At 38.1% G+C, this 144,179-nt stretch overlaps 3 protein-coding genes across 4 annotated transcripts; 2 read left to right on the forward strand and 1 right to left on the reverse strand.

Annotated features, from left to right (window-relative positions):
• The first annotated feature begins 18,280 nt into the window (after positions 1-18,280).
• LOC105038118 (calcium-dependent protein kinase 8) lies at positions 18,281-24,502 on the forward strand. Its single transcript, XM_010913812.4, has 8 exons — positions 18,281-18,993; positions 20,195-20,318; positions 20,428-20,571; positions 20,843-20,995; positions 21,551-21,666; positions 21,755-21,922; positions 23,748-23,978; positions 24,217-24,502. Exons 1-8 carry the CDS (start codon positions 18,424-18,426, stop codon positions 24,361-24,363), a joined length of 1,653 nt encoding a protein of 550 aa, XP_010912114.1. The 5' UTR covers positions 18,281-18,423; the 3' UTR covers positions 24,364-24,502.
• Positions 24,503-39,928: 15,426 nt separating this feature from the next.
• Positions 39,929-47,643, forward strand: LOC105038119 (nicotinamidase 1). 2 transcript variants are annotated; one of them, XM_073255809.1, is made up of 6 exons: positions 39,929-40,185; positions 45,246-45,489; positions 46,044-46,227; positions 46,430-46,563; positions 46,740-46,925; positions 47,340-47,643. In XM_073255809.1, exons 2-6 carry the CDS (start codon positions 45,328-45,330, stop codon positions 47,454-47,456), a joined length of 783 nt encoding a protein of 260 aa, XP_073111910.1. In that variant the 5' UTR covers positions 39,929-40,185; positions 45,246-45,327; the 3' UTR covers positions 47,457-47,643. The 2 variants fall into 2 exon arrangements, with proteins under 2 accessions (XP_073111910.1, XP_029118327.1); XM_029262494.2 differs by lacking the exon at positions 39,929-40,185 and having other exon boundaries at positions 45,146-45,489.
• A 3,159-nt stretch (positions 47,644-50,802) lies between these two features.
• On the reverse strand, positions 50,803-63,640 carry LOC105038120 (probable E3 ubiquitin-protein ligase ARI7). The gene is made up of 15 exons (XM_010913815.4): positions 63,275-63,640; positions 61,375-61,496; positions 59,021-59,123; positions 58,804-58,894; positions 57,625-57,797; positions 56,935-57,039; positions 56,752-56,840; positions 55,558-55,665; positions 55,348-55,438; positions 55,140-55,229; positions 54,326-54,373; positions 52,565-52,636; positions 52,373-52,472; positions 52,153-52,279; positions 50,803-51,338 (listed from the first exon to the last, which is right to left on the reverse strand). Exons 1-15 carry the CDS (start codon positions 63,440-63,442, stop codon positions 51,074-51,076), a joined length of 1,752 nt encoding a protein of 583 aa, XP_010912117.1. The 5' UTR covers positions 63,443-63,640; the 3' UTR covers positions 50,803-51,073.
• Positions 63,641-144,179: the final 80,539 nt, after the last annotated feature.

The following is a 144,179-nucleotide window of genomic DNA, read 5'->3' on the forward strand; positions in this document are numbered from 1 at the left end:
CCTCCTCCCCTCCATTGAGATCCATCCTTGGTTCTCTGAGAAATCACTGTCGATCGTCCATGATTTTGCTTCAAGTTTTCCTTAGTTCTTGCTGGAAAAGATCATCATTTTCCTTCTTTTTGATGTTGCCTGACAAGGCAAGTACCCTCCATCTTCTCCTCCTTTTTTTGGTCTTCTACTCATCCTCATCGCTCAAATTTGGTTCGATGAGTCGCAAGATTGTGCATGAATAGGGTTTCCCCTATTTCATGCCTTCCTCGTTTTTTGTTTGGCTCCACCAACCATGACTGTGATCGAGATTGCTGTTGTTGTTGTCAGCAGGCACCACCATGGGGCACCAACTCTAGATCCCTCCACATAGGAGCTTGAGAGGAAGAGAGGGATGATGAGGGGGAGGGGCAGTCCCCTGTTTGAGCAAAGAAGAAAGAAGAAACTAGAGAAAGAGGAGGAAAGGAAAAAAAAAAGAGAAAGAAAGAAAAAAGAAGAAGAAAATGAGAGAGAGGAAGGAAGGAGGAAAAAAATGAGAGAAATCCAATTTTCATGTGAGACATCTCTATTAATCGGATTCCATCTGATTGAATCTAGATTAATCCTAAATATTTAGGCCCGACTTGATCTGACTCAAACCATGGCCTAAACTAAGATTCTCTCTCTTTGTTCTAAATCCTCCTCAATTGAAGGCTAAATTTTTTTTAAGTTATCTGATTAGAGCCTTCATTGTCAATTGAGTATTGGATTTGAGGATCAGACTATGTATCGAAGATCATAACTTTTTGGAATCGATTGATTTTAAGTTTCCTATTATCTCCAAGTTTTTAGTGCATATTTATATATTTAAAAATTAGATTTTATACACAAAGTATTTAAAAATTATTAAGATTTGAAAGTATAATTTATGCATGAAAAATAATTTAAAATATTGGAATAAGCATGGTGTCACTTCTGCATAATGCAAAATTTGAAAAGAGATGATTTTATTATTTTAATATTATATGATTTTTGGAAAGAAAATTATACATGTTTATTTGTATGAATTTTTGAATAAAAATTATTTTGTTACTCTTTTGGAGGATGTGACAATTTGAGTTGATACTGTTATAAAATTAAATATGATTATTTATGAGAAAGTAGTTATGATGAAATTAGGAGAAAAAACTCTCTAGTTAGACTATTATCTGAGTCTAGCTAATGGGATTGATCGTTGGCCACACAAAAAATATGTTTCTCTTGGGTCTAGATAATTGAGACTGATTGCTAGCAAAGTTAGTCTTTCTGAGCTTAACTAGTTAGGATTGATCATTGATGCACTAATACGTCGCATATTCATTTTCAGGACTAATCTTTTTGACTTATCATGGAGCTAATCATGGCCGTATGAATCAAAACTAATTCTCTTATGGGCCTAAGCAGTAGGTCTGATCACTAGTACATGCTGGTCGAGTGCGTGTTCTATATTTGGGGCTAGTTTCTTTTGAACCTTATCATGAGATTGATTGTGACCATAGTCATTGAAGACTAAGAGAATTTTAAATCTTATTGTTATACATGGCATATTTTGAAAATTAAAATTATGTTGGTATATATATATTTATTATGATCAAAAGACTATATTTGAAAAAAAAATTAATTATATTTAATCTCTCAAAGATATTAGTAATTGACTGAGCCCATCAAGCTCACTCTCTTTTTTTTGTTTTTTAGATCCTAAAGATTCTATGGGACTTAGGACCGAGCAATGAGAAGCATAGGATCTTAGAGAATATCTACTTAGTTTATTTTTTTAAAAAATATTGACCTAGATTATGATGAGACCATGGTGACATATATTTTATTTGAATTAATAAAATTTGAGATTTACTTTTACTACCACTGTCTGAGTATAATTTGAGATAATATTTTTGAATGTAAAGATAGATCTTGCATATTCTTTAGGATCTTATCCTAAGAAGTGTGCAGCCATCATGTGCCCGATATGGATGCTGGGTTTGGTGTGTGATAAGTGAACCATTTAAATGGTTTTGATAAAAAAGGATTTTAATCAAAAAGGGGTTTTAAATAGGGAGACCCACTTTCATTCACTTTCTTTATTGCTTTTTATATTGGTACCTTCTATCTTAGAGTAAATGATGAAAGACTGTAGTTGCAAATAAACTGATAAAAGATATTGGACTATCAAACATCACTACAAAATCTATTATCTTCGATGCACGGCAACCCATAGTTTCTATTATATTTGTTTAGACTTCCATCTGAGTTGAAGATCAATTTTGAAAAAAGCTCAACATTTGAAATAGGCTTAAACCACAAAATAGGAGAATGGTATGCCAAGCTAATAGGGTACAAAAAATTAGATCTTCTAATGAACTATCTAGTTTTCCCACTCCACTATCCCTCTCCCTGTTTAGGTAGTCTAAAATATGGCAATGTAAAATAATTAGAAAAACATATGCAAGGCATGAAAGGCGAAACAAAACTTGGTCCAAGGAAAGAGATACATAACCTAGCTTGGTTTTTAATATAATTCTGTAAGGAAGCTTGGAAAAACCATAAGCATACTTCATTAATTTGACATGTATTTCTAATAATAAATATAGTAATTCAGGATCTCATTTAAAAAGACTAGTTAGAACATATTCAAGTACCAAGATCTATTCAATACTAAGCTGATATAGGATTAAATACATGTTCACATGAGTTCTCATTGTAAATGCTCAATTTTTTCTAAAGTTCGAGAAGGACACCGGTTCAAACTATTCTACCATCTCATTATTTGTCTAATTTTAAAGGATTGCATTTATTAAATATTTATTTATTTTGCATAAGTGATTTGCATAGGACTTCATTGGTTTTACCAAACCATAGTGTCCCTACTGTCACATAAGTGTTCATAATTTCTGACAATATTGGTTAGAGCTTCCTCATATCCTTTCTTAAAGTAAGGGGTTTTGGGCTAAAATGATATCTCTGGGTCAAAAGAATCCTTTGTTTAAGCAAGATGGCGATCATCATAAATAGTGAACCATCTAAATGGTCTCAATCACAGAGGGGTTTTAAACAAGGAGATCACTTTTTCACCAACTTTCTTTATTGCTTTGATATTGGTACCATTTGTCTTAGAGTAAACGATGATGATTGCAGCTGCAAATAAAATTATAAAAGATATTGGACCATCAAACATTACTACAAAACATGTGGCCTCCTATTCATAGCAACCTGTAGTTCCTATTATATTTGTTTGAATTTGTATTGAGTTGAAGATCAATTTTGATAAAAGCTCAATGATTGAAATAGGCTTAAGCCACATAATAGGAGAATGGTATGCCAAGCTAATGGGGTGCAAAAAATTAGACCTTTCAATGAACTATCTAGTTTTCTCCCTGTAATATCTAGCCTATCAACTAATTTAAAATGGCCACACAAATCTTAAAGCAATGAAAAAAATAAAAAAAAAATAGAGAGAACTCTCGTTGGACTCCCAGTCGGATTTGATGTATGATACACGGGACAATTCCAACCCCTCCCCCTTCCACCTCTATTTAAAGGGATGAAATCCCTTGTGAAACCCCCACCGTTGGCCATTGGATCATCGCCAGAGATCACTTGCAAATTTCTTTTTTCTCTCCTCTTCTTCTTCATGAAAGTTTGTCATTGGGTTCGATGGTATCAAAGCCGACCACCACCAAAAAATCAGGTAAAAGGTGAGCAAACATTGATTGACCCTCGCCTCCCCCATTCTCAGCCTTTAAAACCTTGGTTCTGATAGACAATCATCAAAATTTTTTTAGAAAAATAGAACCCCTATTTTTCCTCTATTTCTCATGATTTATTATTAATTTTCTAACATCATTCATCATCATCGATCACTGGGTGTGGTACCCCTTGTTGCATCTTCAAAGCCTTGACCATCACTAGCTATGGCCATCATAGGTAGCCTGGGCTATCCCTTGTTTCAATAGTGAAGGGGAAAACCAATCCTCTATTTTCACTATCTTTTAATGGGTTTTCTCTAAATTTTTTGGCAATAGTAGTTGCTGCCGACCGCCAATTGAGGGATTCCCAATTGTGCTACTTTGACTTGCATTCTCAATGATGGTCGCTATAGCCTTCAGCCTCTAGTTTCTGAGAAAGAAAGGGGAAGTCCACTGTTTTACCAAAGAAGAAAAAAAAAGTAAAAGAAAAGAAGAGAAAGAAAGGAAAAAAGAAAAAAAAAGGAAGAGAGTGTTTCTCTCTCTTTCTTCTATCCTTCCTCTTTTTTTTTTATTTTCTCTCTCTAGCTTCTCTCTCTACTTTCTATCTGTAGAAATTTTACTTTATCTTTCTAGAATTATTTCTCTATTTATGAAATTTATCTCTTCAAGATTGATCAAGTAAAGGACTTTCTTTCAATAATTTTGATTGAGCTCAATGAAGGATCTTAATCCACGATCATCGAACAACATACCGACACTCATCTTGGTTGGATCTAGATACTATTAGATTTGATTTATTTGATCTCTATGGAGTTAATTGTATCTCAAGTTGATCTTGATTAAATAAAATTATTTGATCAAACTGATCTCTGATCGTCAAGCATTGTACTAGCCTCTATCATGACTTTTGTCGAATATTACTGATTTTATCATTCTTCATCTCTGTTGAACTATCTATATCTTAGTATGATTTTTTATCAGATGAAGTTAGATGATCAATCGATCCAGACTGTTAGATGTAACTACATGTGAATCATGTCCTTTCAATTATCTTTTTTTTTCCTGATCTATTGGGTTAAGACTTATTTTAATTAGGTTGATCTAATTTTGGTTTGATTTGGTTTCAAAAATCAAATTAAAACAAGTCATAAGATAGAATCCTAGTAAGACTAGGATTCCACCTTGCGCCACATAAGCCCCCCCACGCCCTCTCTCTTATTCCACACCAATCTCCTCTTATTTTGTGCGATAAAAGCCCTCTCCCAGGTCATTCCCACATCCAAAAGGTTTCCTCTCTTCTTTCATACATGAAAAGTGATTGTGGATCAAATCAAAGTAGGAATAAGTTTGGATTTCAAATTCTATGAGATAGAGTTTTAGAAATCCAAAACTCTTTCCTTTTTGCATTGAATTTATCTAGATTTTTTCTGAGATTTTTATGACTTTTAGGGCACACATTGTGCACCCTTTGCTGGTGGTCCATGCATAAAAATAAGGAGGAGGCACCCAAGAGTTGGGTGCCCCTTATCTTGCCATGTTTGGATAAGTCTTGAGTAGGTATTTGACCTAGACAAGGACTCTATCATATCTCTCTCTATAAAATGAGTTTCTTCATAAAATTTTTGTAGAACATAGAGATTTGAGATACCTTTGGGGAATCCAAGAATCAAAGAGAAAGACCTTTGGGTCGTTGAGATATAATAGACACAAGATAGGATGTCTAGGAGAGAGTAAAGAGAAAAAGAAGAGGGTCTTCTTCTAGGGTTGTTGGTTTCATCTCTTCCCTTCCTTAATCTTGAGTTTTCTAAGAGCGTCTCAGATCTAAAACTCCTCCTCCTACTTTTCATCTTTGGAAGAGCTCAAATCAAGAAAAAGGAGGCACCTGATCAACCATCGAAGAAGGATCAGCACAGTACTAGCATACTGTGCTGATTTTCTGAAGCAGGACTTCTGGTCGAGATTCGTGGGCTCGTGTGGACGACTCCTAGAGACCGGATGCATATGCGGTTTGCAACATCATCCTCAAGCCCAGATCAACAAGGTTAGAATGTCTAACTTGCAAGGTAATATATCTAATCTATTGTTTAATACATACATTAGATGTAGTATAGAAACATATTGATATGATCAACATGTAGTTCATCCTCTATATATTTTAATTTTTGATTTAATACTATATAATAATCATGTAATAAAATTTTAGATCTAGAGATTCTTTAATTTTTTAAAAAAAAAATTGATTTATTTTAGTCTTCCACTGCCTGATCTTGAAAAAGTTTCAAGATCTAACTCAGAACCCTAGATCTGGTTCCTTCAATTGGTATCAGAGCCAGATTATTTATTATATGATTATTTATACATGTTTAGATTATTTTTTAGATTAGATCTAATTTATAATCTAATTATTAAATTTAAAATTAAAATTTTAGATCAATCACAAACTGCAAGGTTGTCCTGCTGTAAGGTTTACCCCTTATAGTGCAAAGGTTGTCCTAGTTCGTGTAGATCTATCTTTAATCATAAATTTGTTAGATATGATCTTGATTAAATTTATAATTTATTAGATTTAAAAGATATTTAAATAAAAAATAAAATTTTTTTGTTAATAATTTTTGTGTAAAAAAATTATTTAAAGTTGAAATTGTTTCAATTACATGAACCTGTTTAGATTAGATCTAAAGTAGTTTTATGTTTATTTCATTTGCATCTTGATTATGAATTAAACATGCAATATGGTTGGTAGAACCATATTATAAAATTATTTTATAAATATAAAAATTATTTTCAAAAAGCCGAACCCAACCCTCAGCCCAAAACTTAATTAAGAATTAAGAAGTTGTTTGATTAGGTTCTAGGATTGTGAATTGAAGAACCTAAGACACAAACCATAACACATTAGGTTAATGGGTTAGTGAGAATTAGGTCCATTAATTAGGTTAGACCTATGGTTAGATTAAAGATGGACTTAATTAGAGAATTGACTAAATCTAATCAATTGTTGTCTTAGATTAGGTCAAGGATTCTCTAGATCAATTACAATAGTTGTAGTTGGTCAGATCCATATCTTTAACGAGAACCAAATGGACTTGATTCTTGGCTAAGCGGTCTAGCACGAACTGTTAGGTTGATCTAATCGAAACTAATTAAACCAATTGGTATTTAAGGTAAACCAGACCGGTGGTTTTTAACTGGGAGCCCGCTTACCTGGCTATTTTTTATGGTGTCTAAGGCAAGCTTTGGCCGACCCTCCCACTAATCGAACTTATCTGATCTCTTGATAAAATTATATTTTAATCGGATCACTTGACTATTTGAGCTGACCCATGTCAGCTAGGTAAATCAGTGTGACTGATTTAGGTGCTCCTAGACTAGCCCTTTTAATGGTCTCCCTTAAACTGACTTGGTGAAGCCAGTAGGAGGATCATGATAAGCTGGTTCATTTGATCTCATCCTCTAAATTATTTAAATTCTTTAAAATTATTAGATCCTTAAAATGATAAAGTTATAGAGATAACTGAGTCATAGCCTCCCATTAAGGTGTTTGATAATGAGTCCATTAACTCAATAATCATTACAGACCCAAAGGCGTGGTGCTTGTTGACTAATGGAATTATCACTCATCATATGATGACTTGGAAGTGTCTCTCTAATGGTGGTTAGGTGAGCCAACCAAAGTTGAGCTTAATCATTCGTTGGTTAGATGCACCAAGTATGGTCATGTTAATGGTTGGACCTAACCGGATCCTTACAGTGGAGGCCAAAGCCTACTGATTAGGTTTCTGAGGCAAAATTAAAATTATTAGAAATTATTTAGAGAAATAATTGGTTATGAACCTACTCTTAGATGTACATGGGTTGGCCAACCAAAGTTGGGCTTGTGTGCAGTCTAAGTAGATTCTAGTACTCACTAAGGAATTAGGATAATTCTTCGAATTGGAGGTAGAGACTATCAATTCGAATAAAATAGTGGGAGAAACCTTTTGATTAAAGTCTAAATCTTTAGGTTTAATGAATCAATTACTAATTAGGTTATGATTTTTCTTTGAGCAGATATGGTCACTTTCCTATCGCTCCGATCATTGTTGGACAATGATAAGTTGGTGGGATCCAACTTCGGTAGCTGGTACCGAAAGTTGAAGATAGTCTTGGAGCATGAACGGATCCTATATGTGATAATGGATCCTGCACCTGAGGAGCCAGCTGCTAATGCACGTGAAACAGTCAGAGACACTTACCAGAAGTGGCTCAGTGATCAAACTACGGTGGCTGCCATGAGTGACGAGTTCAGTCGCAGATTCGAGATGGCTCAACCAAAGGACATGCTTCAAGTGTTGGAGGATGCCTTTGGCACACCCGATGATGTGGAGAGGCACAAGACTAGTTGTGCCATCTTCAACGCCAAAATACGGGATGGTGCCTTTGTCACTGATCATGTATTATACATGATCGAGCTGATGGAACGATTGAGTAAGCTCGACTTTTCCTTGTATGAGTAGCTTGGAAAAGATGCAATCTTAACTCACTACCCAAGTCTTATCTCCCATTCCTCACTCATTATAGAATGATAAAGCCTGAAGTGAACTACCACGGGTTACTGGGGTTGCTTCAGAACTTTGAGAAGGATCACCAACTCCACAAGGAGTCCGTGAACTTAGTGGGAGGTTCGTCTTCTGATTCTCGACCCTTTAAGAAAGGGAAGAAGAAGAAAGTGAAGAAGGTGCGAGTTCAGGCTAGGACATCACTGTAGGGCCAGATCAGAAAGATCAAGCCCGATAAAAGTCTATTCTACTGGCAAGCACCCTAGATTAGATAGTGTGTCAGATATCTACTTATGGCACTGTAAGCTAGGTCATATAAACAAGAACAGAATAAACAGATTGACTCAAAAGAAAATCTTCGAAGTCAGTGATTGTGAATAACTTCCAACCTGTGAGTCATGTCTTCTTGATAAAATGATCAAGTCATCTTTTACTGAAAAAGGTGAGAGAGCTACTTAGCTCTTGGGCCTAGTACATACTGATGTATGTGGGCCCATGAGCACAAGTGCTAGAGGTGGATATTTCTACTTCATAACTTTCACGGATGATCTATCTAGATATGAATATGTCTATCTGATGAAATATAAGTCGGATTCATTTGAAATATTCAAACGATTCTGAAGTGAAGTAGAAAAATAAACTGGAAAGAACATTAAAACTCTTCAATCTGACCGAGGAGGAGAATATCTTTCTAGTGAGTTTCTCACATATCTAGGAGAGAATGGGATTCTCTCCCAATGGACTCCTCCAGGAACACCACAGCATAATGGTGTGTCTGAAAGGAGAAATCGAACTCTGTTAGACATGGTCCGATCCATGATGGATTTTGCCAACTTGTCGATATCCTTCTAGGGATATGCACTCGAATCGACCTGTTATCTGTTAAATAGGGTTCCAAGTAAGTCTGTAATTAAGATTCCATATGAGATATGGACAAGGCGTAAGCCAGCACTTTCATACCTTAGGGTCTAGGGGTGCTCGGTCTATGTCAAATGATTAGTCACAGACAAACTTGGACCTAGGTCTGACAAATACACATTCATCGGGTACCCTAAAGAGACCAAAGGATATTTTTTCTACCATGCTGATGAACAAAAGGTGTTCGTCAGTCTTAAGGCAATCTTTTTAGAAAAGGAGTTCCTTAGTGAAGGAATCGTTGCCTCTAAGGTTGAACTTGATGAAGTTCAACAGGTAGAAGGACCGACACCAATAGCTGAACCTGAGTCGGATTTGATTAGATCAGATCCGGAGCTCAATGTACCTATACTATTAAGACGATCCGGTAGAGTACCGCATCACAGATACTATGATTTTTTAGTTCGGGATGGTGATCCCATCGAACTCGATGAGAACGATGAGGATCCGATCACCTATATGGATGCAATGCAGAGATCTGATTTCGAGAAATGGCTTGAAGCCATGAAATCTAAAATGGAGTCCATGAAGGTTAACGATGTATGGACATTGGTTGACCCACCTGAAGGGGTTAAACACATTGGGTGTAAATGGGTGTTCCAAAGAAAAATGGGCACAGACGGAAAGGTAAAGACCTATAAAGCTCATCTGGTTGCCAAGGGGTATCGTCAACGTTATGGTATTGACTATAACTAGACATTTTTTTCTGTGCCAAAGCTCAAATCCATTCGGATAATGCTTGCAATAGCTGCCCATCTGGATTATGAGATCTAGCAAATAGATGTAAAGACAGCTTTCCTGAATGGAGAGCTGACCGAAGAGGTGTATTTGATACAACCTAACGGGTTTACATCCACAGATGAGTCCAAGGTGTGCAAGCTTCAGAGATTCATTTATGGATTGAAGCAAGCTTCTCGGAGTTGGAATATACGTTTTCATAAGGTGATCAAAATGTATGGCTTCGTTAAGAATGGAGAAGAGCCCTGCATCTATAAATGGGCAAATGGTCCAGTTGTTGTATTTCTTGTTTTGTACGTGGATGACATTCTCTTAATCGAGAATGACATCCCCGCACTACAGGGAATAAAAATTTGGTTGTCATTGCAGTTCTCTATGAAGGACTTGGGTGAAGCATCCTACATCCTAAGGATGAAGATCTATAGGGATAGATCTAAAAAGATACTTGGGTTATCCTAATCCACGTATATAGACACTGTGCTGAAGAGGTTCAGTATGGAGAATTCCAAGAAGGGCTATCTACCGATAAGCCATAGAATTTCTCTCTCTAAGAAGGATTGTCCGACAACTCCTGAAGAGAGAGAGCGTATGAGTAGAGTCCCATATGCTTCGACCGTAGGATCTATCATGTACGCCATGACATGTACAAGATCAGATATGGCATACTCATTAGGAGTAGTGAGTAGATACCAATCTGATCCTGGAGAAAATCACTGAAAAGTGGTTAAAGCCATCCTTAAGTATTTGAGAAATACTAAAGACTAATAGTTGGTTTATGGCGAGTCAGATCTAAAACTTGTGGGGTTCACAGACTCTAGCTTTCAATCTGACCATGATGACAGCAGAAGCGTGTCGGATTATATCTTTACTCAGAATGGTGGAGCTATCTACTGGAAGAGTTTCAAGCAGCATACTATGGCAGACTCTGTTTGTGAGGCAGAGTACATCGCAGTATCGGATGTCGCGAAGGAAGCTGTGTGGCTGAGAAAATTCATCACCGAGCTCGGAGTAGCACCCTCCCTCGATGGTCCGGTCCTACCCTACTGCGACAGCACTGGTGCCATAGCTCAGGCGAAAGAACCCAAAGCACACCAGCGGACGAAGCACATTTTGCACCGCTTTCATCTGGTCCGGGAGATCGTGGATCGAGGTGACATCGATCTTCAGAAGATCGATGGAAAGAAGAATCTGACTGACCCCTTCACTAAAGCCCTGACGATAAAGGAGTTTGACAACCACAAGTCAAAGATGGGTATTAGATACTATACCGAGTGGCTTTAGGACAAGTGGAAGTTGTTGAAAAATATGTCTCAAAAGTCAATCGTCAAGCTGTTGACAGTTGAGCAATCAAGTATTATAATTAATTTATTAATAAATAAAATATATTTGATATTTTCATTATAAGCATTCATCTTCTAATGAACTCCGTTGTTATGATGAAGTCTTTAGAACTATTTAGATTCGATAAAGAGAGGATTTATCGATTAGTCCTTAAAACTATTCACGATCAAATGATAGGCCGTTAATAAGGACGACAGCTTCTATCGAGCATAGGTCGCTGTAGGCCATATGGGTTGGTTATCCTCTTAACCAAGGAGTGTGGAGACACTGGTATGACATACAGGTAAGATGAAAGAGTACATCGTCATTGAACGTGACCAACTCTAGAGCATTCTGCTATCAAGAATGTCTCTAATGGGATATAGGTATAAGTGTCTCTCAGACCTGAGATCACCTCAGTGACTTGCAAGCAACTCACTGTGCTTTGGTACTGGACTAACTGAATTTCTAATTCAATGACGGAAGGCTTTAGGGTATAGTCAAGTACTTGCGAAGTTAGAGTGTGATTAAGATGGGATTGACCACTCCAAGAGTTGGAGAAGAATGAGTCACTGTATTTTAATTGAGCAAAATCTTAGCCAGGATAATCCATCAGATGGATTTGATATTTTGAAATACTATGTGAACAACCTGATCAGAGTTGATAGTTGAATTTTGAGGTGTCCTATGATCATTTTGGTCAAGGGGATGAATTATATGGAAACTATATCCACATGGATTCTAAGGATGTTGTTCTACACATTCGACCTATCTGATCGTCGGATACCATTGCTAGATGGTCACTTCGATTGGTATAAAAATTTATTCCTGTACTACCAGCTTAGATTCGGACCTATGAGGTTATACACATTAGAGTTCACGATCCGATCAGATAGTTGATCAACGATTAAGAATCATTCTGGGGTTAAATGATCAATACGATTGACATTTAACCTAGTGCAAGTGTTGTAGGAAGATCGATTAGCAATTCGATTGCTAATTGACTAAATTTGATTAAGCCAGTGGACTGAGATTAAGTCTAATTGAATATGATTTAATTAGATTTAGTTTGGGCTTGATTGGATCAAGTTCAATTAGTTTATTGGATAAGCCAAGTGCAAGAAAAAAATTAGTCCTAGTTCAATTAGGACTTGGGTCAACCTAATTTCTAATTTGATTAAAAAATTAAATCAGATTTAAATCTAATTTAATCTGATTAAATTAGGTTTTTAATTGGATTAAGACTTATTTTAATTGGATTGATCTAATTTTGGTTTCAAAAACCAAATTAAAATAAGTCATAAGATAGAATCCTAGTAAGACTAGGATTCCACCTTGCGCCACATAAGCCCCCCCACGCCCTCTCTCTTATTCCACGCCAATCTCCTCTTATTTTGTGCGACAAAAGCCCTCTCCCAGGTCTTTCCCACATCCAAAAGGTTTCCTCTCTTCTTTCATACATGGAAAGTGGTTGTGGATCAAATCAAAGTAGGAATAAGTTTGGATTTCAAATTCTATGAGATAGAGTTTTAGAAATCCAAAATTCTTTCCTTTTTGCACTGAATTTATCCAGATTTTTTTTGAGATTTTTGTGGCTTTTAGGGCACACATTGTGCACCCTTTGCTGGTGGTCTATGCATGAAAATAAGGAGGAGGCACCCTCTTGGTCGCCCCTTATCTTGCCATATTTGGATAAGCCTTGAGTAGGTATTTGACCTAGACAAGGACTCTATCATATCTCTCTCTATAAAATGAGTTTCTTCATGAAATTTTTGTAGAACACAGAGATTTGAGAGACCTTTGAGGTATCCAAAAATAAGTAAGAAAGACCTTTGGATCGTGGAGATATAATAGACACAAGACAAGGTGTCTAGGAGAGAGTAAAGAGAAGAAGAAGAGGGTCTTCTTCTAGGATTGTTAGTTTCATCTCTTTCCTTCCTCCATCTTGAATTTTTTGAGAGCATCTCAGATCTAAAACTCCTCCTCCTACTTCTCATCTTTGGAAGAGTCCAAATCAAGAAGAAGGAGGCACCTGATCAACCATCGAAGAAGGATCAGTGCAGTACTAGCATACTGTGCTGATTTCCTGAAGCAGAACTTCTGGTCGAGATTCATGGGCTCGTGTGGATGACTCCTAGAGATCGGACGCGTGTGCGGTTTGCAACATTATTTTCAAGTCCGGATCAGCAAGGTTAGAACGTTTAACTTGCAAGGTAATAGATCTGATCTATTGTTTAATACATACATTAGATGTAGTATAGAAACATGTTGATATGATCAACATATGGTTCATCTTCTATATATTTTAATTTTTAATTTAATGCTATGTAATAATCATGTAATAGAATCTTAGATCCAAGGATTCTCTGATTTTAAAAAATAAATTTTGATTTATTTTAGTCTTACGCTGCCTGATCTTGAAAAAGTTTCAAGATCTAACCCTGAAACCCTAGATCTAGTTCCTTCAATATACTAGTATTTTGATATTCTACCAGTGGTGATTGTGCACTGATGTTTTGGTACCATATCAGTAGGGGTTGTGCGTTAATACTTTGATACCCTGCCAGTAGAAGTTGTATACTGATATTTTAATACCGTGCTAGTGGGAGTTGTGCGTTGGTATTTTGATACCTTGCTACTAGGGGCTATGTGATGGCATTTTGATTTAGTTCATGACTGTCAAGATAAATATGATATTTTAAAAAAAAAATTAATTTATGAATAAAAATAAATTTGCATGGATCTTATTTGATTAGTATTGTATGTTTTAAACTGATGCACCTTATATGCTTATTTTTAGAATATTATTATTGTTGAATTTATTTAGCTAAAGTATACATTGTTTACTAGACTGTCTGGTTCATTATTATATATTTTATTATTTTTATATATTCAGAGAACTAACTTGATTCAAGGATTCATTATGGGAGAGTGAATTAGAGGTAGAATTGGATATCTTTATTTTAGATTATGATTTACTAAAATTTAATGCAAAACTATGAAATATTATTTTGTAAGATATTTGATTTAATTATTTGAATTAAAATTAAAATTAATTATTTGAATTTTATTCCATTGTTGCTTTATGAATCGTGATGAGATACCTTGCATACTTGTGGGGAGAGTTTTCCATGAATATATGGTAGTTGTCATGACTCCTGATTTATAATCTCGGATCAGGAGTATGACACTCCATTACAAATAACCTTAATTTCGAACTGCCGCTTCATGGAAGAGAACAGGGTCAAAAGGCATGCAGGGAATGGAAATGCAAACATCTAACTCTGCTGGAAGATCAGTATTTGGTTAATGTAGTGCTTAGCATGATTCCAAGATGCTCGGCATCTTCAATGATCTTACCCTTTGGGCTAATCAAAGACAGAGGAAAAAGGAAGATTTCTACGGAGAGGAAGCAAAACTTGTATGGGAGGGCACTGTCTTGTAAATTGGTCTCAAGTTTACCAACCAAAATTCTAGGAGGCCTTGGAGCAAGCAATCTATGCCTCTTCAACAAATGCCTCTCAATGAAGTGGTGGTGCAGACGTTATCATGTGCAAAATATGTCATGGAGGGAACTTACTCAAAAACTTCATTTCATCACCAGAGCTTCAAACCAACCCTTGCCTAACATTCTCAAAAAGGTCAAAAAAGCTTGCCATCATGGAGAAGCGCAATGAAAGTGCAAAATTGGTTCTTCTCTAGCACAAAATGCAAGATAAGGAATGAAAGCGAAGTCACCTTCGAGCATGACCTATGGATTAGAGAAGAGACTCTCAGTGAACTCTTGCCATCACCCTTCCTTCCCTTCACTAAGCCTTGGATCTCGGCTGCAAACTTTGTGAATGTAGCGGGACCTTTGATCCAACTTCATCACCATTCTGAATAGGATAGGACTAGTAGAGTTCTTGACACTGTGCATAGTCCAAAACGACATGATCCTCGTTAGCGAATATGATGAGGTGGAATGCAAATGATGCAACAGAAAATTTTTAAGGTCAAGAATGGTTACAAGTTCTTCATCCATGAAGGAATAACATCCCATATAGAAACATTGTGGACAACTTGGGGAAACAGGATGTTGCACAAAGGTAGGCAAACAGCCTGGGATAGTCCGACGGTTGTAATGTGTTGGTGCATTAGGAGGAGCAGAATAACAGAATTTTTCAATTTGAAGCTGCCTCCTGTCGCACATTAATTGAGCTTCAAAGTAGGCCTGCTTAAACAAGGGACAACCTATCCGAGCCTGACATGTTTGGATGGGCCTAGACTTGGTTTTCAGCCCGACGAGCTAGATTGGCCTAAAAATTTTAGCCCGTTCTTCAAGTGGGCCAGATTCGGTTTGCACCGACATCACCCAAACTCAACTCAAGCTTGTTATTTAAATTAATAAATATATAATATAATATATATGATATTTCTTAAACATCATTAGAATTTTATAAAATTATATCCCAACCTATAACCCTTAATCCCTAAAATTCTGTTACCTTCTTGCCTCGTCGTGCCTTCTCGCCGCAGTGTGCACTCCTTTTCTCGCTCACTGTCCGCTCCTCCTCTCATTGCCGCTATCCACTATTTCATCCTTTGCAATTTTTTTTTTTTTTTTTTTTTGTACATTATGGATAGTGTAGATAATCGAATGTAAAATTGATACATATAATTATTATTTTTTAATATATATTTAATATTTTTAATTTTTAATTTAAAATTTTAAATAATAAAAATATTTTTATTTTTTATAAAAAATTATGACATCTTATATTCATATTATGACATTCTATATGCAGAAAATCATAATTTTGACGCAGAATATCATAATTTTTTTCAAAGAACAGAGATATTTTTATTATTTAAAAAATTCAAACAAAAAAATAGAATGGTCGATATTAAATACACGTTGAAAAGTGGTTGAATAAAAATGCTCCTTTTACATTATAACATCCTGAACCATATTATGATATCCTGCGTGTAGGAAATCATAATTTGATGCAGTATGTCATAATATGCCACAGAATGTCATCAAAAAATCAAGGTATTTTCATCATGCAAAAATTTTAAATGAAAAAGTGGAATAGCAGACATTAAATGCTTGTTGAAAATTGATGACTATGTGGATGAATCACATAAAGTGGTGTGCTTCACATCAAATTTTCTGCACCGCCTGTGATGCATAAAGAATTTTTGTTCATCCCCTCCTCTCACTATCACTATGTCATCCCATCCCCTCTCTCATGATCTGAAAAGCTTGAAGCCTGCCCAACCGCTGAAAGTACCAAGCTCGGGCTTAGAAAATAAGATTAGAGCCTGGGCCGGGTCAGCTTAGCTAATTTGGTTATGTATGGGGGTAAAAATAATTCTCTATGCATTGCATGCGGTGCAATAACAGTGCACTGCTCCTTATTGGACCACATAGCCATGCTTTTTAACGCGAATTAAATGCACCAGTTTCATTTTTTGGTTTGAAATTTTGAATGACGAAAATACTTCTCTGTTCTGAAAAAATTATAAGATCCCGTGATTTGTTATGACATCCCATGACGTATTATGACATCCCATGACTTGTTATGACATCCTAAAGACATATTATGATTTTCTGAAAACAAGAAGTTATATGAGGGAAAGGATATTTTCGTCATTAAAAATTTAAATTTTTATTATTTTTGATATTTTTATTATTAAATTTTCAATGATGAAAATATCTTTTTTCCCTTATAATTTTTTATTTTTGGGAAGTCATAATATGTCTTCAAGATGTCATTACAGGTCACGGGATGTCATAATTTTTTCAGAACAAAGAGATAGTTTCGTCATTCAAAATTTCAAACCAAAAAAAATTTAATGAGCATTGGAAAATAGGGACTATGTAGTCCAATGGGATGGTATGGTATACTCTACGTCAATTTTATTGTACCGTATGTAATATACAAAGTATTTCTCGAGGGGGTAATGCATAACTTTGACCCGGCCCATAAATAGGTTTACTTCAAAGCCGGGCATGGGAAGGCTTAAATCGCACATTACAGGTCGTTAAACGTCTTAAACGGTGGACAGAAACGAAGCTAGGGGACATGGAAAGAAGCTCCCAACCACGCGCCAAAGAGGACGGGAAGCAAATGTGGTCCACCGTGTACGCTAAACAAGCAGTACCTAGCAACCTTCCTTTTAATGGGTATATATTTATCCTTCTTTAATAAACCCTATGTGGTTTAAACCTCCCGCTTCAATAAAAGGAAGATGTAATTAGGAAACTTTGGCAATCATTTTGTTTATAGGACATCTTACTATATACCTTTTTTTTATTGCAAATATTTTTTTATTTGTTATATATTAGACATAAATCTCTTTATCCAGCGAAAAGCGTATTTTATTTATTTGACATATATTTTTAATGGTAAATTCTCAATTTTTTCGGGATCCAAAAAAAAAAAAAAAGATTGTAAAAGATACAACCCAAATCCAAAAAAGACATCCATTCATATTTTCCTACCATTTTATTTTCTCACTAATTTTAAAAGGTCATATTTACTATAAATACATTTATTTTGCATAAGATTTCCTTGAGACTTCATTGATTTCACCAAACCATTGCGTCCCCACCCTCATATGAGCGTTCATAATTAATTAACATGCACTGACCAGTAATGAATACATATTGGTAATGAATGCATAAATAATGCTAGTTGATGCACAGTTAAAAATACTTTTATAAATAGTCACAACCCACAAGAACATGAATTCAACAGACATCCATACAATGATCATATAAAATTTAAAATGAACTCTTCTTGCAAAATGGAAAGAAAAATCTAAAAATTGAATAATTAAGTAATTTAAGTGAGATCAAGCAAGCAAAAATAAAATGCTATAAAAAAAATGGTCTCCTGGCATCTTAGGTAGCTGCCAGCTAGAGCAATGCCAGTCCCCGCGGCCAGCGTAGCCGCTACCCTTTTGAAATCAAATCTCTCCGTGTACGCGCATATGTCCAACTGTGATCAACTACTCGCTTGAGAAACGGCAGGGACCCGAAAGTGGCGGGAGGCCCGGGCGACTGCCCGAGAAATAAGCTCTCCCGTCCCCGCGAAAGCTCGCATAATTAGAGAGCATAACCTCTCTCGATCGAGAGAAACCAAGCGAACGAGCGATTAGAGGATACGAGGTGACGAGGGAGGAGGAGAAGGAGGAGGGAGAGTCAGGGAGAGAGAGAAAGAGAGAGACAGAGGGAAATGGGAGGCTGCTACTCCGCCCCCTCCTCCAGCGACGCCTACTTCTGGGGCTCCCGGAAGCTCCGCTGCCTCCCTTCCATCTCCTGCGACTATGACGACGACGATGACGACGACGACGACGACCACGGCGTCGACGATGACCCTCTCAGCCGCTCCTCTTCCGGCACCGCCTCCCCTGTTTCCGTCCTCCGCGGGCCCCACTCCTCCTCCGCCGACTTCCTCCACCGCTTCCGCCTCGGGGCGGAGCTTGGCCGGGGAGAGTTTGGGGTGACGCGGCGCTGCAGCGACGCCGCCACCGGCGAGACCCTCGCCTGCAAGTCCATCTCCAAGCGGAAGCTTCGCACCATCATCGACGTGTCCGACGTCCGGCGGGAGATCGAGATCATGCGCGGTCTCCCGGAGCACCCCAACATCGTGCGGTTGAGGGAGGCGTACGAGGATGCGGAGGCCGTCCACCTCGTGATGGAGATTTGTGAGGGAGGGGAGCTCTTCGATCGGATCGTCGCCAGGGGGCATTACACCGAGCGCGCCGCGGCCATCATCTTCAAGACCATCGTCGAGGTCGTTCAGGTATGGCATTAATTTATCGAGATTTTGATTCAATTCGATGGAATTGAGCTGCTTGTTTCCCCAAAATCCGATCTTTCTTTCTTTCTGGAGAAAACAATTCAGTCTTTTTTAGAACACTCTGTGATTTGTCGTCAGTCTTGTTGGATTATTTTTGTGTTCTCTGCTTCCAATCTTTCTTTAGAGTGCTAGTGGACTGTTGGTCTTCTTAGATTCAGATGGACAATGGTCATGGGGAAGATCTTGACTAGCGAACATTCAAATCATAAAAGCCCCCGAACGCTGTCAGTGCACACATTTGCCTTGTGTTAACGGGCATGTATTTTCCCCGTCTCAGTGAAACAAAAGATTTGGTTGGTTGGTGGAAAGTTTATTCGAGGGTGGTCAGAGAAATTATTTGGAACAAGAGAAACAAGGGATAATTTGAAGATAAATCCAATCTCATTGTTTATGGGATTAAAAGGAAAGCTGTGTTTTGCTTACTGGTTTATTCAGAGGATGTAATTGGTATATGTAGTATGTGATCAGAGTTGATGGAATGATTGATGACAATGCTTTCAATTTGGCACGTGATAGGAGTTGATGCAACAATGGAAAGTCTAGAGGATTTCTGTATTCTACTAAATCCTTTGGGAGTTTTTCGATTTACAAACTTTTGCTTTCTTTTTTACCCTGTTTTTTATAGTTTTAATTCAGGACCTTCAGATTGGTAGGATGATGAGTGATCATAATGGATTCATTTTAGAAGTAACTTTTCTTTGGAAACTAGCCTCCAACATGAATGAGGTGGTGAATATAGCCAAGGATGCTGGGACATCTCTGGTTCATACTTGCAGGAATGCCAACTATTTGGACTAATCAGAATCACTTCTAAAAGAAGTGGATAATAGCTCTCAATAGGTGGGGCTTCTTTCCTTTCCCTCAAGTTATTTCAGTAGTTTATTATGTAAATAAAAGGACCGGATTTTTAAAGAATCAGATACCTAAATCAGATGCAAGGAGTACACTAAATGTTTATGAGGCACTACAATGCTTATCAATTTTTTTTGTATCTTTAATTTAAATTGTTCTTTTTCCACTATTTGTCTAATTACTATAGAGCTCATATGAGAAGTGCTAACTGTGCATGCAAGAAATTGCTTCTGTTATGTAGATTGATGGTGTTGTACCTTGACAACCTAATTTTTAGTAATCTGTGCTGCAGATCTGCCATAAGCATGGAGTGATACACCGGGACCTGAAACCGGAGAATTTCTTGTTTGCAAATGAATCAGAAGATGCTCCATTAAAGGCAATAGATTTTGGCCTCTCTGTATTCTTCAAGCCTGGTAGGCCTCTGATAGATTTCTCTCACATTTGCCTAGCTCAAATTGTGAGACATAAATCCTATCATCAGTTTTCAGCTGTATAAAAATTTCCCTTTCTTTGTTGTTAAAGGTCAGCGCTTTAGTGAAGTTGTTGGAAGTCCATACTACATGGCCCCCGAAGTCTTGAAACAGAACTATGGGCCAGAAGTAGATGTATGGAGTGCTGGGGTTATTCTCTACATCTTGTTATGTGGAGTTCCACCCTTTTGGGCAGGTAAATCTCCAGCACCAGCCCATCGCCCTGCCCCCTTTCATCTCACAATTTAAAACGTGTATGCATACTCATCTCTGCCCACTGTCGTGTCTGTCTGTTATAAATTTGTGTATATATATGTCTGTGTGTATGTTTGTGTATGTATGTATGTACGCATGTCTGTATGTTTCTTGTATAGCTGTATATTCAAGATGGGCAAGCTCATTTTATTTGGATGCCAGCATATTAAAGACAGCAGTAGTCTAATGGACCTCTGATACAACTAATGCAGAAACTGATGAGGGAATTGCACAGGCAATTATCCGATCTGTTATTGATTTTGAGAGGGAACCTTGGCCAATGGTATCTAGCAAAGCTAAAGACCTTGTGAGGCAAATGCTTGATCCTAACCCAAACACCCGGTTGACAGCTCAGCAAGTTCTTGGTATGCTATTTCTTTCTTTCTCTAAATAAAATGTAGAACTAGTTTGATGGATCTTATAATGATCGTATTCTCCCAAAATGCTACATAATATGCATAAATCAGGAGGGTTGTGACATAAAATCACTATGCTTAAATAACATGTCTAGATGCTTAGAGGATGAGCATTGATTTGCATTATCGTTATTTGTGTTTGTTCCATATAATATTTATTTTATAATCTAGAGTTATTCATTGATATTTTATAGTCTAGAGTTATTCTTTTCATTCTTTGGCTTACATTGTTGTTTTTTTTGTCTTGGCTACTCTTCAAATGGAGCAGAAATAAAGAGCAACATATCCTGTCATGTCTGTATTTATCACATTTGCTCCTTTAAAAGCATAAACAAAGACTTGACTGATTTATAATAAAAAATGCAGTGCTTTTCACTGCTTACAGTTGACTTCCCAGTTCATCTATTGCGTAGTTTATGCGTTTACAAATGCTCTCATTATACTACATGCAAATCTTCAACACTGTGAGGTTGATTAATTTTCTCTCTTGCCTTTTATATGAAGAACATCCTTGGCTTCAGAATGCTAATACGGCTCCCAATGTTTCACTTGGAGAAATTGTCAGAGCAAGACTCAAGCAATTCTCAGCAATGAACAAATTTAAAAAGAAAGCCCTAAGAGTAAGTTTGTGACCTTGAGAAGTCATGCCATTCATTTTTTTCTTCTGATAAAAGTTTTGAAATGTTGAGACTAAGAAACATTTTGTAGGTGGTAGCTAAACAATTGCCTGTGGAAGAAGTAACCAGCCTTAAACAGATGTTTCACATGATGGATAAGGACAAGAATGGACACCTAACATTTGAAGAACTCAAGGAGGGCTTACACATAAATGGAGAGCGTGTACCAGAACCTGATCTTCAGATGTTAATGGAAGCAGTGAGCCCTCTTAATGCTTCAGATCTAAGTTAATTTTTGCATTTCCTTTGGCTTTCTGAAATCTTCTAAAACTGTAATTATGACACTGGAAGAAGACCTCAACCATATTACTGCACTCTGCTGAGCAGGGGAGGAATAAAGTTTGTGTATTGGTACAGAAGATGTACAGCTGAAGTTTTGCTCCAGATGTAAGAAAGCTTCAATCATGCACATCTAAAAGCCCATAAATGTTTCAGTGGCACCCAGTAGAAACTTTGATTTTGTACTGCACAGTGGGGCTAATCTACGTCTTTTACAATTAGGTTTTGTGTGGTCTTTAAACTGACACCTCCCTAGCAGCTCTGCTGCTCCTACAAACATCAGCAGGTAGAAGGCAAACCACAGTTGGCACCATAGGAAAATGCTGGTTGGTTTCTTTCTTTCTTTTGCAATTATCTTTTTCTGAGTTGATCAGATTTAGTGTCCATCATCTTGTGGAGGATCTGGCGTGCAAGATGCCAGAGTGAGTGCTGCACTACATATGCTATATATCATTCAGCATGGGGAATGCATATGACTGATTATAGAAGGAGGATGAATGACCAATCAGTTCTACTTTGGTGGTTTTGATAGAGTAGTTTCCTTCTTTCCCTCATACACAGGGAGAGAAGGGGAGCTGAAACCAAAAGGGATTTACTTATCATCACAGTATTTGTAAGGGAAAGAGATAGAGACAGACACAATATTTATGGGATCTGAAATATCTCAGGGGAGGTCCTGAGTTTGGTTCCTCATGGTGTTCAAGATGCCCCTCAATTAGTTTGCATCATATATATAGAGAGATCAGCAGTTGGCACATACATGAGTATTATGCAGTGTGCCAAGGCTAGCAGTCATGATATTAGGATGTGCTGTTGGACCATTAACAGAATGGTGCTCTGTGGCATACGTATTACATCTACTAACTTTATCTTTAAGACTACATTAAGAAAAGGATTTCTACAAAAGGCTTTAGTCATAGGTAAACAAATTGCATAGACACCTTCATAGCAATCAAACATAAAAAGGAGTAATTGTGTGGCATAATAAAAGTCTGTCCGATAAAACCACATTGGGCTCTTGGAACTGATATCAGGAGTGAAAGTCCATGTGCCTGGGTGGTGATTGACCTCCCTGCAGGTAGAACTCACATTGGAACAGAATGGAGAATATATGGGTATAATTTTAATTGTGTCAAAGCATTTTTCAAGTAAATTATCATGCATATCTACAAGCTGCATATATGGTTTCTTAGAATGTGGTAACAATTGATTAAATATGTGGATTCTACTATAGATGAGGATAGAGAATCATAACATACACCAATGAAACAAAAGTCTTACTTTTATGAAGAACATGCATTAGAATGTGATTTTAGTGCAAGCAACAAATTCATAAACTGCCATCCTTAAACCAAATGGCTACATTACTGTTCTTGCCCCCACATATAAGCTCTGCAAGTGTTTTGTAATCATTCTTTCACGTGCTCAAGATACTACATATTTTTGGGGTTTAGATTGATATTTGGCAAATAGGTTAAGCAAACTTATGGCTTCTTATGCTCAGATGAGTGCATCTGTTGGTTTGACTCCAGCTGTGTGCTAAGTCATTTCAGACTTAACCATTTATACGTGTGTTTGTACACTTACACTTGCATATATACATACATACGCATAGACATATGCATGAACGTGATGATACATGTATGTATCGTACATATTCTTGTACATATATAATGTCATCAATCTCAATACTATCATGTCTGTTGCTTGTGTCATTCCATCATGCTTGCTTTTTCCTATTGTAGGCTGACACTGATGGAAATGGAACTCTGGACTGTGAGGAGTTCGTGACTGTCTCCTTGCACCTGAAGAAAGTCAGCAGTGAGGAACACCTGGCCCAAGCATTCAACTTCTTTGACAAGGATGGGAGTGGCTTTATTGAAGTTGAAGAACTGAGAGAAGCTTTAGGTGAGGGTGATCTAGGTCCAAATGAGCAAGTAATCTGGGAGATCATCTCTGATGTTGACAAGGACAAGGTCAGTTTCTTATATCCATCATTATTCACATATCTTGGTTATCTAGTTTAAATCACAAAAATGTTGCACATAACTCGTGGTCTAATGTCTTGAACCAATAGCCACTACTTCACTATTAACAGATTGCTGCTTATTAAGCACAATCCATGAATGCATCATATCCTCAATTGCTTCCAATTACTTCTAGCCTGATAATACTGCAGATCACTGCACACTAATTTTATGTATAAATTTTCAGGATGGACGCATCAGCTTCCAAGAATTTGAGTTGATGATGAAAACTGGATCAGACTGGAGAAATGCCTCACGGCAGTACTCAAGACAAGCACTTAGTGCCCTTAGTTGCCGGCTGCTTAAATATGGTTCCATGAAGAAAGGATGGTAGAAAGGGCCTTCACTTGAAACATTGTCCGTGCCTCCATCAAGTTAGCCATGCAGATAAGTCTGTATCTTTCTTCATGGTAGAAAGGGCCTGCACTTGAAACATTGTCTGTGCCTCCATCAAGTCAGCCATGCAGATAAGTCTGTATCCAAGCATTTTCCCATCTTCCTCACAAGTAATTCTCATGAGTGTGCAGTGTCCCAAATTAATAACCTGTATACTCTCAATACAATCCATTTTCTCCTCTCATTTTTTGTGTGTACAACGTTCATGATCAATTGTTCTTCAGTGTGAACAGATCTGTAGCAATCAAGAGCTGGACCTGGTAAGATGTATGCCATATTTGTATGGTGACTTCCAATACCTATACAGTTTAATAAAAAAATATTGGTTTACAATGGTAAGATTTGTACCATTCAATATGTGATTCCAGTTAAAAGAAAACCTCTCTCCTTGTCTCATAGTTTTGGCCTTTTGGACCATGCTTTCGACTATTGCATGTCAGTGTTGGAAAAGGGTGGTTTCATGCATGTAGTTTTAAAATTTTTGATTTAACAGCAAAAATAAAATTTAGATTAAAATTATTTTAATCTAATTCATGCATAAGATTAGATCTACTAAACCACTTAATAGGATTTATTATATGAACATGTATCATGCGTCTGAAATCTGATTATGAAAGCAAGAGAAGATCTGATCTCTATACCTTATCATAGACCGATCATACCGCAGCGATGATCGTGGATGTTTAGATTCTTCGAGCCACACAATCGTCGGGCTTTTATAGGTATCCACGCGAGATCTTGATCTGATCAGAGGTTTTTTGATCTCTCCGGGGTGCTAGTTTTTTTGCAGAAATCACTTCCTGATAATTAAATAGGATTCTTCTTCGTTTCTTTTAGACTCTCTCAGAGAATAAGAAGAATAGGAGAAAGAAGAGAAGGAAAAAGAAGAAGAAATCTTTTCCTATTCTTCCTAAAACCCCACACCAAGGAGAGAACATGCCCACACAAGGACCCACGTCCTTTTTCAGATTGTTTTCACCACAAAAATCAGATCTCTCTCTCATCCCCATGCCCCAAGTTCCACCCCTTTTAAATTGGCATTCAAAAGATAGATTAGGTCAAATCTAATCAGGCAAGGACTTAAATTCAAATTAGAATTCATCCTTATCCAAGAAGAGGAAGTAGGGAGGTGTGGAGAAGGAATTGGCGTGGGTTTTCGCACCCTAAAATAAGGGAGGCAATGAAATTTTGGCATGGCTACATGGGGCGGGCGTTAGGGAGAGAGAGTCCCAGTCAAACTGAGATTTTTTTTTGATGCTTTAATTAATCCCTAACCAAATAGGAATTGGTTGCATCCAAAAAGAGGAGAAATTCTAGTCTAACTAGGAACCCAATCTCTTAATTAGATTATAATTCAATTAGAAAATTAGTTGCATCCAAGTCCTAATTAAATAAGGAATTGGTGTCCCTTGCAATTGGATTATCTGATAATCCAATCAGACTTGATCTAATCAAACCCAAACCAAGCCAAATTGAATCCAATTTCATTAGACTTAATCTTAACCCCATTTTTTAATCAAATTGAGCCAAAATACAATCCAATTATTAATTAATCATTCTATAACTCACCAACTTTTAGTGAATTTCTTTATTATAATTTTTGTATTAGATTAATCATCAATCATATTGATAATTAGATTCTATTGCGATTTATAATCGCTATTCAACTATTTGATCAGTCAAGAATTTCTATTGTGTGTGACCCCATAGGTTCTATTCTGTTTGATAGTGAGACATATTGTGATCCCTATCACAATATCATTGAAACTTCTTTCAATAAATTGAAATGATTCTAACTCTGCCCATCAAGAGTCATTGATCATTAAGACATTGCTCGATGAGTCTCAAATCCACCAGTGACATCTCGCAGTATGTAGTGACAATCTAGTAGAATGAGATAATTAAACCTCTAGATATAGTTATCGTGTGATTTAGTCCTTCTATCGTGAGTCCCGACTAGACGGAGATCATGAAAAATTTATCAAACCCAAACTCAGTCATATGCAAGATTGGCTCGACTCGAGCTCATTTATAAATTTTCATGAAAATTCTTTTTCAGTATTCACACTTGCTTCGGTCAAAGACTTTCTGAACTCAGTTTTGTGAATCGCATAGGACTTCTCTTTTTCTACCAAGATCGATAGATTCCATCTAAGTGCATCTTACTCCTAACAATGAACTGAACCTACTATAGCCAACATACATAATAAAGATCCAAATAGTTAGGAGATCAAGTATATGTGCAGTCAAACTATAGTAGCCTCACTACGAATAGCCGAAGTACCGCAGGTCAAAGGATCACTCACACCAATGCAGCATCGAGTAAACTACTGATGAGTGAGTAGACATCCAATTGATTTCTCATATTGATCACGTTCAGTGTAAGCTGTTCTCTAACAACCACTTGCACTCTCGTTTTAATATCTCTATACTGCAAACTCGAGACTCATCTGTCCAGAAGGGAAGCGATCCATATAATGAGCTAATTGGATCGATCACCGTCCTCTATGATGATCCCTCGATTAAAAATTTTTAGAAATTAACCATCAATAATATATATCCCAAATTCTTAATATTTTAAGAATATATATCATCATCTATTAATCCCTTAGATGAATCTGGACACATATAAAATATGATTGGAATAAAAACTATCTATTTTATTAATAAATAAAATTTACAAATACAACATTATGCCCTGAAATTACCATATGCGTTAGCCAACAATTAACTTTTAGAGTATACATCTAACAATCTCCCACTTGCACTAAAGCTAATTGGCCATAAACCTAAGTCCCATCTTCTCAAGGTGAACTTCGATTTTTTGCTGGCTGAGAGATTTTGTCAGTAGGTCTGTCACATAATCTATAGAATCTACTCTCTGTATCTTGATGAACTTCTTTTCAAAGTATTCGCGTATGATATAGAACCGTCGCTCTATGTGCTTGGACTTCTGATAAGACTTTGGCTCCTTAACAAGAACTATGACATCGTTGTTATTGCAATACAGTGTAATGGCATCTGATGGCATGACACCTAGCTTCACAATGAACTTTTTGAACCAGAATGCTTCCTTAGCAACTTCAGAGGCGACGATGTATTCGATTTCCATAGTTGAATCTGCATGATCTGTTGTTTAGAACTCTTCCAACTAACTGATCCTCCATTATATAAGAATACACAACTCAATATAGATCTTTTATCATCAACATCAGACATAAAGTCTGAATCGGTGTATCCCTCCACCTTTAGCTCAGATCCTCATCTAAAAATCAAGAACAAATTCTTAGTCCTTTTCAAGTACTTAAAGATGTTTTTCACAGCTATTCAGTGCTCTTCATCTGGATTTGATTGATATTTACTCGTGACACTCACGATAAGGACTATATCAGGTTGAGTACATAGCATGATATATATGAGGCTCCCTATTGTCGAAGTATAAGAGATTTTGCTCATGCATTGGATCTCTTTAGGGATATTGGGGCACATCTTCTTGGAGAGATAAATTCCATGCCTAAAGGATAAAAGTCTCTTTTTGGAGTTTTCCATGTTGAACCTTTTTAATACTTTTTCTATGTATATTTTCTGTGAAAGACCTAGCATCCTTTTAGATCTATCCCTATAGACCTTTATTCCAAGAATGCAGGATGCTTCTCTTAGGTCTTTCATGAAGAATTCTTTTGACAACCACACTTTGATCGAGGTTAGCATTGGAATGCCATTTTCAATCAGAAAGATGTTATCCATGTACAGTATCGAAAATGTGTACATGCACGACTCTTTGTTCTTGATGAAATCAAATGATTTGATCACATTATTAAAGTGAGTGTTCCAACTCCGAGATGCTTGCTTAAATCCATATATGGATCTTTGTAGCTTACAGACTTTGTGATCACTATCACTGGAGGTAAAACCTATAGGTTGCTTCATATAAATATCTTTCTCAAGATATCCATTTAGGAAAGTAGTTTTTACATCCATTTGTAAGATTTCATAATCATAATAAGCTGCAACAGTGAGCAGTATTCGGATGGATTTCAGCATGGCATAAGTAAAAAAGTTTTCTGATAGTCAATGCCTTTGCGTTGACTATAATCTTTCCCTACCAATCTTGCTTTATAGGTCTCTACCTTACCATCCAAACTAGTTTTCTTTTTGTAGATCTATTTACACCCAATAGGTACTATACCTTCGGATGGATCTACTAAAATCCAAACTTGGTTGGAGTGCATGGAGTCAATTTTTGACTTTATTACTTCCTTTTATTTTTCGGAGTCAATATCTAATATCACTTCGTTATAAATTTTGGGATCATCTCTATGGTCCCTATCTCCATTAGGAACACTTCCTCAAAATTCTCTGTAAGTATACTTAGGTACCTTTCAGGAGGATGGAAGATCCTACTAGATCTACGAGATGGAGGAGGCACCACATCTATTGGCTCACTATAAATGAGGCCTAGGACTCGTTGCTCTTCAGAGACTCTCTCTTAGAGCTCAATTTTTTTCCTACTACCTCTATCTTGAATAAATTATTTTTTCAAGAACACAGCATGACGGCTCACAATTATATTATGATCTTCTAGAAAGTAAAAGTAGTATCCTATGGATTCCTTTGGATACCCAATGAAACAAGCCCTAATAGACCTAGTCTCTATCTTGTCTGCCTGCTATTAGTTGACATGGACTGGACATCTCTAAATCTTAAGGTACTAAGACTCAATTTCTTACCATGTCATATCTCGTACGGTGTAGTAGGAATGAATGTAGAGGGAATCTTATTTAAAAGATAGATGGCAAAAAGCAACGCATGTCCCCAAAGAAACAACAGAAGATCGGTGAAACTCATCATGGATCGGACCATATCTAATAAGATCTTATTTCTCCTTTCGGATGTCCCGTTGAGGTGAGGCATTCTAGGAGGCATTTATTATGAGACTATGCCATTTTTCTTAAAATAATTTTAAAATTTTTTGCTAAGATATTCACCTTGATTTGATCGAAGAACCTTTATGGGTTTTTCTGTTTGCTTCTCCACTTCACATTTGAAATCCTTGAACCTTTCAAAGATCCCAGATTTGTGTCGCATTCAATATATATTCTCATACCATGAATAGTCATTGATAAAGATTATGAAGTAGATATAACTACCCTAATCTGCACATCAAATGGGCCACACACATCAATGTATACAAGGACTAATATCTCAGTGGTCTTTTCCCCATACTCACAAAGGGTAACTTAGCCATCTTTCTTTGAAGACAAGACTCACAAACTGGATATGACTCTGAAGTCAATGGTCGAGAAGGCCATCTTTCTCTAATTTATTAATTCTATCTTCTCCTATATGGCCTAGCCTAAGGTGCCACAGATATCTTTGGTTTAGCCTATCTCTTGGTCTCTTAGATCTTTTGGCATTCACTATTTGCTCATTAACATTCACACACACATCAACATGTAGATGGTAGTGATTGTCAATCATAAAAATACGTGTAAAATTTTAGTTTTAAAATAAATTGGACATTGATCTTTATTGAAAGTAAATATATAATCATCCTATGCTAACACAGTCACAAAAATTAAATTTTTGCTAGCTACATGTACATAAAAATAGTCTCTAAGTTCTAAACTATATCCTGACAGTAATCGTAGAGGATAGATGCCTATGACCACAGTAGCAACTCTTGTCCTATTGCCGACTCGAAGAGTGACTTCACCTTCCCTCAGCCTTCTACTTTTCTTTAGACCGTACATAGAAGTGCATAAATGAGCATTTGAACCAGAATCTAAAATCTAGCTAGCAGAAGAGGAAATCATAAGATTAGTTTCTATAATGAACAAGTCATATATATCTTCAGAAGGTATATCCTTTCTTTTGTTCTTTAGGCTTGTCAGGTACACAGAACAATTTCTTCTCTAGTGGCCTTCAACATTGTAATGGAAATACTTTCCTTTGTCATCGGCCTTCTTCGGAGCTTCTTTCTTTGGTCTATTCTCAGTCTTGTGCTTCTTAACTGGCTTTTTCTTTTGTTCCAAGTAGACTTTCTTTTGAAAGATGAAGCCTACTCGACAACAAGAACGGTGCTCCTTGAACTCTTCAAGGTCCCTTCAGCTGTCACTAATATGTTAAGTAATTCAGGCATGGTGCTATCAATCTTATTTATATGGTAGTTTATAATAAAACTGATCATATGAATCAAAAAGAGACTACAAAATCAGATCCACCTGCAAATTTCTATGCATGTCATTCCGAGCTTTTGAAGCTCCTCCATGTCCTTGATCATTATCAAAATGATCATGGACCGACTGTCCATCATGCATTTTCGCTCTAAAGAATCGTTTGGAGACCTCAAAGCAAGCTATGCGACTCTACTTACCATACAATTCTTACAGGTGAGTCAGCATATCTTTGGCAATTTTCATGTCCTCATGCTAGCGCTATAGTTCATTTGACATAGACGTCAAGATGTAGCACCTTACTCGATTATCATCATCTATCCACTTCTCAAGTACAGCTTGTTAATCAATAAATGGACGAGTTGGCAACACAGGGATTTTCTGATCGAGAACATGGGTCAGCTTCTCCGAACTGAGAACTATTCTCAAGTTCTTGAGCCAGTCCTTATAGTTTGTTCTAGTCAATCTGTTGGTCTTTAGGATACGAGCTAGTGGGTTGGAAGACGTCATAATTAACTATAAAGAGTAAAGGATTCTAATTAGATATTTGTACTTATTTTAATTTATTTTAGAAACTTTAAAAAATAAACATAACTCTCACTATTTTCTCGAGTCTCTCATACTCCTCAGATATAGAAATAGAAATCCTTACGTGATTAGAGTTTCAAGTAGGTACTGTGGTTCTACTGATCTATGTGCATCTCACCTAACAGTTATTGATGATGTGCAAATCAATAAGTCGATAATTTTTTGTTCATTGTTTCTCCAAACAAATTGCAGCGAGATCGGTCTCTAAGTTCTGTGGCATCACCTAATAGTTATTGGTTACATTTTTTAGTTAAGTTTGATCCACCATTCACCAGTGGATGTAAAGCCATCATTGGGTCCCTCACCTAACAGTTTTGGGTCTAACCCCATCTCTACCCCAAAGCATCTAATGCTAATAGAGTGGTTGCGCCTTTTCGATGCAACTGAACTATTGTGACTAGCTAAGAACAGTCAATGTCAAGAAGATGCCTGCATCTTTACAACGGTGGAAGACCGCTAGACTTAATATGTGTGAGGAGATTTATTTAGGTCTCTTTTAACCATTTACATCTCATACAAATTTTTAAATAATTAGGACATGGGCACAGCTCAAATCATCAGGTGCCTAAATTCAAAATTGATCATAGTTGGCCAAATAAGTGAGAGATTGGTGGGAGGCTCCCTGCTGTCAGAGGCAACGGTCCTAATTAAATAACCACTACTCAATTACTTTCTTTAGACACCAACTGATCCTGACCAATTTTGAATTGGGTTAATCTAAGTGATCAAGGCTCGAGCCACTGAGCCAAGACTAGATTATGGGTCAAGATTTTAGAACACATGTAACTTAATCGATTTGATCCTATAACTATTGTTTTGACCTCAAGCAGACTCGACTTAATAGCAATCAACTCCTTGATTCGATTAGATCAATTGTCCATCTTGATTGAGCCCATCATGTGCCAATCAAGAAGCCTAGGATTGTAATCAAATTATAGATCCAAATTGGTCTACCCATGAACCCATTATTTAGAAATTTTAGATCTTGAAATAAAATTTCAAATTTGAAATAAATTTCAGATCCAAAGGAAACATTACAAAACATCTTCAAATCTGAAAGAAAACTAGCTTATTTTAGATTTGAAACAACATCAAAATAACATCATATATCATATATTATGTAGAAATTTTAGATCTTACAAATTTTAATATTCTACATCATTTTAGGACAATCTTTCAGTATGACTGAATTATGCCAAAACAACCTAATATCAGAATGATGTCTAATCAATTAATTAAGTTTAGATCTAATTTCTGCAAATCAGATTTCAGATCAACATGATTTCATATTCATATCAGAATCTGACTCTGATACCACTATTGAAAATAGATGGTTTTATGCATGTAGTTTTAAAATTTTTGATTTAGCGGTGAAAATAAAATCTAGATTAAAACTATTTTAATCTAATTCATGTATAAGATCAGATCTACTAAACCACCTAATAGGATTATCATATGAACATGAATTATACATCTGAAATCTGATTATGAAAGTAAGAGGAGATCCGATCTCCATACCTTATCATGGATCGATCTATACCGTAGCTGATGATCGTGGATGTCTGGATTCCTCGAGCCACATAATCGTCAAGTCTCTATAGGTATCCATACGAGATCTTGATCTGATCAGAAGCTTCTTGATCTTCTTAGGGTGCTATCTTCCTTACAAAGATCGCTTCCTGATAGTTGAATAGGATCCTTCTTCATTTCTCTTAGATCTTCTCAGAGAAGAAGAAAAATAGGAGGAAGAAGAGAAGGAAGAAGAAGAAGAAACCTTTCCTTATTCTTCCTAAAACCCAATGCCAAGAAGAGAACATGCCCACAAAAGGACCCATGCCCCTTTTCAGATTTTTTTCACCACAAAAATAAGATCTCTCTCTCATCCCCATGCCCCAAGTTCCACCCCTTTTAAATTGGCATCCAAAAGATAGATTAGGTCAAACCTAATCAGATAAGGACTTGAATTCAAATTAGAATTCATCCTTATCCAAGAAGGGGAAATAAGGAGGTGTGGAGAAGGGATTGGCATGGGTTTTCTCACACTAAAACAAAGGAGGTGATGAAATTTTGGCATGGCTACATGGGACGGGCGCTAGGGAGAGAGAGTCCCAGTCAAACTGGGATCTCTCTTGGTGCTTTAATTAATCCCTGACCAAATAGAAATTTGTTGCACCCAAAGAGAGAAAAAATCCTAATCCAACTAGAAACCCAATCTCTCCTAATTAGATCCTAATCCAATTAGAAAATTAGTTGCATCCAAGTCCTAATCAAATCAGAAATTGTTCTCCCTTGCAATTAGGTTATCTCATAATCCAATCAGGCTTGATCTAATCAAACCTAAATCAAGCCAAATTGAATCTAATTCAATTAGATTTTATCTTAACCCTATTTCTCAATCAAATTGAACCAAATTGTAATCTAATTGTTAATCAATCCTCCTATAACTCACTAATCTTAATGAATTTCTTTATTGCAACTTTTGCGTTGGATTAATCATCAATCATATTAATAATTAAATCATATTATGATTCATAATCACTATTCAACCATCTGATCAGTCAAGAACCTCTATTGTGTGTGACTCTATAAGTTTTATTCTATCTGTAGTGAGACATATTATGATCCTTATCATGATATCATTAAAACTTCTTTTAATGGATTGAAATGATTCCAACTCTGTCCATCTAGAATCATTAATCATCAAGACGATGCTCAATAAGTCTCACAATCCACCAGTGATACCTAACAGTATATAGTGGCAATCCAACGGAATGAAATAATTAAATCTCTAGATGCAGTTATCGTGTGATTTAATCTTTCTATCATTTGTCCCGACTAGATGAAGGTCAAGGAAAACTCATCAAACCCCAACATCAGTCATATGCAAAATTGGCTTGAATTGAGTTCATTTGTGAATTTTCGTAGAAATGCTTTTTCAGTATTCACAGTACTTGTTTCCGACGAAAACTTTTTGAACTCGATTTTGTGAATCGCATAGGACTTCTCCTTTTCTACAAAGGTCGATAGATTCCATCTAAGTGCATCATACTCTTAATAGTGAACTTGAACCTAATGTAGCCAACATACACTGTAACGATCTAAATGACTAGGAGATCAAGTATATGTATAGTCAAACTAAAGTAGCCTCACTACGAATAGCGGAGGCATCGTAGGTCAAAGGACCACTCACTTCAGTACAGTATTGAGTAAACCACTGACGAATGAGTCGACATCTAATTGATTTCTCGTGTTGATCACACTCAGTGCAAATTATTCTCTAACAACCACCTACACTCTCGCTTTAGTATCTCTATACTGCAGACTCGAGACTTATCTATCTGAAAGAAAAGCGATTCGTGTACTGATCTAATTGGATCGATCATCATCCTCCATGATAATCCCTCAATTTGGAACTTTTAGAAATTAACCATCAATAATATATATCTGAAATTCTCAACACTTTGAGAATATATATCATCATCTGTTAATCCCTTGGATGAATCGTGGACACATATAAAATATGATTGGAATAAAAACTATCTATTTTATTAATGAATAAAATTTATGAGTACAATATTATGTCTTGAAATTACAATATGCGTCAGCCAACAATTAACTTCTAAGGCATACATCTAATAGTCAGATCTATCAGTTTACACACCAAGTATAAGTCGAAACGATGTTTACTTCATGAGTTAGATACTTCTGGAGCCGGTGCAGTCATATCTTTGCTCACTTGTCAGACTCTGTTATAAGAAGTTTAATCAAATCTAAGCATGCCAATCCTTCTGAAGCCCAGCCATTCCCTTAGTTGTTTCAGGGCAAGTCTGCAAGCAGCTTACAATCTTCAAAATAGCCACCTTTATAACGTTATAGCCGTTGCAATAGAATAATATTTTTAGATTTAATTTCCCCTCTCAGCTAAAAATAATTCTTCACTCAGTATCATACCACCATTTTTTTTGGTTGTTATCTGTTAATTTTTGTCAAAACAGCTAATAGTGGCAACTCAAGCAGAGGTTAAGAGAAGATCAATACAAAAGCAATGGGCTTTTGTGAATTTGGTGTCAACTATGTTCTTATCCATAGTTAGGTCTCTTTTTTCTTTAAAAGAAAATGTGCAGATCTATATTTCCCTTCAGACGTATGGCAGTCACTGTACCTGCATAATTTGCATACAGTCTTCATCAATTGGAATGCAATCAGTTCATGGAGCATGCCATGAAAGCTATCAGACCGTCTGAGGGATCCTCAATCTGCAAACTCATGAAGATTGTTGTTTTTGCTTAAATGCTTCACCACATGCTAAGCATCAGTTGAGCTTGTGATGACTGATGATGAATGTACAAAATAAAGTTCACTGGAAAAAGAAAAAAAAAAAACAGAAAAGAGAAAGTACAAAAAATGGTAGGCACAGAAGCCCTCTATCATTACATAGTTGTGGAACTATATAGGTTGTGAATGTGAAGCACATCTTGAAATGGGTTCAAGTCCAGGTTCTTGAGTTTTTTGGCCTAAAAACTAAATACTTTATCTACGATCGTGAGCAAGGTGAAGCAAGTAGGGCTGAAAATGGATCAGACCGAGCCAAGCCACACCCCTATCTGAGCCTGATCCAAAATATTTTTTCGGATTTCGAGTTGAATTTAAATTCGAAAATATTTTTAAACTTAAGGCCTGAGCCTGATCTAAATCCAATCGAGTTGGTCCGAGCTCAAGCCTCAGCCAAAGCCCCGGCCCAAACCCCCTCCCTCTCCTTATGTTTCTCTCTCCTCTCTCTCTCAACTTCCATATGATTTCACTACCTCCTATCTCTTGTGATCTTCCCCGATCACCAGCCCTCTCCTCTGTCTCATCCACCATGGCGCAGCTATGTGGATCGGGATTACTGCTGGAGCAGCGAGAAGGATGTGGAGGACGGCCACGAAGATGTGGGACACGGCAATGTCATGGTCACTGGTGAGGTCGTAAGCGAGGAGGTCCCGAATTATTCCATCCCTGATGGTGGACCTGACCACCATCGGAGCACCATCGGAGCCGACAGGGGAACCCGACGACTGCCGTGGCATGATGAGGAAGGAGAAGCCGAAGGCAATCCAGGAGCATGAGGAAGAGGCCGAGATCGCGGAGAGCGAGAGGAAGGCGTTCAAGGAGTGGGAGAGCAGGCCGCTACCGCACGGAAGGCCACGGTAGAGGAGGTTCAGAGGGAGAAGCTTCTTGAAGACTCACGAGAAAAGAAGCTCTTGATCAAGTTGGACAGGACAAATCATGAGCATATGCATGTTGGATAGCGTGCAATCATGAATTGGTGAAATACAAGGGGTAACGTGGTGTGTTATTCAACATGGGATTTAGTGCGGTCCAATTGCATCCGGTGCATACAATATTTAGACGGATGTCGGGCTTTTGATTGGGTTGGATTTCGGGGTCGGGTTTAGATCAAGCTAAAGATATACCCGAGCTTCACTCAAAAAATAAATAGGCCCTATAATTAGGCCCAAATCCGATCTAAACTATTTTGGACCTAGTTCGAAGCCCGACTCAAATTCAGACCAGTCCGATGGGCCTCGGGCCTGCCTGAGCCCAATTCCAAACCTAGAAGCAAGTGACTCTTCTAAAATGTCATGATTCCTCACTTCAAGCAAGATTACAATCATGCATAAAAATGCAATTTGCTGTTATAATTTTAATACCAAAAAATTGTTTCAAGTAATTGTCAAATTGCCTGCAAAATCTGCCTTGTACAGTGAATAGTGTGTAATCTATACTCCAGGGTTACCAAGGATCACATCAGCAACCATTTCAGCAGTTAAAAAAAAGAAAATAAAAAAATAAATAATGATGAAAAAAACTTGTTTAATCAAAAGATCATAAAGTGAAAGAACAAGAGTATGTATTTATGATGTTCATCATCAATCCCATAACCATTCTTTCATGAATCCATATTCTTGACCAGAAGCCTTTGTCTTTTGATAAAAGATACATTTGATTAATGCCCCAGAAAATTCACCACACAATTGGACTTTCCAATTAGACCTTGTTGCTTGGCTATGCAGTTGACGGTTACAAATATTCAACATGCCTTTATCTAGATGGTAAATGAAGGACCTGATGCCAACCGGGACTTGGTCCTCGGGGTAAAAACCCTCCTCTGTTCGGAGCTCATGGTTTAGAATCCCACTGAGGCACTCTAAGATGACTAAGTTATTAAATGTGCAACCATTACATTGAGGCTTATGGAACTAACATTGGTTGACACTTTGCCTAAAACAGGCGATGAGACTTTGCTGTAATTAGCCTGCAAGGCACAATTATAACCTCCTACACTCCCCCGAAATATACTGGCACACAAACAAATGCACACAGTTGGAGATTCAGTCACAACTACATAGCACTCACGGAGAAACCCAGTATAATTGGTTTTCCAGTTAATCTGACATGAATAGAGGATCCTAACCCAAGTATTATGCCTGCGATTTCACTTGACATGAATTTTGGGAACACTTCATCTCCCATAAGTCTGCTCCCTAAGCATCTTTATGTCGACTTTCTGCGAACGATGAAAAATAAAGTCAGGCTTTGTGCTTAAAGGATAACTGGGATGGACCCAAATCGATACCCGTTCAGTATTCCCATTTTATAATTCTAGCTTTGGACAACATAGGTTAAGATGAGAAAGCAGAGTATTGGATTATATAGTGAGAAGGGAAAAGAAGGGAAGACATGTATTGATCAAGAACCTTTCCATTCCAGATTCTCATAATGGATTCTTTGTCTAATTCATATTAATTGGTCCCAAGACTCCTATAACATAATTCAGTGCAGGCTTCTCATGCTCAAATGGTGGACTATTATGAAATGGTCTTAAAAGTGTAGACTATCATAAAACAGCACATCTATGATTACATCCCGTTGACTCAACCAGACTGGACATTATGTCTGCACCCCTCCACAAGAGGATTGAGGGTGTATTACTGTAGACTAGCTACAGTAGTGAGATATTCATCCACTTGAGGGGCATTTTACACAAACTGAGATCTAATGTTATGTGATGGAGGTCCATGAGAGTCACTCCTCAGCTTGAAAGAACTTTTGGCAGGTGCGAACATTGCTCTATTAGGTTTTGTCAGTGAAGATGAGAAGTACCATCCCTTCGTTATAGTTGAGCACCATGATCGCAGGTAACAAATAATATAACAATTCAAACTTATGGTTATAATCTTACACACATCAATTCATTGTAAATTACTTATTCTTGCATGTATAAAGGAGATGGTGTTGCCTTTTTTTCAGGACTGTAGTGGGAACTAGCATTCCGAACCTACCCTAAAACATTGCAGTTCGCTAGTATCCGTTAGATGATTTAGCACCAGAGATCCCCCACCCTCACACAAGTCTAATTTTTGAATGTCACCTTGACGTTATAAACATGGAAAGCATGTACAAAAAACGAGATCTTCCCCAAAGTGACCATTAATTAGAAGTTGTTATGATTCTTAGGCTAAGAAAAAGCGGTCTCCGTTCCCAAGAATAGCACTTGGATGCTGAACTTTAAAGTTTTACTGAAAGAATTCCAATAGCAATCACAACTTTTGTTTTGTGCTGGCCCATAACATATGGAGCCATTCCCCCACGTTTCATACTGTCAGCCAGGTGTTCCATCAACTGCTTGCTTCTAATGGCAAGCTCCCATTTATCAATCTAAATCTCACCTATTTACCAGATATATCAAAAATTCATATTCAAATATAATATGTTTACCAAATAGATAACTCAATCCTATGCTCATAATCTGCTTATTAAATAGATTGGTCAAATTAGACTGATTAAGTAGATTTTGATTAAACAAATCATAATCTGATTAGAGGGATGATCCGATCTAATTATTAAATAAATTAAAATAAATTAATAAAATTTAATCTATTTAATAACTAGATTTAGATCTAAATTTATTAATATCAAATTTAAATATGGTTAAAACAGGTACAAGTGGAGTTGTTGAGCCGAATTATAAATTGCTCTTATCTACAAAGCGGGCAGCCTTGCACTCCACATGATTGGATCCGACGTGTACTTACGTCATGCTCGCAAAAATCTACAATGCACGGCAGCAATTTTTGCAAAATCCTTTCTTTCCGAGTCCAGAACCCGACAAGGTTTTGCTGTCCGAATACGGAAAGTAGGTAGGACAGGTCATCTACAGATTTGGATTGCTTTATTTATTTATATTATTTGGAAGAAGGAAAGTGGATCATCTTATAGCATACGTAGTTAACTAGACGTAAAAAATACATGGAGATGCAACTCTCTGCCCCTATTTCTTATGAAAACCTCGGTTGAGCCAACATAAGCAGATCATGAGGGCTCAACACAGGCTTGCATGGTTCTCAAAGGATGGCTGGAGCATGGTTCACGAATATGGTCCATGTCATCTGAGTATCAAATATAGAAATGCAACATATATCCCCTAGATAAACACTGAATTAAAATTTGATCATCTCTAATTTGATAGAGTTGATACATAAATAGTCCAGCCATGTTGCACCATACATGAGAATGCTGAGCCTAGGTGGTAAAATCAATGGATGCTTTAGGTTTGACTCGCAATTATAAGAACAAAGGACAAAGGATGTGCAGCTTTTGGAAAAGGATAAAGGTTTTGAAAAAGGATCTCTTCCATCCCTATTTTATCTCCAGCTCTATCTCCAACCGCCATCTATCCCCTACTCCGATTAAGAGGAGCACCAGACTCTGAAACAAAAAGACCAGGGCTCTTGGACTTGAGATCACTTCCCTCTCTGAAGAAGGCATCTTTTTCATCAACTCTTTGACTGCAGGTGATCTAGTTAAGCTCGGAGTGGCCCGTAGTGTCAACCTTAGTGGCAACTACTCGACGGATCCTATCAGCAAAATCAAAGCTCTAGAGCGGGAACGGTGCAGTATTCCACCTTCTGAGTTGCTGCCTAGTGCAGCTTGATCATGATAACGTTTACAAGGTTATTTTGGCACCCTATTTGCTTCATTTTGTATTACTTTCTTTCTGGTCTACCCTCTTCAATGTTGCTCGCCCTTCCACTAAAAGTATGCTCTCTGGGCACCAGTCTTAGGATCCCCATCTTTTGTATTTTGCACCACCTCAGAAGTCTGTTACTAGAAGTCTATCACCATGTGTTCTCTGAATTTCTAGTTGATAGAAGATTTTCGAGTTACTTAAAGGAGTTTGATGTTCGTTATTCGATATCTCTAACATACGATGATTGTTTGCTAGAATGTGAGAGGTATGGGCCATCCTTCAAAATACCGTATCATCAAAGACTCAACTCAATTATCCAAATGCTGTATCGCATGCTTCCAAGAAACTAAGCTTGCTTTTTTCAACCTAAAGCTTCTCATATTTGCATGCGAAAAAGATTTCGACCACTAGGACATAAAGGAAGCTATCGGCTCGTCCGATGGCATCATCTTTTGCTGGAAAAGTTCTGCTTTATTAGGCTTTTCCTTTCACAAAGACACGTTCTTGCTTACTATTCAATTCTACATGATAAGTTCTAATTGCTGTTGGATGCTCACCAATATATATGGGCCCTACGAAAATGCGGATCGTTCTCTATTTTACTCTAAACTCATGTCTCTCAAGTAATGAATTCAGATACCTTAGATCATTCTTGGTGACTTCAACATCACCTAATGACAAATTGGGTAGTATTAGCAGTTCCTCCACTTCTTGGTCATTCAATGACCTAATTAACAACTTGAAAGTGATCGAAATCAACTTGGCTCAAAGAAAATTTACTTCGTCAAATCTCAAGAAAACTCCATCTCTCGTCAGACTCGATAGATGCTTTATTAATCTGCAGTGGCACAACTGTTTTCCTCTCACCAACTATTTGGCCTTGCCACAAACCACTTCCGACCACGTACCGCTGAAGATTCCATCTCTCCTTCCTCATCTTCATTCACTGGCAATATTAGGATGTTCATATTCGAAAACCTCTGGTATAACTACCTTGACTTATATCAGATCCTCTGGTATACACAGATTTCAGATACTAGTGCTATCATTGTCACCAAGCTAAGATGCCTTCGAAAATCTCTTAGATACTAGAGCAAATCCTCTATAGGAGACATTTTTCGAAAGAAAAAAGAACTAGCCCACACTATAGCTAACTTAGATACATTAGAAGAAGACGTCAGTCTCTCTCTTGAAGAGCATCTCAAAAGAATCTAATGCAAATCTCAGCTTGAAGAAATCTCGTCTCAGGAAGAAAGCTATTGGCGACAACATTCAGGAGATCAGTGGATAAAAAATGGTGATAAAAATACTAGATATTTTCATATTACTATCAGCAACCATATGAGGAAAAACTATGTCCATAAGATCTACGACAATAGCCAACGTCTCTCAAATCTGGCCGATATTCATCATGCCTTCTTCTCAGTTTTCTCAGCCCTTCTTGGATCTCCTTCGTCAGAGACCATCGATGTAAACTGGGGGAAGCTCTACCCATAGAGATCACCCGATCTGAGCTGTCTCGAAGCCAAATTTTCTGAGGATGAATTTCGAAATGCTGTCTTCTCTCTTGCTCCAGATAAAACACCCGATCTGAAGGGATTCCCCATCTCCTTCTACCAAAGACACTGGGACATCATCAAGGATGATACCATAAAGCTTTTTCAAGATTTATACTCGAGGACAGCCGATTTGTCGAGATTAAACTATACTTTCATCACTCTCATTCTTAAAAAAGCAAAGTCCCCATTAGTTAAAGACTTCAGACCTATCAGTCTCGAGAATGGCATAATCAAGATCATCTCCAAGCTTCTCACAATCAGGCTAAGTAGGGTGATTAGCTCCTTGGTAGCTCCCTCTCATTCAGCCTTCATCAAAGGAAGGATCATCTTCGACAGTTATGTATCAGCTTCAAAACTTGTTAATCACTTCAGAAGAACTCAAGCAAAAGGTATCCTATTTAAAATTAATTTCGAAAAGACTTTTGATAGTGTCTCTCGAGAATCCCTACTCAAATTGCTTCAGAACTGAGGGTTTGGATCTAAATTTATATCTTGGATTTCTAAAATACTCACACTTTCAATGTCAGCCATCATCATCAACAGGATCCCTGAAAAATGGATAATCAACAAGAAAGGCCTCAAACAAGGTAATCCCATCTCTCCACTCCTCTTTATTCTGGTTGTATATCTTCTTCACTGCATGCTGAAACAAGCAATTGTTGAGAAGCTTTCAGAGATGGTAGGACCCAAGGATCTTCTAAGTAGCATGCACTCTGTCCAATATGTCAATGACACTTCAAGATCTCAACTCAACATTATCAAGTTCATCTTGTATGCCTTTGAATTGATTTCCGCTAAAAATCAATTTCATCAAGTCTCGTATGGTGGGGCTGGGCCTTAACCATAACCAAAAACTGGGTAGCGCAACAATCCTTGGCTGCGGTATCACCAAGTTTTCAATACAATACCTTGGAATATCCCTCCATTACAAGTCTCTGTCCGATGATCATTGGAACTTCTTGGTTGGAAAGATTGATAGAAAATTAGCTGACTGAAAAAAGAGCACTCTTTCTACTGCGAGATGCCTCACCCGCATCAACTTAGTTCTAAGGGCGATCCCAACCTACTGGATGTCAGTCATGATAATGCATGATTCTATCATTAAAAAGATCGACTCCATTTGCCGAAATTTTCTTTGGATCGAAAATAGTACACACTCAAATTTCAAATTTCTGGCAAACGAGGCTTTCATCTATCATCCCAAATCGTTGGGGGTTTAAGACTCATTAACCTCAAAACGTTCAACCTCTCCCTGCTCTTCAAATGGTGGGTTCGTTTCTTCTCAGATAATCAAGGCCCTTGGAAAGCTCTAATTTTGCAATGCTATTATCATAAAGGTTTCACTTTAACCACATCCTCTTACTTTAGATGTCGAGCTTCTATCTTTTGGAGGAGCGTTTCGGGCATCAGCAACCTAGTCTCAACCTTTACCTCTACTCTTCACAAAAACAGGCAACTTACCATGTTCTAGGACGACTGCTGGATCTTTAAACTTAGTCTGAAAACTCTCTTTCCGAATTTATATTGGCTAGCTATAGATAAATAGTGCACTATCGTGAGCTTCATGACCAAGCAAGACTGGATTCATAACTTCAGAAACCCCTTATCACTTTTTGCTTTTAGAAGTTTTCGGCTATTGTCTAAACCTCTGTCATCTACTCACCTCACGAATTAGGAAGATAAGAGAATCTGAAAATATTTTCCTAGATCCTTCTATAATGTCTCTGCTTGTTACTGCTTCTTGATGCATGGTGGCGTGGTATCATACTTTGAAAAATCATCTAGAGATTGCCAATCTTTGAGAAATGTAAATTTTTCAACTAGCTCTGCTACCACCATAAAATTCTGATAGCAGAAGTCTGAGCAAAAAAAAGGATTCGTTGGACCCAGCAGATGCTCACTGTGCTTCAGCACAAATGAATCAATAGGCCATATCATGCTTCAGTGTGACTACTCCTGTGCAATTTGGAATCTGATACTTAGCAAATGTCAGATCTTCGATCTTCCTCATGATTTGACCAAGCTATGGCATAAATTGAGGCTCAAACACAGGAAAGTAGCCAAGCCCAAAGTTTTGGACGTGCTCGTCTTAATAACTTTGTGGCTAATCTGGAATGAGAGAAATAACTGAGTATTCCATACAAATGCTCAATGCTATCGTGAGACTGCTCAAACGATCATTTTTCTCATGGACAATGGGACAAAAAGGTGACAAGAGCAATGTTTTCAAAGAGTTTATCTCGCTTCTTCATCCTCTCATCTGAGTTCTGATCGTGATCGTTTGATCCTTGCTCAAATTAGTTATCAAAAGAGTGTAATCTTTTAACCCCCAGTCATCTATCAGAAACAGTTTCATTGGAAGACAAGGATGTTGAAGCAAGGAGTCTATCGATAGCGGCTGGTGGAGTAAGCTGTTTTGGTAGTTGTAAAATGAGATATGTTCTTAGGCACATATCTCCATGCATAACCATATTTTCATTTGACTGTCCAAATACAAGTCATCATGTTCCTACCCGATCGATGGGATGGCCATATGAAGTGTTTTCTTTATAGCTATATCCCCAACCTCTCTTGTCCACTTGGGGTAGGCCCCATACTTAACTCTCTTCACATCTTGGTCATTTCAACCCATCACTCTAGCCTGCTATTGTAAACATTGACTCTCTACTTCCTATGTACTCATCCTTTATACTTTAATATATATATATATATATATATATATATATATATATATATATATATATATATATATATATATATATATATATATATATATGAGGGAAACATGTTATTTCTTTCATATTTTATTCAAAAAAAAAAAAAAAAAAAAGGTATGCAGCCTTGCATTCTTAATTGTTATGTAACATAATTTTAACATTTTTTTTGGTAGTTATGTAATTTTAACATTTAAATATGTTCTAGAGGCTTTATTAAATGTCTATTTTTTTTGTTTTGCCTTTTTTTTGTTAGATGGAGGCATTTTTTTCATTTTATTTGTGTTTTATTGCAGGTTAGATTCTAACGTCAAGTGGGCCGACAGCAATATCTCTTGCATCAATTGTACAAAGATTTCTCTACTTAGTCAAAAGTGAACATAGATTTATCTTAAAAAAAATTAGAATGGTGACGGGATCTCAGCCCCTTCCCACCTCTCTCTCATCAAGAGAAATTATTGATTAGAACTTTAGAATGGTATATATATATATATATATATATATTGCACTATTTAATAAGAAATCAACATATCATCTATTATTCAAAAAAAAAATATTGTTATTCAAATTTGATTTAAAATTTTAAGTGAAAAAAGTTTTACGATTAACTATAACTGATCAGCTGATAATTTCTACTGTTTTGAATAGGCAAATATTCACTTTCTTTGATGATGTGCTGATCTATTATTGTCTAGTGCATAGTACATGCGCTGGAACCATTCTAACCCATAATTTCTCATCTTATGCGTTCGATGAAATGCGTGACCCAGTCCCAGCTTCCTTCCTTTGTAAATATCAAAGCCACTCGTCCAGCAGTTAAAAGTGACGGAATCTAATCGAACCATAGAGGGGATGGGTTCAGAGACGAAGATGGTGGATTTGTTGAAGGCCGAGATACCCTTCGAGCAAGAGGAAAACCTTCTCCTTTTGCCCGGGGTGGAGTCCGGGAAGGCTGTTGGTCTCGTTCTCGTCGACATCCTCAATGGCTTCTGTACCGTTGGAGCTGGCAATCTGGTATACTGACGGAGATGCTTTCTGCTTTCTTCTAGTTGTTGGTTATAGAATTTAGCATTTAAGCTGTTGCTGGTAGATCTTTCTATCAATTTAATTTGGATCACGGTTTGTATAATTTTTTTTCCCCTCTCTATGGAAAATGTTCTGATCTTTTGTGATATATAGGAGTTGGGTTTCTGTTAACTTTGCTACTAGTGTGAGTCTTTAGACTTGATGTTCCTTCTTTCATCATTAATACGGTCGCTAGTTGATTTTTTTTTTTTTTTCTGGATGCTTCTTGGCTCTATTTGTTGGGCATCTTGTTCTGTTTTGTTTGCTTATTGTGGATTGCATGAACGAAGATTTGGATCTTTCTTGGGAATCTCTCTCTCTCTCTCTCTCTCTCTCTCTATATATATATAGAGAGAGAGAGAGAGAGATAACTATGCTACTTGCTAATTTGATATCTGATGGATTTATATGTATTGTAGTTTTTATTAGAATCTCCAAGTATAGGAAAATTTGCGGCATGATTTAAATTTAGTTGGATGGATTGAGATGTTGCTTATGTGCAGGCTCCAACCGAGCCTAACAGACAGATATTGACGATGATCGAGGAGGCGGCGAGGCTGTCAAAGGTTTTCTGTGAAAGAAAATGGCCTGTCTTTGTTTTTCTTGACTCCCACCATCCCAACAAGCCTGAACCTCCTTACCCTCCTCACTGCCTAATTGGATCAGGTGAAGAAGATTTGGTACCAGGTACTATTGCTGCTACTGCTACTACTACCTCTCTCTTTAGCTCACAAAGATAGATCAACAACAGAAGATTAAACACTTAAAACACTTACATCGGCAATTAATATAATTATCAATCACAAGTATGGAGTCACAACTCATAGACGACCTAGTTAATTGATGACTAACTTGAAATACTGTGCTTCTGATTTACTGGAAATTGCAGCACTGAAATGGTTGGAGAGAGATCCAAATGTGACAATCAAACGCAAAGATTGCTTTGATGGGTTCATTGGTTCAATGGAGAAGGATGGCACTAATACTTTTGCTGAGTGGGTGAAAACTAATGACATCAAGATTGTAAGTAACACCATATCTAGTAGTAAAAGATTGGATTTTAATTGGTTAGAGATGGAAAAAACTTTTCGCGTGGTTTACTTATGTGGTCATCTTAATATGTTTTTGTTGTGCAAGTGCTTATATTTAATACAAGTTGAGAATGGTAACTGATTCTAAATAACTATAATTTGATGTAGGTTTTGGTGGTAGGAATATGCACAGATATCTGTGTTTTAGACTTTGTGTGCTCCACGTTATCTGCTAGAAATATTGGCCTTGTACCACCACTGGAAGATGTTGTGGTTTATTCAGGTGGATGTGCTACCTTCGACTTTCCCATCGATGTAGCTAGAAATATCAAAGGAACCTTAGCTCATCCCCAGGTTTGATATATCATCCTCTGTTAACATGTTTATATTGCATTTGCCATTCATTTCAGGTCATTTTTCTGTGGGGCTCATCACCTTTTTTTTATAGAATTCAGTGATATCTTTCTTTTGAATGGATGTCAATTGATATAGGATTCATTCTCATATGCATTCTCCCTTCTTTATTGACTCAAGCAACCGGACAACCTTTCTTCTTTTTATTAGAATATTTATAATTATAAGTTAAAACCAGTTCTCTTGCCAAGTAGAAAGAAAAAGAATTACTTTTATGTGCTTGCCATGACTGATGAATCATCTATGTTGCCATAATATATAGAATTAGGGATGAAAAATAGACTTTCTTTAGAAAGTTGGTGTCCAATAAATTTTAACTCTTATACTTCAATTTTTGCTTGCTCTCTCCTTCAGGAATTGATGCATCATGTAGGACTTTACATGGCAAAGGGAAGGGGAGCCAGAATAGTGCAGAAAGTATCACTCGGCTCCTCGGAGGAACTGAGATCTGGCCATATGCAATGTATTTAAAAGAAAAAGGAATATGAGGGTGATGAAAAACTTATCATGCTAATGTTCTTGGATGGTTTCCTGCATGCATTGTCTAAATAAGCTCTCCCTAATGTATAAAGTGGAACTGATGGACTAGTCCATGTTCTTTTACTCTTTGGGATGGTTTCCTTCAACGTCTATGTGATTCCCTTCTTATGGTTCCAAAGCTGCATGGCAAGCCTCTAGATATTTTGTAATGTAAGCATTCAGATTCAAATTGTAGTCTTTTAATGCCTCTTGTTCTTGAATGGAACTCTGCAAGCCAGAAACTTGCAAGCTATTGCTTGTTTTGATTGCAGAAGGACTAAAGATTGAGAAGGAACAATCCCCTCAAGGCATTTGGGATGCTTTTCCATTCTGTCACCTTGGAGAGCTTATGGAAATAAATATAGATTGAGTGGCATAAACAGGGAAATATCTTCTTGTCCAAATCCTGAGACAAAGTGAATGAGAGATAAACACGAAAATTTTCCTAACAATGGGAGAATCCTGTGTTATCAGGCATTGGCTCCTCTCGGTGAGACTTGATGAATGCTGAACTGATTTCTTACCCTGCACTGTTCTCAAGCAATCACAATTTTTCTATAAAAAGGCCTGAATATTAAGACCTTGGTGTCTTTTTCTTCCTTTCCTTTCCTTTTCTTTTCTTTTCTTTTCTTTTTTTTTAAAAATTTTAAAGCAAGAGGATGATTAAGTCGACCTTTCATAAATGCAACAACAACTTCTATTAGCATGAACCAAGTCAGAGGTCCTGAAGAAATGTCATTACGTTGGGCTCCGAAATCTGCAGCCTATTCTGCTGTTTTGCCTCTCAGGATGCTTTTAGTTAAAAATGTAATTAAGCAAACACTAAGTTTTGGAATTTCCACTTTGGAGAGAAAGGCAATTATAGTTTTACTTGTATATAAAGCATTATTTGTTTTGTTTTTATATTATATAAGGCAATTATAGTTTGCTAAATTTTCTTACTCTGATAAATATATAATAGCAAAAGGAGGCCATTATTTTTTTGTTTTTATATTATAACAGTTATTATATGGAACATTTACATTGTTCACCTAAATAAAATAATGAATTTAAATACGAACTTGGTACCTAGCCAGTAGCTGAACAGTAGTAACCGTTAATGCATCGAACATTGATTTTTTTTGCTAGTGACACCATTACTCTCTACCTCATTTTTTTCTTATTAGAATGATCATTTTTTTCCTAGGTCAACACAAATAGCTACGAAAGGCAAATAATGGCTTAATTTCGATCATAGGAAATGATGCTGCAAGGAGGTCTTTAATGATATGATGGTGTTAATGAAAGTTATAACCTCGATCTAAATTATGGAACGGAGCATCCTGAAACCTTCGTACAAAGTGTCAAGATTCCGCAGGTTATCGGCTTTGGACATAAACAAGTGTATGCTGCGTCCTGTATGCAAGCAATGATAGCCAACGAGTCCAATGGGTGGGACAGATGAAGCCAAGACGGGTGATTAGAGATTTAAGGGGCTTTTAATTTGTGATCGAAATCTAAATAAAAATTAAAATCAAAATGGATTGAAATCGGAATCGAATGACCTATTCTCTTGAAGTATTTGATTCGTGTTCGAAATTGAAATCGAAAAGGATGATTCCCATTCGACGGCTCCTCCGCACTCCTCCCAGCCCCCCACGTCTCCTCCGCGCCACATCCCGGCCCCCCTCGCACCTCCTCCGCTTTTCTGTCCCCCCCCCAACCCCCACCTGCAGTCCGCCACTCTTTTAAGCCACCACCGCCAATCACCCCCCTCCCCCCAAGCCCCTCGCACCTCCTCCGCTTCTCTGCGCCACTCCCTCCCCCACCTCCACCCTCGCAGGATCAGCACTTTCTCCGACCCACCCCCCAAATCCTTAGTGATCCACGACTCCCCCACAGCGCCTCCTCTCCGCTTTTGATCCCACCTCTCCACTCACCTCCCCGATGAAATCTGATGCTGTCCTCGACTTTCTTCGCCACCGCACCGATCTCTCCATCCTCCAGCTCCGCTGCTTCGTCCGCTGCCGTCCCTCCATCATCATCGCTAACGTCCCCTCCAACCTTCTCTTCAAGCTTTCCCTCTTCCATTCTCTTCTACACTCACACACCATGTCCCACGCTCGATAAGTTTTTTTTTTTAATTTTATTTCAGTGGAATAAAATTTTGACTCTCTTGAAGTGAAATCGAATTCGACTATAGAAAGAAATGGATCATTCTCATTCCTCTTTGAAATGAGAACCAGTTGGAAATTTCCCCCAATCAAATACTTAAAATGAAGTCATCTATTCCAATTTGAATTCTATACCTTAATTATCCCGATTAAACACCCCTTGCTAAAGTCTACTTCCTGCGGTCTTACTTATTTACGCTTGTAGTACAATTTTATTAGACTTTTATAATCATGAAAAAAATAAAAAGAAAAATACAAAGTCTGAAAGTTGGACATACGAAAGGAGGCCTAAATCCCGACAACAAACAGGTTATGGACGCTGGAGCATCTAGGCACCATGCCTCAATGGTCGACATGTACATCGACAAAATTAGTTGCATAAGCGACATCTCCATTCTCGCTGGCCTGGGCCCATCGTTGTTTCCCATGCCTAATTATATATTTTAAGAGACTAGTAATTGATAATGCTTATTTCCATACCGACTCGATATATAAATAAAATTTTCCGCAACATATAACATTTAATTTTGGATATTTTATAAAAGTATCTCATCTTTCATTTGGATAATCTATTATTGACTTTGACATCTTCAAATTTTCTTTCTAAGATTCCACATTGTACATGGTCTGCCATGCAATAATTTAACTACATTACTTACACTTCAAGCCTAGAAGAGCCAAAAGCTCAGGTGAGCTAAACCTAACTCTAGCTTTAGCTTAGCCCAGTTGCTAATTGGTCTAGCTAAACTTCAGTCAAATGTCAAGCCAACCGAGATCCGGCCCACAAACAGCTTTGCTCGTTTGCTAGCCCCAGGTCTCAGGCACATTTTCCATCATCTTCTAAGCACCCTAGAAGAAGCACAATAAAATTATGTATATTTCTCACTTCAAAAAACATTAGCCCCATTATTGTCCAAATTTCTCAAAACAGAATCATGCGCTCGTCGAAAAGGATAAGCTTATTCATGCACATGAACCACAATGGAGCATTGATGAATTAAGACATGATGGTTATATTACATGGATTTACCTCAGCAGTCCATTTTGGATCACCAGCCAACACCATAACAACCCATTGATTCCCTTGAGCACCATAATTTTCCCGTTTGAACTTTGAACGAGCCAACGGAAACATACCAATGCAGTAGATTTTGAAAAATAATTACATTTACAAGCTGGTTTCTCACTCAACTGAAACAACGAGTGTATATGGATACATATATATTCATAAATATATACAGAATTATTATGTGATGATTTTACCTGTTCCCAAAGAACCAAAAGGACACTACATAAGAGGCAGCTTCTTCCTTTATTCCTCTTGAAACCTTCCAGCCATATCGGCCATTCTTTTCTATTTCTTTTTCTTTTTCTTTTTTTTTTTCCTTTTTCGGCAAGAGGTGGGGTCATGTTGGCCTATTGGTGATGCTCACACATCTGGCATGTAGTGGCAGAGCCAGGGTTACAAAAGGTGCAGCGGTCGCATGACCAATGATCATCCGAGCTGCGACCAAGACCACCTGGTCGAGCTGCCTTGTTCTTTCCACCCTTGCCACCCTTGCCATACACACTCTTGGAGCTAGAACTTTGACTGCATGCGGCCTGGCTGTTGGAGGAGTCCACGTCCTTCAAGCCAGTTTCCAGGGCTCGAACGAGGTTCTCAAAATAATTTCGAGTCACACTGTTGGACAAAAACTCATGAATAAAATGTGCAGCCTAGTCTCGACTCGAACTAAAACTACGTGATGTCTCAAGAAAACAGTTGGTGAAATACGGTCGGAATTTCTACTGAAAAAAACAAACCACAGTCATGCAGTTTTCAAATTATTTTTCTTTATATAGTTGATATTGAAGCTCGCAAGCAAGTTCCATGCAACAAGTCAATTGATAATAATCACAGTCCCATTACTTCTCCTAAAACAAACTACAACAAGAAACCAAAGCACGTCTACCAGAAAGGAGAGCATAGTGATTTTTTTCCCAAAAGAAGAAAGGCGAGTCTTTGGCAAAAAGAGAAGGAGCTCTTGCCCATATGGGAGTGGAAGAATCAGTGTACGCGGAAGCTAGACTAGAAGAGGGTCTAGCAGGACAAATACAGATACTGTTTCTGAGTCAATATACGTTTCTGAAGCAGAGCAGAAAAAATTAATTTACTGAATTGACCCATCAGCTAGATGATAGGGTTAGGTAAGAGAAGTCTGGGATTCTCAGATCCATGGTGGCCATCAGCCACCAGTACCATGCACATAATAAATTGAAACAAGACTGCCAGAGTACTCGGTCTATTTGCTTAGCAGTCAGAAAGGATTTTTAAAGAAAGAACAAAGGATTGGCTATTGTTAACTAAAATTTTGTAAATTAAAAATATCAACATGAACACACAAAACGTTTACTCACAAAAACCAAACACATCTGCCTTCCAAAAAGAAACAGCTTTTACTAAAGTACGGGTACCAATAAGCCTGAAATAAAAAGCCAAGGTTTGAGTTGTGTACCTGGTCAGTCCAGCCAGCTTTGTACGAAAATCATTGAACTCTTTCATAGGAGAATCTGCTTCTAGGTACATTTGAAGTTCCTTCTCTGCACATTGATGAAGCCGTTCTAAACCAGACTCAGCTTCACCTACAGCACAATTGCGCATACTCCATAATTTTCATAGAATGACTACGTTACTGGAATCAATTTAATTTCGGGTCAGAAAATAAGGATAAGAACCTTGCACATATTCAAAAAATTGTCGTTTTGCATGCTCGTGCTCAGGCAGATAGTATCCATAAGCATATGTCCATTTCAGCACTCGCCTGCACTCCACTATCTGCCAATTGGAATGGTAAATTTTGAAGACCACGACGGAAAAAAATACATAATATCTACAATTAAACAATTATTTAATACCTTATCACCTACCTGTGACCAGGCTTCAATTATGAACTTGAGCTGGGACTCTGGTTGGCTTTGTTTTCCACTCAGCTTCTCAAGCTGCAGTGTTTTAAGAACTGTTAGCAATAGCATGCTTGAGATCTATGCATCAATAAGAATTTGCACTTCTCAAAAATATGCACGTAATGCAAAATTCATCTATGACATATGATGTCACAGAATTTAGAAACTCATCCTAGAGTACAATGAAAATAAATGACAAATGTTATTTACACTATTTACAGAAATGTATGCATGTATGCTTGCAAGTATTTATGTATTTATGTACATATATATGCATGTATATGTATATTAAGCATCTCTCAACTTTCAAGTCTACTCACATAAGCATACTCCAAACTTTCACTCTTAATCGCATTTCCCTTGAGCATTGTGCAATTATATAAAGATTAAATGGAAGTGCTAGTGAACAACTACATGACACAACCAAGAGCGTATGAACCCATTAGCTTAAATATTTGTTCTCTAGGTGCTTAAGATGTCAGCCACTCATAGCACCCACCAACTAGTTTGGTAGGACTCCAAATTCAAACAGCCACTCAAGAAACAAGAAAACACATAGAAAAGCACCTTGCTTCTCCAATAGGATACTCTTTGCTTGCTACTGTTTGCACCCTAATATCTCTATTCAAAATTGATTGGTGCACGCTTATCTGACATTCATGTGGTACTTCTAATGAAATCATATTTGATTCAATTAGATGCAGATGAGCATACCAGCTGTATGATTACTTCGAAAGTAGAGCCGATCATGGGCCTAGCAGCCCACCAAGCATGCCCAGCTCAGCCTGGCCTAAAATTTGGCAAGCTTGGATTCTAACCCTGTGTCTGGTACAAAAAAAAGATTGGAGGAAGAATACGTAGAGGAGGAAGGATGGATGAGAGAGAGGATGGATAAATCTCCCATTTATCCTCTCACGTGTTTGGTGAAATATGGAAGGATGGATGAAAATAATTCCCTCGTGTGTTTGGTATAAAGGGAATGAAAGGAAGGATGATATTTGTATGATATTTTTACTAAAATATTTTTTAATAAAAATATTATTATTATCAATTTATAATACTTATTCGCACTAAAGAAATAGAGCAATGTATAAACTTAAAATCTTTATAATTTATAATTATATAAAAATTTTATAAGTATTTAATTTGAATTTAATAAATAATTTTATAAATTAATTATAGATGAATTAATTTATTTATATATTAATTATATAAAAAACTAATAAACTCTCTCGTGACTTCAACCAAACACATGATAAAAATAGACCGTGGGATAGGCATAGGCAAAAAAAAAAATGCTATGAAAAATCAAGCCAGACTTGGAAAAAAATTAAAAATTAGATGGCCCAATCCAAGATAATTATTTATATATAATATTATATTAATTACATTAATTAATTATTTATTATAATAATAAAATCTTAAACTATATGTCAATAAATATATAATATCAGGTCTATTTGGCGGGCCTGTATTGACCTTTCAATATTGGGTTGGGCCTAGAAAAAAATAGAGGTGAAATGTCTGGACCAGGCCTAAGCCTAAGCCTAAGCATAAACATCGGGCCTAATTTCTACTATGGAGCCTGGCCCAAGTCCAACCTGGCCTGATGTTTGATCAGCTCTATTCCAAATACAAATTGACTATCTGAACCAAAAACCAGGTTTCTCAATTCTACTAACACAAAAAATGGAAAATGCACAAAAATGTTGGAAGGGTGCATACCTTTTCAGTTTGCATGCTGTGCAGATCTGCAAGTGCCTTTTGCCTTGACTGCAAATTAAGAGAAATATCATATTTAGTTCAGAAATTTACTACCATTAAATGAAAACAAGTTGAGTATCTTTTGCCTTGACTGCAGATTAAGAGAAATATTATATTTAGTTCAGAAATTTACTACCATTAAATGAGAACCAGTCAAGTAGCATTAGATATCAAACAGAAGCGTTAGAAATTAAGTCTGATGATTTCAGCAAGCACGTGTGCATCAGATAGGAAGCAATTTAATCATGTCAGCATACATATAGTAATATAAGATAGATCCATTGTGAATTTCCAAATAATGTGCGTCTTTGTTAAATAGCACAAGCATATAATGTAAGAAACAGATGAGAAAAATGAAAGTGGCATTTGTTAAACAGAAAAAAAGGAGACTCCAAGCAACACAACAGATAGGCACGGTAAAGTATAAGCTCGTGCACACACACACTTGCACTTGAGACATAGGGAGACCAAATACCAAGCAGTAAAATTTTATATTGCAAGCAGTATTAAATGATAATCATCACCAATGGTAATTTAATGATAACTTTAATATCTAAAACTTCCTAGTTCTCATGCACCGATTTCCTAAAAACCAAACAGCAAAACACATGTTTCTGTACTGTGAATGCACAAAGACATGAAAATGCAAGTACTTCAGCTAGAGGAAGATAATTTTACTTAATGTACTTAAAAACAGCATCTAACAAATTAAAACAGAGATAACTGCCAGACTAAAGCATGTTGAAAAGAAACAATGCTTGGAAAATGTACATACTGATTGATTGGTTGCCCAACGTTCATAATAATGTGTATATCTCTCAAGAGAGTTTTTAGCCATCTCTCTCCTCCTTTCAGATTCATCATACTGCAATCAGAACATAACAAACATACCATCCGGAATGCCCCCAAAATTTACATTAAATGTATTGTGAGTTAAATAGACAAGACAGAAACAAATAAATAGACAACAGGTCAAAACATACCAGTCCCTCCTGCTTTGCTGCTTCATAACGATTACAAGCATAGAAACCACCAGTTCTCTCTCCATGTTCCGACCATGCACCAAGACATAACCTTCAATAATAATGAAAAAGGCATCAGATTAAAAGAAAAAAAATGAAGTACTGAATAATTAAATTCAATAAGGCATTCAAGCTGCTGATGCAAAGATTTTTTTTTTTTTTCTTTCTTACCAGCAAAACTCAAATTTACATGGAGGTGTGCATGTCATATGCATACAACCCTGGTTTTTCTCAATCGGCCGCTTGCATTTTGGACAGGGTTTCGAATTAGCCAATATCCTGCAAAGAAAAATAAAATCCGCAACAAAATGAACATGGAGTAATTTTATAGACATCATTTTTAACTCAATTTTGCTCCATCAAAGAATGTTATAGTGAAAGCGTAGGTAGAATCTACTGAATTGGGGAAACCCAGTAACTTAACATGCTCATGACAAGAGACAGCACATTATACTCTAGCACCCATAAATATTGTGCTAGTACATCTTGTAGGAAAAGGTTATCTCAAGAGTTTCAACCAAGCCATATTATATGAGAAAGGGATGTAATGTAAACAATCGGAGAGGAACATCTGCCAAAAAAAGAACTGATAATGAATCAGACAGCAGTTAGAAACACTTCTTGTAGCAACAAATTATTTCAGGAGTGTTGACCAAACCATATTATATGAAAATGGATGTAATGTAAACAACTGGAGAGGAACATACGCCAGAAACGAACTGATAATGAATGTTATGATTAACCTCCAGACAGCAGTTAGGAAAATCAATTCAAGATTTAGTCATATTCAGAATAAACATAGTAGCAAAAATTAAGTAGAAAACAAGAAAATGAGAAAATGCAAAACAGAGACATTATGGACTCTAAGCTCATGATATTTGAAACTCAACATCATGACAAGTAAACATACAGCATCACAATTTTAACAAATTTTAAATTTACATAACCATTCAAGTAAGAGCATTCCAATATAACACTTTCTTTGATAGTAACATATAGTAACAAACCACCCAACATCAGCAGTATCAAACAATCATTGGACTCAGAATGACACAGGAAGAATACTCAAAAGCAAATGTTCATGATAGTTAGGAAATTCTGCAACCATAATCTTGATTATACTGAACCCTGAAAGGCACTAAAAATTGAATAAATATAATAAGAAAAATCATTTTAAGCCTGATATGCAACTAGAAAACCTACAAAACAACTAAATCATACTTATCAGATTTAATAAGATATGAGATGTTCAAATTGCCAAGGTAGTAACATGTAAACTATGAAACACAAAATATATTTCAACACCTATTAGTAAAACAGGAAGAACAGAAAGAAATCAACTCATCTACATAACCCATGACCTACCAATTCATATTTTCAGACTCTGCACTGTTTTTTAATATCCACTTGGCAACTGTACCACAGTCCACTGGTCGATGAGTTTCCTCAGTACACTGCAGATTTCATTTTCGAAGACTTAGAATGCCCTCTAATGGGACATTGATGTTTGAAAAGAACAACTGCACACCCATTTCAGAAAACACTCACATGCCAGCAGAAGCTATATGAGCATCTGCAACAAACATCATTGCTTCCACTGCCGAATTCGAAATCCACTGCAAACTCACAGCCAGGAGCAGGGCACCATTTCGTCTACATGAAATAAAAGAAAAATACCAGACAATAATAAACTCAAAACAAAGATATGGTTACTTTCCCAATCTTGTGCATGTCGAATTTGCTAAAAATTGAACAATTGCATCCATGAGAATCATAAATGCAGATATAAAGATGTCAACATATTTATACATGATTATTCTACAAATATAATACAGTTGGCAATAATTATCAACAAAAAATATGTTATCAATATACCAAAAATATCACAGGTGCGACTACAATTTCTATTTAATAACCTTGATAAACACATTTTCAAAGAAAGAAACCTAACATAGAAATATGAAACAATGCAACATCATGCTATGTCACTTAAACTGCAGGCCCACGTTTTGAAATTAAAAGGAAAACTACTGAACAAAGATGAGTATTCTCCATCATAAAGGAAAGAAATACTATAAAATATTGGCACATAGAACTCGAAGATACTAAACCACACTTATTTATCGATTTTTCTTATTTCAAATTATTTTATTTCAAATATGGATGCATGTAAGAGAAAGGCCAATGAAATTAAAGTAGCCTTAGTGCAGGCATCTGCAGTTTGAATCACAGATTTACCTTCCTATTATCTTCAATATATGATCGAAGAAGATAACGTGCATACTTCTTTTTATCTTCCTCTGCAGCTAACTGATTGATCATGTCTTGATCAATAGCAGCACCACAAGAAGGATCAGGACATCGCAACGCTAAGCATCCAGGACCATCACTTATTGATGTGCCAATATAACCTGCCAGTCAAAACTAAGATTAAACCTCAAAGTATAATATGGTTCAACCAGACGACAAGAAAAATGTAAACCACCAAAAGAATAAAAAATTATGGTTGAACGTGCATTACTGCTTTCATAGAACAGGATCTCAATTTAAAGGCTGAGAATATATAGTGGCAATCAAGGTAATTTTGGTGGAAATGAAGGCAAATATTTCCAATTATTATTGTTGCATCAAGAAACTTTAAAGCAACAAAACTCATATATACTGACAACACAACTCTGTGAAGAAACAAATAATATTGAAACCAGAATCTGGATTAGAATGTTTTGTTAAATAAAAAAAATTGAACAAATAAACTGTTTGCATTCATTTAGAATTGGCTACTGACTGGTGAACAAACAATAGAAGTGGCGGAAACCAATAAAAATAGAAAAATGCTGGTCTAACTGCCAACTAACAGTTTGGAAGCTTGAAGCTATTCTATCCAGGAGGCCAACATTTTCTTCCATCTTAAATATTCATATTTATTGACACATTCTGCACCTTGGAGATAAACACATTTTCCTATATTTAGATGGATTGTCTTCCCTCTATGTCTAGACTCTATCTCAGGTTTACAGGAACATTTTAACTGCTGCTTCTTGATTTCATGAGCTTAGATTACACCACCATAGAGGTAGATTTCATATTTACCAACTAATGTTTTAGAATTCAGGACAGGCCCCTCTTTGCTTGCTTGCCTCAACCTCATACATGTGCATCAAACATCTGTATATTTGAACTTTTAAACAAACAGTTGGGTCTTAATAAACAAACTGAATTGTTGCTCATAACACATCAAAAAATATGCAGAACAACACACATGAAAGTATATTAAGAGCACATAGTGGAACTTGGACAACTTTTAATCATGATTAGAGCTAATGTGGACCGAGCAAATGATACTAAACTAAAAGGAACAACATTTTGAAACTCCGAACAATGATTAGCAGAAATCCAACCATCAGCAGGTGAACAGACCTCTCCAACATGCCCCACAAAAAGGATGACCACAAGAAGCAGCACTCATTGTATTGCGAGGATACGTTTCAAAACATATTCCACAAGTCAGCTGCCAACAAAAGCAGTATCACAAATAGGAAAATTTTTTTTGAAACATAAATAGGAGGAAAAATGAGTTTATAAAGAAAATAAAACATGGTGGGGAAAGGTTATTATGAAAGATATGAATACTCACTTCCCGAACATTTGGAATTTCAATTGGGTTCTCCAGCAAGCCAACAACCTGACGGACATGTTCTTCATCTGCAAACCATTCCTCGTGAACCGTACTGACACTCCTGTGTGCACGATAAAAATACAGAGCATCAAAATGCATGATCCAAACCCGCCAAAGTAGACATACAACAAGAAGTAGGGGGAGAGCAAGGCCCTAGACAAATACATAGGCAAATCATATTGGAAAACATCATAAACAATCATAAAGGAGAAAATACATAAAATATATCAACAACACAAATAAGGAAAAACAGGTGCTTCAAATCACATGCTATGTTCGTAATAGATAAATATCAAATATCAGTACTCATCGGATACTTCTCCGATACATGTTCTATACTTTTATAACTTGTAAAGCACTCTATTTTTCATTTTTTTTGAAAAAAAAATTCCGCTCATCTTCCAAAAACTAGATATACGTCCCCGACACCTCCAAATATGAGAGGGCAGGTGTTCGCTTTGTTTTTGAGTGCTAACCTTTTAATGATGAATGGTTATATGTTTAGTCTATGACATCACTACTTAAATATGAGATATGGGTTGGGGTCTATAAATTTGATTGATAACTCCATAATGAGCTTGTGAAAGTTTTGCCTCCATCAACAGTATAGACTATTTTATTTGAATGACCCAAGATTCGTAGAATCGATACCAAAACCAATGCCGACCGACCGACCGATGGTACAAGTTGGTACAGATTCATACCGAACCAAACCGGCGTGAACCGACATAGAAGCAAAAGAACCGAGGAGGAAAAGAGAGAGGATGGCCAAAGAAGATGCCGGCGGTGGCCATAGGTGGGCCGCGGGCGCACTCAAAGGGCCGCTAAAGTCTCCACTTCCTCTGTCAAATTGCGGTTGTGAGAGAGAGAGGAGGGAGGGAAAGAAAAGGAGGAAGAAGAAGCCGGTGGAGAGGCCATTGGAGGGCCTCCAGCCGGCCACCACGGCCGCTAGACGGCAAAATCGCAGTCCGCGGCTCCGCGGACGTGAAACAGGGGTAATCGCTCTTGTTTTACTCGTGAACATGGCAAACCTATTGCCGACTTCATTATTCATCATTGTTTTAAACAAAACGTGATGAACAAGAGCGACCGCTCCTATTCCGCAATTGCGGCTTTGTCCGCACTTTTTCCATCACCCAGTGGCCACGATGGCGATCCGGTGCCCTTCGGCGACCTCTCTGCCGATTGCGCCTCCCTCTGATACCCTCGCTGCTCCTCTCTTTCTATCTCTCTCGATTAAATGCCCTATCGAATGACACAGAGCCGCGGAGGATAGGGTGACACGGAGTCGCGGAGACCTCCATAGCCCTTCAATGGCCTCGACGGGCCACTGCCGGCATCATCCCCTCTTTCCCTCCCCTCCTCTCTTTCCATCTTTCTCATTCGGTGTTCCAATTGGGAAGGCCCAACCGTCCCGATTTGTGGCCAGCATGGCTTGAAACGCCCTGAACCATCCTGTTCGAGATAGCTCGACAAACCATGGAATGACCTACCATTTTTTATGGAATTATTTGCATGCATGCACGCATGCACGCACGCATACATTAATGTATGTATATTCATTGACGTACCTAGGCTATCATGCATGCACGCATACATTAATGTATGTATATTCATTAACGTACCTAGGCTATCCTGTATCCTGCTTTTTTAGGGTTCATTGTAACAGCATAGCTGTATCGTATCATATCCATATCTCATATCACTATCCACATTTCAAAACTATTGAACAGGGACCTGCCACATAATCATTTTATTAACATTGCTGGAATGAAGACAAAGAATACATCAGATATTGACACTGCACAGAGGTTTATTTTGATAGACATAAGAATATGAGATCATAGTCATAGAGAATATCTGTTTTTGTGATTGTCCTTTATAGAAGAAATATTTGTACTTATTCGTTTTTGGTGCTTCATTTAGGATGGTGAACACGACTAAGGACATCATATAAGAAATTAATAATGCTCCAAGATCATATGATTTCACCTAATAAGCAAAGCCTCGATGTAAAGATAAAATTCTCAAATAATAGAAAGTATAAAATCAAATATAAATGGATGGGATCAACTTCCTCATGACAAAAACTTGCCGTGATTTATGATCATCTTGGCTGATAAACCTAAAATTCTTAATTATCAAAACACAGAGCAACTTAAATCTAACAGATGTGACTCAGTAGTATATACCATGTACTTCTTTTGGTAAAACCTATGAGAGGCACTTAAGAGCACCACAAATTTAGGAAGCTAAAAGTGGTAGCTTCGTAAACAAGATAAACATGCACTGCTAGAAGCAAACTCTCTTACCACTTGAAGTATCGAAGAAGGATGCATGCTGCAACTCTTGAAATAGAAAGTACTGTAGATAACCTACTTAAATCGTCCTCTTGGCGCTGGCGTATATCAGATTCACTTAAAATGGTGTAGTTCTGCAGACATTATACACAGGAAAGTGTTTGGGTATTAAGAATACTGGAATGGAAAAAGGAAGAATTTACTGAAGCCAAATTATACAAATCCATTTGACAAAGGTGCCAACTTGTTTTGACATGGCAATAATCTTTCAAATTATATTCCAAGAATAAGTCATGATCATATATACAACAGCTAGCACTTGTTAAACAAACTAAACAGATTCCATTACATTTGATTTTGATCAAAACAAGTGACCTTAGGCAAAAAGCACATGTTGAAGGTCGTCCTACAACATAAAATCTATAATCTCAAGGAGTACCAATGAGTTTCATATCAATCTTCAAAGACCCAAATTTCCATTAGAGTCCATTGTGTCAAGGTGAATGCATATGTTAAACAAAATATCTTATAACAGTCAGATTCTTCTCCTAAAAACTAAACTCCTTAAGTCCAGAGCAATCTGATCATGATATAAAAAGGTAGACCTCTGATGACTCATAGTCTCAGTTTCCAAAATCTCTCTATCTGTGTGTTCTGCTGTATTAGGTGACCAAGTTGAATTTGGAAGAAAACATAATGAATAAATAAGACAGCTAAAACAAGATTACTATGCTAATAAGGCATACTCTAATACCACAATTTGGCATGTAATTATCTGCACTTGGACACTCCAGCTGGAGACAACTTTCGATGATACATTGAGAAAAATATGAAGCAGGAATGCTTTCTAAAAAGGCCAAATTCTATGTATTTACTTCAAGATTTTTTATTTATCAAGAAGTGTGGTGAAACGCTGTAGATCCTTCCACTAAAAATGCCATCGGCATCTCCTTGGTCACATTATCAAAGGTGTAAAAAGGAACAAGACAAAAGTTCATCATTTTCCACTACAAGCTTTCTATTTGCTTACTCTCTAGTACCAAAATTTGACATGTGATTATCTGCACTTGTACACTCCAGCTGGAGACAACTTTCAATAATACATTGAGAAAAATATGAAGCAGGAATGCTTTCTAAAAGCCCAAATTCTATGTATTTACTTCAAGATTTTTTATTTATCAAGAAGTGTGGTGAAACATTGTAGATCCTTCCACTAAAACTGCCATCGGCATCTCCTTGATCATATTATCAAAGGTGGGAAAAGGAACAAGACTTTTCAGAAAGAAAGTTCATCATTTTCCACTACAAGCTTTCTATTTGCTTACTCTCTAGTACCAAAATTTGGCATGTGATTATCTGCACTTGTACACTCCAGCTGGAGACAACTTTCAACGATACATTGAGAAAAATATGAAGCAGGAATGCTTTCTAAAGGCCAAATTCTATGTATCTACCTCTAGATTTTTTATTTATCAACGAGTGCGGTGAAACATTGTAGATCCTTTCACAGTAAACTGCCACCGGCATCTCCCTGATCATATTATCAAAGGTGGAAAAATGAAACCTTTACAAGACTTGTCAGAAAGAAAGTTTATCGCTTTCCACTACAAGCTCTCTACTTGCTTCCATTACCAATAACAGCACTAACTGAAGACATCAAAACCCATACACTACTCCACAAAAACTTCACTAATGAACAAATCGTAGCAGCAGGATACAATCAAATTAAGCTATGAATTACAAACCAAGATACGATTAACTCTTATACTTAACAGAAGCTCAGTCATAAGAAAAAATTTTTTAGATAAAAATCCATCTTCAACATTAAAACCCGAAAAAAAATAAAAATAAAAGCTAAAAAACATCGGTCCAAAACAAAAAAAAAAAAAATCTCTTCCCAAAATCTCTTCACCTGCTGGCGATGGAAAGTGATGTCCTCGGCATCATCATCTGTCTCCTCATTGCCGAAATCATAGTCGGCATCTCCATCATCGGACTCCATCCCCATGTCCTCACTATAGAAATCATCCTCCAGGGACTCCGAACCGTTGGCGTCGTGCATGTCTTCATCGGAATCCATCTCCAACCCTAGGCTCTTCCCTCACGAAGGCAACCTTGAATCACGCAAACCCTAGCCCCAGCGTATGGGAATCGAGGTGCAAATCAGCTGAATCGAGGAGAAATTCCGGTGGGAGAAAGGGAATTGGATCAGCAGCGACAGCGGAGGTGATCGAATTCAGAGGCAACAGGGGAGACGATCGGGAGGGCTTTCGGTGGTTTCTCACGCCCACTTTATCCGAGAAATTCTTTGTGCACCGCCCGCGGTGCAGATAACCGCTTCATCTCGTTAGATCACGTGGCCATCACTTTTTAACATATATATAATTTTATTTTTTTTAAAAATTATTTTTTAAAATTATAATTTTTTTAAAAAAATTATGATATAATATTTTATATTAAAATTATAATTTTTTATAAAAAATATCATAATTTTTATAAAATATTATAATTTTTTGAATTAAAATCATAATTTTATGAAAAAAAGAGTATTACGAAGAAGTGTCATACAACTGTAAAGAAATGCCATATGTTTTTTTGAAAGACAACAAGCGTCATAAATTTTATAAATGATTATTATTTAAAAATAATATTATAATTTTTTTAAAAAATATTTTTATTATTTAAAATTTTAAATAAAAAAATAAAATTATAAATATTAAATATATATTAAAAAATAATAATTACGTGATTTAATAAAATAAAATAATATACTCTATATTAAATTTTCTATGCCGCAAATGATGCACAAAGAATTTTTTCATCTCGGACCGGTGCGGATCGGATTCTGTTAAAGCAGATACTGATTGGGTTTCACGGCCTGAATAGGTCTATTGATGGGCTGGGCCGGCCCAAAATACTTCAATGACCTGAAATGGAGAACCGGACTGGGCCCTATACTTAACTGGCTCAAACTAAAATTCGGGCCCAGCCCATCTCCTAAATGACCGGGGCATGTTTTAGTTGGTCTAGCTTCTGGACGAGCTGGGCGCAGCCTCTTGTTTTTGGGTAGGTGTAGGGTTTGGTCAACCAATTAATTCCTTCTTTTTTTTTTCTTTGTGTGGTGGGTATAGGGTTTGGCCTAACTCCATAGTTCCTTTTTTTAATTTGTTAGCCGGGTTTGGCCTTGGGCACATAAGTGAAAATCCAGGCAGAAGTAGGTTGGGTCGAGCCAGGGTGTAGCTTAACCTAATTGTGAAATGTTTCATTTCTAAGATGTAGATATAAATAGAATTCCTTGGGTTTGGTTTGGGTTAGGTCTCTTTCTCAATCATGTATATGTTGAATTAGTTTTAAGTCCATCCTTGAACTAATTTTATGGGTCAAATAGTGTTACTTTGTGGTTGGAACTATGGATGGGAAAGGATCAAGTATTATGAGAACCAGATGTGTCTATCTTAGAAGTACGGTATGCTCTAATTTGGAAGCCAAACACAACCCAACCCTATATTCTTCTCCTAGAGTAAGAGGTTGAGTTGGGTCTAGTTAGATCAAGAGTAGGCATAAACTTAATCTATACCGAAGCCAATCCAACATGTGGCCGAAATTTTGCAGCTCATACCAACTCAATAGTTGACACCCATGACACGATTCCATTACGTACTGACGAACCTAAAATCCACCAATTTGACTCAATTGATTTAAGCCTTATCATTCTTAATTGATGATTCATTTTAAAGATAAATTATGAGTGATAAAAGACATCCTGCACTTAAAAAACCTCATCTCATACATGTTCCAGAACCAACCAAGCTTGACACAATTCAAACTCTTTCCAGAACGAACCAAGGTTGAGATAATTCAAACTCTGCCCTTGTAAATTGCAATCCATTCAAAGTTCTAAATTGCACATAACTATAGAATCTGGTCAAAATATCTGAGCCATCCCTAAACAAGTTTGATATCAGATTTCACATTAGCCCTATTCTTGCCCATCACCCTCTCTATAGGGGACAAAAAAAAGGGGGAGTGAAGAAAGAATTTTTCACAAAAAAATTTTGTGACGTTTAATTTAAAGGGGAAAAAGAAACTTTTAGAACCCAACATATCTCAGATATCTTATTGTAAAGCCCAAAGTCAATGAATTTTAAAATCTTAATGTATTGGGTTGCCAGCTGAACTCAAGACTAAATTAATTGCTTGAACTATGCATGCACTACTCCAATTTACAAGTGGCCAATCAGACGGCCACCATAACTCAAGCTATCACCTTGCATGCTACCAAAACTTCTAAAGCCCATGTCCCTTCCACTACTCTATATGTTTCTAAAAAGTTCAAAATATTTAGTTTGCTGCATTTTTAGAAATTTTCATTTGTTGATCACAAGACAAGTCCTTTTAACTTTTGCTAATTATCACATCACCAAAACATTAAATGTAGATATCTTACTACAAATAAAAGGATGACATCAAACATTTGTTGAAATTACACACATAAATATTTGTCTTGTACTATCTTTCATATAATTCATTTGGTATATGTAAGTATAATTTATGCTAGTCGCAGCCAATTTTATAACTAGCAACTAATTTTGAGTGCAGTGAATCATCCCCGTTGCCTCCTTGTTAACAAATGATTTCATTGTAGAAAGTGAATGATATATTTCTTTTCATTCAGCTCAGTTGATCTATTATATTTTACTTGTTCGCTTAGAAAATTTTACTGGCCTAAGATTATTTTCAGCTTTCTAACCATTCCTATCACACTGTGAGGGAGCATTTGGTATAGAGTGATCATCCCAAGATCAAAGATGATTTGAATAAAAGTGATTAGTTCATTGTATTTGATTGTATCATAGTGATTTTAAATGGCAATGATCTTAAATTATCCTTACTTCTCAAATCATTGTCTGATCTAGTAATGAGATATTCAGCCTTGAGGTTGGATATCCAAGATCATCTCATGGCAGTGTTCTTAGATTGAAATTTGAAAACAAAAGTATCTCTCAGTTTAGGAAAAAAATTATATATTATTAATATATTATATCAACATTATATAATATATTATATTTATGATATATAGAATATTATTATATATTATTAATTATGTTATTGTCATATTATTATTCAATGTTAAGTACAATATTATATTTGAAATATATTATTGTACTTTATATTTATAAAATAAAATTATTTAATATATTACTTCTATTTATCTTATTTTTCTGATTGAAATAAATGTTAATATAAAAAATTAAGTATAAATAAAAAAATTAATTCTATAATAATACTTGATATATGTTTATAGGATTAATAATATATATGATTGATAAATATTTTTTATAGAATATAGTAATAAATATATTAATATTTTATTATAATATATTTTATATAATTAATAAATATATTTTTATGAAATATATTAGGGGTGGTTTTGGTATTATATGGTCAGTAATTTTGGATTTCTATGAAATATCAAATATGTTACTCATTGATATCTTAAAATATTTAATCAATAGATCATAGCATACCAAATGCGAGAATCTTAGATCACTAGGACTCAGATGTCCCTAAGATAAGGATTATCAATGATTTAAGATCACTTTAGTGATCTTATTTAGATCACCAAATGCTTATGTACAATTTTAAACAAAATATGAACAAAAAAAAATAAAAAGAGGCAAAAAATATGGTACAATAGCTATCCTCTATCCTCACCATGGATGAGAGAGCTCCTCAACAAATTGATCCAAAAAAAATGAGGATTTATAGGTGGAGATTCATATTTGTGGAGGTAGAAAAATTATCTAGCATGGTATCTACTAGCTTCTTAGGTGTTAGCAGAGGCTATGTTGGCACAGAAATAGTGGTGGGAACTGAAATCTCAGGGAGTTTACTCTATAGATAAAGTAATCAGATAAGAAGTTAAGTGTGACATATTGCAACTTTGGAGATTAAGTGTTAGTTTTAGATCCAAGTGTTCACATTGTAAACTAATAGAATCTAAGTATAACTTTGTTAAAACTCAAAAATGTAAATATTTAGAATTCAATGCTTGCTACATTATTAAATATCTTTTTTATGGTCAATCACCATATGTTATAATATGTTTGAACTGCTACCATACTACTTATCATTATAACTTGTATAACTTGACCAATGAATGGCATGTGTGAACTGAAACAACGATGATAATAATATAATTAACACAATCAAAGGGAACACGCACAAAAGTAATTGAGTCGTGTCATTTCGATGCAACTTAATTATAAATCAGCTATATCATGGCCTGGCTGAATATAATCACCTATGCAAATCCTAACAGTATGCTTAATACAATTATCATTTCCACCATATGCATCCATACAATCAGTTGTATAAATCTTGCTAATATGGATAACATTATACCTATCCTAATCCATACAATTATTATTTGCACCATACACATCGACACAATCATCTATCATAATCCTATTAACATGGATAAGATTATATCTATACCATTACACATCGATATCACATTTCAAACACATTTTCAATAGAAAAGTAGTTAGGAGGGCACCATTGACTTCATCAATTAAGTTCACAACAACATCCAATAAAGATAGGATTCAATATATATGATGTATCAATCATCCTCCTCCAAAAACCTTGGTACTAGTCATGTATCACCACATACATTATATGTTTCGCCATATACAATGAATCAGCACATGTATCATCATATAAGTATAATCCAAAAACACATTATCTACAATCAAATAGTATGACAAAATATGACATTAAGGTCTTCAAGGGGGTTTTGATGTAGAACCAATGGTGGATGGCTTGGAGGTGGTTGTTGAGGCTACTATTGCTGTTGAGGCTAAGGCTGCTACTACGTCTACGGCTATTGTAGAGATTGGTGAGGTACTGCTAAAGATGGTTGGCTATTGCATTCGGTGCTTGCATGTACTTGAAATTGTTAGTGATAAGAGGAAGCAACACATCAAACTCTTTTTGAGATTATATATAGATTAAGGATGATCAATGTACCCTAGGTTTATCAAATATGACGATGTCAACTTATTGTTTAGTTCCTACCAATTGAAAATGCAAACCAAGTATGCTTAGTTTGTATGGTTAAGACGAGCTAATAAGCAAATATAATTTTGATATTCTTTATTACCTTGGCTTTCTCTTTTTTCTAGATGTACCACTAGATGCAATGCTCTTTTTTTGGATGCAGCTTCCCCCTTCTTCAGAGCTCATTCTTAATTTTGAGGTTTGTTCTTCTTAAGACCTTTGCAGATCTCGATATTGTGCTCCTATCACATGAAGTTGTTACATTTAAGACTATCTCCAGTCTTTCTGACCTTATGAGAGCCCTGCAGTTCATCCTCCCCCCTTCTTCTTAACTTCTTAGGTCTATTAGGAGATCTCTTAAGTATAGATGTAGCTAGTAGCTTAAATTGATAGGACTCACATGATAGTATTTCAGGTATAGGATTGATAGTTGCCTTGTATGTCTCATGAATATGTCCTTGGAGTAGCAATGATCTACATAATGCTCAATTTCTCTCCAAAAAAATATAACTGCTGCCGCTATATGATAGCATAGTATACTAGTCAGATTAAACTTTCCACACTCTCAAAATTTTTTCTTTAGGTCAACCACATAACTATAATAATAGTGATCTACCTTAAAACTGCTATCGTCATCACATGTGATGTAGCATTACATGACTTGCAATTTTTCTAACTCTATTTTGTTCTTTCTACACTTTCAAGTTCTTTTCTCTAGGTCAATCACATAACTATAATAATAGTGATCTATCTTAAATCTACTGCCTCCATCCGATGTGATGTAACACTGCATGACCTACAACTTTTGTAACTCCACTTTATTCTGAATCTTAAAATATATAAGACTATTGTACTTCAATGCAGCCTCCCTCTTTGCCTAGAATCTCTATATCAAAAGCTTTCTAATAGTCTCCAAACAAGTGATAATTCATTTGTCCCTAGTTTTTATAATGTAGCTGTTAAATAATTCACATATATTGTTCAATATCATATCACACCTTAGCCTCGAACTAAGTGTATGCTAGCACCATATAGAAGTATCTTGTCTAAGCATTCAATCTACTATTTCTGATCTAAATCAACTGAGGTCTTCATCTTTAGCCTAAAATCAGAATCAGTAGATGCCCTAACTATTACATAAATGGCATCTTTGAAGTTCTTCCTCTTGAATAATTTTTTAAAATTGGTATTCAAATGCCCCGTGCAAAATCTATGATTAGCATTTGTTACAATGTACTTGAATGTCTCCACTAACTACTACAAGAGTAGGTAAATGGTTAGTATGGATAGTGGAATATTAGAAAGTCTAACAATTTTAAATGATTAACTCTTACCTTCTTCTTGTTCGAGATGAATATACAATCTCCTTCTTCCACTATTCCTATATATTCTAAAAGATTATTAATGAACCACATTCAGCTCTTTTTGTTCTCGACCTTGACAATAGCCTATGCAATAAGAAATACATCATCATTACTATCTCTCCTAATAATTTACGATAATTGTCCTCCCATAGCTCCTTTTAAATGGCACCTATCTAAGCAAATAATGAGTCTACATCCATTAAGTAAGCCCTTCTTACATGCATGAAGATAAATATACAACCTTTAGAAGAGAGGCCATTACCTTTCCCTAAGTAGTGTACTGATGTGCAAATTACTATTGAGGATAGTCTTCTTAATAACATCATAGTACTCCCATAGTTTTCTATATTACTCTCTATGTGATATCTGAATGTCTTGGAATGTCTTCTTCTTTGCCCTATAAGCTCCAGCTTTGAAAATCCATATATGAATATCCCTTTTGACCCTTGCAACAAATTTTTTAACACTCCATTCGATATCGATCCTAATTAAGGTTGGTAAAATATTATTCGATCCATCAACCTGACCCCTGTTCGATCTTTCATAAGCAGATTTGGATTTGGGCTAAACATGTTTGGGTCATAAACAGGTCGACCCATTTAACCTATCTAATATTTGGGTTGGATATGATTTTTTGACATTTGACCTATTTAACCCATTAATATTCAGGTCAGATTGAGTCTGATAACCTATTTAACCTATTTAACCCATTTAAGATATATTCAATCTATTTCAAATTGGCTTAATCTATTTATGTTCTATTTAACCAGACCTGCTTAATCTATTTAAACTGTTAGAAATCTATCTTACCTATTTAACCTATTTAACTTAACTTAATCCAAAAAAGTTATGCGAGTCAAGTCAAGTTATCTATTTAATAAATAGATCAGATACAGATCTAAACTTTTGATATGTTTAATAAATAGGTTGGATTCGGATTGATAATTTTTTGATCAGATCTGTATCCAACCCAATCTAACCCAACCCGACTGCCACCCCTAGTCCTAATATCTTCAATGTAGACTTTGGACAACCATCTGGAGTTCACAAGATGACTATCAAAATGTTACCCATATTTATGTGTGGGTTCAAAGTTTCTAATCTGATACATGGATAACCTCTATAGAAGAGAGGCATAAATCCTTCAACCATAATTCTTCTTGCCTACACTTGTGACTCTAGATTTTTGTTATACTTACACACACAATCAAATATCTATTGTATAGCATATTACCTCAAAATCTTTCTAAATACATTGAGTGAAACAAATATCATTTTCCACCTTCAGATCTATAGGCTTGGAGAAATTCATGTCCTCATTGAATTCTGAGAACATAGAGTTGTCAACTTCTCCTTTAGATGAGCTAGCGATGCTTTTGAGCTCATGACTATCATCAAGCTCATGCTCTTTTCCAACTATCTACTCTTCTTTTATAATTTCTAATTGCTATCATTGAATATCTGTATCAACCATTGAATGGTCAACATACTCCTTAAACAACTCATCATCCTTCTTATTAGAATCCAAAAAGTCACTCGATAGTGGACTACCATCATTATTAAAAATGGCTTTATGGTACTCTTTCATTTACAAGCCTTATATTAGGTCTTCTATCTTGTTCATACACATCCTCAAACCTTTGCTCCCACCCTTGCTCTTGCTCCTATCTTTGCTGCTATCCTTAATGCTGCGGAACTGCCTCATCAATCTCTCGGGTGGATGGAAGTGCAGGGGTTGCCTCTATTATATCCAATTCTATCTCGTCAATTCCATATTCTAGATGAATTACTATAATGCTCTCTCTTTTGCAGACAACCATAATCTGAAGCACATCTTGATCAATATATAGAGACTTTAGTCCTGCTTCCAAAGACTACTCTAAGACTATATAGCACAACTGCTCTATTTTTGTAATTAAGATCCTTTATGAGTTTTTTCAACTCAATATAACTTATTAAGTTTGGGTCATAGTTATTATAATAACTAATAGAGTCATCAATGTATTGTATAGTGAGGGAGAAACAAAGATATCTCTAATGATGGATCTCCAGTGTAAATAGGTCATTCATGCAGCATACATACATAAAATCATTGTTAATATAATATTGTTATAATATCAGAGTGTTACTTAACTTTTCTAACATACAATATTGTTGCCTAACTTATATAACAACAGAACTGTTATAATACAATAGTGGTCCTCAGCCTCCAACTAATTGGTTTTTATTTAGATAATATAAAATACAGTAATAATACAATATAATAAACAATCAAGTCTCAATTGCTAGTTAATTATACTGAACACTAGGTCTCACCTTTCCGAAAGGTTCTATAGTGGTTCACTACAGATTAACTATATCAACAAATCCAATGGAAGGTGGCCCCTAGATCCAATAATTTCTTTTCTAGGGTTACTGCCTTCTTGCCATATCATAGTTTTAGAAGTCTGGATAGCACAGTGGTCCTCTGCTTTTGCCACTTCCAACTTCTTTAGGCAATAAAAAGCATTAAAAATTTACACCAAGGCTGCAATACTTTCTAATCCATATGGAAGGTGGCCCCAAAAAAATATCCCTACAATCAATTTTTCAGAAACTCCAAAATTTTGAAAAAAAATAATTTTTTGCTACAATCCTTAAAATCGCATTTCAAGCTATAAAACTGTACCCATTGCAAATACCACATTATCAAATACAAAGAATTTGCGAGCACCAAATCACAAGAAATCAATAATTATCAAGCACAAACAAGTTGAAAGAAAAAATTTCAAAACCATGCCTATTCGTGGTCTTCCTGTCAAGGAATCCTTTGATCTGATGACTGGTAAAGCATCCGGATTTATTGAATCGTATGACACTCCCAAATAAAAAATCTGAACAAAAAAGACTGTCTATTAAGGCAAATAATGATAGGGGATTTTGAAGGGTTAGAGGGCTCCAATATTTAAACTAATTTTTTTCCAAAAAAATATTTTGCTCGATGGTTAACCACCCAAAATGAACTAAGGGAGTTTTGATCATTTAGTCTTTTCCATTAATGTTGTTAAGCCAGAGATGGTTAGGCCACTTTACAATGATATTAAAGTTTAGAGTCTAACTTTTTAAACTTTTGGGGTCCAAGTGTAAATGGGCCAAATTTTAAAGGATACCTATATAATATTTTCTTGAAATAAATATAAAAAAGATAGTTAAACAATTAAATCATCAAAAAGGAGTCAAAACCTTCCTTTGTAATTAAATTAATTTCATTTTTAGTTATATGATTTTCAAGTGTACGAACTAGTGCTTTGTTTTTTGCTTTTTGTCTTAGGTAATAGTAGGCAGCCCCTTAGAACCCCAAGGAAGAAACTCCTCTTGCATTTACACCCACAATTTGGGCTAGCAATGGAGGCAGGGATTCTATTCATTGAACTAAGTAGGCAAAGAAAGTAGAAAGATTGGCAAGATAATCAGCTGCTTGGTTACTTTTCCCATATAAATGATTTTGTAAAAAAAAGGTTAGGTCTTAATTAGCTTCCTAATATTCTTTCGAAAATTAGGGTGCTAGGAAGTATTACAACCATTGAACCATAAGACCATTGCCAAGGGATCCCCATCCAAACTAAACCCGCAACTTGGAGATATAGTCGATGCAATCTTTACCATGCCAAGCAACTATTAGTTCAGTATTTGAAATAGAGCTTGAATAGAGGGGAATCCTAGCTACATGCAGCAATCTCCCCTGATGATCTCAGATCACAAATCTGGCTCTGATTGAATCAAGGTGAACAGGGCCATCAGAATTAAGTTTGATAAACCTTAGTTGAGGGGGCTACTAAAGCACGGTTGTTTGATGAGGAAAGCTTATGGATGGCCTGTAGATATGGTAGCTTTTGATGCCAAAGTCATAGCCCAAAGGCTTTGTTTCTTATTTGTTGTTTAAAATTAAACTTTCTTAGTGCCCAGAGGTATACTTGACCTATCACGTTAGTTGGTATGGCATTTTTGAGTCATAATTATATACTTGTAAAAGTTACATTGCTTTGATGGCTTGGGATAGTCATGCACACCATGTTTTTCCTATGGCATATCAAATATAGCTTAATCTACATATTGTCATATATAATACAAGCTTAACATTTATAGAACCATCAATGGTCGATGAACTGGTAGATCTATTTTCAACTCATTTGAAAATAGCATCCAATATTTCAAATACTCTACATACGCGATACCTAATAAGCTATTAGATGTTCTTTTAATGGTTTAAATGTATTTTTAGTATGTGCCTGTACTGGTCAAAAATGACTTTGGATCCAAAAATAGAATTTTGAGTATTTAATTGTAACCCAAAAGTAATTTTGAACTACATTAAATATCCCCATAATGTGGTTTGAATAAAATTGACCTCTCCCACTCACCATACATGTAGCCCCATAAGCTGAATATCACATTTGCAAGAAGTATTTTTTTTAAGAAAATAATAGGCTTTCTCTCAATACCCCTCGCACATCTCCCAACTCCATAGGATCGTTTGTTTTCTTTGCCAAACATATTAGGTCTCTAAAAGATGATCCACTATTTTCTTTCATTTCCTACAAATTAAAGAAATGAAACCACTCAATCTCTTCCTTCGCTTGGGATCATTGCGATAACGTTGTGGGATCCTTCCTCCAATCTCCTCTATTTTCTTTCCTATCTTGTTTCCCCTACTCTCTCCATGGGATCGCTAGCCATCGAACTGCAATATATGTGCTTGGTCCACACTCAATTATCATGATGCTTTGCTGCATCTCTATCACCAATTTCATCTTTTGGACATCCCACTCCAAGCCCTTCACTTACATTGGCATCTTCCTCTCCACCAACCCTACATTTATGGCCAGTACTACCCCTTCTTCTCTTTCAATCCCCTTGATTTATCCTATTTTTAGCATTTTGTATTAGATTTATTTATTTATTTTTATATTTAATTATTTTATGAGTTGATTATACATTGAAATTAGATTATAATCTCATACGATGCATGGGATACAAGGCTCAAGGAGGTTCAAGAGATCTCAAAACCTCAAGAGACCAACTCACTCTGCGACAACTCACATAAAATCCTACAACCATCATTTTATTTTAATATTTTTTTAATTTTTTATTTTTGAACTATAAATAGCCTCTACTTTTTTTTTATTTTTTATTTTATTTGTTAAAGAATAGGGATCTTTTCTCATTTTGTAAGGCTTGTCCTCCCATCCACTTTCTCTTCTGTCTCTTTCTCTTGCTGTCACCAGAAAACCCCTCTTACTTGTTGATCACTATCGTAGATGGTCAAAAATAAAAACCAGCTCAAACTATATAGATAGGATAAGTAAGGATCATTTCCATGGAGATCTAGGATGATTATCTTTTTTTTTTTTTTAAGAAGAAATAAAAGAGAATTGTTTGTAGAAGGATTAAATAAAAATAAAATAGTAAGAATTAAATTAAAAATATAAATTAATTTATGAAAAAAATAAGTCAGAAAAATAATCTAAAAATTTTGAATCTACCATGTGAATTAGATTTATTTTTTTTTCTTATGTTGCAATATTAATTCTTGTGATTAAGGTATTAGTATAGCTTATCTCTAAGGGATACGGACTGTATCAGTAGATCACAGCTCATCCTGTTAGAGTATAAACTATCTAAATTCATTTACAAGATCTAAGATTTAATCTCACATACTACGATTTATCTCTCCAAAGTACGTACCGTATCCAGAGATCACGGCACGTCAATAGAGGGTATAGATCGTGTAGGCTGGATCAATACCTCAAAAAAAGATAAAAAGATATGAAATAAAAGTATAATTTTATTATATAAAAATTAAATATAAGAAAAAAATAAAAATCTATTTACAGGCTTCATCGTATTTCTGAATTTGAAGGGATTTGTCACGCATCAAGCTCTCTTACTCTATAATCTCCCAATATTTGATCTCTAAAGCTCTTTGATTTTTTTTTTATTTTTTTTGCTTTTTCTCTAATTTTTTCTCCTCTCTACACTTATTCCTGGGTCTTCTATTTATAGATAATTTTTTTATATTTTTTTGGTAGGAAAAGAAGTCCTAAAATCCTTAGAAAATGTATAAAACCCTTAGGAATTTTTCTGGCCATCGGATAAAGCTTGGACCGCCCAGATTTGATCAAAAATCAATATTTTAATCCTTATTAAAGTCAAATCAAATCATAACCGTCTGATCATACCTAAAATTGGTTCTGGGCCATTAGATCGTGCAGAATAACTATTATTCTCAATCGAGAACATCCTCAGCCATCCGATCGTTTGATGGATGAAATTTTGGCCGTCGGATCATGCAAAAGGATCCTTCTTTCAACCGACAACGAGTATGGACCATCGGATCTTCTTCAGAATCGATATCAACCATTGGATCGTGCAAAAGAGGCTTTCACTACCTGTAGACCGTGTTTGTGGACCGCGTGAGGTTTTCGGTGGACCGTGTCTTGGCTCTATGGACTAACCAACTGGTCCACCATGCATCGGAGGCTATTATTAAGGTTTTTTAGGATATTTTGGCTCCATTTTTTGCTCTAATTTTTTGCCTAAAAAATTAAAAAAAATATGTATTAAATTTTTAATTAATTTTTCAACATTTTGATACTTAGTTTCTCAATTAAATCAACATCTATTTTTTATAAATATGCTTTAATTTTATATTTTTTAAAATTATTTATTTTTATAAAAAATCTAATTTATTCATGAAATTAGATTTTTAAGAAGATGTTAGCACCATAAATTATCAAAAATATCTATAATAAAATAAAAATATATCACGTATCACATCCCCCAATTTGAATTTTGCTCATCCTTGAGTAAAGAAAGAATTTAGAATTAAGTATCTTTTAACTTAAAATTTTGAATTTTATTAAATAATTTTTAAAAGAGCCACTGATGTTCAGTAGAGAGTGAATGAAGTATGTTATTGGGGTATTAATACTAATCAATATGAGAGTTAAACTAAGAATACTAAATATTTTTTGAATTTTTTTTAAATTATTCCTACCTTTATCTTCAAATCATTAACCTCATATGGACAAGTATATTGTTACTTCCATCCTTCATTTATTAATTTTTTTTCTTTTTTTTCTCTTTTTTTTAATATTATACTGCTATTAAGTGTCTTAACCTCTTAAGCTTTCTATTTGATCCATATAGCGAGTTTTCAGCCAATGACTTTCAAACCAGATGGCTTTAGGACACTAGATATAGAATACCCCTCAGATCTACTTGCTCGAATCAAACAGGCTACGAGTTAAAACTAGTTTTACAATAAAGCTTCTTTATCCTTCATACCTTTTGACGTGAAACTCAATGCTTGTTTAGGCAAAAAGGCCTGGTTACTCAACACGAAGTACTTAGAAACTCTTCATTTTTTTTTAATATGAAGAAATATATAGTTACCCTACATAAGTCCATAAGAAGTAAACTCTTCTTTGATGCTGATAGAAAAATTTAGAAATGCACAAAGAAAACTATTTAAGTTCTAAACTTAACTCCTTATTGAGTTTTCTTAATACTTAATCCCTCAATATCTCATAAATTCTCTAATTTGTACATCAATTTTCTTTAAAAATGCTTGATTTAACTCGATTCTTAAATATAATCAAGTACTTAAATACTAAATACTAACTTACTTGAGGACTTTAGAAATTCAAAATTTTTTATTATTCTCTGGAGGTCTCCAGTAATGGTGCCAAAATTTGATTGCTGTCGTAGGCAGTCAAGAATAAAATCCAACTCAAACTATATAGATAGGGTGAGTAGGGATCGTTTCTATGGGGATCTAGGATGATTATCTTTTTTTTTTAAGAAGAAATAAAAGAGAATTATTTATAGAAAGATTAAATAGAAATAAAATAGCAAGAATTAAATTAAAAGTATAAATTAATTTATGAAAGAAAATAAGTCAGAGAAATAACTCAAAAATTTTGAATCCACCATGCAAATTAGATTTATTTTTTTCTTATGTTGCAATATTAATTCTTATGATTAAGGTATTAGTATAGCTTATCTCTAAGGGATACGGACTGTATCAGTAGATCATAGCTCATTTTGTTGGAGTATAAACTATCTAAATTTAATTACAAGATCTAAGGTTTAATCTCACATACTACGATCTATCTCTCCAAAGCACATACCGTATCCAGAAATCACAGCACATCAATAGAGGGTATAGGTCATGTAGGCTGGATCAATATCTCAAAAAAAAATAAAAAAATATGAAATAAAAGTATAATTTTATTACATAAAAATTAAATACAAGAAAAAAAAAATAAAAACTCATTTACAGGTTTCATCGTATTCCTAGATTTGAAGGGATTTAGCCACGCATCAAACTCTTTTGCTTCATAATCTCCCAATATTTGATCTCTAAAGCTCTTTGATTTTTTTCTCTATTTTTTCTTATTTTTTTTCTAATTTTTTCTCCTCTCTACACTTATTCTCGGATCTCCTATTTATAGATAAATTTTTTACATTTTTTTAGTAGAAAAAAGAGTCCTAAAACCCTTAAAAAATGTATAAAATCCTTAAGATTTTTTCTAGCTGTTGGATGAAGCTTGGACCACCCAGATTTGATCAAAAATTAATATTTTAATCCTTATCAAAGTCGGATCAGATCTAGCCATTCGATCACGTCTGAAACTGATTCTGGGCCGTCAGATCGTGTAGAATAACTCCTATTCTCAATCGAAAATATTCTCAGCCGTTTGATCATTTGATGGATGAAATTTCGACCGTCAGATCATGTAAAAAAATCCTTCTTTCAACTGACAATGAGTATGGACCGTCGGATCTTCCTCAGAATCGATATCAACCATTGGATTATGCAAAAGAGGCTTCCACCACCCGTAGATCGTGCCTGTAGACCGCGCCATGGCTGTGGACCAACCGGCTGGTCCACCATGCACCGGAATCTATTTTCAAGATTTTTTAGGGTATTTTGGCTTCATTTTTTGCTCCAATTTTTCATTTGAAAAAATAAAAAAATATATCATTAAATTTCTTATTAATTTTTTAATATTTTGGTACTTAGTTTCTTAATTAAAACAACATCTATTTTTTATAAATATTCTTTAATTTTATATTTTTTTAAATTATTTATTTTTATAAAAAAAGTTAATTTATTCATGAAATTAGATTTTTAAGAAGATGTTAGCACCATAAATTACCAAAAATACTTATAATAAATATAAAAATATATCATTTATCATACTTTCCAACTTGAACTTTGTTCATCCTCGAGTAAAGAAAGAATTTAGAATTAAGTACCTTTTAACTTAAAATTTTGAATTCACCAAATAATTTTTAAAAGAGCCACTGATGTTCAGTAGAGCGTGAATGGAGTATATTATTGAGGTATTAATACTAATCAATATGAGAGTTAAACTAAGAATACTAAATATTTTCTGAACTTTTTCTAAATTATTCCTACTTTTATCTTCAAATCATTAACCTCATATGGACAAGTATATTGTTACTTCCGTCCTTCATTTATTAAATTTTTTTCTCTTTTTTTTTTAATATTATACTGCTATTGAGTGTTTTAACCCTTTAAGCTTTCTGTTTGACCCATGTAGTGAGTTTTCAGCGAATGACTCCTAAACCAGATGGCTTTAGGGTACTAGGTATAGAATACACTTCGGACCTACTTACTCGAATTAAACAGGCTACGAGTTAAAACTAGTTTTACAATAAAACTTCTTTATCCTTCATATCTTTTAATGCGAAACTCAATACTTGCTTAGGCAAAGAGACCCGTTACTCAGCATGAAGTATTTGAAAATTCTTCTTTTCTTTTTTAATATGAAGAAATGTATAGTTATCTTACACAAGTCCATAAGAAGTAAACTCTTCTTTGATGTTGGTAGAAAAATTTAAAAATATTCAAAAAAAACTATTTAAGTTCTAAACTTAACTTCTTATTAAGTTTTTTTAATACTTGATCCCTCAATATTTTATAAATTCTTTAATTTGTACATCAATTTTCTTTTAAAAATACTTGGTTTAACTCGATTCTTAAGTGTAATCAGGTGTTTAAATACTAACTTACTTGAGGACTTTAGAAATTCAAAATTTTTTATTATTCTCTCCTCCAACTTAATTGACATTGTCCTCAATGGAGTAGAAAAAATAAAGGATGTATAAAAAAAAAAAGAAAAAGAGAGATGTCACCTGATCTAGAAGTCTTTTCAAAATTAGTTCTCTCCCCAACTTAGCCAATATTGTGCTCAAATCTCTTCAAAAGATATGAAGCAAGCCTTGATTAACCTAAACATAATGCAAAGGAAAGCAAAAGCAAAAACTGAAACTGGGTTGCCTCCCATAAAGTGCTAAATTTATTATCTTCAGTCAGACCAAATTATTGATAGGTGCTTCCATACAGAGCGATCCTTTATTCTTAAAAAAAATGAAGATCAGTTAAAATAAAGTAAAAAAAAAAATTGGATTGCCTCTCAAAAAGTACTAAGTTTAACGTCTTTAGTCAGACGCTAAAAGAGTGTCTATTCTATTTCTACTCAAATCTTAACATGAGTCTGTAATTCTCTACGTAGTTCAGGCTCTTCCTTAAAGTATTTTCTACTTGGGATCATTATATGACTCATTCTTCTGATAACTAACAATTTTTTTTATAATTAGATCTGGGTATAACTTAAGTACTAGTCGGGATTTTAAGAGATCTAGATCTATATACTTAATGTACTGAGGGAGTATTTTTGGATCTCCTATTGTTGCCTCTTCCTTTTTAAGTAGAGGTTCAACCAGTGTTATGAGGGGTTCAATAATTAATTTTGGGTTTAGCTGAGTGTAATGGTTATTAGGTGTGGATCCTTCATTATTATTAACTTCGGATATCTCCTCAAGTTTCTCAGACCTGAATGTTCTCAACTGATTGAACTGGTCTTTAAGTTCTAGACCATTTTGAGCTCTAGGGTCATCCTTTAGTTGGCTTGATAATTTATCCTCTTCTAGTTTACTAACCGTTATAGTTGATTGGCCCAATTGTTTAATTAATTGGTCAGTAGTTTGCATAAAATTATTGAGGGTATTTTTAATGTTTGAGGTTGATTGCACTAAGATATCTAGACTCTTTTCTAATGTATTGACTCCTTCCTCAGGATCTAAATCTGGTTGATCATTCAGTATTTGGTTGGGCCATAGATAGGGTTGATAAAAATTATGAGCTCCTAATATTGTATCTTGTGACCATATAAAATTGGGATGACTTTCGAACCCTGGATTATAGATTGGTGCATAAGGTTCATTTATGTAGCTTTCATTGAATGCACTCTCCTGTATGAGCTCAGTTTGAGTTGGGTTCATCAAATAAGGACACTCCTCCATAATATGATCTGGTGCATCACATCCAATGCATATGGGTGCTAGCACTTGATTAAATTGGATATATTTTTTGAATTCAAAGGCATCAATTCTATTGGTCAAAGTTGCAACTCTAGTATCTTCAAACTCCCTTGAATAAATGTATGCATTTTTAATTTTAGTGAATGTAGGATGCATGTTAATCATTTAAGAATTAATTATAAAATTATTAGTCGAGGATCTAATTCTAGACGGTTGGACAGAGCTAATCGAATAACACAGGTCCAGCAGAGTTCTAGGTTGTCTATTGGAATTCATTTCTTTCTCAGTAATCTTATAGGCTTGTAGGTTTTAGATTGTGTTTAGCAATTTTTATTTTATCTCAGTAATTTTTTTTTAATTTTTTAATTTTTTTTAAATTTTAATATATGAGAGAAAAAGAGGAGAAGAAGAAGAGTTATAGAGATGAGAGTTTTAAGGAGTCCTAAATCTAGAGATGTTAGAGAAGAGTGTTTTAATTAGGGTTAAAATTTATAGGTTAGTAATCACACTATGCAATCAATCCTACCTAAGGATAACCATAGATCTAGACAACTCCTAACTACCAAGGTCATTTTTGAGCACTCCAGGTAAAAAACTAGTCACTCAACTAGCCAGATAAGTGTAAAATTGGTGGGAGTCCCCCCGTTGCTCTCTTTAGACACCAACTGAGTTGGCCAGGTAAGCAAATGAAACTAATTAAATAACCATCTTCTTTCAGGATGTAGTCCATAAATCACTTTTCTAGACACCAGTCAAATTGACTAACCCCAACCTGATCTTACTTTTAGGATCTCTTGTCTTATTGAGCTCGAAAGTCCTTAGGGGCCAACGTCTAATTGATTTTAAGTTAAGATTTAAGTCAATGCAATATACTGGATGGTGGTTTGTGGACCAAGAAAGGGTGATGAAATATCTACTTTATCTTGTTTATGGTTTGTGCCCTTAAGATATTTTATGAAATTATGTAATGCAAAAGGAAAAGATGATCAGATCTGATAGTTAGTTAAGAGTAAATTGATTTGTTTTACTTTTCAGATTTTATGATTTAGTATCTAACTTTTTAAATAGATTATGAGGTGTCAATGTAGAGATTTTTTTTTTGAAAAAAATTAAGTTTGACTAAGGAACTAAGCAAGTTAGAAAGCAAAGAAAAGACTATTTTTTTTTTAAATAATCGTATCTAGATCCTCGATAACGGTGTCAAAATTTGATCGCTGTTGTAAGCAGTCAAAAATAAAAATCAACTCAAACTATATAGATAGGGTGAGTAGGGATCATTTTTATGAAGATTTATGGTGATTATCTTTTTTTTTTAAATAAAAAAAATTATTTATAGAAGGATAAAATAAAAATAAAATAGTAAGAATTAAATTAAAAATATAAATTAATTTATAAAAAAAATAAATCAAAAAAATAATTCAAAAATTTTGAATCCACCATACAAATTAGATTTTTTTTTCTTATATTGCAATATTTATTCTTGTGATTAAGGTATTAGTATAGCTTATCTCTAAGGGATACGGACTGTATCAGTAAATCACAGCTCATCCTATTGGAATATAAACTATCTAAATTTAATTATAAGATCTAAGGTTTAATCTCATATACTACGATCTATCTCTCCAAAGCATATACCGTATCCAGAGATCATGGCACGTCAATAGAGGGTATAGGTCGTGTAGGCTGGATCAATACCTCAGAAGAAAATAAAAAGATATGAAATAAAAGTATAATTTTATTACATAAAAATTAAATATAAAAAAAAATAAAAATCTGTTTACAAGCTTCATTGTATTCTTAGATTTAAAGGGATTTAGCCACGCATCAAGCTCTCTTGCTCCATAATCTCTCAATATTTGATCCCTAAAGTTTTTTGATTTTTTTTCTATTTTTTTTCTATTTTTTTAATTTTTTCTCCTCTCTATACTTATTTTCAGATCTCCTATTTATAGATAAATTTTTTATATTTTTTTGGTAAGAAAAAAAGTCCTAAAACCCTTAGAAAATATATAAAAACTTTAGGATTTTTTCTGACCGTCGGATGAAGCTTGGACCGCCCAGATTTGATCAAAAATCAATGTTTTAATCCTTATCAAAGTTGGATCAAACCATAGCCATCCGATCACATCTGAAATTGGTTCTGGGCCATCGGATCGTGCAGAATAACTATTACTCTCAGTCAGAAACATCCTCAGTCGTCCGATCATTTGATGGATGAAATTTTGGCTATCGGATCGTGCCAAAGAGTCCTTCTTTCAACCGACAACGAGTATGGACCGTCGGATCTTTTTCAGAATCGATATCAACTGTTGGATCGTGCAAAAGAGGCTTCTACCACCCGTAGACTGCGTCTGTGGACTGCGTGAGGTTTTTGGTGGACCGCGCCCTGGCTCTGTGGACCGACCGGCTGGTCCACCATGCACCGGAGGCTATTTTTAAGATTTTTAAAGATATTTTGGCTCTATTTTTTGCTCTAATTTTTGTCTGAAAAATTTAAAAAAATATGTATTAAATTTTTTTATTAATTTTTCAATATTTTGATACTTAGTTTCTTAATTAAATCAATATCTATTTTTCATAAATATGCTCTAATTTTATTTTTTTTTAAATTATTTATTTTTATAAAAAAAATTAATTTATTCATGAAATTAAGTTTTCAAAAAGATGTTAGCACCATAAATTATCAAAAATATCTACAATAAATATAAAAATATACCACTTATCACTTGTATAGTGCCATTGTTGCCTTGCAGGAATTTGCCCTCATCTGCCATTTTGTGGTGGTGGCTCGATTTCTTGGAAAAGAATTTTTGGATATTTCCATTAGATTTCTGAGGGAAGCTTTGGACAAAAGGATCATCTCATTGAACTCAAAAAATTAATAGGTCCTCCTCCATCTCCTTCACTACCAGATGCTTGATGAGAATGACTGGAGCATCTCTACCAGCATCATCACTACCTCCCACCACATCTCAGCATATAAATTATGTTTGGAGTGGTAGTGTAATAGAAAATAATTGGCCATTTCCAAGAAAAAACCTAATGTGTCACCTATCCAAATATTATTATGCAAACTACGGTGTAAAATACATACCTAAGTGGGACTTGGACTCCCAGCATCTCATGAGGGTCATGTAAAAGTGGCATGGGAGTAGAGGAAGTAATTTCAAAAATTTTCTTTTTTATTTTATATGCACTTGTAAAGAGATGCTAAAAAGGTTTACTTTTGCAATGAATTTGGTAACACTAAAATATCTTTTTGATGATCATGGACCAAAGCTTTTGTCAATCGAAAAAATAAAAAAAGGACCAAAGCCTTTATGGGCATTGAGATATTATAATAAAAGTATAAAACCATTGTTAGATTAAAAATAGTTGGATACATTTTAAATCTATCTTATTGTTTGGTTGATAGCCAACCATTTACATATATATTAGAATATATTAGATTAGATTAGCTTGAGAGCTTACACAACCAAGTAGTCTTATCCTTTTCATAATGCCATCTTAGAAGCACACCAAAAGATCATTAATTAGAGCCATTCGATGCATGTGCCATGCATTTGACTACCTAATGAAAGTTTTGACTTCTCGAGAAAAAGGCTTCACCTCTTACCAAAAAAAAAAAAGGCTTTGCCCACTCCTTGCTCTTCCCTTGTTTCATGGTGGTGGTCTTCAGATGAGGGACATCGAGGCTAGCAAAAATATGATGGCCGAGGTCAAGGACTAGAGAAGAGGAGGGAGATAGGAGAGAGAAGCAGAGTAAATGTAGGAACTTAAAGAGCTAATGGCGAAAGTGGAGGCGCTACTGTTGGAGGTCCAAATGATGCCGGCAAATATTTCATAGGCTATGACAGTGATCGCATGGATATCACGATGCAGGTGGTGGTGGAGGAGATGTGGTGACGAAAGACTCATTGTGGCCAGACATGCTTGTTGGTGTAATCTTGAAGTCGAAGCGCATCATTGCTACCCACTCCAACCACTTTCTCGCCATCACTATCCTCTTCCTTCTTCCCCTCTCCTGCCTCCTCGTCACCGCCCCCTCCCTCCCCCTTCTCCACCTCCTCCTCCCTTCGCCGCTATCCCCTCCCCCCTCCAATCCCTCCTCTGCCTCCACCACCGCCGCCTCTCCTACCCCTCCCTCACTGATGCCTATACTATAGCTGCCCTCCTTCTCACCCTCTCGACCGCCATCGCTGGCAATGTTTAGCAAGGCTTTTTCCTTATCTAACATGAGACCTCGCAGCCTATTATTTTCTCGTGTCCTTCGAATTCAAAGTGCGTTGAACAAACACGTGACTCTCTCCTACTCTTCCAAAGCTCCATGTATCAAACGAAGGCTTCTCCATTGAGAAGCCTCCATTTATATATATATATATATATATATATATATATATATATATATATGATTCAGGCTATGATACTGTCTTGGGTTTGTATTTAATTTTGGTGGCATTTTTCCTTCAATTTCAATTTCTTTTATAAGAGTATACTTTGGTTGTTATTGTTTTAAAGTAATTTTTGGTTTTTGTTGTCCTTTAACTAATTTTTGATGTATTATTCGTGAAATGAGATTTTTGTCCTTCGATTTTCTTTAGAAAATGGCCTAGAAGATTAGAGGATGATTTATAGAAATGAAATGAAAAATGGGATAAGTATTGTGCTCATGGAAAATAGAACAAATCCTTAGACATTTAGCTATTAAAGTATAACTAAAATAAATATTACTAAATGCTTGTGTTTGCATTAGCCAACAATGTAGAATTAAATAAGGTTGTAATAAGATACATCAGGGGAAAAAAACAATATGAAAAAATAGAAGAGCGAAAATAGATATTCACCACAAAGGCATGGAGAAAAACTGCTTGCAAATAGCATCATGCAAATAGATATTCACTATCTTTTATTGGAGGGTCTAGAATTCTCATACATATGCAACCTCTATTTTATTGTATTTCCGTAGCAAGTCATCAATATGCAGGACCTTAGTGTTAGTACCAAGTTGTTTAAAAAAGATATGGTGGTCTAAGGACATGGCTTTTGATTCAGTCCACAACTAGGAAACAAAAACATTTTGATGCAAGTTGGAGATGCAAACGGTGTTAGAGTTTGGAGAAGCGAACGGAGTCAAGAGTTTATCCAACACTAGTTAGCTTTTGAGTGATACAACATCCGGCCTGATGTTGCCTCTGGTAACAACAATCTAACTTCCACATAACAGCAACCACGGCCAAAACACAGTTGAGAGGCACAAATCTAACTTAAGTCAAATTCAGTCTAGATCTAATGGCTAGCCATGTTCAATCCATCATATGCCGAATCACTAGACAATCAATCCTATGGGTTGGTTAGTGTTGGGGAAAATTTTGCATGGGCCAATTATATGAAAAGGCCTAGGGCCCAAGATATCCGTGCTTAGCGGGCCCATCAACAGAAGCCTTCACCGACTTAAGGTCCATTACAACTTTCACCGAGGTAGTCCTCTGTGATTGCCTGATTGACGCTTTACATCCTGAGCAGATGAAAACCCATTGGCTGCCGCTCGGCAATCCTTGTTTATCACCGCCACGTCTCCTCATTGACCAACCATTCCCGGCCGAACACCCATGCGCCGCTAAACAGATTTGGTGGCAGCACAAAGCAGTCGACTCTTGATTGTCGCCGACCAATCTTCATACCCATAACATTTAGTTGGTCATTCGATTCAAAACACAATATTTGTCAGGCAATAGCTGTTATAGAATTGATAAGGCAACTACAATAGCCACATCCTGAACATCTCGAACGACAGTCTTGCACCCCACATGAATCATGAGATCCTACCAACCAACTTGCCAACTGAAGCTCCAACTCTTCATCTATAAAGGAGACTCAAAGAGGACCCCAAAAAAGATATGCAATTACTCTACCTCTCATGCTCCTCCTTCTGTTGAATGAAAATTTTAACTTGAGCGTTGAAGGGTCCTTGTCGGAGCAATCTCTGATCAGAACTTTTTGCAGGTCATACCCTCAGGAGGTCCACTTCGTCGCCAACTCCAGTATCTCGACGTCGAGCGAATTATCTCACCAACAAATTGACAATAAAAGGAGGGGCTTTGATCCATTCAGAGGAGCACAAATCAAGAGTAGAAACAATCATGCCACCAAAAAGAGCTTCATCCTGTCACACCAACGCCACCGCTTCTTGACCGATGGAGAGCCAGGCCAACAATCAAGTGCAGCCACCAATGGTGGAAACCCCTCCGCCCATCCAACTGGCATTGATCACAGTAGACCAATTCAACCTGCTCATCCAATAGGTTCAGCCTTTGATGGCCACCGTCTAGGTGATCCATGCCATTCTTGTCCCTCCACAGGCGGTGCTGTAGCTTGATCAGGTTGCCCTTGCATCTCCATCGACGGTGCCACCGCCAAACCTAGCTACATGCCACCACCACCACTAGAACAACTGCGGGCACCTCTGTAGAGTCTAGAGAGGAGGCAGACCTACCAGAGCCACCTCAGAACCCCAGAACTAAGAAGGCCTTGATCTCTAAGTCTCCGATCAAGGCATGATTCGACCCCTGATCGACGATCTCCCTAGCACTCTAAGGCCTATATCGCTTGAGACCTTGCTCTCGCGTGATGGCTTCGGGAGATCGACGAGCGGATCGATGCGATCCACAACACATTCTTGACGCCCTATGATGGGTTCAATAACGGCCCTCCCTTTGTTCCGAGGATTATGCAGAAGCCACTCCTCTGGCACTTCAAGGCTCCGCAATTTGAAACTTATGACAGAACTGCCGACCTCGTCGATCACCTCGAGACCTTCAAAGTGGCTATGCTCTTCCATGGTGCAACTGACATCATTCTTTATCGAGCCTTCCCTACTACTCTAAAGAGGGTGGCTCGACATTGGTACTCCAGTCTGAAATCAGCCTCAATCCATTCTTTTGAAGAGCTCAGCCGGTCTTTTATCTGCTAAAGCGATTTGACTATCTCTACACCGTCAAACAAAAGGAGGGTGAGTCCATCCATACTTTTGTCAACCGTTTCAATGCGGCTACCTTGAAAATCAGTGACCTGGACCTGTTGGTGCAAAAATCTGCTTGCGCCGGAGAAGCTGGAGTCGAGGAAGTCGTGGTCGCCGTCGGGACCTGCAAAGGAAGTCTAAACCGGAGGTGGGGTTGCTCCGACAAGACCCTCCGATGCTCAAGTCAGTTCTCTGCCTCAACAAGAATTGAGTGCTCGAACGGAGAATTTAGCAGAGTTTTTAGATGAAAGATGAGAGCTTATTGAATAACGTATCTGGGCCCCCTTTTATAGACGGAGGGGGCAACAAATTGATGGCGACGCCTGCAACCGTCTGGTAATGGGCCGCCCAGAGTCAGAAGGAATTTATTACGGAGGGTAGTAGAGTGGGATCATGACTATTACCGTGGCTCACCACGTGGAATCAGTTACGGGGAGTAGAGCGGCGTCCGCTGTCGTGACTCGTCAGGGAATGATGGAATCGCACAGGATCCGCCGCAGGGAGTGAAGCAGAATCGTGGCCGTTAATACGGCCTGTCAGGGAGTAATGGAGTTGCGTAGGGTTCGCCGCAGGGAGTGGAGCAGTATTGTCCGTTACTGTGGCCTGCCAGGGGGTCCAGACTGGTCGGCCAAAGTTCGGTTAGAGTCGGTAGCGAGGTCCGGTACCCGTAGGAGTTTGGGCGAGGTCTTCCCGCAGTCGGAATAGAAGACGGAGTCTGGCTTCCGTAGGAGTCCGGACGAAGTCTACTTGCAGTTGGGGTCGTGGATGGAGTCCGACTCCCGTTGGAGTCCGGACGAAGTCTACTTGCAGTTGGGGTCGTGGGCGGAGTCCGACTCCCGTGGGAGTCCAGACGAAGTCTGTCTGCAGCCGTTGGAGTCGAGGGCGAAGCCCGACTCCCGTAGGAGTCTGAGCAGAGTCTTCCTGCAATTAAAGTCAAAGGCGAAGTCCGGCTCCCGTAGGAGTCCGGACAGGGCTTACCAGCAGTTGATGTTGAGGACGGGGCTCGGCTCCCGTAGGAGTCCGGGCGGAGTCTACTTGCGGTTGAAGTTGTCGACGAAGCCTGGCTCCCGTAGGAGTCCGGGCGAAGTCTCCCTTGAGGTTGGAGTCGTGGGCGGAGCCCAGCTCCCGTAGGAGTCCGGTCGGAGCCCTCCTAGAGTTGATGTTGCTGAGGACTTCGGCTGTGGGTATTTTATACCCAACACCAGTCCCCCTACTTTCGAGTTTGAATTTCGAATGAAGAAAGTACCGAGAGATGGGCACAGCCGAAACCGTCCCTTCGAATCCTGCGCACTGCCGCCCTTGGATATGTTGGCATTTAATGTGCACACATCAGAGCCCTTTTTCCGGTTAAGGCGACCTGAAGGGTCTTTTCGGAACTCCCGCCGAAACATGATCCCAAGCATCGCGCTACAGAAATTTGCGAACAGTCAATCCTCGATAGCGGCGAGTGGGACACGCGGGACACGTGGCATGCCCCAGTTGGCCTAGGGACATCTGCCGCCATAACTGTGCTAAGATCCGTCGGCTATTTAAACCCCCTACTCTTCCTTCGGGGCTTCATCCTGCCGAGAGGACGGCACCTTTCTTTCGTCTGAGAGCCTAGCTACTCAGCCACTTCCTCCGCACCGGTCCTTGCCATCTTCAGCCCCTCGATTCTTCTCTAAGGTGTTCCCACGTCATGTCCTCCACCTCGGAGACCATCCTCGAAGGGATGTCTAGGGCTTGGAGGAAGGCGAGGAGGAGAACAGTGGCCGGCGAGTTCTCTGGTCGTCAAGTGGCCGCTGAGGATCCCCGTCGTTTCAAAGGGGGCTCAAGGAAGAATTCCTTCAACAACAGGGGTTTAATAACGGGGGCCGCCGGTAAAGGCATTCTACCCGAGAATTTCGGAGTAGCAAGGTGGGGTGATACCGGTCAAGAGGGCAGAGCTGTTGTCACAAGCTGTGGCGGGATCCTTGATGCCGTCGGGGCCAAGGGACCAGAAGCGGTCGACGTCGACGATGGGGCAGTAAAACTTGCTGCAGGGGCGGTGGAAGTAGCGCATGCCGACCTTATCGGAGCGTTTTGGACGGTGGCTACCACGGAGTATTCGGTGATGACGCATATCTCTGGCGCCACTGTTGCCCCCAAGGTGACTTCGATTCTTCTTGAAACAGGTCTTCATCACCGCTGCCGTTGCCCTTACCACCCCCGGGAATCTATCCCATCCTTTTCCCCCTGAGGTTGGGACTTCGGAGGTGGGGCGAAGCAAGGTGGGGCGAAAGCCGATAGGCCCGCCACACGCACTGGACACGAAATGGGAAGAGAAGTTTGCAGCTTGAAGCGACTTCCGGCGTATCCCTTCCAAACCATGTTCTCGATGTCATTGATGATGTATTTATATATATATATATATATTTTTTGGCCCACCGGGTCTTGTAACGTACACCTTGTTGGTTGAAAAATGAAAAGGAGATTTTGTTATCTCGTCTGCATCCTGCATCGAATAGTCATCTGTCGAACTTCTTTATTCTTCTTTCTTCTCTCTTCCTCCTTTTCTTCTTTTCTTTTTCACGTCGTCCTAAGGTCATCGACGACCTCTTTTATTCATGTTGGATTGTTATTTGCCGAGCTCCTTTTCGACTTTTACGCCGTTCGAAGATACTCGGTTGTCATTTTTCCGTCAATGGCTGCAGGCTCGCTTGGGGCCATTCGGGCCTGGGGCCCCTCCTAGGGCTTGAATTCGGGGATCCGAGCTTCTGTCACCCTAAGTAAGTTGTCCTATTTTGTGTCGAAAACTTCCTCAAAAGTTGGGACTCCCGATGGGAGCCCCAGTCCTTGCGGTGACAGAGTTTTCTGTACCTCGACCGCTGTCCGTTTTCCAATCGTAGCTGTCATGGTCTGTTGCCTTTCTTTTTCCTTTTCGCTCGGAATTTTTCTCCGCTGAAGTCAAGGCAAAGTTCGGCTCCCGTGGGAGTCTGGACGAAACCCTCATGTGATTGGAGTCGTGGGCGGAGCCCGGCTCCCGTAGGAGTCCGGGTGGAGTCTTCCTTGGCGTCGTGGACGGAGCCCGGCTCCCGTAGGAGTCCGGGTGGAGTCTTCCTTGGCATCGTGGATGGAGCCCGGCTCTCGTAGGAGTCCGGGTGGAATCTTTCTTGGCATCGTGGATGGAGCCCGGCTCCCATAGGAGTCCGGATGGAGTCTTCCTTGGCGTCGTGGACGGAGCCCAGCTCCCGTAGGAGTCTGGGTGGAGTCTTCCTTGGCGTCGTGGACGGAGCTCGGCTCCCGTAGGAGTCCGGGTGGAGTCTTCCTCGGCATCGTGGATGGAGCCCGGCTCCCGTAGGAGTCCGGGTGGAATCTTCCTTGGCATCGTGGATGGAGCCCGGCTCCCGTAGGAGTCCAGGTGGAGTCTTCCTCGGCGTCGTGGACGGAGCCCGGCTCCCGTAGGAGTCCGGGCCTTCCACTTTGCTTGAGCCAGGGCGAGGTTCTCCTCCCGTTTTTGGCCCGGCTGTGGGGGCGCGTTAGGGTGCTGTAAGGCCTCTCCCCCCATCCGGTCTAAAAGAATCGGGCCTTTGACTTTGCTCATGTCAGGATGAGGTTCTCCTCCTGTTCCTGACACGGCTGTGGGGGCACATTAGGGCGCTGTAAGGCCTCTCCCCCCATCCGGTCTAAACAGAACCGGGCCTTCGACCTTGCTCAAGTTAGGACGAGGTTCTCCTCCTGTCCCTAACAGGGCTGTGGGGGCGCATATAGGCGTTGTAGGGCCTCTCCCCCCATCCGGTCTAAATGGAACCGGACCTTCGACCTTGCTCATGTCAGGACGAAGTTCTCCTCCTGTTCCTGACATGGCTGTGGGGGCACATTGGGGCGCTGTAAGGCCTCTCCCCCCATCCGATCTAAATGGAATCGGGCCTTCGACCTTGCTCAAGTTAGGGCGAGGTTCTCCTCCTGTCCCTAACAGGGCTGTGGGGGCGCATATGGGCGTTGTAGGGTCTCTCCCCCCATTCGGTCTAAATGGAACCGGGCCTTCGACCTTGTCGGGATAAGGTTTCCCTTTTGTTTTTGATACAGTTTGTTTGCATTGTCCAAGGTCATATAGGTATGTGATTTTCAATTAAAATGAAGTTACTGGTAGTACATCCGCAAGTTTTTCGAGCTCCACGGTCGCGGGAGGTCGGCTCCTCCAAGTTCCTTAAGATAATAAGTTCCGGGCCGGACTACTTCTTTGACTTCATATGGTCCCTCCCAGTTTGGGCCGAGTTTCCCTCGGTCCTGAGGTTGCGAGACAGCGGCTCGTCGAAGCACTAGATCTCCCACTCCAAAGGCTTTGTTCTTAACCCGGGCATTGTAATATCGAGCAACCTTCTGTCTGTAGGCTGCCATCCGAACCTGAGCCATCTCCCGTCTTTCTTCCAGTAGGTCGAGGTTGGCTCTAAGACCTTGCGAACTTTGATGTTCGTCGAACGCCACGACTCGTGCTGACGGGAGTTTAAGCTCGATGGGGATGACGGCTTCCGTACCGAAGGCTAAAGCGAAAGGGGTCTCCCCCGTAGGTAGCCTCTGAGTAGTTCGATATGCCCACAACACATGATAAAGTTCGTCCGCCCAAGTTCCCTTCGCTTTTTCAAGCCTTGTCTTAATCCCGTGCAAAAAGGTTCTGTTGGTCACCTCGGCTTCGCTGTTCGCCTGGGGATGGGCTACTGATGTGAAGTTGTGGGAGATGTTTAGATCTTCACAGAATTCGATGAATTTTGCTCCCGCAAATTGCCGTCCATTATCAGTGATTAGGGTTCTAGGCAGACCGAACCTACACACGATCGATTTCCAGACGAAATCTTGTACTTTTGCTTCCGTGATTTTTGCTAGTGGTTCGGCTTCAACCCATTTGGTGAAGTAGTCGATCGCTACGAGGAGGAACTTTCTTTGCCCAGATGCCATGGGAAAAGGGCCAAGGATATCCATCCCCCATTGCGCAAAAGGCCATGGGGCACTCAAGGGTGCGAGCTCGGTGGTGGGCTGTCTCTGGATGTTGACGTATCTCTGGCATCGATCATACTTTTTGACATATTCAGTCGAATCACGATGCATCGTTGGCCAGTAATATCTCTGGTGGAGTAGCTTGTGGGATAAAGATCTAGCCCCCAAATGGTTTCTGCAAATCCCCTCATGTACTTCCCACAAGGCGTAGTCAGCTTCCGAGGGCCGGAGACATTTCAAGAGGGGCAAGGAGTATGATCTTTTGTACAATTTGCCCTCATAAAGGATGTACCGGGAGGCTTGATTTCGGAGCTTCCGAGCCTCCTTCGCATCCTGGGGGAGAACTCCATCTCTAAGATAGGTTATCAGCGGGTCGACCCAGCTGGGCTCGTGGTCGATCTCCATTACGGGCCACGATTCTTCTGTACTCGGGTGTTTTAGAACTTCAAAGAGGATGCCTTTGGGCAATTTGACCGAAGCCGATGTCGCCAGCTTGGAGAGAAGATCGGCTCTGGTATTCTCCAACCTTGGAATCTGTCTAATGTTGAAGCTGCTGAAGGTGGGGGTGAGCTCCTTTACCTTCTCAAGGTATCTGGCCATACTGTCCTCCCACGCTTCGTAACTCCCGCTGACTTGCCCCACCACCAATTGAGAGTCACTGTGCACCCGGAGCTGACTTATTCCTAGCTCTCTGGCAATCCTTAGTCCTGCGATTAGAGCTTCATATTCTGCTCCATTGTTTGTTGCGGGAAACTCGAAACGCAGAGCGTACTCCGTAATGACTCCCTCCGGACTGACCAAGATCAGGCCTGCACCTGCGCCCGACATGTTGGAAGATCCGTCCACATAGAGGGTCCAAAAGCGATCGGAGGGATTGGCCTCTTCGTTGGGGGAGTTCGGTTGAAACTTCAGGTCGTCAGCTTTGCTTTGCTCAGGTTCAGTCTCCTCTGGGATGGTGCACTCTACTATGAAATCTGTCAGTATTTGGGCCCTTACTGCTGGTCTAGGTCTGTAGTTGATGTCGAATTCCATGAGCTCGATCGCCCATTTTGCCATTCTTCCGGAGGTGTCAGCCCGGTGCAAAACCGCCTTGATCGGTTGATCGGTGAGTAGCGTCACGGTGTGCCCTTGAAAGTAGGGTCGGAGCCTCCGAGCTGCAACCAACAAGGCGTAGGTCAGTTTTTCTAATTTGATGTACCTGGTCTCGGCATCCCTCAGCGCGTGGCTAATGTAGTAGACTGGTTGCTGGACTTTCATTTTTTCTTTGACAAGGACGGCCGCGAGGGCCATGGGAGAGACCGCTAGGTATAAAAATAGTTCCTCCCCAGGTTCAGGCTTTGCCAACAGCGGGGGCGAGCTAAGGTAGCTTCTTAACTCTTCGAACGTCTGTTGGCACTCAGGGGTCCAACAGAAGTTCTTCGGCTGCTTGAGGGTTTGAAAGAAGGGCAAGCACCGTTCGGCCGACCTCGCGACGAAGCGATTAAGAGCCGCTATCCTCCCCGTGAGGCGCTGAACCTCTTTGATCGACTTTGGGGCGGTCATCTCCTGGATGGCGCGAATTTTCTCTGGATTGGCCTCAATCCCGCGCCCTAATACCATGAAGCCCAGGAACTTTCTTGAGGTTACTCCGAAAGCGCATTTAGTTGGGTTTAGCTTCATTCTATACTTTCGGAGAGCGTCAAAGGTCTCCTCGAGGTCGGCAACATGATTTCTGGAAGACTTGCTTTTTACGAGCATATCGTCCACGTAGACCTCCATGTTTCGGCCGATCTGCTCTTTGAAGATTTTGTTCACCAACCGTTGGTAGGTTGCGCCCGCATTCTTGAGGCCGAAAGGCATGACCCTGTAACAGTAAAGGCCACGATTAGTGATGAAAGCTGTCTTATCTTCATCTTCCGGCGCCATTCTAATTTGATTATAGCCGGAGAATGCATCCATGAAGGTGAGGAGCTCATGGCCAGAGGTCGCGTCCACCAGTTGATCAATTCTGGAAAGGGGATAGCTATCCTTCGGACAAGCCTTATTCAGCTTTTTGAAGTCTATGCACATCCTCCACTTGCCGTTTACCTTTTTGACCAGGACAACGTTGGAAATCCAGTCAGGATAATTGACTTCCTTAATGAATCTGGCCTTGAGGAGCTTATCCACTTCCTCGGCTATCGCCTTCTGCCTCTCCGGAGCATGACTTCGGATTTTCTCTTTCGTCGGTCGATGTTTTGGATCGACGGCCAGATGATGCTCCATGACTTCCGTGTCAATCCCCGGCATGTCTGCTGGAACCCAAGCGAAAATATCCGCATTCTTTTGTAGAAGATCAATGAGACGCGTCCGCACCTCCTCTCTCAGGTTGGAGCCAATTAGCGCCACATGCTCCGCGTTCCCATCATTCAAAGGGATTGGTACCAGATCTTTGATTGGGCCGTCCCTTTCTTCGGTGAGGTCATCGCGAGCATCTAGTCCATCGACGGAACAGGGGTCAGCCTGATCGCTTCTTTGCAAGGCGATGTTGTAGCAGTGTCTGGCCAGGGCTTGGTCTCCCCGGACCTCTCCGATCTCCTGGTTGGTGGGGAACTTCAACTTTAAATGGTAGGTCAAAACGACAGCTCGGAGAGCATTGAGGCCGGGTCGGTCAAGGATTGCATTGTAAGCGGATGGCACCTTCACCACCAAGAAATTCACCAGAGCCCTGGATTGCTTTGGATATTGACCCGCGGCCACAGTCAAAGCTATCATTCCTTCCGTCGGAACGGCGTCACCGGTAAACCCTACCAGGGGGAGCAAATCGGCCTCAGATGACCGCCAAGAGCGGATATTCTTGAAAAGACGTCGTAGAATAAGATATCGGCCGAACTTTCGTTGTCGACAAGAATGCGACAGACGTCGTAATTTGCTATATTCAAGGAAACTACGACTGCATCGTTATGAGGGAATTGGACTCCCCGAGTGTCTTCTTCGGTAAAGGTTATGGGTTCTTCAACCTTTTGCCGCTTGGGGGATACAGCCGGTGTGTTGGTTGCCTCCCGTCGGGATCCCCCGAAATGGTATTGACAGAATCCGATAGAGGTCGATCATCCGGCCACTCCTTGTCGGCGACCATAGCCGGAGGTAGTTGTGCGAATGCCTCACGAGAAGGCATCAGATGAGGAAAGGAGGAGTGGGTGCCGGATAAGATGACCGGAGGTGGATCTGTTGAGCGCTCCTTTAAGAACAAGGGTATTGCGAAGACACAGCCCCTTCCTCTAGCGTCAATCCTGTTGGTGCAAAAATCCGCTTGCGCCGGAGAAGCTGGAGTCGAAAAAGTCGCGGTCGCCGCCGGGACCTGCAAAGGAAGTCTAAACCGGAGGTGGGGTTGCTCCGGCAAGACCCTCCGACGCTCAAGTCAGTTCTCTGCCTCAACAAGAATGGAGTGCTCGAACGGAGAATTTAGCAGAGTTTTTAGATGAAAGATGAGAGCTTATTGAATAACGTATCTGGGGCCCCCTTTTATAGGCGGAGGGGGCAACAAATTGATGGCGACGTCTGCAACTGTCTGGTAATGGGCCGCCCAGAGTCAGGAGGAATTTATTGCGGAGGGTAGTAGAGTGGGATCGTGGCTATTGCCGTGGCTCGCCACGTGGAATCAGTTACGGGGAGTGGAGCGACGTCCGCTGTCGTGACTCGTCAGGGAATGATGGAATCGCACAGGATCCGCCGCAGGGAGTGAAGCAAAATCGTGGCTGTTAATACGGCCTGTCAGGGAGTAATGGAGTTGCGTAGGGTTCGCCGCAGGGAGTGGAGCAGTGTTGTCCATTACTGTGGCCTGCCAGGGGGTCCAGACTGGTCGGCCAAAGTTCGGTTAGAGTCGGTAGCGAGGTCCGATACCCGTAGGAGTTTGGGCGAATAGAAGATGGAGTCTGGCTTCCGTAGGAGTCCGGACGAAGTCTACTTGCAGTTGGGGTCGTGGACGGAGTCCGACTCCCGTAGGAGTCCGGACGAAGTCTACTTGCAGTTGGGGTCGTGGGCGGAGTCCGGCTCCCGTGGGAGTCCAGACCAAGTCTGTCTGCAGCCATTGGAGTCGAGGGCGAAGCCCGACTCCCGTAGGAGTCCGAGCGGAGTCTTCCTGCAATTAAAGTCAAAGGCGAAGTCCGGCTCCCGTAGGAGTCCGGACAGGGCTTACCAGCAGTTGATGTTGAGGACGGGGTCCGGCTCCCGTAGGAGTCCGGGCGGAGTCTACTTGCAGTTGAAGTTGTCGACGAAGCCCGGCTCCCGTAGGAGTCCGGGCGAAGTCTCCCTTGAGGTTGGAGTCATGGGCGGAGCCCGGCTCCCGTAGGAGTCCGATCGGAGCCCTCCTGGAGTTGATGTTGCTGAGGACTTCGACTGTGGGTATTTTATGCCCAACAGGACCAATCAGTTGCGATGTCTATGATGATGGGCAGACTTTTGAAGAATGACCTCAAAAAGTCATTGACAAAGATCTATCCTCGAGATTATCCTAACATGTTGGCATGGATAGAGAAGTACATCCACATGGAGGAGGTCTTCGTCGAAGATGATGTCCCCACTAGTTTTATTGCAGTGTAAGGATATAATAAGGAGTGCTTCCCGAGGAGGGAGGTGAGAACCCGACAGCACTCCAGATCTCCATTTCGAAAGTGGAAAAATGAGACTCCTCCTCAGAACTGCTGAACTCGGAGCCCACAGAGAAGGAATCGGTGCACCTTACCACTGAGGAGATATACTAACTACACTCCACTGAATGCACTGAGGACGTAGGTACTAATAGAAATAAGGAGACAACTCCCAGAGTCGAGGAGGCTTCGGACATTCCCAAATAGGAGGAACCCTAATAAATACTGCCTGCATCACCGCAACCATGGCCATGATACAGAGGAGTGTATCCAACTTCAAGATGAGATCAAAGACTTTATCAGACATGGCCATCTTGATTAGTTTATCCTTCAAAGGTGGGAGTGGTCAGAAAGGTAGTGGAGATCCCCTCAACTGGCATAGCAACCATGACGGGCAGAACCGCTGGAAGACCAACCCCCAGTCGGCGTAATCAACACCATTACTAGGGGTCATGGTTCTGGAGGACTCGATGGTGATGAGGAAGCAGTGAAAAGGCAGAGGATCGGGGAGCTGATAACTTTCACTGAAGAGGATACCCTAGAAATTCAGTTTCTACACAACGATGCAGTCATTATAAATTTAAATATTGCAAACTCTAATGTACGTCGTATCTTGATAGATAATGAAAGCTCTATCGATGTCTTATTTTATGATGCTTTCTCGAAGATGGGAATAACAGATAATCAGCTGGAGAGGATAAACTCTTCACTTGTCAGATTTATCGAGGATGCTATCCCCATCGAATGAGTCATCACCTTGCTCATGAAAGTAGGTCGATTCCCCATCCAGGCCATTGCCCAAGTCGACTTCTCGATCGTCAGAGCACCCTCGGCGTACAATGCTATCCTCGACTGATCAGGTCTGAATGCACTCCAAGCTATCGTCTTTACCTATCATCTGAAGATGAAGTTCCTGATGGCATATGAGTTGGAGAAGTCCACATAGATCAAGACCTGGTGTGTCATTGCTACAGCATCGCTCTCAAAAGAGGTCGATCGATTGAGTCATACTCGGTTGAGGGACTAGATACCCGCGATGAGCTGACTGAGGAACATGGAGAACCCGTCGAGGACCTCATCCCAATTCCTTTGGTGGATGGAAACCTAGAGCACATGGTCTAGATCGGGTCAAATTTGGATCAAGTAATGAAAGACCAGCTAAGCTCCTTTTTGCAGGCAAACTCAGACATCTTCGCTTCGACACCAGCAGACATGCCGAGAATTGATCCCTTAATGATCATGGACTAATTGAACGTGAATCCAAACCACCGCTCCTCCAGTAAAAGAAGAGAAGTTTTGCATCAGATCGATAGAAGGCGATGGCTAAAGAGATGGATAAGCTACTGCATATAGGTTTCATCAATGAGACAACCTACCTGGAGTGGATAGCCAATGTGGTCATGGTGAAGAAGACAAATGAATAATGGCGAATCTGCATTGACTTCACTGACTTGAATAAAGTCTGTTCAAAAGATAGCTACCCCCTACTGAGGATTGATCAGCTGATTGATGTTACATCAGATCATGAGCTCCTATCCTTCATGGATGCCTTCTCTGGCTATAATCAAATCTGGATAGCACCTAAAGATGAGGACAAAATTTTTTTTATTACTGATCGAGGTCTCTTCTATTACAAGGTTATACCCTTTGGCCTAAAAAATATAGGTACGACCTATCAGCACCTTATAAATAAAATCTTCAAGGATCAGATTGAGTGCAACATGAAAGTATATGTGGATGACATGCTCATCAAAAGCCAATCTGTGGAGACCTACATTTACGACCTCGAAGAAGCCATTGCCACCCTGCAAAAGTACAAGATGAAGCTAAATCTGACCAAGTGTACTTTCAAAGTGACCTCTGGAAAGTTCTTAGGCTTCATAGTCTCCAGCCGAGGAATAAAGACTAATCTAGAAAAAAGCAAGGTTGTGCAGGAGATGACTCCCCTAAGGACAATCAAGGAGGTGCAACGCTTAATGGGAAGAGTTGCTGCTTTGAACTGGTTTGTCTCGAGATCGACCGAGCAATGCTTACCCTTTTTTCAAGTCTTGAAGCAGTCAAAGGATTTTCTATAGACCAAGGAGTGTCAAAAGGCTCTCACCGACCTCAAGGACTACCTTGGCTCCGCCCCGCTGCTTGGTAAGCCTGATCCCGATGAAGAATTATATTTATACCTCATGGTTTTGCCTGTTGCTGTGAGTGCAGTACTAGTACAAGAGTAGGACAAAATTCAAAAATTAGTCTACTACATCAGTTGAATCCTAAGAGACACAGAGACCTGATATTCAAAATTAGAGAAGCTAGCTTACTTCTGACTAACCAACCAATAAAAAGCATCCTCCATTGGCTCGATACATCCAAATGGATTGCAAAGTAGGCAGTCGAGCTTTTCGAGTTTGACATCCTATACAAACCCTAGCCATCCATCAAGGCTCAGATCTTGGCTGACTTTGTAGCCAAGTGCATTATCCCGGATGAGCTAGCTAAATGGGAAGAAGTTGAGTCCCAAGTTCCAACTGACTAGGGGCCTTCAGAAACTAATGGTGACTCCTAGGTGATGTATGTTGACAGCTTGTCCAATTCTACAGGATTTGAAGTAGGACTAATCTTTACGAGTCCAGAAGGAATGATTGTCGAGTATATCTTGTGCTTCAAGTTCCTAGCTACAAACAATGAGGTTAAATATGAAGCCTTAGCCGTTGGGCTCCAAATAGCTAGAGAACTAAGGATACAAAATTTGAAGGCTTGCAGCGACTCTCAGTTAGTTGTCAGACACATTCAGAGCCATTATGAGGCCCAAGGAGACAACATGGTTAAGTACCTCTAGAAAATCAAAGACTTGGCATCTGTATTCAACATATTTGAAATTCCACAGGTACCCAGATTGGAGAACTCAAGGGCCAACCTATTGTCCAAGTTAGTGGCGTCGGGACCATCTGAGTTACCCAATCAAACTTTGTTTGAAGTGATGAGCCGACCAAGCATCGAAGAGCCGACAACAGTACTATAGATTGATGAGGAGTCCTTATGGATTGATCCACTAGCCAGCTATCTCAGAGATGGGATACTATCGGTAGATCGAAAGGAAGCTTGAAAAATAAGGTATTAGTTAGCTAGATATCTCCTCCATGAGGAAAATCTATACAAGAGGTCTTACTTCTTACCTCTTCTAAAATGTCTGCGGCCATCTGAAGCTGACTATGCACTCAGAAAGGTACATGAAGGTATTTGCGAAAGCCACATTGGCAAAAGGGCATTGGCTTATCAACTTCTTCGATAGGGCTACTATTGGCTGACTATGCAAAAAGATTTTGAGAACTACATCATACGGTGTGACAAGTGCCAAAAAAATTCTAATATACAATGACTGTCTGCGGTATTGATCACTCCCATCTATACCCCCTAGCCCTTTGCACAATGGGGGATGGACATCCTTGGTCCATTTCTACTGGCATCAGGTCAGTGCAAGTTTCTGCTCGTCACCATAGATTATTTTACTAAATAGGTGGAAGCCGAACCGCTAGTTTATGTCAAGAAGCAAGGATGACAAACTTCTCTAGAAATCGATCATACATCGGTTTTATTAGAAAATAGATGGGGTTGCATGCATAGATTTCAAAATTGATTTTGAAATAGCGAAAGTCGATCTAGATTAAATTTCTTAACCCTACATGCAATAGATCATATGTAATTCCATCCGTGCTCAGATCTTAAACATGCATATAATCTGAAAAAAAAAATTAAGATCGGATCTCAATACCTTTGTGCGAGTGGAACTACACCGTAATTGATGATCATGGAGCTAAATGGTTCTCTAGTCGTGTACGTACCCGACCTCCATAGGTATCCATACGAAAACTCACTCTGATTAGAAGTGAGATGATTTTCTCGAAGTGCTAGTTCTCTTGCAAAGATCTCCTCTTTGATGGCTGATCTAGTTCTCTCTTAGATCTCACAGACTCCCTTGAGAACTAAGAAGAACAGGGAGGAAGAAAAGGAGGAAGAAGGCTAGATGTGAGAGCAAAATTTTTTCTCTCAATTTTTCTCATTTTCTCATACTTAAGGCATCCAACTTTTGGACTCTATTTATAAGGGAGCACAGGGAATTAGGGTTTTGGGATGCCACCATCTTTCACATGCCACACAAGGGGCATTCAAAAATTTTTAATGCAAAAGGGAGGAGTGGCGTGAGAAAGAAATCAGATCTGATTCTTTCTCACTTGCACTCCTTTCTCAATATGCACAAGAAATTAGTTGGCACCATAAAAATTCCATATATCCCTTGATTAGTTGCCCTTCTTATCTTTATCTTCTTGATTTGAATCAAATTCAAAATAGAAAGGAGATAAGGAGATGAGTCATGAAGAGTGCCGCCCCATCCCTTCTTGTGCCCACTTTCTTTTAGGCAAAATGTCTCATGCTAAACTCTTTAGTGTGAAATAATATTGGCATGGAATCCTAGGATGTGTGCAAGGGAGAGAGTCCTAGGGAGTTTGGACTCTGGATTTTCTATTTTGGTTTAAACCAAATCAGATTTGGTTTAATCCAAAGAGAGAATGGAACCAAATCAAATTAGGAACCCAATCTCCTCAATCAAATCCTAATCTAATTAAGAATTAACTGAACTCAAATCTTGATTAAATTAAGAATTATTCTCTCTCACAATTAGACTTGATCCAATCAAACCCAATCCAAGTCAAAATAAATTTAATTTAATTAGACTTGATCCAAACCTCATTGCTCAATCAAATTAAGCCAATTAACAATCTAATTACTAATTAATCCTTCTATTATTTACTAACACTTAGTGAATTACATAATTACAACTTTTACATAAGGTTAATTATCAATCACATTGACGATTTTATCCTTTAATGATTCATAATTGTTAATCAACCATCTGATCGGACTAGTATCTCTTTTGTGGGTGACCCCATAGGTTCTATTTTTTTTAGTAGTGAGATATATCATGATCTCCATCATAATATCGTTGAAACTTTTTTCGATGGATTGGAACAATTCCAACTCTGCCCTTTGAGAGTCATCGATCATCAAGATGATGCTCGATGAATCCCACAATCCATCAGCGACATCTAGCAATATGTAGTGGCAACCCAACAGAATGAAAGTATGAACCCTTAGGTGAGTTACCATGTGATTCAATCTTTCTATCATGAGTTTCAACTTGATGGAGATCTTGGAGAACTCATCAAACTCTGTCATCAATCATATGCTAGATTGGCTCGACTTGAATTCACTTGTGAATCCCGTAGAAACTCTTTTCTAGTATTTACACTTGCTTCAATCAAAGACTTTCTGAACTCAGTCTCGTGAATCACATAAGACTTCTCTTTTTCTGTCAAGATCGATAGATTCCATCTAGGTACATCTTACTCCTAATAGTGAATCTAAACCTACTGAAGTCAACATACACAGCAAGGATCTGAATGGCTAAGGATCAAGAAAATATGCAGTGAAATTCAGTAGCCTTGCTGTGAATAGCCGATGATACCACAGGTCAAAGGACTACTCACACTACTATAGTATCAAGAAGATCAATAACGAGTGAGAAGATATCCAAATGGTTTTTCATATTGATCATGCTTAGTGCAAGTTATTCTCTAACAACACTCTCACCTCGGTATCCCTACACTACAGACTCGAGACTCATCTGCCTAGAAGGGAGGTGCTCCATGCATCGATCTCAAATGGATTGATCACTGTCCTCCATGATGATCTTTCAATCGAAAGTATTTAAAAAATAATCACTAATAATGTATGTCTTAAATTTTTAATACTTTAAAAATATACAAAATTATCTTTATTAATTTCTAGAATAAATCATAGATACATAAATATGATTGGAATAAAATTATCTTTTATTAATAATAAAAATTTTAGAAATATAAAAATGAGCTCTGGAGTTACATAATGTGTCAGCCAATGATTGACTTCTAGGGTATACTTCTAACAAACTCTCACTTGATCTAAAGCCAATTGGCCATATACTTAAAATGCATCTTCTTAATGTGAGCTTCGATCTTCTGCTGGCTGAGAGGCTTGATCAGCAGATCCATCATGTTTTGCGTGAAGTTGACTCTCTGCATCTCGATAAATTTTTTTTTGAGATATTCGTTTATGATGTGAGACTGCCGCTCTATATGCTTGGACTTCTGATAAGATCTAGGTTCCTTAGTGAGGGCTATGGCGTCGTTGTTGTCGCAGTGCAGTGTAATGACATCCGATGGCAGCACACCCAGCTCTGCAACAAACTTCTTGAACTAGAATGCTTCCTTAGTAGCTTAAGAGGTGGCAATGTACTCATCTTCCATGGTCTAATCTACAATGACCGACTGCTTGAAACTCTCCTGACTAACCGATCCTCCATTATATAAAAAAATACATCTCGATGTAGACTTTCTATCATCGACATCAGATATGAAGTTTGAATTAGTGTATCCCTCTACTTTCAGCTCCGATCCTCCATTAAAGATCAAAAATAAATTCTTAGTCCTTCTCAAGTACTTAAGGATATTCTTTACAGCAATTCAATGCTCTTCACCTGGATTCACCTGATATCTGCTCGTGACACTCACGATAAAAACTATATTAGGTCATATATTAACATGACATACATGAGACTTCCTATTGCCGAAGCATAAGGGATCTTGCTCATGTGCTGGATCTCCTTAAGTGTGTCAGGGCACCTCTACTTGGAGAGATGAATGCCATGCCTAAGGGGCAAGAGATCCCTCTTCAAATTTTCTATGTTGACCTCTTCAGCACCTCCTCTATATACATATGTTGTGAGAGTCCTATCATTCTCTTAGATCTATCTTTATATATCTTTATACCAAGAATGTAGGAAGCTTTCCCTAGGTCTTTCATGGCGAACTCTTTTGACAACTATACTTTGATCGATGTCAGCATGGAAATATCATTTCTAATCAGGAGGATATCATCTATGTACAATACGAGGAATATGACAGTGCTCCCACTGATCTTTTTGTACACACACAGCTCTTCCTCATTTTTGATGAAATCAAATATTTTGATCACATCATTAAAATGAGTGTTCCAACTCTGAGATGCTTGTTTGAGTCCATATATGGACCTTTACAGCTTGCAGACCTTATGATCACTATTACTGAATGTGAAACCCAAAGGCTACTTCATATAGATATTTTTCTCAAGATATTCATTTAGGAAAATAGTTTTCACATCCATCTACTAAATTTCATAATCATGAAAAGCTACAACCACAAGCAGAGTCTGGAAAGATTTCAATATGGCTACGAACAAAAAAGTTTTTTGATAGTCAATACCTTCACGTTGACTATAACTTTTCACAACCAGTCTTGTCTTATAAGTCTCTATCTAACCATCCGACCTAATTTTTCTCTTATAAATCTATTTACACCTGATAGGTATGATACCTTCAGGTGGATCTACTAAGATCCAAACCTGATTGGAATGCAAAGAGTCAATTTCTGATTTTATCGCTTCTATCCATTTCTCAGAGTCAACATCTAACATCGCCTCACCTTAGGTCTTGGAATCATTCCTAATATCCCTATCTTCTACAAGAAACTCTTCCTCTAGATCTTCTGTAAGAATACCTAAATACCTTTTAGGAGGATGAAAGATCCTACTTGATCTATGAGGTGGAGGAGGTACCACATCCACTGGCTCACTACTGCGTTCAGGTTCTTGGACTCGATGCTTTTAGAAACCTTCTCTTCGAGCTTAATCTTCCTCCCACTACCTTCATTTTGGATAATTTTTTTTTTCAAAAAGATGACATGATGGCTCATAATCATATTGCGATCCTCAGGAAGATAGAAGTAGTATCCCATGGATTTCTTAGGATATCCTATAAAATGAATCCTAAAAGATCTAGCCTCTAACTTGTTCGCCTGCTATCGCTTGACATAGGTCGGACATCCCCAAATCTTGAGATAACAAAAAGTTAGCTTCTTACCATGCCATAACTTATATGGTGTGGAAGGAATGGATTTAGAGAGAATTCTATTCAAAAGATAAATTGTAGAAAGTAACGCATGTCCCTAGAGAAAGATAGGAAGATTTGTGAAGCTCATCATAGATCAGACCATATCTAATAGAATCCGATTTCTCCTTTCAAATATCCCATGGAGCTGAGGTATCTTTGGAGGTATCCATTGTGAGATTATGCCGTTATCCTTGAGATAGGCCTAAAATTCTCCACTAAGGTATTCCTCTCCTCGATCCGATCGAAGAAACTTTATGAGTTTTTCGATCTGCTTTTTTACTTCATATCTGAGCTCTTTGAAATTTTCAAAAGCTTCAAACTTATGGTGCATCAAATACATAAATTTATATCATGAGAAATCATCGGTAAAGATTATGAAATAGATATAGCGACCCCTGGTCTGTACATCAAATAGACCACACACAGTAGTGTGCACCAGGGCTAATATCTCAGTGGCTCCTTTTTCATATCCCACAAAAGGTAGCTTGATCATTTTTTCTTGAAGACAGGACTCACAAATAGGATAAGATTTGAAAGTCAATGGCCTGAGAAGGCCATCTTTCTCCAGTTTGTTGAGTCTATCCTCTCCTATATAGCCTAGCCTAAGGAACTACAGATACTTTTGGCTAATCTTATCTCTAAATCTCTTAGATCCTATGACACTCATAGTTTGCTCATTAATATTAACACTGGCATCTACATGCAAATGATAAAGATCGTCAATCAAGAAAGCATGTACAATAACTTTATTTCTAAAATAAATTATATACATATCTTTATTGAAATAGAAATTATAGTTATCCTATGCCAGCACAGAGATAGAAATCAAATTTCTATTGACTATAGTATAAAATAGCAGTCTTTCAAAATTAAATTAACTCCTAATGGTAGTCACAGAAGGTAGGTCTCGACGGTCACAGCAACAACTCTTGCTCCATTATCGATTCAGAGAGTGATCTCGCCTTTCTTCAGTCCTCTAACTTCTTCCAGACTCTCCATAGAAGTGCACAAATGAGCACTTGAACCAGAATCTAGAATGCAACTAGAAGAAAAAAAAATCGTTAGATTAGTTTTAAGTACAAATAAATCAGATGTACCTTCAGAAGACCCATCCTTCTTTCTGTTCTTCATGCTTGTCAGGTAGGCTAGACAGTTCCTTCTCTAGTGGCCTTCGATATTATAATAGAAATATTTTTTCTTATCACTGACCTTCTTTGGAACCTCTTTCTTGGACTTGATCTCGCTCTTTTGCTTTTTGCAGGCTTCTTCTTCTTCTTAAAAGAAGACTTTCTCTTAGAGAAAGTTTGCTTCACAGTCAGAATCGTACCCCTTGAATCTTTCAAAGTATCCTTGGCTGTTACCAACATGTTCAGCAATTCAAGCTAAGTGCTATCAATTTTATTCATATGGTAGTTTATGATGAACTGTCCAAATGAATCAGAAAGAGACTGGAGGATCAAATCCATATGTAATTCTTTATCCATCGTCATCTCGAGCTTTGAAAGCTCTTCGATGTCTTTGATCATTGTCAAACAATGATCATTGATGGACTGTCCATCATGCATCTTCGCTCTGAAAAATCTACGGGAGACTTTAAAGCGAGCTGTGTGACTTTGCTCACCATACAACTCTTATAGGTGAGTCAACATGTCCTTGGCGGTCCGCATATCTTCCTGTTGGTGCTGAAGATCATTTGACATGAATGCTAGAATATAGCACTTCACCCTATTATCTTCATCCATCTACTTCTCAAGTGCATCTCATTGATCAGGGGATGGATGAGCTAGCAATACAGGTGCATTCTGATCTAGAACATGGGTTAACTTTTCAAAATTAAGAATAATTCTCAAGTTTCTGAGCCAGTCTTTGTAGTTTGTCTCGATCAACCTATTGATGTCAAGATTCAGGCTAAAGAGTTTGAACTCGACATGATTATCTGTAGAGAAAATAGTTTTTAATTAGATGTTTGTACTTGTTAAATATTTATTCTAAAGATTTTAAAAATAAATAAGGCTTCGACTATTTTTTCGAATCTCTCACACTCCTCGAGTGGAGAAATAGAAAACTATATATGATCAATTTTTAGTGGGTACTGTGGTCTCACTGATCCATACACACCTCATCTAACAGTTATTGGTAAGCATAGATCAATGAGTGGACAATACTTTATCCATTGCTTTACTAAGCATGATGCAGCAGGTTCGGTCTCTAAGTCCTGTGACCTCACTTAATAGTTATTGACACATTTTTTAGTTAAGTCAAACCTATCATTCACCAGCAGACACAAAATCATCATTGGGTCTCTCACCTAACAGTTATTGGGTCCAACCCCATCTTTATCCTGAAGCATCTAATGTCAATAGAGTCATTATACTTTTTTGATACAACCGAACCACTATAACCAGTGAAAATGATCAATGTCAGAAAGGCATCCGCATCTCTACAATAGTGGAAGACCACTATGTTGAGAAATATGTCTCAAAAGTCAATCGTCAATCTATTGACAGTTGAGCAACCTTGTATTGTAATTGATTTGTTAATAAATAAAATATATTTTTGATATTTTCGTCATAAGTTTTAATCTTCTAATGAACTTCGTTGTTATGATGAAGTTTTTAGGACTATTTAGGTTCGATAAAGAGAGGATTTATCGATTAGTCCTTAAAACTGTTCATGATCAAATGATAGGTTTTTAATAAGGACGATGCCTCTATCGAGCATAGGTCACTGTAGGCCATATGGATTGATTGTCCTCTTAACCAAGGAGTGTGGAGACACTGGTATGACATACAGGTGAGATATAAGGATACATCATCATTGAATGTGACCAACTCCAGAGCATTCTGCTATCGAAAATATCTCTGATGGGATATAGGTATAAGTATCCTTTAGACCTCAGATCGCCTCAGTGACTTACAAGCAACTCACTGTGCTTTGGTACTGGACTAACTGAATTTTTAATTCAGTGATGGAAGGCTTATAGGCATAGTCAAATACTTGTGACATCAGAGTGGGATCGAGATGGGATTGATCACTCCAAGAGTTAGAGAAGAATGAGTCACTTATTTCAATTTAGCAAAACTTTGGCCAGGATAATCCATCAGATGGATTTGATATTTTGAAATACAGTGTGAACAACCTAATCAGAGTTGATAGTTGAACTCTGAGGTATCCTATGAGCATTTTGATCAAGGAGATGAATTATATAGAAACTATTTCTGTATGGGTTCTAAGAATATTGTTCTACACATTCGATCTATCTGGCTGTCAGGTACCATTGCTAGATGGTCACTTTGATTGGTATAAAAATTTATTTCTGTACTATTGACTTAGGTTCGAACCTATGAGATCACACAAATTAGAGTTTACGATCTGATCGGATGGTTGATCAACGATTAAGAATTATTCTAGGGTTAAACAACCAATACGATTGACATTTAACCTAGTGCAAGTGTTGCAGGAGGATCGATTAGCAATTCGATTGCTAATTGACTTAATTTGATTAAGCCAATGGGCTGAGATTAAGTCTAATTGAATATGATTTAATTAGATTTAGTTTGGACTTGATTGGATCAAGTCCAATTGATTTATTGGATAAGCCAAGTGCAAGGAAAAACTAGTCCTAGTTCAAATAGGACTTAGGTCAACCTAATTTTTAATTTGATTAAAAAATTAAATCAAATTTAAATTTAATTTAATATGATTAAACTAGACTCTTAATTAGATTAATACTTATTTTAATTAGGTTGATTTGATTTTGGTTTGATTTAGTTTGAGAAATCAAATTTGAACAAGTCATAAATTGAATCTTAGTAAGACTAGGATTCTACCTTGCGCCACCTTAGCCCCCACGCCCACTCTCTCTTATCCCACGCCTACTCTCTCTTATTTTGTGTGACAAAAACCTCTCTCCCAGGTCTTCACACATGCCCAAAACTTTTCTCTCTTTCTCTCTTACATGGAATGTGGTTGTGGATCATGTCAAAGTAGGAATTATTTTGGATTTCAAATTCTATGAGATAGAGTTTTAGGAAATCAAAACTCTTTCCTTATGGTACTGATTTTATCCAATTTTTTTTTGAGATTTTTGTGGCTTTTATGACATATAATATGCATCCTTTGCTGATAGTCCACAGTAGAAAAAGAAGGAGGGGACACCCAAGAGTTGGGCGCCCCTTGTCTTGCATTGTTTGGATAATCTTTGACTAGGTATTTGACCTAGATAAGGACTCTTCATATCTCTCTATTTAAAATAAATTTTTTCATGAAATTTTTGTAAAACATAGAGCATTGAGAGACCTTTGGGGCATCCAAAAATCAAGGAGAAAGAGTCTTAGGGTATGGATATCTAATAGATACAAAACTAGGTGTCTGGGTTAGATCAAAGAGAAGAAAAAGAGGATCTTCTTCTAAAGTTGCTGGGTTCATCTCTTCCCTCCCTCTATCTTTAAGTTTTCTGAAAGAGTCTCATCTAAAACTCCTTCTCCTACTTCTCATCTTTGGAAGAGTCTAAATCAAGAAGAAGGAGGTATCTGATCGACCATCGAAGAAGGATCAGTGCAGTACTAGCATACTGTGCTGATTTTCTGGACCAAAACTTCTGATCGTGATTCGTGGGCTCGTGTGGATGACTCCTAGAGGTTGGACGTGTGTGCAACTCACAATATCATCTTCAAGTCCAGATCAGCAAAGTTAGAATATCTAACTTTCAAGATAATAGATCTAATCTATTATGTTTTACATACATTAGATGTAGTATAGAAACATGTTGATATGATCAACATATAGTTCTTGCTCTTTATATTTTAATTTTTGATTTAATACCATGTAATAATCATGTAATAGGATCTTAGATCTAGAAATTTTCTAATTTTATAAGATAAATTTTGATTTATTTTAGCCTTCCACTGTCTGATCTTGAAAAAGTTTCAAGATCTAACCCTGAAACCCTAGATCTGGTTCCATCAATTGGTATCAGAGTCTAGGTTATTTATTACATGATTATTTATATATACTTAGATTATTTTTTAAATTAGATCTAATTTATAATCTGATTGTTAAATCTAAAATTAAAATTTTTAGATCAATCATGAACTGTAGGTTGTCCTGCTGTAAGGTTTATCCCTTACAGTGCAAAGGTTGTCCTAGTTCGTGTAGATCTATCTTTAATCATAAATTTGTTAGATGTGATCTAGATTAAATTTATAATTTATTAGATTTAAAAAGTATTTAAATCTAAAATAAAATTTTTTTGTTAATAATTTTCATACAAAGAACCATCATATATTTATCTGAAAAATTTATGCAGTTTAAAGTTAAAATTATTTCAATTACATGAACCTGTTTAGATTAGATCTAAAGTAGTTTTATGCTTTTTTTTTACTTGCATTCTGATTATGAATCAAACATGAAACTTGGTTGGTAGAACCATGTTGTAAAAATATTTTACAAATATGAAAATTATTTTCAAAAAGCCGAACCCCAACCCTCAGCCTAAAACTTAATTGAGAATTAAGAAGTTATTTGATTAGGTTCTAGGATTGTGAATTGAAGAATCTAAGACACAAACCATAATATATTGGGTTAATGGGTTAGTGGGAATTAGGTCCATTAATTGGGTTAGCCCTAAGGTTAGATTAAAGATGGACTTAATTTGAGAATTGACTAAATCTAATTAATTGTTATCTTAGATTAGGTCAAAGATTCTCTAGATCAATTACAATAGTTGTAGTTGATCAAGTCCATATCTTTAACAAGAATCAGGTGATTTGATTCTTGGCTAAGCGGTCTAGCACGAACTATTAGGTTGATCTAATCAAAACTAAATAAATCAGTTGGTGTCTAAGGTAAATCAGACCGATGATTTTTAATTGACAGCCCACTTACCTGGCCATTTTTGATGGTGTCTAAGGTAAGCTTTGGTAGACCCTCCCATCGATCGAACTTACCTGGCCTCTTGGTGAAATTATATTTTGATCGGATCACTTAACTATTCGAGCTGACCCATGTCAGCTAGGTAAATCAGTGTGACTGATTTAGGTGCTCCTAGACCAACCTTTTAATGACCTCTGTTGGTGCAGAAATCTGTTCGTGCCGGAGAAGCTGGAGTTGGAGAAGCCGCGGTCGCCGCCGTCGGGACCTGCAAGGGAAGTCTAAACCGGAGGTGGGGTTGCTCCGGCAAGACCCTCCGACGCTCAAGTCAGTACTCTGCCTCAACAAGAATGGAGTGCTCGAACGGAGAATTTAGCAGAGTTTGGAGATAGAAAAAAGAGCTTAGAGAATAACGTATCTGGGTCCCCCTTTTATAGGCGGAGGAGGCAACGGATTGATGGCGACGTTTGTAACCGTCTGGTAGTGGGCCGCCCGTAGTCAGGAAAATTGATTGCAAAGGATAGTGGAGTAGACGCGTGGCCATCACGGAGGCTTGCCACGTGGAATCTGTTATGAGGGGTGGAGCAGCGTCTGTTGTCAGCGGATAAGAGAATCGCGCGGTATCCGTCGCAGGAGGTGGAGCAGGTGCGTGGCCGTCACTGTGGCCTGTCAGGGGATAGTGGAGCTGTGCGGAGTCCGCCACAGGAAGTGGAGCAGGGCGGCTATGGTCACTGCGGCCCGTCAGGGAATGATGGCACTGCGCGGAGTCCGCCACAGGAAGTGGAGCAGGGTTGTGGCCATTTTGGGGGCCTGTCAGGGGGCGTGGACCTGTCGATTGAAGCTCGGCTACGGTCGGAGCCCAGTTTCTGCTGAGGTCCGGGTGAGGTCCTCCTGGCGATAGAGGTCGTGAGCGGAGCCCGACTTCTGGGGGAGTCCGGGCAGAACCGTTCTGATGTCGGCGGGGGAGCCCGGCTCCCGTAGGAGTCCGGGCGGAACCATTCTGATGTCAGCGGTGGAGCCCGACTCCCGTAGGTGTCCGGGCGGAGCCATTCTGATGTCGGCGGTGGAGCCCGGCTCCCGTAGGAGTCGGGGTGGAGCTGCACCGATGTCGGTGCTGGCGGTGGAGCCCGGCTCCCGTAGGAGTCGGGGCGGAACCATTCTGATGTCGGCGGGGGAGCCCGGCTCCCGTAGGAGTCGGGGCGGAACCCTTCTGATGTCGGCGGTGGAGCCCGGCTCCCGTAGGAGTCCGGGCGGAGCCATCCTGATGTCGGCGGTGGAGCCCGGCTCCCGTAGGAGTCGGGGCGGAACCCTTCTGATGTCGGCGGTGGAGCCCGGCTCCCGTAGGAGTCCGGGCGGAGCTGCACTTGCTGATGTCGGTGCTGGCGGTGGAGCCCGGCTCCCGTAGGAGTCCGGGCGGAGCTGCACTTGCTGATATCGGTGCTGGCGGTGGAGCCCGACTCCCGTAGGAGTCGGGGCGGAACCATTCTGATGTCGGCGGGGGAGCCCGGCTCCCGTAGGAGTCGGGGCGGAACCCTTCTGATGTCGGCGGTGGAGCCCGGCTCCCGTAGGAGTCCGGGCGGAGCCATTCTGATGTCGGCGGTGGAGCCCGGCTCCCGTAGGAGTCCGGGCGGAGCTGCACTTGCTGATGTCGGTGTGGGTTTCGACTGTGGGTATTTTATACCCAACAACCTCCCTTAAGCTAACTTGGTGAAGCCAGTGGGAAGATCATGATAAGTTGGTTCATCTGACCTCCTCCTCTAAATCAATTAAATCTTCTAAAATTATTAGATCCTTAAAATAAAATAGTTATGGTGATAACTAGATCATAGCCTCCCATTAAGTGGATGATAATGGGTCCATCAGTTGGATAATCATTGGAGGCCTAAAGGCCTGGTGCTTATCGGCTGATGGAATTGTCATTCATAATATGATTTCTTGACTACATCTTTCTAAATGGTGGTTAGGTTAGCCAACTAAAGTTGGGCCAATCATTCATTGGCTAGATGGGCCAAGTATGGTCATGTTAATGGTTGGACCTAACCAGATCTTTTCAGTGGAGGCCAAAGCCTACTGATTAGGAACTGGGGCAAAATTAAAATTACTAAAAATTATTTAGAGAAATAATTAGTTATGAACCTACCCTTAGATGTACATGGGTTGGCCAACCAAAGTTGAACTTGTGTACAGTCTAAGTAGATTCTAGTACCCACTAAGGAATTAGAAAAATTCCTCGAATTGGAGGTAGAGGCTATCAATTTGACTAAAATAGTAAGAGAAATCTTTTGATTAAAGTCCAAATCTTTAGGTTTAATGAATCAATTACTAATTAGGTTATGGTTTTTTTTTGTATAGATATGACCACTTTCCTATCGCTCCGATCATTGTTGGACAATGATAAGTTGGTGGGATCCAACTTCGATAGCTGGTACCGAAAGTTGAAGATAGTCCTGAAGCATGAACGGATCCTATATATGATAACGGATTCTGTACCTGAGGAGCCAGCTGCCAATGCACGTGGAACAGTCAGAGACACTTACCAGAAGTGGCTCAGTGATCGAACCACGATGCGCTGCATCATGCTGGATGCCATGAGCGATGAGTTCAGTCACAGATTTGAGATGACTCAGTCAAAGGACATGCTTCAAGTGTTGGAGGATGCTTTTGGCACACCCGATGATGTGGAGAGGCACAAGACTAGTTGTGCCATCTTCAATGTCAAAATGCGGGATGGTGCCTCTATCACTGATCATGTATTGTACATGATCGAGCTGATGGAGCATTTGAGCAAGCTCAGCTTTCCCTTGCATGAGCAGCTTAGAAAAGATACAATACTGAACTTGCTGTCCAAGTCTTATCTCCCATTCCTCACTCATTATAGAATGACAAAGCCTGAAGTAAACTACCACGGGTTACTGGGGTTGCTTCAGAACTTTAAGAAGGATCACCAACTCCACAAGGAGTCGATGAACTTAGTGGGAGGTTCGTCTTCTGCTTCTCGACCCTTTAAGAAAGGGAAGAAGAATAAGAAGAAGAAAGTGAAGAAGGTGTAAGTTCCGACTGGGACATTTGTGCAGGACCAGACCATAAAGATCAAGCCCGATAAGAGTCAAGTTGAATGCTTCTTTTGTAAGAAGCGGGGACACTGAAAGAGGAACTATCCTTAGTACATTACCTCCCTGGATCCGAACAGGCAGAGAAAGAAGCAAGCTATTGCTGGGTAAGGTATTTATACGATAACTCCTTGCAATTTCTCTATTTGTGATATAACGACTGGATATTGGATACCGGTAGCCCTTACCATATTTGCAATTCATTGCAGGGGTTGTAGGTCAGTAGGAGATTCGAACAAGACGAGAGATTCCTAAATGTTAGAGATGAAAGACTAGTTCCAGTTCTAGCATTAGAAATCTTGAAACTTATATTTGAGTCCCATACCGTTGTTCTTAATGATTGTCATTTCTGTCTCAGTTTTTTTTTAAATATCATTTCTGTAGGCCTTCTGGCCAAAAATAATTATAAAATTTTAATAAAGAAACAAGTTTGTAATATCATTATGAATGGTGTTACTATTTTTTATGGACATTTGAACAATGGTATGTATATATTATCACAACCTGTTAACGTAGTCTATTCCACGGCAAGCACCCTAGATTACATAGTGTATCAGATATCTACTTATGGCACTGTAGGCTAGATCATATAAATAAGAACAGGATAAACAGGCTGACTCAAGAGGAAATCCTCGAAGTCAGTGATTGTGAATCACTTTCAACCTATGAATCATGTCTTCTTGGTAATATGACCAAGTCACCTTTTACTGAAAAAGGTGAGAGAGCTACTAAGCTCTTGGGTCTAGTACATACTGATGTATGCGGACCCATAAGCACAAGTACTCGAGGTAGATATTTCTACTTCATCACTTTCATGGATGATCTATCCAGATATGGATATGTCTATCTGATGAAACATAAGTCAGATTCATTTGAAATGTTCAAACGATTCTGAAATGAAGTAGAAAAATAAACTGGAAAAAGTATTAAAACTCTTCGGTCTGATCGAGGAGGAAAATATCTTTCTGATGAGTTTCTCATATATCTAAGAGAGAATGGGATTCTCTCCCAATGGACTCCTCCAGGAACACCACAGCATAATGGTGTGTCTGAAAGGAGAAATCGGACTCTGTTAGACATGATCCGATCCATGATGGGTTTTGCCAGCTTGTCGATATCCTTCTGGGGATATGCACTCAAATAGGTCTGTTATCTGTTAAATAGGGTTCCAAGTAAGTCTGTAATTAAGACTCCATATGAGATATGGACAGGGCATAAGCCAGCACTTTCATACTTTAGGATCTGGGGATGCCCGACCTATATCAAACGGTTAGTTACAGATAAACTTGAAACTAGGTCTGACAAATGCACATTCATAGGGTACCCCAAAGAGACCAAAGGATATTTTTTCTACCATGCTGATGAACAAAAGGTGTTCGTCAGCCTTAAGGCAACTTTTTTAGAAAAAGAGTTCTTTGGTGAAGGAATCGTTGCCTCTAAGATTGAACTTGATGAAGTTCAACAGGTAGAAGGATCGACACCAATAGCTGAACCTGAGTCGGATTTGATTAGATCAGATTTGGAGCTCAATGTATCTGCACCATTAAGGCGATCCGATAGAGTACCGTGTCAGCCGGACAGATACTATGGTTTCTAGGTCTGGGATGGTGATTCCATCGAACTCGATGAGAACGATGAGGATCCGATCACCTATATGGATGCAATGCAAAATCTGATTCTGAGAAATGGCTTGAAGTCATGCAATTCGAAATGGAGTCCATAAAGGTCAACGATGTATGGATAGTGGTTGACCCACCTGAAGGGGTTAAACCCATTGGGTGTAAATGGGTCTTCAAAAAGAAGAGAAGCGTAGACAGAAAGGTGGAGACCTATAAAGCCCGTCTGGTTGTCAAGGGATATCGTCAACGTTATGGTATTGACTATGATGAGACGTTCTCCCCTATGGCAATGCTCAAATTCATTCGGATAATGCTTGCAATAGCTATCCATCTGGATTATGAGATCTGATAGATGGATGTAAAGACAGCTTTTTTGAAAGGAGAGCTAATCGAAGAGGTGTATATGATACAACCTGAGGGGTTTACATCCACAGATGAGTCCAAGGTGTGCAAGCTTTAGAGATCCATTTATGGATTGAAACAAGCTTCTCAGAGTTGGAACATGCATTTTGAGAAGATGATCAAAATGTATGGCTTCGTTAAGAATGGAGAAGAGTCCTGCATCTATAAATGGGCAAATGATCCAGTTATGGTACTCCTTATCTTGTACATGGATGACATTCTCTTAATCGAGAATGACATCCCCACACTACAGGAAATAAAAGTTTGATTGTCATTGCAGTTCTCCATGAAGGACTTGGGTGAAGCATTCTACATCCCAGGGATGAAAATCTATAGGGATAGATCTAAAAGGATGCTTGGGTTATCCCAGTCCACGTACATAGACACTATGCTGAAGAGGTTCAGCATGGAGAATTCCAAGAAGAGCTATCTACCAATAGGCCATAGAATTTCTCTCTCTAAGAAGGATTGTCTGACAACTCCTGAAGAGAGAGAGCATATGAGTAGAGTTTCATATGCTTCGACCGTGGGATCTATCATGTACGCCATGATATGTACAAGGCCAAATATGGCATACTCACTTGGAGTAGTGTGTAGATACCAATCTGATCCTGGAGAAAATCACTTGAAAGTGGTTAAAGCCATCCTTAAGTATTTGAGAAATACTAAGGACCAATGGTTGATTTTTGACGAGTCAAATCTGAAACTTGTGGGGTTCACAGACTCCAGCTTTCAATCTTATCATGATGATAGTAGAAGCATGTCGGGTTATATTTTTACTCTGAATGGTGGAGCCATCTACTGGAAGAGTTTCAAGCAGCATACTGTGACAGACTCTATTTGTGAGGTGGAGTACATCACAACATCGGATGCCGCAAAGGAAGCTGTGTGGCTGAGAAAATTCATCATCTAGCTCGGAGTAGCACCCTCCCTTGATGATCCAATCCTGCTTTACTGCGACAGCACTAGTGCCATAGCTCAGGCGAAGGAACCCAAAGCACACCAGTGGACGAAGCACATTTTGCACCGCTTCCACCTGATCTGAGAGATCGTGGATCGAAGTGACGTCGACCTTCAAAAGATCGATAAAAAAGAGAACCTGACTGACCCCTTCACTAAAGCCCTAGTGATAAAGAAGTTCGACAACCACAAGTCGAAGATGGGTATTAGATACTGTGCCGAGTGGCTTTAGGTCAAGTGGAAGTTATTGAAAAATATGTCCCAAAAGTCAATCATCAATTTGTTGACGGTTGAGCAACTTTGTATTGTAATTGATTTGTTAATAAATAAAATATATTTTTGGTATTTTTATTATAAGTTTTCATCTTCTAATGAACTCTGTTATTATGATGAATTTCTTAGGACTATTTAGGTTCGATAAAGAGAAGATTTATCGATTAGTTCTTAAAACTGTTCACGACCAAATGATAGGCTGTTAATAAGGACAACAGTCTCTATCGAGTATAGGTCACTGTAGGCCATATGGATTGGTTGTCCTTTTAATCAAGAAGTGTGGAGACACTGGTATGGCATACAGGTGAGATATAAGGATACATCATCATTGAATGTAACCAACTTCAGAGCATTCTGTGGTCGAGAATATCTCTGATGGAATATAGGTATAAGTATCCCTTAGACCTGAGATCGCCTCAGTGACTTGCAAGCAACTCACTGTGTTTTGATACTGGACTAACTGAATTTCTAATTCAGTGATGGAAGGCTTCTGGGCATAGTCAAGTACTTGCGAAGTCAGAGTGGGATCGAGATGGGATTGACCACTCCAAGAGTTGGAGAAGAATGAGTCGCTGTATTTCAATTTAGCAAAACTTTGGCCAAGATAATCCATCAGATGGATTTGATATTTTGAAATACAATATGGACAACCTGATCAGAGTTGACAGTTGAACTCTGAGGTGTCCTATGAGCATTTTGGTCAAGGGGATGAATTATATGGAAACTATATCCGCATGGGTTCTAAGAATATTGTTCTACACATTCGACCTATCCGGCCGTCGGATACCATTGCTAGATGGTTACTTCGATTGGTATAGAAATTTATTTCTATGTTATCAGCTTAGGTTCGGACCTATGAGGTCACACACATTAGAGTTCATAATCTGATCGGATGGTTGATCAACGATTAAGAATTGTTCTAGAGTTAAATGACCAATATGCTTGACATTTAACCTAGTGCAAGTGTTGCAGGAGGATCGATTAGCAATTCGATTGCTAATTGGTTTAATTTGATTAAGTCAATAGATTGAGATTAAGTTTAATTGAATATGATTTAATTAGATTTAGTTTGGACTTGATTGGATCCAATTCAATTAGTTTATTGGATAAGCCAAGTGCAAGAAAAAACTAGTCCTAATTCAAATAGGACTTGGATCAACCTAATTTCTAATTTGATTAGAAAATTAAATTAAATTTAAATCAAATTTAATCTGATTAAATTAGGCTCTTAATTAGGTTAAGACCTATTTTAATTAGGTTAATTTATTTTTTGTTTGATTTGGTTTGAGAAACCAAATTTGAACAGGTCATAGATTGAATCCTAGTAAGACTAGGATTCCACCTTGCACCACCTTAGCCCCCACGCCCACTCTCTCTTATCCCACACCCACTCTCTCTTATTTTGTGCAACAAAACTGTCTCTCCTAGGTCTTCACGCACGTTCAAAACTTTCCTCTCTTTCTCTCTTACATGGAATGTGGTTGTGGATCAAGTCAAAGTAGGAATTAGTTTGGATTTCAAATTCTATGAGATAGAGTTTTAGAAAACCAAAACTCTTTTCTTATGGCACTGATTTTATCTAATTTTTTTTTGGAATTTTTGTGACTTTTATGATACATAATATACACCCTTTTCTGATGGTCTATGGTAGAAAAAGAAAGAGGGGATGCCCAAGAGTTGGGCACCCCTTGTCTTGCCTTGTTTGGATAATCCTTGACTAGGTATTTGACCTAGACAAGGACTCTTTATATCTCTCTATTTAAAATAAATTTTTTAATATAATTTTTATAAAATATAGAGCATTGAGAGACCTTTTGGGCATCCAAAAATCAAGGAGAAAGAGTCTTAGGGTGTGGAGATCTAATAGACACAAAACTAGGTGTCTGGATTAGAGCAAAGAGAAGAAGAAGAGGGTCTTCTTCTAGAGTTGCTGGATTCATCTCTTTCCTCCCTCCATCTTTAAATTTTTTGAGAGTGTCTCATCTAAAACTCTTTCTCCTACTTCTTATCTTTAGAAGAGTCCAAATCAAGAAGAAAGAGGCATCTGATCGACCATCAAAGAAGGATCAGTGCAGTACTAGCATACTGTGCTAATTTTTTGGACCAGAACTTTTGATCATGATTCGTGGACTCGTGTGGATGACTCCTAAAGGTTGAATGCATATGCGGCTCACAACATCATCCTCAAGCTCAGATCAACAAAGTTAGAACATCTAACTTGCAAGGTAATAGATCTGATCTATTATGTTTTACATACATTAGATGTAGTATAGAAACATGTTGATATGATCAACATATAGTTCTTGCTCTTTATATTTTAATTTTTGATTTAATGTTATATAATAAGATCTTAGATCTAGAGATTCTCTAATTTTACAAGATAAATTTTGATTTATTTTAGTCTTTCGCTGTCTGATCTTGAAAAAGTTTCAAGATCTAATCCTGAAACCCTAGATCTGGTTCCATCACACTAGACTAAATATTTAATGAAAGATTTAGGTTTAGATCTCTTCTAAGTCAGTAGATCTGATATTTGACTGATCAAGTTCAAGTCAGCATAATCACATATCTGACCAACTTAGTCGGCATGAGTGAACTCGAGTTAACAAGTAATCTAATATAAAACGTAATCTCCCAAAATGATTAGATAAATTGAGATGAGTGGGGGTCCTCCTATTGCTTTCCTTAGACACCAACGAATTGATCAAATCAAATAATAAAACTAATTAAATAACCACCATCTAGGTACTTGTCTTGGATACCAAATTGATCGATTAGAATCGATTAGATTAGCCTATTGACCTGGGCCCAAATCACTGAGTCAAATTCGATCTTGAGTCAATCAATTCATATCAAAATATGAATCAATACGATCAATTACAACTAAACTTGACTTTGAGCTCTTTTGATCTAATCCTAATGAACCATTGATTAGGTTCAATCAACTGCTCAAAATTGATAATGGGTTCTAGCCTGATCTAATCAATTGACCTTAATTATTATTTAATCACTAGACCTAATTTGTTCAACCCATACCCACATGCAATAACATAATTCTCAGATTCTAAAAATATTTTTTAGATTATATTTCATTGCATGCGTTAGTGGCTTATGATCTTGAAATAGTTTCAGATTTAAACCTAAAGTCATATATCTCATATGTGCAGTTTTAGATTTAAACATCAAAATATATATCATATATATATATATATATATATATATATATATATATATATATATATATATATATATATATATATATATATATAAAACTAAAATTAAAATTATACATATTTGATACATACAAAATTAGATCTAAAATAATAATTAAAATATTTTAAAAATATTTTTTTAAAAAATCAGTTCGCATCAAACTAGGATAACCTTTTCAATATAGAGCGTAAATCCTATATCAAGACAACCTTATACCAGTCCGATGTGAACATTTAATTATTCTAATTTTAGATCTAATATGAATAAAGATATATCATATATATTTATTTTTAAATCTAAAAGATTAATTTAAATATTTTGAAAGTAGTTTTCAAAATAGATCAATCTTGTACTAGGATAATCTTTTCAATATAGGGGGTAAACTCTATATCAGGATAACCTTATTTCAGCACAAGATCAATTTTAAATCGTTCAAACTTTCAGATCTAAATAAAAATTAGATTATATATGCCATGAAAATCCTAGCTCCGATACCACTGTAGGAAACAGGTAGGATTATATGCATAGATTTTAAAATTAATTTTAAAATAGTAAAAATAGACCTAGGTTAAACCCTTTAACCCCACATGCAATAGATCATATCTAATTCTATCCATACAGATCTAAGACATGCATATAATCTGAAAACAAAAATAAAATATTAAGATCCGATCTCAATATCTTGGTATGGGTTGAACTACACCGTAGTCGATGATCGTAGATCTAAACGGTTCCTCTAGCCGCACGTGTCCAGCCTCCATAAGTATCCATATGAGGATTCGTTGCAATCAGAGATGAGATGATCTTTTAGGGGTGCTGTCTCCTTTACAAAGATCTTTTCTTTGATGGCTGATCTGGTTCTCTCTCAGATCTTACAGACTATCTTGAAAACTAAGAAGAACGTGGAGGAAGAAAAGAAGGAAGGAGGATAGGCGTGATGGCAGAATTTTTTTTCTCAATTTTTCACTTTTTCTTATAATCAAGGCATCCAACTTTTGGACCCTATTTATAAGGGAGCATTGGGAATTAGGGTTTTGGGATGCCACCATCTTTCACATGCCACACAAGGGGCATCCAAAAATTTTTAATGCAAAAGGGAGGAGTGGTGTGAGAAAGAAATCAGATCTGATTCTTTCTAATGTGCACTCCTTTCTCAATGTGCACAAGAAATTAGTTGGCACCACAAGAATTCCATATATCCCTTGATTAGTTTCCCTTTTTATCTTTATTCTCTTGATTTGAATCAAATTCAAAATAGGAAGGGGATAAGGAGATGAGTCATGAAGGGTGCCGCCCTACCCCTTCTTGTGCCCACTTTCTTTCACACAAAATGCTTCATGCTAAACTCTTTAGCATGAAATAATATTGGCATGGAATCCTAGGGCATGCACAAGGGAGAGAGTCCTAAGGAGTTGGACTCTGGGTTTCCTATTTTGGTTTAAACCAAATCAGATTTGATTTGACCCAAAGAGAAAATAAAACTTAATCAAATTAAGAACCCAATCTCCTTAATCAAATCTTAATCTAATTAAAAATTAATTGAACCCAAGTCTTGATCAAATCAAGAATTATTCTCTCTCGTAATTAGGCTTGATCCAATCAAATCTAATCCAAGTCAAAATGAATCTAATTCAATTAGACTTGATCCGAACCTTATTACTCAATCAAATTGAGCCAATTAGCAATCCAATTACTAATTAATCTTTTTATAATTCACTAACACTTAGTAAATTACATAATTACAACTTTTACATAAGGTTAATCATCAATCATATAGATGATTTTATTCTTCAATAATTCATAATTATTGATCAACCATCTGATCGGACAAGAACCTCTTTTATATGAGATCCCATAGGTTTTATTCTATTTGATAGTGAGATATATCATGATCTTTATCACAATATCATTGAAACTCCTTTTGATGAATTGAAATAATTCTAACTCTATCCTTCAAGGGATATTGATCATCAAGACAGTGTTTGATGAATCTCACAATCCATCAGTGACACCTAACAGTATATAGTGGCAATCTAGCAGAATGAAAGTATGAACCTCTAGGTGCAGTTATCGTGTGATTCAATCTTTCTATCATGAGTCCTGACCTGATGGAGGTCATAAAAAATTCATCAAACTCCATCGTTAGTCATATGCTAGATTGGCTCGACTCAAGTTCACTTGTGAATCTCATAGAAACTCCTTTCCAGTATTTACACTTGCTTCGATCGAAGACTTCCTGAACTCAGTCTCATGAATCATATAGGACTTCTCATTTTCTATCAAGATTGATAGATTCCATCTAGGTGCATTCTACTCCTAACAGCGAACCTGACCTACTGAAGTCAATATACACAACAAGGATCTGAATTGTTAGGGATCAAAAAAATGTATAATCAAACTAAGTAGCCTCACTGCAAATAATTGATGATCCCGTAGATCAAAAGATCATTCACACTACTGCAGCATCGAGAAGATCACAGACGAGTGAGGAGATATCTAAGTAATTTTTCATGTTGGTCACGCTCAGTGTAAATTATTCTCTAATAATCACCTACACTCTCATCCCAGTGTTCCTATATTGTAGATCCGAAACTCATCTGTATAGAAGGGAGGTGATCCATGCATCGATCTCAAATAGATTGATCACTGTCCTTCATGATGATCCTTCGATCGAGAGTATTTAGAAATTAACCACTAATAATGTATGTCTCAAATTCTCAATGCCTTGAGAATATACAAAGTCATCTTTATTAATTTCTAGAACAAATCATAGATACATAAACATGATTGAAATAAAAATTATCTTTTATTAATAAAAAAAATTTTATAAGTACAAAAATAGGTCCAAAAATTATATAATATGTCAGTCAATAATTGGCTTTTACGGCACACTTCTAATAGGTTTGGCCTATCTCGAGTACTGATCACAGACAATGGGTGTCAATTCATAGGGGCTAAGTTTGAAGAGTTTTGCGAGGAGCATGGGATCTCATACCACTTTACTTCCATCATCTATCCTCAAGCTAATGGTGAGGCTGAGGTAACAAATCATATTATCTTACGAGGGCTGAAGATAAGGTGGGACAAAGCCAAAGGATCTTAGGTCGACGAGCTTCACCATATACTTTCAGCATACAGAATGATGCCAAGAGTTCCAATAGGAGAAACTCCTTTCAGCTTGGTCTTTGGGATGGAAGCAGTAATACCCATTGAGATTGAGATCCCCTCGATGCAAGTTGAGAATTTTGACGAGCAAACCAACTCAAAAAGACTGCACGCCAACCTAGATCTACTTAAAGATGTTAGAGAAAGAGCACATGTCTAAATGGCAACTTACCAGCATAAGGTCGCTCGGTACTACAACACCAAACTTTGGAACAAGATCTTCAGGATCAGCAACCTGGTCCTACGTAAGGCAGAAGCATCACAACCCAGAGAACGAGATAAGCTAGCCCCAAACTGGGAGGGCCCATACCAAGTGGATGAGGTCATCAAGTTAGGAACCTACTGACTAAAATAGTTTGATGGAACTTCACTCTCTTGCCCATGGAATTTGGAGAACCTCCAGATATATTATCAGTGATATACCACCCTACTCTCTTCAATAAAATCCTCGTTCTGGAAGATAACAGTTTCTTGTTTACTCATCAACCCATAAGAAAATATAAGACGGCCTTTGATCGGCTTAGTCATTAAAAATACAAGACAATTTTGATCGACTTTGTCATTGAAGATAATAAGATGGCCTTTGATTGGCTTAGTCATTGAAGATAATAAGATAACCTTTGATTGGCTTAGTCATTAAAAATATAAGACGGTCTTTGATCGGCTTAGTCATTGAGGATAATAAGATGGCCTTTGATCGGTTTGGTCATTAAAAATATAAGATGGCCTTTGATTGATTTATTCATTGAAAATATAAGATGATCTTTGATCGACTTAGTCATTGAAAATATAAGATGGCTTTTGATTGGCTTAATCACTAAAAATGCAAGACAGTCTTTAATTGACTTAGTCATCAAAAATGTAAGATGGCCTTTGATCGACTTAGTCATTAAAAATATAAGACGGTCTTTGGTTGGCTTAGTCACCAAAAATGTTAGACGGCCTTTGATCGACTTAGTCACCAAAAATACAAGATGGTCTTTGATAAGCTTGATCATTAAAAATGTAAGACGGCCTTTGATTGGCTTAGTCATTAAAAACTAAAATGACCTATGATCAGCTTAGTCTGTTGAAAATAAAAGATAGCCTCTCATCGGCGTAGTCAATTTAAGAGGCCTTCGATTGGCTTTAGATTCAAATGAAACGATCTCTGATTGGCCTAAAGAAAGAATAATCATCGATAGGGAGCAAACATACATCCACAATATACAAAAGAGAAGCAAACTAACTTTTCATTAACATATATGCAAAGAGTGGTGCCTTAAGCACCACCCAAAAAAAAAAGAAGAAAAAGAGAGCAGAAGAAAGGATGAGGGGTTCACTCCTCATCCAAAGAGAAGGCCGCCACCTCCTCATTGCTATTCCCAGAGAGGAGGTAGTGGAGGTCCAATTGCGGTATCATCCGCTACAGGCGGGCCTTATAGTCCTCGAACCCGAGGACAAAGATGGTGGTGGTGATGTCAGTAGCATCCTCCTCGAATGCCGTTGAAGCTTTGTAGTCCCAGATGCAGCATTCGCGGACCGCATGGGGGATTCGCTCGACCTGGGAGGCACCTCCACCCCTAGGGGACAGCGGTGATTGTGGGGTGGGCGGCGCCTTGAGGGAAGAAGACTGGTCAGACCCTTTCGCCTTCCTCTGGGCCTCCTTCGCGGTGGCCCTCCTCTCCTTGATGAGATCCTTAATAGTTTTCTTGGAAGGCATCATAGTGATAAGGGAGAGGAAAGTTTTTGCAAGAGGTACAGGAAGAAGGGCGGGAGATGCAGTTCTACCAGCCACCAGCCCCTATTTATAGACACAAGTGCCCACACGAACCATCAATCGCCAGCCCAGAAAGTGCAATTTTCCTCCATGCAATAAATGGCGCACCTTCCCAACCTTGGAGGTCAATTCAAGTGATGCCTCATGAACTTAAATATCACCACATGGCACGCTCTCATGGATCCAACATACTTTCCCAAGTATCATTCCATCGGAAGAAGTGGTGGCCGTCATTTCCCACGACTGCCACTCACTCCAGTCAAATCCACCTTAAATAAATCATGAATTATGAAACATAGAGGCACCATCTATAATTAACACATGGGACGTTTGACAGAAAAAGCACCAAGGAGTCCTCGTCCGAGACAAGGGATCTCCTGAACAAGGATTCATTACGACATCAAATGGCACCATATGATAAAAGAAAAGACAACATAAGATAAGTGATTATTATTGCATCTACATAACCCACCATGATTATAGGAATGATGTCATTCTAAGAAGACGATGCTAGAGACTGCTACATTCAACTACGGCCAACCCCACTCTCTAAAACTTCATCGGAGACCTCTGCATGGATTTCTTCACCATTAAGATTGAGCTCATGAATCTCCATGCCTCTGGACCTACCTCAGACGGTAGAAGACTTATCATCACCTTCGAGAGAAAAGCTAGAGAGGTCGAGCCCTAGGAATGCCATCTTGATCCGATTCTGATACGTCCAAAATCCAATCATGTAGCCCGCATCAAACATATGCCTGACCGTATCATCTGTAGACACAGAATTGGCCAATCCTTGTCGATCAGACCCTGGGATCTCATGACCATCTGCCGACCTTCCCTCGATCTATATTTAGTAACCACATTCTCCAAATGCTCGAGTCTGTGAATCCTCTCTTAAGCAGCATGAAGATCCCTCTGAAGTTGCACCACATGATCGACGAAGTGCCCTCTCACCTCTTTGGCAGCAACCTTCAATGACTCCAGTTTTGAAATCCTATCTTGAGACCAGCGGAGTCAGATATGGAGGTCCTGTTGGAATTTTTATGTCGGGGCATATATGTATGTTTCAAAATTTTTTTTTTTAAATATTACAGTGGAATAGAAGATTAAAATTCTTTTTAATCTATATCATGAAGGAACCAGATCTAGGATTTCAGGGTTAGATCTTGAAATTTTTTCAAGATCAAATAGCGAAAGACTAAAATAAATCAAAATTTATTTTCTAGAACTAGAGAATCTCTAGATCTAAGATTCTATTACATGATTATTACATAGCATTAAATCAAAAATTAAAATATATATAGAGCATGAACTACATGTTGATCATATCAACATATTTCTATACTACATCTAATGTATGTATTAAACAATAGATCAGATCTATTACCTTGCAGGTTAGATGTTCTAACCTTGCTGATCCAGACTTGAGGATGATGTTGCAAACCACACATGCATCCAATCTCTAGGAGTCATCCACACGAGCCCACGAATCTCGATCAGGACTTAATCAGCACAGTATGCTAGTATTGCGCTGATCCTTCTTCGATGGTTGATCAAGTGCCTTTTTATTCTTGATTTGGGCTCTTTCAAAAATAAAAAGTAGGAGGAGGAGTTTTAGATCTGAGACACTCTAAAAAAACTCAAGATGGAGAAAGGAAAGAGATGAAACTAACAACCCTAGAAGAAGACCCTCTTCTTCTTCTCTTTACTCTCTCCTAAACACCCTATCTTGTGTCTATTATATCTCCATGACCTAAATGTATTTCTCTCTAATTTTTGGATGCCCCAAAGGTCTCTCAAATCTCTATGTTCTTCAAAAATTTTATGAAGAAACTCATTTTATAGAGAGAGATATGATAGAGTCCTTGTCTAGGTCAAATACCTAGTCAAGGCTTATCCAAACATGGCAAGATAAGGGGTGCCCAACTCTTGGGTGCTTCCTCCTTATTTTCATACATGGACCATCAGAAAAAGGTGCACAAAATGTGCCTTAAAAGCCACAAAAATTTCAAAAAAAATCTGGGTAAATTCGAAGCAAAAAGGAAAGAGTTTTGGATTTCTAAAACTCTATCTCATAGAATTTGAAATCCAAACTTATTCCTACTTTGATTTGATTCACAACCACTTTTCATGTATGAAAGATGAGAGAAAATATTTTGGACATTGGAAAGACCTGGGAGAGGGCTTTTGTCACACAAAATAAGAGGGGATTGGCGTGGAATAAGAGAGAGGGCATGGGGGGCTTATGTGATGCAAGGTGGAATCCTAGTCTTACCAGGATTCTATCTTATGGCTTGTTTTAATTTGGTTTCTCAAACCAAATAAAACTAAAATTAGATCAACCCAATTAAAATAGGTCTTAATTCAATTAAAAATTTAATTTAATCAGATTAAATTAGATTTAAATCTGATTTAATTTTTTAATCAAATTAAAAATTAGGTGGACCCAAGTCCTAATTGAATTAGGACTAGTTTTTTTCTTGCACTTGGCTTATCCAATAAATCAATTGAACTTGATCCAATCAAGTCCAAACTAAATCTAATTAAATCATATTCAATTAGACTTAATCTCAACCTATTGGCTTAATCAAATTAAGCTAATTAGTAATCGAATTGCTAATCGATCCTCCTGCAACACTTGCACTAGGTTAAATGTCTATCGTATTGATCATTTAACCCTAAAATAATTTTTAATCATTGATCAACCATCCGATCGGATCATGAACTCTAATGTGTATGACCTCATAGGTCTGAACCTAAGTCAGTAGCATAGGAATAAATTTTTATACTAATCGAAGTGATCATCTAGCAATGGTATCCGACGATCGGATAGTTTCCATATAATTCATCCCCTTGACCAAAATGATCATAGGACACCTCAAAGTTCCACTGTCAACTCTGATCAGGTTGTCCACATTGTATTTCAAAATATCAAATCCATCTGATGGATTACCCTGGCCAAGGTTTTGCTAAATTGAAATACAGTGACTCATTTTTCTCCAACTCTTGGAGTGGTCAATCCCATCTCGATCACACTCTAACTTCGCAAGTACTTGACTATGCCTAGAAGCCTTCCATCACTGAATTAAAAATTCAGTTAGTCCAGTACCAAAGCATAGTGAGTTGCTTTAAGTTACTGAGATGATCTCAGGTCTAAGGGATATTTATACCTATATCCCATCAGAGACATTCTCGACTGCAGAATGCTCTGGAGTTGGTCACATTCAATGATGATGTACCCTTACATCTCACCTATATGCCATACCAGTGTCTCCACACTCTTTGGTTAAGAGGACAATCAACCCATATGGCCTACAGCGACCTATGCTCGATAGAAGCTATCATCCTTATTAACAGCCTATCATTTGGTCGTGAACAGTTTTAAGGACTAATCGATAAATCCTCTCTTTATCGAATCTAAATAGTCCTAAGGACTTCATCATAACAACGGAGTTCATTAGAAGATGAAAGCTTATGATGAAAATGCTAAATATATTTTATTTATTAAGAAATTAATTATCATACTTGGTTGCTCAACCGTCAACAGCTTGACGATTGGCTTTTAGGATATATTTTTCTACAACTTTCACTTATCCTAAAGCCACTCGGCACAGTATCTAATACCTATCTTTGACTTGTGGTTGTCGAACTCTTTTATCGTTAGGGCTTTAGTGAAGGGGCTGGCCAGATTTTTCTTTCCGTCGATCTTCAGAAGGTCGATGTCACCTCGATCCACGATCTTCTGAACCAGGTGGAAGCGATGCAAAATGTGCTTCGTCCGCTGGTGTGCTTTGGGTTTCTTCACCTGAGCTATGGCACCAGTACTGTCGCAGTAGGGCAGGATCGGACCATCGAGGGAGGGTGCTACTCCGAGCTCGATGATGAATTTTTTCAGCCACACGGCTTCCTTCATGGCATCCGATGCTGTGATGTACTCTGCTTCACAAACAGAGTCTGCCACAGTATGCTGCTTGAAACTCTTCCAGCAGATAGCTCCCCCATTCAGAGTAAAGATATAACCCGACATGCTTCTGCTGTCATCATGGTCAGATTGAAAGCTGGAGTCTGTGAACCCCATAAGTTTCAGATCTGACTCGCCATAAACCAACCATTGATTCTTCGTATTTCTCAAATACTTAAGGATGGCTTTAACCACTCTTCAATGGTTTTCTTCAGGATCAGATTGGTATCTACTCACTACTCTTAGTGAGCATGCCACATCTGGTCTTGTACATGTCATGGTATACATGATACATCCCACGATCGAAGCATATGGGACTCTACTCATACACTCTCTTTCTTCAGGAGTTGTCGGACAATCCTTCTTAGAGAAAAATTTCATGACCTATCGGTAGATAGCCCTTCTTGAAATGCTCTATGCTTAACCTCTTCAGCACAATGTCTATGTACGTAGATTGTGATAACCCAAGCATCTTTTTAGATCTATCCCTATAGATCTTCATCCCTAGAATGTAGGATGCTTCACCCAAGTCCTTCATAGAGAACTACGATGACAACCAAACTTTTATTCCCTGTAGTGCGGGGATGTTATTCTCGATTAAGAGAATGTCATCCACGTACAAGACAAAAAATACCACAACTAGACCATTTGTCCATTTATGGATGTAGGGCTCTTCTCCATTCTTAACGAAGCCATACGTTTTGATCACCTTATCAAAATGCATATTCCAACTCTGAGAAGCTTGCTTCAATCCATAAATGGATCTCTGAAGCTTGCACACTTTGGACTCAACTGTAAATGTAAATATTGGGAATAGTATCTCAAAGTCAATCATCAGCCTGTTGACGGTTGTGCTCTTTGTTGTATTAGTACATAAATCATAAATAAATAAAAGTTATTTTGGTATTTTTCATCACAAATTATCATCTTCTAATGAACTCCTGTGTTGTGGTGAAGTCCTTAGGACTATTTAGACTCGACAAAGGAGGATTTGTCGTTTAGTCCTTAAACCTGTTCGCGATCAAATGATACGTTGTTACCAAGGACAATAATATTTATCGAGCATAGGTCGTTGTGTGCTATATAGGTTAGTTGTCCTCTTAACCAAGAAATGTGGAGACACTGGTATGGCATACAGGTGAGATGTAAGGGTACATCTGTACTGAACGTGATCGACTCCGAAGCTATCTCTACTGTCAAGATTTGCTCCGATGGGATATGGGTATAAATGTCCCTCTGACCCGAGACCGCCACGGTGACTTGCATGCAACTCACTGCACTTAGGCACTGGACTACCTGAATTTCTAATTCAGTGACAGAAGGCTGCTGGGTGTAGTCAAGTACTTGACTTATCGGTGCGTGTGTCAAGATGGGATTGACTACTCCAGTTCAGGAGCTGTGTACAGTCGTATTTCAATTTAGCAAAACCTTGACCAGGGTAGTCCTAGTGAGGAGTCACAGGACTGTTTGAGTTGAGCATGATTCGGATGATCTACTCAGGGTTGACAGTTTAACCCTAAATCATCCTAAACACAGGGGTCAAAAGGGATGAATTATATAGTAACCATATTCATGTAGGTTCTGACTGTTGCGATTGTGACTATTCGACCTATTCAGATATCGGGTACCATTGCTAGATGGTCACTTCGATTAGTACAGGAATTGGTTCCTGTGCTACTGGCTTAGGTTCGAACCTGCGGGTTCACACACATTAGAGGTTCCTATATGATCTGATGGCTGATGAAGAGTCCTAATATTCATGGACTATGAGTCCTACATGTCTGAGACTCTATGATCGAGAATCAGGATTCTCTGATCATGAGTCCCAAATATTTTGGGTACCGGGGTTAAGAGTCCCACTGGTTTGGGACTTTTCGATCAGAATTTCATATCGATGAATTCTGATGCCCGATTGCCCATCGAATTTAGATTCAATATTTATGAGAAATTTAATTAGTGATTTGATCACTAATTAACTCAATTTAATTGAGTAATTATTTTTGGATCAAGTCCAATTGAATTGGATTCAGTTGGGTTTGACCCGATTAGGTTAAGAGTTGACCTAATCGTCGAGATGGTTTGGTCCCTGATTTGATCAGGGGTTGGGCTTAGTCAATTCTTGATTTGATTAAGATTTTATTAAGCCTAATTAAGCCTAATTAAGTTGGGTTTAATTTAGTCTAATTGTGCTTAACCTATTTTGATTAGGTTGGTTCAATTAAGATTAAACCACCATTTGAATTTGAATCCCTGCGCCACTTCATATCTCTGCGCCCATTTGAATTCACGAGAAGGAACTTCTCATGAATTTTCTCTCATACAAAGCCCTTCCCATGCCCCACATTTGTGCACCATATAGGTGGATAAGGATGGTTGGTTGGCCATTCAAATTCAAAAGAAAGTTTGAATTTGAATGAGCAACCAATCCATGCGCCATGTTCTTATCTTCTTTAGCACCCCATTTCTTACACGAGAAAGAGTTTCTTGTGAAACCTTTCCATGCACAAAGCAGCCACGCACCTTCTCTTCTCATGCCCTAGTGGATAGGGATGAGTTGGTTTGCATTTGAATTCAAATTTGATTTGAATTCAAATGTGCAACCACTTATCTTTATCTTCTCATGCGGATAAGACATGTTTTGAACTATTTTAAAAGAGATAGGTAGGTGGGGCGTGCGTAGAAATTTTTTGAGAGAGAAAGTGGGATGTGAGGAACCCTTGTGCACGAGTAGGAAGTCAAAAACTTCCGAGAGAAAAAGAAAGAAAAGAAAGAAAATTGGGCACAGGGTTTTCAGTGTGTTCCCTAGGGTTTCAGCCTAGGGTTCGGGAAGTGAGTTAGTGAGCTACGAGTGTCGTGAGCCCACTAAATTTTAAGGAGAGATTCATCAACCTCTCAAGCACACTTACTGATAATCCAAAGCATCCAAAGAGTCAGTAGACATCGATCAAAAGAGTTCGATCAGTATCGGCCGTCGAAAGGGCTCTACAACGAGTTAGCACTCGTGAGGAGCTGATCAGATCGAGAGCTTTGTGTGGATGATCCGCAGAGGCCAAACATACTATGTGGATATATTGTGATGATCAAATCCTTCCGACGGTGATCAGATTACGACGATCGACTACCTGCATAAAGGTATTGTGTTCTGAACACAGAGCAGTAAATTATTTACTGTTCAAATTTGAATTTCAAATTTAAATGCATGCATGTTATATATCATATTTAGATCCTAGTGTAGGGTTAACACATATTAATTAATTAGATTAATTAATTATTTCAGCTGTAAAATAATAATTTTGAAAAAGTTTTAAAATTATCATTTTATCCCTACACTCAAATTTTGCTTCAAATGGTATCAGAGCAGGTTCTAAGATATGATATATGAATTTGCATGCAAATATTAAGTTATAATCTAAAAGTTTAAATTTAAAATTTAAAATTTAAAATTTAAATTTTGAATTTTGAAATTTGTTCGAAATTCAAAAAATTGAAATTCAAAATTTGAAATTTGAATTTTAAAATTTGAAATTTGAAATTCAAAATTCAAAAATTTGAAATTCAAAATTTAAAATTTGAAATTTGGTTGAAATTTCAAATTTGAAATTCAAAATTCAAAATTCAAAATTTAAAATTCAAAAATTTGAAATTTGAAATTTATTTGAAATTTGAAATTCAAAATTTAAAATTTGAAATTTGAAATTTGAAATTTAAATTTTAAAATTGATATATTTAGATATACTTGATCCAAGTAGCAAGTAATCTAATTAGGTTGGTTGCCATGGTCGTCCGGTCATAGGAGAAAAGTAGGGTTTAAAGGCCCTCTCCTCCCATTCGATGGGGTCTCCTATGGTGGTAGGGTGTCGCTGCAATTATATCCCATGCAGATGAAGCAGCGAAAGAACTTAATTGTAAAGATCTAATTATAAAATTTATCATGAATATGTTAGATTAGATCTAAAAGAATATTCATGATTTATTTTGATTGAGTTATTTTATGTTATGTAATTAGCAATAGGATTGCTATTTATGAAATATGCTGATCTATTTGTGAAATGAGTCAACATATTTGGTGAACAAAAAATAAAATCTTTCAAATTTGAAAATTATTTTCGAAATGCCAAACCTTGACCCATCAGTCCAAATACTTAATTAAAAGAATTAAGTGTTGTCAAGTTGGTCTAGAATTGTGAATTAAGACCTAAGACAATTGCATAAACTTATGGGTCAATGGGTTAGATGGATTAGGTCCATAATTGGATTAGACCTAAGGTTAGCTTAAAGAAATGGACTAAATTAGAGTAATTGGTCAAATTTAATCAAAAGTTGAATTAGATTAGGTCAAGGACACTCTAGACTCAACTTCAATAGTTGTAGTTGAATGGGTCTATGTCTTTAACTAGACCAAGATGGACTTAATTCATGGCTACGTGGTGGAATCCTATTTACTAAGTTGATCAAATTAAAACTAATGAACCAGTTGGTGTCTAAGGTAAGTTCGACAGTTTGACCAGTGGTTCTTAAGTGGGAGCTACTCACATTGATTCGATCTCTGACGAGTTAATGGCATATCCTCACCACTGATCTCACTTACCTGGCCAACCTGGTGAGTTAGGTTTTGATTAGATCACTTGGTGATTAGGGCTCATCTATGTCATTAGGTAAATCAGTGTGACTAATTTAGGTGCTCCTAATGCCGGCTTTAATTAAATCTTTTTTAATCTGACTTGGTGAAGTCAGTGGGAGGATTGAAATTGACTGGTTAATTTCTTCTCTTCCTTCACTTAATAAAATCCTCAAAATTATTAGGTCCCTAAAATGATTGAGTTATAGTGATAACTAAGTCATAGCCTCCCATTAAGTGAGTGATAATGAGTCCATTAGTTTAATAATCATTGGAGGCCCAAAGGCCTGGTGCTTATTGACTAATGGAATTATCATTCATAGTATGATAATTTGGTTTGAGTCTTTCTGATGGTGGTCAGGTTGGCCGGCCAAAGTCGGACCTGATCATTTATTGATTCGATTCACCAAATCAAGTCATGTTAATGGTTGGACCTAACCAGATCTTTTCAGTGGAGGCCAAAGCCTATTGATTAGGTTATGGGGCAAAATTGATTACTAGAAGTTGTTTAGAGAAACAACTGGTTATGAACCTACCCATAGATGCACATGGGTTGACCAACCAAAGTTGGGCTCTGTGTAGTCTGTGTGGATTCTAGTACCCATTAAGGAATTAAAGTAATTCTTTGAATTGAAGGTTGAGGCTACCAATTCGTAAAAATATTGGGAGAAATTTTAGACTAAAGTCCAAGTCTTTAGTATTAATAATTTATGTACTAATAGAGGTCTGATTTTTCTTTATGTAGCTATGGCCACTACCCTGTCGCTCCGATCATTATTAGATAATGACAAGCTCATGGGACCTAATTTTGATAGTTGGTATCAAAAATTAAAAATCGTCCTTGAGCATGAGCGGATCCTTTATGTTGTAACAAATCCGGCATCCGAGGAGCTAGCCCCGAACGCTAGAGGGACGGTCCGAGACACTTACCAGAAGTGGCTCAATGACCGGACCATCGTTCGATGCATAATGCTGGCGATAATGAATGATGAGTTTAGCCATAGGTTTGAGAACGTGCAGCCACAGGAGATGCTTCAAATGTTGAGCGACTCATTTGGCATGCCTGACGATGTTAAAAGGCACAAAACTAGTTGTACCATTTTCAATGCTCGAATGAGGGATGGGGCCTCAATCACCGATCATGTATTGTACATGATCGAAATGATTGAGCGCCTAAGTAAACTGGGCTTTCCCTTGCACGAGCAGCTCGGTAAGGATGCGATCCTTAATTTTTTGTCCAAGTCCTTCCTCCCCTTCCTTACTCATTTTCGAATGACAAAGCCTGCAGTGAACTACCACGGCTTGTTGGGGTTACTGCAGAACTTTGAGAAGGACCACCAGCTCCATAAGGAGTCGGTGAATGTTGTGGGAAGGTCTTCTTCTGATCGTCGACCCTTTAAGAAAGGGAAGAAGAACAAGAAGAAGAAGAATAAAAAGGTGCAGCCGCATGCTGGGATGTCAGCATAGGGTCAGACCAAGAAGTGCAAGCCCGATCAGAGCCAGGGGAGTGCTTCTTTTGCAAGAAGCAGGGGCACTGGAAGAGGAACTGTCCTCTATACATTGCCTCCCTGGATCCAAATAGGTCGAAGAAGAAGCAAGGTAATTATATGATAATACCTTGCAACTTTTTCATTTGTGATACTACTGCCTGGGTATTGGATACCGGAAGCCCTTATCATATTTGCAATTCGATGCAGGGTCTGCAGGTCAGTAGGAGATTTGATGATGGCGAGAGGTTCCTGAACGTTGGAGATGGAAGCAAAGTTTCAGTTCTAGCTTTAGGAATCATGAACCTTGTAATCAATTCTCGTAATGTAATTCTGAGTGAATGTCACTATTGTCCAAGCTTTTTATTAAATATTATTTTTGTAGGTCTTTTGGTCATGTACGGTTATCAATTTTTAATAAAAGAAAACGTTTGCAATATCATTTTGATTGGTGTTACAATGTTTGTTGGACAACTAGATAATAGAATTTACTTACTGTCACAGCCTGTTAATGTGGTTCAAACCTCCGGTAAACGTCCTAGAATAGATAATATGTCAGAAGTCTACCTTTGGCACTGTAGGCTAGGTCATATCAATAAGAACAGGATAAACAGGTTGGCTCAAGAAGGAATTTTTGAAGTTGGTGATTGTGAATCACTTCTAACCTGTGAGTCTTGTCTTCTTGGGAAGATGACCAAGTCACCTTTTATTGGAAAAGGTGAGCGAGCCAGTGAACTCTTGGGTTTGGTACATTCTGATGTATGTGGACCCATGAGCTCAAGTGCAAGAGGTGGATATTTCTACTTCATAACCTTCACAGACGACCTATCGAGGTATGGGTATGTCTATTTAATGAAGCATAAGTCGGAGTCGTTTGAAATCTTCAAACTATTTCAAAATGAGGTAGAAAAACAAACTGGAAAGTGTATTAAAACTCTTCAACCTAATCGAGGAGGTGAATACCTTTCCAATGAGTTTTTGACATATTTAGGGGAGAATGAGATTCTCTCTCAGTGGACTCCTCCTGGAACACCACAGCATAATGGTGTGTCTGAAAGGAAGAATCGGACCTTGTTAGACATGATCCGATCCATGATGGGGTTTGTTGGTCTGTCGATCTCCATCTGGGGATATACGCTTGAATCAGCTTGTTACCTTCTAAATAGGGTTCCGAGTAAGTCTGTAACCAAAATGCCATATGAGTTATGGATAGGACGTAAGCCAATACTCTCGCACCTTAGGGTTTGGGGGTGTCTGGCTTATGTTAAACGTTTAATTACGGACAAACTTGGATCTAGGTCTGACAAGTGTAATTTCATAGGGTATCCAAAAGAGACCAAAGGATATTATTTCTACCTAGCTGATGAGCAAAAGGTGTTTGTCAGCCTTAAGGCAATCTTTTTAGAAAAGGAGTTTTTTAGTGAAGGAACTGTTGCCTCTAAGGTCGAACTTGAGGAAGTTGGGCAGGTAGAAAAACCGACACAAGTAGCTGAACCTGAACCGAATTTGATTAGATCAGATCTAGAGCCCATTGTTCCTGCACCCTTAAGGCGATCTGGTAGAGTACCACATCAATCGGACAGATACTATAGTTTCTTGGTCCAGGATGGAGATCCTATCGAACTTCATAAAAATGATGAGGATCCGATCACCTACATGGATGCAATGCAGAGATCTGACTCTGAGAAATGGTTAGAGGCTATGAAATTTGAAATGGAGTCCATGAAGGTCAACGATGTGTGGACATTGGTTGACCCACCCGAAGGAGTAAAACCCATAGGATGTAAGTGGATCTTCAAGAGGAAGAGGGGCGCAGACGGAAAGGTGGAAACCTATAAAGCCCGTCTGGTTGCCAAGGGATATCGTCAACGTTATGGTATAGACTATGACGAGACATTTTCTCCTGTGTCAATGCTCAAATCCATTCGGATTATGCTTGCGATAGCTGTCCATCTGGACTATGAAATCTGGCAGATGGATGTGAAGACTGCTTTCCTAAATGGAGAGCTGGACGAAGAGGTGTATATGATACAACCTGAAGGATTCACATCCACAGATGAGTCTAAGGTGTGCAGGCTACAGAGGTCCATTTATGGACTTAAGCAGGCATCCCGGAGTTGGAACATACATTTTGATAGGATGATCAAGACGTATGGCTTCGTTAAGAATGGAGAAGAGCCCTGCATTTATAAGTAGGCTAATGATCCAGTAGTAGTATTTCTTGTATTGTATGTGGATGACATTCTCTTAATCGAGAATGATATCCCTACATTACAGGGAATAAAGATTTGACTGTCGTCACAATTCTCTATGAAGGATCTGGGAGAAGCTTCCTACATCCTAGGGATGAGGATCTATAGGGATAGATCTAAAAGGTTGCTTGGCTTATCCCAATCCACGTACATTGATACTATGCTGAAGAGGTTCAGCATGAAGAATTTCAAGAAAGGCTATCTACCGATAGGCCATGGAATTTCTCTCTCGAAGAGGGATTGTCCGATAACACCTCAAGAAAGAGAGCGTATGGGTAGAATTTCATATGCTTCGGCAGTGGGATCTATCATGTATGTCATGATATGTACATGACCAGATGTGGCATACTCACTAGGGGTAGTGAGTAGATACCAATCTGATCTAGGGTAGAATCACTGGAAGATTGTTAAAACCATCCTAAAGTATTTAAGAAATACTAAGGACCAGTGGCTTGTTTATGGTGAATCGGACTTGAGACTTATAGGGTTTACAGACTCTAATTTCCAATCTGATCATGATGACAGTAAGAGTGTGTCGAGATTTATTTTTACCCTTAATGGTGGGGCTGTCTGCTAGAAAAGTTCCAAGCAGCACACTGTAGCTGATTCAGTTTGCGAGGCGGAGTATGTCGCTGCATCAGATATTGCCAAAGAAGTGGTGTGGCTGAGGAAATTCATCACCGAGTTCGGAGTAGCACCCTCCCTTATTGGTCCAGTTCTGCTCTACTGTGACAGCTCTGGAGCCATTGCTCAGGCGAAGGAACCAAAGGCACACCAGCGGACGAAGCATATTCTGCGCTGCTACCATCTCATCCGAAAAATCATGGATCGAGGAGATGTTGACCTTCAGAAGATCGATGGGAAGGAGAACTTGGCCGACCCATTCACTAAAGCCATTGCGGTGAAGGAGTTCGACGACTTCAAGTCGAAGATGGGTATTAGATACTACACCGATTGGCTTTAGGCCAAGTGGAAAATTATTGAAAATAGTATCCCAAAGCCAATCGTCAGCCTGTTGACAGTTGTGCTCTTTGTTGTATTAGTACATAAATCATAAATAAATAAAAGTTATTTTAGCATTTTTCATCACAAATTGTCATCTTCTAATGAACTCCTATGTTGTGGTGAAGTCCTTAGGACTATTTAGACTCGACAAAGGATGATTTATTGTTTAGTCCTTAAACTTGTTCATGACCAAATGATACATTGTTACAAAGGACAACAATGTTTATCGAGCATAGATCATTGTGTGTCATATAGGTTGGTTGTCCTCTTAACCAAGGAGTGTGGGGACACTGGTATAGCATACAGGTGAGATGTAAGGGTACATCTGCACTGAACGTGATTGACTCCGGAGCTATCTCTGCTGTCAAGATTTATTCCGATGGGATATGGGTATAAATGTCCCTCCAACCTGAGACCGCCACGGTGACTTGCAAGCAACTCACTGCACTTAGGCACTGGACTACCTGAATTTTTAATTCAGTGATGGAAGGCTGCTGGGTGTAGTCAAGTACTTGACTTATCGGTGCGTGTGTCAAGATGAGATTGACCACTCCAGTTCAGGAGCTGTGTACAGTCATGTTTCAATTTAGCAAAACCTTGATCAGGGTAGTCCTAGTGAGGAGTCACAGGACTATTTGAGTTGAGCACGATTCGGATGATCTACTCAGGGTTGATAGTTTAACCCTGAATCATCCTAAACACAGGGGTCAAAAGGGATGAATTATACAGCAACCATATTCATGTAGGTTCTGAGTGTTACGATTGTGACTATTTGATCTATCCAGATGTCGGGTACCATTGCTAGATGGTCACTTCGATTAGTACAGGAATTGATTCCTGTGCTACCGGCTTAGGTTCGAACCTGCAGGGTCACACTCATTAGAGGTTCCTATATGATCTGATGGCTGATGAAGAGTTCTAATATTCGTGGACTATGAGTCCTACGTGTCTGAGACTCTATGATCAAGAATCAGGATTCTCTGATCATGAGTCCCACACATTTTGGGTATCGGGGTCAAGAGTCCCACTGGTTTGGGACTTTTCGATCAGAATTTCATATCGATGAATTCTGATGCCCGATTACCCATCGAATTTGGATTCAATATTTATGAGAGGTTTAATTAGTGATTTGATCACTAATTAACTCAATTTGATTGAGTAATTATTTTTGGATCAAGTCCAATTGAATTGGATTCAGTTGGGTTTGACCGATTAGGTTAAGAGTTGACCTAATCGTCGAGATGGTTTGGTCCCTGATTTGATCAGGGGTTGGGCTTAGTCAATTTCTAATTTGATTAAGATTTTATTGAGCCTAATTAAGCCTAATTAAGTTAGATTTAATTTAGTCTAATTGTGCTTAACCTATTTTGATTAGGTTGGTTCAATTAAGATTAAACCACCATTTGAATTTGAATCCCTGCGCCACTTCATATCTCTGTGCCCATTTGAATTCACGAGAAGAAACTTCTCATGAATTTTCTCTCACACAAAGCCCTTCCCACGCCCCACATTTGTGTGCCATATAGGTGGATAAGGATGGTTGGTTAGCCATTCAAATTCAAAAGAAAGTTTGAATTTGAATGAGCAACCAATCCATGCGCCATATTCTTATCTTCTTTAGCGCCCCATTTCTTACACGAGAAAGAGTTTCTCATGAAACCTTTCCATGCACAAAGCAGCCATGCACCTTCTCTTCTCATGCCCAAGTGGATAGGGATGAGTTGGTTTGCATTTGAATTCAAATTTGATTTGAATTCAAATGTGCAACCACTTATCTTTATCCTCTCATGAGGATAAGACACATTTTGAATTGTTTTAAAAGAGATAGGGAGGTGGGGCATGCATAAAAATTTTTTGAGAGAGAAAGTGGGGCATGAGGAATCCTTGTGCATGAGTAGGAAGTCTAAAACTTCCGAGAGAAAAAGAAAGAAAAGAAAGAAAATTGGGCACAGGGTTTTCAGTGTGTTCCCTAGGGTTCAGCCTGGGGTTCGGGAAGTGAGTTAGTGAGCTACGAGTGTCGTGAGCCCACCAAATTTTAGGGAGAGATTTATTAACCTCTCAAGCATACTTTCTGATAATCTAAAGTATCTGAAGAGTCAGCAGACATCGATCGAAGGAGTTCGATCAGCATCAGCCATCGAAAGGGCTCTACAACAAGCTAGCACTCGTGAGGAGCTGATCAGATCGGGAGCTTCGTGTGGATGATCCGTAGAGGCCAGACATACTATGTGGCTATATTATGATGATTAAATTCTCCCGACGGTGATCAGATTACGGCGATCGACTACCCACCAAAGGTATTGTGTTCTGAATACAGAGCAGTAAATTGTTTACTATTCAAATTTGAATTTCAAATTTAAATACATGCATGTTTTATATCATATTTAGATCCTAGCGTAGGATTAACACATGTTAATTAATTAAATTAATTAATTATTTTCACTGTAAAATAGTGATTTTGAAAAAGTTTTAAAATTACCATTTTACCCCTGCACTCAAATTTTGATTCAGTAAACCCCTCAGGTTGTATCATATACGCTTCTTCAGTCAGCTCTCCATTCAAGAAAGCTATTTTTATATCCATTTGTCAGATCTCATAATCCAGATGGACAGCTATTGCAAGCATTATCCGAATGGATTTGAGCATTGCCATAGAGGAAAACATCTCATCATAGTCAATACCATAACGTTGATGATACCCTTTAACATCCAGACAGACTTTATAGGTCTCCACCTTTCCGTCTGCATCCCTTTTCCTTTTGAACACCCATTTACATCCAATGGGTTTAACCCCTTCAGGTGGGTCAACCAATGTCCATACATTGTTGACCTTCATGGACTCCATTTCAGATTTCATGGCTTCAAGCCATTTCTTGAAATCAGATCTCTGTATTGCATCCATATAGGTGATTGGATCCTCATCGTTCTCATCGAGTTCGATGAGATTACTGTTTCGGATCAAGAAACCGTAGTATCTGTCTGGCTGATGCGGTACTCTACCGGATCGCCTTAATGGTGTAGGTACATCGGGCTCTGGATCTGATCTAATCAAATCTAACTCAGGTTCAGCTATTGGTGTCGGTCCTTCTACCTGTTGAACTTCATCAAGTTCAACCTTAGAGGCAATGGTTCCTTCACCAAGGAACTTCTTTTCTAAAAAGATTGTCTTAAGGCTGACGAACACCTTTTGTTCATCAGCATGGTAGAAAAAATATCCTTTGGTCTCTTTGGGGTACCCTATGAATGTGCATTTGTCAGATCTAGGTCCAAGTTTGTCTGTGACTAATCGTTTGACATAGGTCGGACACCCCCAGACCCTAAGGTGTGAAAGTTCTGGCTTATGTTCTGTCTATATCTCATATGGAGTCTTAATTATAGACTTACTTGAAATCCTATTTAACAGATAATAGACCGATTCGAGTGCATATCCCTAGAAGGATATCGGCAAGCTAGCAAAACCCATCATGGATTGGATCATGTCTAACAGAGTCTGATTTCTCCTTTCAGATACATCATTATGCTATGGTGTACCTGAAGGAGTTCATTGGGAGAGAATCCCATTCTCTCCTAGATATGTGAGAAACTCACTAGAAAAATATTCTCCTCCTCGGTCAGATTGAAGAGTTTTAATACTCTTCCCAGTTTATTTTTCTACTTCACTTCGGAATCGTTTGAACATTTCAAATGAATCTGACTTATGTTTCATCAGATAGACATATCCATATCTGGATAGATCATCTGTGAAAGTTATGAAGTAGAAATATCCATCTCTAGCACTTGTGCTCATGGGCTCGCATACATCAGTATGTACTAGGCCCAAGAGCTCAGTAGCTCTCTCACCTTTTTCAATAAAAGGTGACTTGGTCATTTTACCAAGAAGACAGGACTCACAGGTTGGAAGTGATTCACAATCACTGACTTCGAGGATTCTCTCTTGAGTCAACCTGTTTATTCTGTTCTTGTTTATATGACCTAGCCTATAGTGCCATAAGTAGATATCTGACACACACTATCTAATCTAGGGTGCTTGCCAGTAGAATAGACTCTTATCGGGCTTGATCTTTCTGGTCTGGCCCTGCATTGATGTCCCAGCCTGAACTTGCACCTTCTTCACTTTGTTCTTCTTGTTCTTCTTTTCTTTCTCAAAGGGTCAGAAACCAGAAGACGAACCTCCCACTAAGTTCACCGACTCCTTGTGGAGTTGGTGATCCTTCTCAAAGTTCTGAAGCAACCCCAGTAACCCATGGTAGTTCACTTCAGGCTTTGTCATTTTATAATGAGTGAGGAATGGGAGATAAGACTTGGGCAGTGAGTTTAGTATATCATCTTTCCCAAGCTGCTCATGCAAAGGAAAGTCGAGCTTGCTCAATCGTTTCATCAGCTCGATCATGTACAATACATGATCTGTGACAGAGGCACCATCCCACATTTTGGTGTTGAAGATGGCATAACTAGTCTTGTGCCTCTCCACGTCATCAGGTGTGCCAAAGGCATCCTCCAATACTTGAAGCATGTCCTTTGGCTGAGCCATCTCGAATCTGCGATTGAACTCATCGCTCATGGTAGCCAGCATGATACAGCGCACCATGGTCCGGTCACTGAGCCACTTCTGGTAAGTGTCTCTGACTATTCCATGTGCATTGGCAGCTAACTCCTCAGGGGCAAGATCCATTATCACATATAGGATCCGTTCATGCTCCAGGACTATCT

This window comes from Elaeis guineensis, chromosome 1 (assembly GCF_000442705.2).
Source record: "Elaeis guineensis isolate ETL-2024a chromosome 1, EG11, whole genome shotgun sequence".
NCBI lineage: Eukaryota > Viridiplantae > Streptophyta > Magnoliopsida > Arecales > Arecaceae > Elaeis > Elaeis guineensis.

What these genes read in the sequence shown, in the direction of transcription:
- LOC105038118 (XM_010913812.4), top strand. Translation starts at nt 18,424, where the DNA reads ATGGGAGGCTGCTACTCCGCCCCCTCCTCCAGCGACGCCTACTTCTGG. An exon ending in CTCTGTATTCTTCAAGCCTG is followed by an intron (nt 20,319 to 20,427) that starts GTAGGCCTCTGA and finishes TTGTTGTTAAAG; the next exon opens with GTCAGCGCTTTAGTGAAGTT. An exon ending in CTGATGTTGACAAGGACAAG is followed by an intron (nt 23,979 to 24,216) that starts GTCAGTTTCTTA and finishes ATAAATTTTCAG; the next exon opens with GATGGACGCATCAGCTTCCA.
- LOC105038119 (XM_073255809.1), top strand. Translation starts at nt 45,328, where the DNA reads ATGGGTTCAGAGACGAAGATGGTGGATTTGTTGAAGGCCGAGATACCC. An exon ending in CCGTTGGAGCTGGCAATCTG is followed by an intron (nt 45,490 to 46,043) that starts GTATACTGACGG and finishes GCTTATGTGCAG; the next exon opens with GCTCCAACCGAGCCTAACAG. An exon ending in TGAAGAAGATTTGGTACCAG is followed by an intron (nt 46,228 to 46,429) that starts GTACTATTGCTG and finishes TGGAAATTGCAG; the next exon opens with CACTGAAATGGTTGGAGAGA.
- LOC105038120 (XM_010913815.4), bottom strand. Translation starts at nt 63,442, where the DNA reads ATGGATTCCGATGAAGACATGCACGACGCCAACGGTTCGGAGTCCCTG. An exon ending in TCACTTTCCATCGCCAGCAG is followed by an intron (nt 61,497 to 63,274) that starts GTGAAGAGATTT and finishes TAATGTCTGCAG; the next exon opens with AACTACACCATTTTAAGTGA. An exon ending in CATATAGCTTCTGCTGGCAT is followed by an intron (nt 56,841 to 56,934) that starts GTGAGTGTTTTC and finishes TGAAATCTGCAG; the next exon opens with TGTACTGAGGAAACTCATCG.